Raw genomic sequence first — 144179 nt, forward strand, 5'->3', positions numbered from 1 at the left:
TGAGCAGATTGAGTTTCTGGAGCATCACATTTGTGGGGTCAATTAAACGTTCAAAATGGCCAGAAAAAGAGAACTTTCATCTGAAACTCGACAGTCTATTCTTGTTCTTAGAAATGAAGGCTATTCCACAAAATTGTTTGGGTGACCCCAAACTTTTGAACGGTAGTGTATATATATATATATATATATATATATATATATATATATATATATATATATATATATATATATATATATATATATATGTATATATATATATATATATATATAGTGTTTTTATAGATAGAAAATCATAGTGCTATTACGCCCCCTTGTGTCTGTGCCGTCTACTCCCCATCTGTATATAACAGTACCATTAGCTATATGTCAGTGTTTCCGCCATGTTGGATGTGGCAGATCTGTGATACGTCAGCGTGTCCACCATGTTGGATGCGGCAGATCTGCAATACGTCAGCGTGTCCGCCATGTTGGATGCGGTAGATCTGCAATACGTCAGCGTGTCCGCCATGTTGGATGTGGCAGACCTGCGATACTTCAGCGTGTCCGCCACGTTGGATACGGCAGACCTGCGATACTTTAGTGTATCCGCCATGTTGGGTGCGGCAGATCTGCGATACTTTGGGGTGTATGCTACGTTGGATTTAGCAGATCTTCCCCGTAAACTAACGTCTGTTCTGTAAAGCGGTCGGCACAGTTCCACCAACATATGAACGAGGCATCTTCTCCATTTGCTCTTGCCACATCCGATATGGCGGCAACACTGATGTATGATTTAGCGCTCAATACTGCGTCTAAGTAAACATGTCTATGATTAATAGGCTTATCAATGCAGGTTGTGTCTTGCACTCAAGTTTCCAACTGCATGGTTTCAAAGTTGAGTCAAAGTGTCAATACTCTTTGAGTTTAGCGCAGCCAGGTTCACGTCCCTCCTTTCTCCTTCTCCTCCGCGGCGTCTCGTGCATTAGCCTCGCTCTGACCTTGTCTCGATATCACACCCTTGGAAAAGAAGGAATGTAAATCGTATCCGTACAATCCCAACCCCGTTACCGCCAAACGACTCGTTCTCACCGCCCCTACTCGGCTCGGCGGGGCCACATGATCTTTTCCATGTTCCAGACATAATTTGCGGCTTAAGGTTTTGGAGGCTGACGGTGCGTCTGCGCCACTCTGCTGTTTCAGGCGTCGGCCGCGCTACGTGCAGCACTTCTCAAGAGTCGGGAAAAGTCCCATCGCAAGGACCCCCGAGAGGAAATCAGAGCACGAGCTCTGCAAAGGTTTGATTGCACCGCATGGACTAAACCGCATGTCAACATCATAAATTCCAATAGAACAAGCTGACAAATTGTATGCATTGATGAAGAATCAAGCATTCTTTTTAGTGCATAGAAAAATGCACACTCCAGTGGCGTTTGGAGGACATTAAAAACATTTTAGTGCAACTCAATCCACCTTCACTGAGGGCATTTAACCTAAAGGTGGTGTGCACATTTTCTAGTGAAGTGTTGTGACACGTGTGAGACGTATTGCATGTGAGCGTGCAGCAGCTTGTCTGCTCCTAAAGTAGAGTCATCGAAAGTAGCACTGCTGCTGCAAGAAACATGACATATACATTCCTACATACATTCATAATACACAATTGCTATGATATGGACACATTTGCTCTCTATGATGTTACAGAAACAAAGCTAATCTGGTTACTGCGCTAGATGGCATCGAGGTCACAACGTTTGTCTACTTTTAAACACACTTGCAGGGAAAAAAGAAAAGAAAATATGACTGTATCAATAAAAACTATGCATAAGAAATATAAGAAAAAAGAAAATATTGAGCAGTCGTGACATAAATAAAGAGTAAATATAGAAATGAAGTTAATTATATTTATATAGCGCTTTTCTCTAGTGACTCAAAGCACTTTTACATAGTGAAACCTAATATCTAAGTTACATTTAAACCAGTGTGGGTGGCACTGGGAGCAGGTGGGTAAAGTGTCTTGCCCAAGGACACAACGACAGTGACTAGGATGGCGGAAACGGGGATCGAACCTGGAACCCTCAAGTTGCTGGTATGGCCACTCTACCAACTGAGCTATACTGCCCCTAATAGATTCATAAGTAAATACACTTGTCATGAAGAAAATGAATTGGTCAGGAAATAGGTATGGACATCTCCAATGAAATAGATAAATGACTTAGATGTTAATTTAAAAAAAAAAATTATATAAAACAATATAGGTGTATAAATACATACAGTACAGTAAGACATTCCTTGATTATGAAGTAAATGAATCAGTCATGAATAAATGCATAAATACTGTGTGTGTATATACCAGCGTTTCTCAAAGTGTGGGGCGCGCCCCACTGGTGGGGAATAGAGACATGACAGGTGGGGCGCGAGGAACGGGAGGAAATTTCACTTTGATTTTTTTTTTATTATTATTATTATATTCTTTGATTTTTTTTTTTACTATGCTTTCATTTTCTATACACACTGGAAATCACTTTGTGATTCTGTCTGTGAAATCCACTATATAGATAAATGTAAATTACTTATTTTTCCTGTATGCTTTACATTTCTAGGTAGGAGCGAAAGTTTGACAGACAGCAACAGTAACTAATGGGGGCGGGGCTAAGCGGAAGCTTTGTGAATGGTGAGTCACTGTGCGAGGATTTGCTGTTTTGCAAATACATAAAAAATAGAGCCACTGCTGATGAGCTGTTCAAGATAATGGACAGTTTCCTCAAAGAACACGACCTTAAATGGGAAAACTGTGTGGGCTTTTGCTCTGATGGCGCGCATGGCAAAGTCAAGAAACAGGCTGCAGGCTCTAATAAAGAGGGTTGCGCCAAATGCGCATTGGACACAATGTGTCATTCACCGGGAAACACTCGCGTCAAGGCAGCTCAGCCCCGAATTCAATGAGGTTTTAACAGTGGCAGTGTCAAGCCTGCAGCCCCGATTTGAAAAGCTGTGCAGTGCAAAACAGGCTCATTGCAGCCACTAATGCTGGAGTACTGTAAAACTCATGTTCACTTGCCCTGTCCTCCTTTTTTTGGCAAAGATTGCAAAGTGGCACTTTTATTTTCATTTATTATTGAACTTGATGCAAGTTATTTGATTTATTATTGAACTTGATGCAAGTTATAACACTTTTATTTGTTTTATTATTGAACTTGATGCAAGTTATAACACTTTTTTTTATTTATTATTGAACTTGATGCAAGTTATAACACTTTTGTTTTATTTATTATTGAACTTGATGCAAGTTATAACACTTTTGTTTTATTTATTATTGAACTTGATGCAAGTTATTTGATTTATTATTGAACTTGATGCAAGTTGTAACACTTTTATTTGATTTATTATTGAACTTGATGCAAGTTATAACACTTTTTTTTATTTATTATTGAACTTGATGCAAGTTATAACACTTTTTTTGATTTATTATTGAACTTGATGCAAGTTATAACACTTTTGTTTTATTTATTATTGAATTGATGCAAGTTATTTTATTTGATATTGAACTTGATGCAAGTTATACCACAGCTGCACAGTTATTTTATTTATTATTGAACTTGATTTTATTTTATGTTATTGAGTTTGAATGTGTAAAACTTGATGTTACTTGATGTTCGATAAATTTGAAAATGTTAAGCTTGGCATTAGCGTTCTGTTGGGGCAATGGGGGCAGGTGGGGCTTGAAAACTCCCCCTTGTCCAAAGTGGGGGGTGACAAAAAAAGTTTGAGAACCACTGGTATATACTTTATATATATATATATATATATATATATATATATATATATATATATATATATATATATATATATATATATATATATATATATATATATATATATATATATAACCCAAAACCAGTGAAGTTGGCATGTTGTGTAAATCGTAAATAAAAACAGAATTCAATGATTTGCAAATCCTTTTCAACCTATATTTAATTGAATAGACTGCAAAGACAAGATACTTAAAGTTCGAACTGGTAAACTTTTTTTATTTTTAGCAAATACTAGCTCATTTTGAATATGATGCCTGCAAAATGTTTCAAAAAAGCTGGCACAAGTGGCAAAAAAGACTGAGAAAGTTGTGGAATGCTCATCAAACACTTATTTGGAACATCCCACAGGTGAACAGGTAAATTGGGAACAGGTGGGTGCCATGATTGGGTATAAAAGTAGACTCCATGAAATGCTCAGTCATTCACAAACAAGGATGGGGCGAGGGTCACCACTTTTTCAACAAATACGTGAGCAAATTGTTGAACAGTTTAAGAAAAACCTTTCTAAACCAGCTATTGCAAGGTATTTAGGGATTTCACGATCTACGGTCCGTAATATCATCAAAGGGTTCAGAGAATCTGGAGAAATCACTGCACGTAAGCGATGATATTACAGACCTTCGATCCCTCAGGCGGTACTACATCAAAAACTGACATCAATGTGTAAAGGATATCACCACATGGGCTCCGGAAGACTTCAGAAAACCATTGTGAGTAACTACAGTTAGTCGCTACATCTGTAAGTGCAAGTTAAAACTACTATACAAAGCGAAAGCCATTTATCAACAACACCCAGAAACGCCGCCGGCTTTGCTGGGCCCGAGCTCATTTAAAGATGGACTGAGGCAAAGTGGAAAAGTATTCTGTGGTCTGACGAGTCCACATTTCAAATTGTTTTTGGAAACTGTGGACGTTGTGTCCTTCAGACCAAAGAGGAAAAGTACCATCCAGACTGTTATAGGCGCAAAGTTCAAAAGCCAGCATCTGTGATGGTATGGGGGTGTATTAGTGCCCAAGGCATGGGTAACTTACACATCTGTGAAGGCACCATTATTGCTGAAAGGTACATACAGGTTTTGGAGCAACATATGTTGCCATCCAAGCAACGTTATCATGGACGCCCCTGCTTATTTCAGCAAGACAATACCAAGCCACATGTTGCAACAGAGTGGCTTCATAGTAAAAGAGTGCGGGTACTAGACTGGCCTGCCTGTAGTCCAGACCTGTCTCCCATTAAAAATGTGTGCTGCATTATGAAGCCTAAAATACCACAACAGAGACGCAGGACTGTTGAACAACTTAAGCTGTACATCAAGCAAGAATGGGAAATAATTCCACCTGAAAAGCCTCAAAAATTGGTCTCCTCAGTTCCCAAACGTTTACTGAGTGTTGTTAAAAGGAAAGGCCATGTAACACAGTGGTAAAAATGCCCTTGTGGCAACTTTTTTGCAATGTATTGCTGCCATTAAATTCTAAGTTAATGATTATTTGCAAAAAAATTAAAAATTGTTTGTCAGTTCGAACATTAAATATCTTGTCTTTGCAGTCTATTCAATTGAATTTAAGTTGAAGAGGATTTGCAAATGATTCTATTCTAGGGGTCAGAGACACCGGAAACTTCAGTAAGTTCCTTAGACAGGGCTTGGAGGCCTTCTAAGGCCTTCTGAACCAAGCCATTTATGTCAGTCAACTTAAAGGGGGCGGGATAAGTGTGGGGAAAGGGGACGTCCAGCGGAACAAGCAACACAGTCACCCAGGTTTTGGCATCCACCTGAGCCACAGGTTTACCTGTACCCGCTCCTAAGGTCAAAGTTACCAGGCCTTCGGTGGTGATGTCATTAGCACGCACAGATGTGAGAGCCTTTGAAACACCACCGAGGTGGGGTGGTACTTTAGGTGCTACAGAGGGTGTAGAGGTAGTTAACGCCCTCTCAAGGACATTAATTTTAATAATTCCTTTAGAGTCTGTATCAGTCAGGTCAACCCCCAAAACAACATAAAAGGGACGATGGGCACCACTTACCATAGTATGTTGTCTGCATCCGACACCAATTGTTCAGGGTTGGGTCGTAACAAATATAGAGGTTATTACCACGGTAATAGCTATTGTGTCCCCCGTACTTAATCACACTGCACAGGTCAAAAAATAAGTCTTGCTATCCCCTTTGACCCAGTCTATTTAAAGTCCGCTGTATGTTCTTAGACACTTGTCAGTCACTGTCGTCAGGAAGGATGAACTGAGACACAAAGACAGTAGAACACGCCCAAGCACCAGTCCGTCAGGGAATACTAGTCGGGTCTAACATCTTGCCTTCCGTCTATCAATATCAGAGTAATTTAGGTAACAAAACGGGGATAAACATCAAACTTTTCACTTAATGTAACGACACATATAGTTATGCTGAAAACAAGCAAGAAAAACTAAGAAACATTTAGCATACTGGATTGGTCTCACACAAGTATATACAATATAGAAGTTGAAAAGAGTAATGTAGGTAGAAAATCTCTCTCATCTCCTGGGCTGAGGGGCAGATGATGTGGCGATGTCAGCAATGACATCCGCTGGTGATCTGTCAGGTTCTTCAGCAGTAGTGCAGAGGGAGAGGTGGTACCAGGTGTCCCCTCCACCAGCCAGTCGAAGGGCGTGGGACGTCCGTTCCACGACCTTGAAGGGACCAGTCCACCTGGGCTCCGTCCACTTGCGTTTGATGACCTTGATCTTGACCCTCTCAGCGGGCGGAAGGGAATCTGTACAGAAGAACTGGCACACAAATTCTGCAATTTTTTGTGTAAAATACCATTTTGGTTTTACGCTGAGTCCTCCTTCCATGGGGAGCTGCTGGTCCTGTGAATGGCTGACCTGTATGCAGCTCATAGGGTGAAAAACTCAAAGGGCGGTAAAATAGTTTTATTCACGGACCTTCGAAGGATCATTAACACTAATTGAAACATGTCAATTCAATTAAATTTTGTCTGTGCACAGATTTTAGCCAATTAGTTTTTGATGTTCTGGTCCATCTTTTCAACCTTGCCTTGGGACTGAGGATGGTACCCCAAACCTGTGTTCTAGTCCGAAAGCCTTTTCGACCAGGGCTAAGTGAGTATTTTTTTTTAAATGGTTGCCGTTGTCTGACCTAATCTTTTTGGGGAAACCATGTCGGGGTACTAGGTCATTCACAAGTCATTTAATTACTGATATTGCATCCTCTTTTGAGGTTGTTGTTGCTTCCGGCCAACCACTGTGATTGTCAACACAAGTCAGTACGTACCTTTCCCTTGTACCGTATTGATCATATCAGTGAAATCAAAGACTATACATGGTTCACCCTCGCCTCCTTCATATTCTAAATTTGATCTACTAAACTACTATCGATGTGTAAAATCGTTATTTTCAAATTAAAATTAGTTATAACTTCTTACCCACGGGAAAAATGTTAAAACTATGGAATGTGTCTGAGTCGGATGATTGTCGATTTTGTTCCAAGGAGTCTGTATCCACCCTCACTCACCCCCTTCTGTTTCTGAAAAAAGGACTGTGTTAGTCATACTATCACTTTCAGAAACATCTAAGAAAAAGGTCAGCTAATAGTCAAGTAGCGGAGGACAGGTCATGTTTGAGGTCAATTATTGTCTCTTTAGCCTCTATGGTCCACTGGGGGGTGGTGTTAGGGTAGGGGACCCCTTAGCGATATCACAAATAACTCAAACTCAACTAAACCCTAACTTTTATGTAACTTATTCAATATGGGGAAAGTAACAAAATATGCTTATATTTATATTGTCACCAATACTAGAAAAATACTACCCTTATGGCGGATGCTTTAGCAATAGTATTTTGAATTTTTACCACACCTGGTGGCCCCAATAATTCATTAAGTCAAGCTCATGTTGTAGAAAGTTGAATGATGCGGACACGTTTGTTACTGAATACTTTCTATCAGACTTCTGCCATGGCAACTATGTGTATGTAATGAGCAACTATAATTATGTGATATGCTTATATGTGTAATGTGTCGTTTCAGCTCAGCTGTTGTGTAGCTGCTAGCTCCTCGTAGCCTACAGGTGTCTAAAGTGCAGCCCATAGTTATGTGTTTAACATAACCCTGGGCTAAACCTAAACAATTGAAAATGTGGTATTTGGGTGTCGGTGTAATGTTTGCCAGCTACGCCGTGTCTTATCATTGGACCTAAGTTCTTTGGTTTTGTAGGCGAGACAGAGAGCAAGGGAACAGTGTGGGACATCAATTGTGTCCATCTTATACCATGCTAGCTGTCGCAAAGATAGGTCAACATGAGCAGCCACACCTTGAGTTCCAACATATATAACATATGGCGACTCGGGTGGCAGAACACACGGAAGCATCTCAGCCAACCAGGGTTTTCACCGCTAGAGCAGTTGGATGTCAGCCATTCCTGTTGTTTCAGGCTGTGGTAGTGGTGTCGCAGCTGGGTGGTTGAGCCGTCAGGTAACACCAGGAATGTTCCTTCTGTGCGATTTGAATGTCAGGGTACAGTCTGTAAAGGAGGTCCAGCAATCTGAACCGGAAGTGGTTTGGTGACAGGTAACCTTCTTGTGACCCCTTCGACCTTTAAAGAGGAAGCACACAGTTTTTTTGGTACCTCTGCATTCAGAATCGAAATGGGTGGCTGATAACATTGTTCGTTGACACTCATGTCCAGAAGGGGTCCTGTCGGTACTTCCTGCTGCGGCTCCTGATCTGGGCGTCCTCTTTCCGGCCTTCGTGTTCGTTTGTTGGCACGACGGAACCTTTCCTGTTCGGAAATGTTCAGACAGTCACGACTCCAGTGACCAGGCTGGTCACAGCCGAAACAGTGTCTACCCCAGACTGGCTTTGAAGCATCGTGTTGTCCACCACCCGAGTCCAACCGCACGTCTGTTGAGGATTCTTTCCTCCACCTGTTGGAACTCAAAAGCAAGGTCACCCACTGCTGAATATACCCTAGCTGATCTTTGACCTTTTGGTTCTTTTAACCTTTTATCTTCAGCGATCTGTAATTTAAGTAGTCGTTTCCTTGTTGCTCTGTCATTAGCCCTATTTTGCATGGGATTAATAAAATGTCCATGCCATATGTTGGTTTTGGCACCGTGTATATCAGGGTTAACTTTGTCCAAAGTGTTTGGCCAAAGGTTCCCTCCCTGAGGTACAGGTGGGAAAGCAAGGTCAACAATGGCTTGCATGTATGCATCAGCAAGAGACTTATATTGAAATAGGCCCCTATAATTGTCCTGTGTCAAAAATGTCTGCCGGAGAAAATGGTCAGACGTGTACAAGGGGTTAATTTTCGGAGGCAGGATTAATCTTAGAGGGGGGCGTGTTAATACCTCCTTCTCTTGTCACTGGAGTAGGGGGCGGTGGCCTAGTCAGAGTCTGGGCGGGTCGTTTGAATTGTCTTGCGCATGCGCGGCAGGCAAAACACCAATCAGTCTATTCTGTCCTATTTGTCTCATTAATCATCGGTTCTTTTGTTGCATTTCGTTTTTCCACGTAATCCCCGTTTACTTTTATCATACGCCAAACTCTTAAATTCTCGAGCACCAACCCTGTTCCATTTTCACCAGAGCACACACACACACGAGCACGCGCATCCAGCAGCACACACACACACACTAGCACTCCCGCACACGCACCCACACACACACACACACTAGCACTCCCGCACACGCACACATATGAGCAAGCAAGCGCTTACGCACACACACGAGCACGCGCAACCTGCAGCACACACATACATGCACACACACACAAGAAAAAGCTGCACCTACCCTTATCTCTGCGTTTCACTTTACCATAAAACTTTCAGTTACTTTTCTTAATTTACCAAATGTTTGAGTTCTTGACTTTACGAGTGTTGCAAACTCCTTCTTAACCCTTTCAAGGAACGTTCTCTTTTTTTTATTTTTTATTTTTAAACTCTACCTCCTAGTTCCATTGTCGACAACCGTCCATTCAATTGATCATTACACAGTAATGATTCATCACATTTTCCCCAGCCGTCATCACATTCTTGTCTGTCACACTCCGTGGCCATTGTGTCTATTTTTTTTTTTCAGGGGCCTCGAACCCCTGAAGGCCTTTAAACCCCAAACCATACGGCGGCCTTTAACCCCGTGCAATTTATCGTACAATATGCAGGCCTCTAACCTCCATATCATACGAGGGCCTTTAACCCGTTACTCTTTTAGGCGGCGACCAACTACCCAGGGTGAGCCACACCCAACTATTATTTCACTCGTCAATGAAACTGCCCGTCACGGTAATCGAGACACAATGGCGTGAGTTGACCACTTATTTACAATTTTAATGCAATGGCAGGCTCTGCAAAAATGCAATCAGTCTATCAAAATCTCCAATCTGTGCCTGGGATTAAAAAACAGTGTTTGACTTACAGACTTCAGGACAGACTCCTAAAGCAGATTTTATATAAAAAGGCTCTGCTCACCTTGTATTGGCCATTTGAGTCTGTCCAGAAGATTGCAAGAAGTCATCAATCAACAGCATGCCATCCCGGACGAGCCCCCAAATTGTTGCGTCGACCAGCATTCCTCCAATGGGGAATTCAAATTGCTTGTCTCTCCCAGATTCTTTTTATGGCAATAAGCTGATGTTTATATTCAATCAACAGGCAGTAGTTGGTATTTTGTGGTTTATTCTCCAAGCTTAGAGGACAAACGTGAGACCAATCCAGTACACATGCGTTCCCCAGCCCGGTCCAGATCGGTCTGAAACACATCACGAAAACATTCTGTTCTTCAATCTCTCCCCCCGCCCTCATGCCCATTGTGTCCGTTATCTCAAGTCGGCCCGAGAAGGTAAGCAGGGAGGACTCCTCTTCTCTGCCTCCTACTTCAAGGCCGTCCACAGTGCAAGCACTTTATCATGAGACGATCGAAATAAGGAAAAGAGTACAAGATGGAACATTAGCTATTTAAAATATGACTATAGTCATATAAAAGAAGTAACTCTTAATTATGGATATATGTAGATATCTGCATCCGTAAATTTATATACATATATATATATATATATATATATATATATATATATATATATATATATATATATATATATATATATATATATATATATATATATATATATATATATATATATATATATATATATACACACATATATGCATATATTTATAAACATATATACATCAATGAATTAGTTGGTAAAAATATATATCAATAAAAATATATACAGTACGTATAGATATATGGACTACAGCTAACTTGGTCATGAAGTAATTGAATGGTCAAGTAAAGTAAGTCAGGAAGTACTGTAATAAATATATCTGGCATGAATAAATCAATAACTCAGCCATCAAATAAATGCATTGGTCATTAAATGAATGACACAATCTGCAATTAAATCAATTAATAAATTAGTTAGTTGGTAATAAAAAGAAATACATAAACTTGGTCATTAAAATATATAAGTAATAAATACATCTGCAATTAAACAAATAAATAGATTACTGGTAGTTAGTTATATGATAAAATAAATATTTAGAGTTAATTAATAATAACTGAGTAAATTAATTGGTCATAAAAGTAATTATTATGTCTGTCATTAAATGAATGAACAACTAAGTCATCAAATAAATAAATACAATAATTATAAAAAAATTTAATAAATAAATTGGTCATGAAATGAGTAAATACATATCTGCAATGAAATAAATGAATTAATTAGTCAATTGGTTGGTGACAAAGTAAATAATTAGACTTGGTCATTGAATAAATTAATTGGTCGTAAAAGTACTAATACATCTGCCATGGAAAAAATAAATAAATGGGAATAAAATAAATAAATACATTAACAATACATCAACAACATTTTGTTATGAAATAAATAAATTGTCTGTGGAATATATAGATACATATACAATTAAATAAATAAATATGCAAGTGAATAAATAAATATGCGACTAAATATGTAAATAAACGTACTGGTTAGCTGGTAAGAAAATAAATCAATCAATATGGAATCATGTAGCAGTAGATAACTTGTAATGGAGTAAATTGTTTGTCCTGATAGGTCATGGTTGGCGCCTCATGACAGTTTCCGCCTCCGCCATCAGTGTGTGAATGTGAGTGAATGGGTGAATGTGATGTATCATGTAAAGCGCTCTGAGTATCATTGTAGATATAGTAAAGTGCTATTCAAATACAGACCATTTACTATTTACCATAAATTGGCCATGGCCAAATTAAATTTATAGTAACAAATTGTCGAATAAATAAATTAGTCATGAAATAAATAAATGAGTTAACGACATATGTTCATTCATCATCAATGAACGGGCAACCAAATAAATACATTTGAAATGTAATTAATAAATTAGGCATGAAATAATATATCGGTCATGAAATAAATAAATATATTCACTACAATTTTATGTCATTATCTAATGCATTAGTGGATAGTTGAATACATGTTGCACAATTTGATTAATTTGCTCATATTTAATTACTTAATTTATTTTATGTAATTTGGACTCAGAAAATACCCTCTATAGTAGTACGAGTCCAAGTAGGAACAGTCTTTGTTTTTGTTGCCTCATCTTCATAGTCCTTATCCTTCCCTATCTGTCAAGGGCAGGGTTCGGCAACCCAAAACGTTCAAAGGGCCAAATCTGGAGCCGCAAAAAATGAAAAGCAGTATATAAGTGTTATAATGAAGGCAACACATGACTTAAGTGTCTTAGTAGCTATAATATTCTACTATCAAAATTACTATGTGTTGCAGGCTGAAGCAAATCTTCGTTGACAGAAATGTTGAAATGTAATATTTATTCTACACATTTTTACAACTTTAGAAAACATTAGTAAATCAGAGGGTGAGATAACTCCTGGAAATTACTGGCTTTTAATGGCCAAAGGTATAGATGTATGTGTCCAAGTTAAAGGAAATTGCAAGCTGTTTTCTTTAAATAGATTTATTACAATCTTTGGCAAGCTAGGTAATGTTTGCTGTGGTCTGGAACAACATGACACACAAACAACTATCTGAAATGCAGCCAATATTACATACATATATTGTGTCATGAGACATGCAAAACTAAATTATATACAAAGAGGATAAAAGTAAAGGATATTAATTGAGCTCAAATATACCTACAAATGTAGCATAATAATGTAATATGTACATACAGCTAGCCTACTAACTAGCTAGCCTATTAACCTACTCAGTGACCTTGTAATTAGAGTGTCCGCCCTGAGATCGGTAGGTCGTGAGTTCAAACCCAGGCCGAGTCATACCAAAGACTAAAAATGGGACCCATTACCTCCCTGCTTGGCACTCAGCATCAAGAGTTGGAATTGGGGGTTAAATCACCAAAAATGATTCCCGGGCGCGGCCAACGCTGCCGCCCACTGCTCCCCTCATCTCCCAGGGGGTGAACAAGGGGATGGGTCAAATGCAGAGGACACATTTCACCACACTTAGTGTGTGTGTGACAATCATCGCTACTTTAACTTTAACTTTTAACCTAAATAGCATGTTAGCATTGATTAGCTTGCAGTCATGCAGTGACCAAATATGCCTGATTTTCCAACAAGTCATCAAGACATCAACAAAGCGCACCTTTGTGCATTCACGCACAGTATAAAACTTTTGGTGGACAACATAAGACAAAGGAGGAGTGGAAGATTTTACATGTAAACAAACTGTTGTGGCACAGTCCACCCTATGGTGAGGTCAAGAACCGCTGAAATTAGCAGGACAAAACGATATTCACTAAATACTCTCATCAGTGAAGCATACACACAAACATATTAAACAGTGGGCGTTCTAACAATTGGGAAGGTTTGTCCTCAAACAAAAAACATACTAAAACAAAACAATTATTTTCCCCCCATCTTTTTCCATTTTCAATCCTTTTTTAAAAATGCTCCAGGGAGCCACCAGGGCGGCACTAAAGAGCCGCATGCGGCTTAAGAGCCGCGGGTTGCTGACCCCCGGTCTAGGGTAACGTTTACATGATTTAAGTGTAGATGTAAATAGACAGACAACCACAAACAAAAATAATATTTCTTATTCAACACCCTGACTCTTACTTTAGTTATGTAAAACAATATTGTGGTCCTAAACTGTCAAAATAAAAGCAGACCACTGGACATTAGATCAAAGTAACCTCATCTGACTCATCTGCGTGTTTTATGAATGGTACCGACAAATACTGTAAGTACATTTTTAGGTATAAAACAACAAAATATATAGTTAAAGTGAGTACAATTTTTGTTTTTACACCCCGACTACTGCTGGCCAAAGACGCCAACAAACAGTTGACATTAAGATTGGACCTTGTCTGCCACTATTTGTCTTATCACAAGCCTTTTTACACCCTGCTTAGCCAGGAGGGCTGAGGTAGATAAACGGTGTCAACACTTTTTGGTAATGCCCATCCTGAAGATAATGTCAAAGCTAAGGCGTACCCTTTGGTTCTCATGCATGGACCGCCAGCATGAGGAACAGTGATGAGATATTTCCAGGTGTGAGCTCCTTTCCTTCTTTTCCCATGCAGGAAATAGAGCATGTCACCCTCAAGGCATGCTGGACTTCTCTCAGAGACGTTTACTTATCTAAATTTAAAAAAATCTTCTATAGTTATAGTAATATTTCTATAGTGCTCAAGCTTTTGCAGGAACACCAGAGTTATCAGGAACTAAAAACAAACAACTTTTTTTTCAACTATATTATTTTTCAATGTCATATCATTAAAAAAATGTATTCGGACAAATACAAATGTACTAACCACAAGCTACTTACACAATCTTCATCAGTGCTAAACAAATCAAAATCTAGGATAGTCACAATAAATATTGCAATATAAAATGAATTAATAAAATACATTTAATTAAAATCTCATCTCACCATATGAAATATAACTTACTTCACTAATTATGATTTATTTCTTTTTTTTAATTATTGTTATTACTTATGGAGTATATAGTGAATAAATTGAGAACAGGAGGTGAACAAAAGTTTTAGCAACTGTTATGTAAAGGTTCCAAATAAACTCAAACTTAACTGGCCTCAACTCAAAATCATTTGAAAATACTATTATTATAAATTAGTATTTACATTGTGGTTGTTTTATTGTATTTTACTACTTCTGTATGTGTTTTATATGTTGTTTTTATTTTATATTTTGAATCACATTTTTGTCAATATTTTTTGGTTCTTGGTGTTAAAAGCTTTAATCAAAAGTTGATTGAAAATATGTTAATGTTGATAAATGCATAAAAGATACAATAAAGCACTTATTGGTAGCAGTAGTGGTTAGCAATTTTTAGCCCAGTACCGCCAAATTTATAGATTAATGTGGATATTCTGTTTCAGCAGGTTAACTCTGTTGTAAGATCTAGTTTTTAATCATCTAAGACTTTTAGCAAAAATGTAATCAGTTTTATCTTTTAATGACTTTGAGCGGGTAATCCATGCTTTTATTTCTTCAGGGTTGGACTACTGCAACTCCCTCTACGTTGGAATGAAGCAAGCCTCAATGGCTCAATTGCAGTTAGTCCAAATTGCTGCTGCTCGCCTTTTAACTGGCACTAAAAAACATGAACACATTACCCCCATTTTAGCATCCCTTCACTGGCTCCCAGTTCATTTTAGAATTCATTTTATAATATTGTTGTTTGTTTTTAAATCTCTTAACGGATTAGCGCCACAATATATGTCAGACCTTTAAAAATGTACACCCCTACAAGGTCTCTGAGGTCAGCTGATCAGTTTCATCTTGGCGTCCCAAAAACCTGTTTAAAATCCAGAGGTGATTGTGCATTTTCTGCTGTGGCCCCAAAACTTTGGAACAACATCCCCCTTGCTATTTGGACGGCTCCCTCTTTAATGAGTTTTAATCACGTCTTAAAACGTATTTTTACTCCTTGGCTTTTAAACCAGCATGAGAGTTGTGTGATTTTAGTCTATTTTATTTTCTCAGATGTATTTTATGTATTTATTCTTTTTATAGTTAAATGTTTTATATTACTGACTCTTCTCGTATGTATATCTTAACTTCTGTGCAGCACTTTGTGAAACTTCTATAGTTTTTTTTTTTAAATGTGCTATATAAATAAGGTGGATTGGATTGGATTGGATGTTAAATTTTGTCAGGATTTAAAATAATCGTACTTGTTTATTCTGGTTTACTGTTTGTTTTGTAAACAGATGACGCTGTTTTTCTTTAATTATATTGAAGTGAATTGCATATTTTGACCAGCTTAGCATTGGTTTAGCATGTACATGTTGTTAATGTACGGATGTAGAATTGTCTCACATCAACTTATATATATCAATATGATATTAATACATATGCATGTATTAATAAATATACAAATACAAATGTGATATACAAATAAATAAATAATTTGTATAAATAAATGCATATTTGTAAATATATTTTTGAGATTTGAAAATATATGCAAATAAACTGTATAAATATAAAAATTTGACATACAAATAAATCAAGAATTTGTATAAATAAACGTGTATTTGTAAATATATTTTTGAGATTTGAATATGAATATGCTTGATTTTGTATTTGTATTCGTATTAAATTTACATATGTGGATCGCTTTTTTGCTTTTGTGTCGATGATACATTCCTACCACAAACCAGATGCACAAATAAATGTGGAGTTACACACTCCCCTGAACAACCAGCACATTGATTGATTGAAACTTGTATTAGTAGATTGCACAGTTCAGTACATATTCCGTACAATTGACCACTAAATGGTAACACCCGAATAAGTTTTTCAACTTGTTTAAGTCGGGGTCCACGTAATCAATTCATGGTTCAGGGCGCTGCAGCCTGATAAGAGATCAGTTTCTACAACAAATCTCAAAAACACATTTGCAAATACACGTTTATTTATACAAATTCTTGATTTTTTTGTATGTCACATTTTTATATTTATAAATTGTAATTGTATATATTTTCAAATCTCAAAAATATATTTACAAATACGCGTTTATTTATACAAATGTTTTCTTTATTTGTATATCACATTGTATTTGTATTTGTTTTTTGATTAATGTATGGATATGTATTAATGTCATATTGATATATATAAGTTGATGTGAGACAATTCTACTAGGAGCGGTATAGCTCAGTTGGTAGAGTGGCCGTGCCAGCAACTTGAGGGTTCCAGGTTCGATCCCCGCTTCCGCCATCCTAGTCACTGCCGTTGTGTCCTTGGGCAAGACACTTTACCCACCTGCTCCCAGTGCCACCCACAGTGGCTTAAATGTAACTTAGATATTGGGTTTCACTATGTAAAGCGCTTTGAGTCACTTGAGAAAAGCGCTAAATAAATATAATTCACTTCACTACTACCATAATTATACCTCGTTGTAACATACTGTATCAATCAATGTCAATCAATGTTTATTTATATAGCCCTAAATCACAAGTGTGTCAAAGGGCTGCACAAGCCACAACGACATCCTCGGTTCAGATCCCACATCAGGGCAAGGAAAAACTCAACCTAATGGTACCCCCCAACGGTACATGGACGTCGAGTGGATCTAGCATAATACTGTGAGAGTCTAGTCCATAGTGGATCTAACATAATAGTGAGAGTCCAGTCCATAGTGGATCTAACATAATAGTGAGAGTCCAGTCCATAGTGGATCTAACAAAATAGTGAGAGTCCAGTCCATAGTGGATCTAATAGTGAGAGTCCATAGTGGATCTAACATAATAGTGAGAGTCCAGTCCATAGTGGATCTAACATAATAGTGAGAGTCCAGTCCATAGTGGATCTAACATAATAGTGAGAGTCCAGTCCATAGTGGATCTAATAGTGAGAGTCCAGTCCATAGTGGATCTAACATAATAGTGAGAGCCCAGTCCATAGTGGATCTAACATAATAGTGAGGGTCCAGTCCATAGTGGATCCAACATAATAGTGAGAGTCCAGTCAATAGTGGACCTAACATAATAGTGAGAGTCCAGTCCATAGTGGACCTAACATAATAGTGAGAGTCCAAACCATAGTGGATCTAACATAATAGTGAGAGTCCAGTCCATAGTGGATCTAACATAACAGTGAGAGTCCAGTCCAAAGTGGATCTAGCATAATAGTGAGAGTCCAGTCCATAGTGGATCTAACATAATAGTGAGAGTCCAGTCCATAGTGGATCTAACATAATAGTGAGAGTCCAGTCCATAGTGGATCCAACATAATAGTGAGAGTCCAGTCCATAGTGGATCTAACATAATAGTGAGAGTCCAGTCCATAGTGGATCTAACATAATAGTGAGAGTCCAGTCCATAGTGGATCCAACATAATAGTGAGAGTCCAGTCCATAGTGGATCTAACATAATAGTGAGAGTCCAGTCCATAGTGGATCTAACATAATATTGTGAGAATCCAGTCCATAGTGGATCTAACATAATAGTGAGAGTCCAGTCCATCGTGGATCTAACATAATATTGTGAGAATCCAGTCCATAGTGGATCTAACATAATATTGTGAGAATCCAGTCCATAGTGGATCTAACATAATAGTGAGAGTCCAGTCTATAGTGGATTTAACATAATAGTGAGAGTCCAGTCCATAGTGGATCTAACATAATAGTGAGAGTCCAGTCTATAGTGGATCTAACATAATAGTGAGAGTCCAGTCCATAGTGGATCTAACATAATAGTGAGAGTCCAGTCCATAGTGGATCTAACATAATAGTGAGAGTCCAGTCTATAGTGGATCTAACATAATAGTGAGAGTCCAGTCCATAGTGGATCTAACATAATAGTGAGAGTCCAGTCCATAGTGGATCTAACATAATAGTGAGAGTCCAGTCTATAGTGGATCTAACATAATAGTGAGAGTCCAGTCCATAGTGGATCTAACATAATAGTGAGAGTCCAGTCCATAGTGGATCTAACATAATAGTGAGAGTCCAGTCCATAGTGGATCTAACATAATAGTGAGAGTCCAGTCCATAGTGGATCTAACATAATAGTGAGAGTCCAGTCTATAGTGGGGCCAGCAGGAGACCATCTTGAGCAGAGACAGGTCAGCTGTAAAACTACAATGCTGCTATAGTGGTACTGTTTGACATTTAATGGAACACATTTATGTTCCCCTTATTGAATAGTTTAACTTGGTCAGTCACATAATGTTTAGCAATATAAATGACACAGATTAAATATCAACATCTTAACATATTGCGAAAAATACCCAAAAGATGACAATACGTCCACGTGGCAGCGTTATAGTGTGTTGTTATGTTGATCTCCTGCCAGAGGAGGCGCTGTTGGCACCGTCGTGGCGCCGCCGCCACACCGTAGAAGAAGATATTTTGTAACTCAAAGATGGCGCAACCCGGCGTTTTACTCGTGCGTTTGAGAGCGCTGTGTCGTCTCAGCAAATGTCTTCAAACGGGACGACCAACGGCGTCAAACTGGGGCAGGCACATGCGGTGGTGTCGGACACCAACCGCGAGCTGCAGGGGTTATAGCACGTCACATATCCAATATAAACAAGGTGAGTGAGAGGGGCATGCTAGCTACCATCTGATAGCTTCACATGTCAAGGGCATCATCGCAACTTCATTTGCGTGACGTAATGTTTTCTGACGTCATCTGTATGACTTTCTGTTTACTCATTAGGGAACATTAACTCCAACTTGCTGGATGAGTTTCCGGACCCCAAATGTCTCCTACATAACACGGTTTCTCGCTCATTGGGACTCAACGACCTGTCTCAGCTCATCCAGTACACCTGCACCGAGGACCCGGGCGTCAAGGCAAGAACGCTAACCACAACTTGACCTGTTGAATTGTCGCGTTACATGTGGTGTTGCTTTGTTGTGCAGAAAGCCACTGTTACCGTACACTGGCCCAGCAAGTTTGAGAAAGAAGGTTTTGCCTCCAAGAAAGCAGATGCAGAGAGATTTGCTGCGGCTGCTGCTTGCCAACAGCTCAAAGTAAGATTTGATCAAGTGTTCACCTTATAGCATACTTGCCAACCTTGAGACCTCTGAATTCGTGAGATGGCGGCGGGTTTGAGGTGCAGGCATCATACCCCTTCCCCTTCGAGCTGTCCTGGATGAAATAAAATTATTTTTTCCAATCATTTTGGAACTTGGAAGTAGGGCTGGGCAATATGGCCTTTTATTAATATCTCGATATTTTTGGGCCATGACACGATATATATCGCAATATTTTGCCTTAGCCTTGAATGAACACTTGATGCATATAATCACACCAGTAGGATGATTCAATGCGTCTACATTAAAACATTCTTGTTCATACTGCATTAATATATGCTCATTTTAAACTTTCATGCAGAGAATTTAGCAAAACTGTATTTATTAAACAGTTATTAAGCAGTGGCACAAACATTCATGTCATTTCCAAAACAGAAAGTGCAAGATTGTCAGAGACATTTTAAAACTAGCTATTAGTGCACTTTTGTGCATGATGTCACTAAGATGACATATCAAAACAACACTAAATTAAAGTGCACTTTTTGTACAGAACGCCACTACAATAGTTTAAAACAAATAAAGTGCACTTTTGTGCATGATGTCACACAAGATATTTCAAAAACTGTCAAATAAAAATGAGCTGCATAATAGGAACTCAAATAGTGTATGTCCTTCGTTCTGTGGTAGGTTCCTGCGGACGTTATCGCCTTTGTCTTCTTTTTTTTTCATACAGTGTTGATCTGGAAATAGTTGCTTCTGCATTTGGTGGGTGTGGCACCGAACGGAGACGTTGACCTGGAGAGTTTCAAGCACTCTTTATTCTCTAGCGGGTGACTTTTCAAATGATGCTACAAATTAGAAGTGCTGCTACTTTTTGTAGCAACGCTTTTGCCGCATAATTGTTCAACATATTCCTGCTTGAAGCCAAACCACCGCCAGACGATGGACCCCGTGCTGTTTTTCTTGGGAATTAATTCTTCCTCCATTTGTTACCAGATTCGCACCTTCTCTCTCTTGTATTACCACTCACAGCTAATGTTACCCGTGTAGCTACCTCTCTGCTTGGGGAGGGTGTGTGACGTTGCACGCGTGATGTATGTAAGAAGGTGCGCTTGTTTTTTAAGTCTCTGTGAGAAGGAGAGACAAGAAAGAGTGGGAAACGCATGTAGTGTAATACCCGCAGCTAAAAGCAACTGTGTGAGAACATATACTCGAATACCACGATATAGTAATTTTCTATATCGCACAGAGACAAACCCGCGATATATTGATATATCGCCCAGCCCTACTTGAAAGCGTATTTCTTCTTCTTACTCGTCGTTGCCATGTCTCTTCTTCGTTCTTCTGCTTCGTCTCCTTCTTGTTGTGTGTGCAGTTGTGCACTGAGCTCCAAAAGCTGTAGATGTTATTGTAGCGTCCCGGAAGAGTTAGTGCTGCAAGGGGTTCTGGGTATTTGTTCTGTTGTGTTTATGTTGTGTGACGGTGCGGATGTTTTCCCGAAATGTGTTTGTCATTCTTGTTTGGTGTGGGTTGACAGCGTGGCGCATATTAGTAACAGTGTTAAAGTTGTTTATACGGTCACCGTCAGTGTGACCTGTATGGCTGTTGAGTAGTGATGGGTTGATGAGGCGTCATGAAGCGTTTCAACACATTGCAAAACTGTATTGATACTGTGTCACTAAATACTGACATCTGCTGGACATTAAAAATCCCTACAGGCAACCTATGTACCGACTCAACTGACATTGATTTTATGACCTAGTATATACAATAATATAAACCAAGTCATTGTATTTCATTTAGGATTTATTTCATATCTTCATTTAAATAAAAATATATTTTTTGTCTTTTTTAGATACAGTCAATAAATAATGTGAACATGTATCATAACATGGAAATCTAAGAGAAAGTGTTGTGAATGAGGATGCTTGTGGACTGGGAATTATTTATTTTTATTTTTTTACACATTTTTATTTAAAAAAAACAGTTTTTCTAACGTATTAAATTTTAGACGATTTGTCTTCTTAGTTATTATTTCTCCGGCTGTAGAAAAGACCCGCTCACAGGGCACAGAGGAGGCGTCAGTGCGACACAGTTTGCGTATCGGTCACGTGACCGAAACAGCTCATGATCGGTCACGTGACTTTCTAAAAGTGGTACGGGCACCGACACAGGGTTTTGCTCTATGAGCTCGACACATGCGCCGATGCATCTGTGTTGCCGGACCCATCACTACTGTTGAGCAAGTATGCTTGGCATTCACTTGTGTGTGTGTGGGGGTGTGTGTGTGTGTGTGTGCTTGAAATTAACGTCATTAAAACAGTTAAAAGATCATACGTGTCAGCATTTCTTGACATCTTCGCGTAAAGACCATTGTTAAACCCGTCCAACGCTACATTATTATGTGACTGGGACGGCACGCTGTTTATATGGAGGAAAAGCGGACACCTGGACAGCATAAGGCTGTTAAGGGGTGAAGGTTTCAGGTGAGAGAGGACGCCAGAGGCACTGCCTTTAAGGCACGCCCCCAATATTGTTGTCCGTGTGGAAATCGGGAGAATGGGTGCCCCGGGAGATTTTCGGGAGGGGCACTGAAATTCGGGAGTCTCCCGGGAAAATCGGGAGGTTTGGCAAGTATGCCTAATAGCGCCGTCACCATTAACTTTCACGTTCCTGCACAGGAAATTGGTGTGATCGGCCCAAATAATCAGCTCCCCAGAAGGAGCTTCGGCAGATGGAGAGGAGTGAAATCAGCTCTCTGTGATGTCAATGAAGACCCCCGGACTGGATGGGTCCAAGATTCTACAACAGAATTGGCGCCACCTCTCCCCGAAAGCACGTCTGATTTTGCCGAAGCTCTTTCTCTCTTCCCTTCTCCCGTAGGGCTGTTAAACAAGGTGGTGCAGGTGGCCACTGGCCGTAACAGCAGCAAAGTATGTAGCATCCTAGCCAGCCATCCGGCTTATGAATGCTGTGTTACTCGTTATATTTTGTTGAAAGGAGCAGATAGAGTACAACACAGGAGGAGGGAAGCTCAAAAGTTGTGAGCTGACCCTGCGCTGGCCGCAGGAAATGACTTTCACAGCGAGGGCGAGCAACAAGGCTGAAGCAAAGAAACGGGCAGCGGCTCTTGCCTGCGTGCGACTGAAGGTGAGGAGCCCCGGTGTTCTCTCACGTTTGATGGAACTGTAGATTGCATCACATGTCATCCTGTGTAGGAGCTCAAGCTTCTAGATGGGAACAACAAACCACTCACTCATGCCGGGTACCACAGGGGGAAGGTGAGGGAAGCGGCAGAGAGTGGGCGGCGTCCTCTTCAGGTGCAAGTCCCGGACTACCTGAAGGAACGTATGAGAGAATATCTCGCACAGGTATGTTGAAGATAGTTGTTTATTTCCACTGCAACGATAGCAGCCCCAATATTTTGTCAGGACCAGCAGAGTGGAAAATTAAGTAGACTTTATATGCTTAATTGTGATTCATTGTATCCATTAAACCAGTGGTCCCCGGGCCACGGCCCGGTACCGGTCCGTGAGATCGATTGGTACAAGGCCGCACAATAAATAGTTATTTCTCTATTTAGAAAATTATTTCATTTTGAAAAATGACCAGATTCTCTGGCCCTAGTGTGTGAATGTGAGTGTGAATGTTGTCTGTCTATCAGTGTTGGCCCTGTTGGCCCTGTGATGAGGTGGCGACTTGTCCAGGGTGTACCCCGCCTTCCGCCCGATTGTAGCTGAGATAGGCTCCAGCGACCCCGAAGGGAATATCCATCCATCTTCTTCCGCTTATCCGAGGTCGGGTCGCGGGGGCAGCAGCCTAAGCAGGGAAGCCCAGACTTCCCTCTCCCCAGCCACTTCGTCCAGCTCCTCCCGGGGGATCCCGAGGCGTTCCCAGGCCAGCCGGGAGACATAGTCTTCCCAACGTGTCCTGGGTCTTCCCCGTGGCCTCCTACCGGTCGGACGTGCCCTAAACACCTCCCTAGGGAGGCGTTCGGGTGGCATCCTGACCAGATGCCCGAACCACCTCATCTGGCTCCTCTCGATGTGGAGGAGCAGCGGCTTTACTTTGAGCTCCCCCCGGACGGCAGAGCTTCTCACCCTATCTCTAAGGGAGAGCCCCGCCACCCGGCTGAGGAAACTCATTTCGGCCGCTTGTACCCGTGATCTTGTTCTTTCAGTCATAACCCAAAGCTCATGACCATAGGTGAGGATGGGAACGTAGATCGACCGGTAAATTGAGAGCTTTGCCTTCCGGCTCAGCTCCTTCTTCACCACAAGGGATCGATACGGCGTCTGCATTACTGAAGACGCCGCACCGATCCGCCTGTCGATCTCAGGATCCACTCTTCCCTCACTCGTGAACAAGACTCCGAGGTACTTGAACTCCTCCACTTGGGGCAGGGTCTCCTCCGCAACCCGGAGATGGCACTCCACCCTTTTCCGGGTGAGAACCATGGACTCGGACTTGGAGGTGCTGATTCTCATCCCAGTCGCTTCACACTCAGCTGCGAACCGATCCTGGCCAGATGAAGCCATCAGGACCACATCATCTGCAAAAAGCAGAGACCTAATCCTGCAGCCACCAAACCAGATCCCCTCGACGCCTTGACTGCGCCTAGAAATTCCGTCCATAAAAGTTATGAACAGAATCGGTGACAAAGGGCAGCCTTGGCGGAGTCCAACCCTCACTGGAAACGTGTCCGACTTACTGCCGGCAATGCGGACCAAGCTCTGGCACTGATCATACAGGGAGCGGACCGCCACAATCAGACAGTCCGATACCCCATACTCTCTGAGCACTCCCCACAGGACTTCCCGAGGGACACGGTCGAATGCCTTCTCCAAGTCCACAAAACACATGTAGACTGGTTGGGCAAACTCCCATGCACCCTCAAGGACCCTGCCGAGAGTATAGAGCTGGTCCACAGTTCCACGACCAGGACGAAAACCACACTGTTCCTCCTGAAGGGAATAAGCGGTAGAAAATGGATGGATGGACCAGATTTTCTCGATTATATCTTGGTAACTCGAGCGCAAAAATTTAACCCAGCTAGCAAAATGAGTAAAAAACAGATGTCTTTGGAAAGTTTCTTTGTGAAGGGGAAAAGGCACAGTAAAGAGAGAGAAGAACAGCCTACGACTTCCAACAAAAAGAGAGCTTTTAACAGACAATACCAGGAGTCCTACTTGAAATAATGTTACCCGTGTAGCTACCTCTCTGCTTGGGGAGGGTGTGTGACGTTGCACGCGTGATGTATGTAAGAAGGTGCGCTTGTTTTTTAAGTCTCTGTGAGAAGGAGAGACAAGAAAGAGTGGGAAACGCATGTAGTGTAATACCCGCAGCTAAAAGCAACTGTGTGAGAACATATACTCGAATACCACGATATAGTCATTTTCTATATCGCACAGAGACAAACCCGCGATATATTGATATATCGCCCAGCCCTACTTGAAAGCGTATTTCTTCTTCTTACTCGTCGTTGCCATGTCTCTTCTTCGTTCTTCTGCTTCGTCTCCTTCTTGTTGTGTGTGCAGTTGTGCACTGAGCTCCAAAAGCTGCAGATGTTATTGTAGCGTCCCGGAAGAGTTAGTGCTGCAAGGGGTTCTGGGTATTTGTTCTGTTGTGTTTATGTTGTGTTACGGTGCGGATGTTTTCCCGAAATGTGTTTGTCATTCTTGTTTGGTGTGGGTTGACAGCGTGGCGCATATTAGTAACAGTGTTAAAGTTGTTTATACGGTCACCGTCAGTGTGACCTGTATGGCTGTTGAGTAGTGATGGGTTGATGAGGCGTCATGAAGCGTTTCAACACATTGCAAAACTGTATTGATACTGTGTCACTAAATACTGACATCTGCTGGACATTAAAAATCCCTACAGGCAACCTATGTACCGACTCAACTGACATTGATTTTATGACCTAGTATATACAATAATATAAACCAAGTCATTGTATTTCATTTAGGATTTATTTCATATCTTCATTTAAATAAAAATATATTTTTTATCTTTTTTAGATACAGTCAATAAATAATGTGAACATGTATCATAACATGGAAATCTAAGAGAAAGTGTTGTGAATGAGGATGCTTGTGGACTGGGAATTATTTATTTTTATTTTTTTACACATTTTTATTTAAAAAAAACAGTTTTTCTAACGTATTAAATTTTAGACGATTTCTCTTTTTAGTTATTATTTCTCCGGCTGTAGAAAAGACCCGCTCACAGGGCACAGAGGAGGCGTCAGTGCGACACAGTTTGCGTATCGGTCACGTGACCGAAACAGCTCATGATCGGTCACGTGACTTTCTAAAAGTGGTACGGGCACCGACACAGGGTTTTGCTCTATGAGCTCGACACATGCGCCGATGCATCTGTGTTGCCGGACCCATCACTACTGTTGAGCAAGTATGCATGGCATTCACTTGTGTGTGTGTGTGTGTGTGTGCTTGAAATTAACGTCATTAAAACAGTTAAAAGATCATACGTGTCAGCATTTCTTGACATCTTCGCGTAAAGACCATTGTTAAACCCGTCCAACGCTACATTATTATGTGACTGGGACGGCACGCTGTTTATATGGAGGAAAAGCGGACACCTGGACAGCATAAGGCTGTTAAGGGGTAAAGGTTTCAGGTGAGAGAGGACGCCAAAGGCACTGCCTTTAAAGGGAAACTTCGGTTTTTTTCAACCTGGGCCCTGTTTTCATAATTTTTTCTGTATATGTGAGTGCTGGATAAAACATTTTTTGAGGTCGCGCCAGTATTGAGCAGGGCAGGCAGCCTCCAGCCCAGCTAACGCTCGTACACAGGGCAACTGGCTCTCGTCAAAATTCGGCCTATAAACATGCATTTTTTTCACACTGACAGGCTCAGATAGTTACAATGAGTGTCCGACAACATACTAGAAAGGAGAAATTAACGTATGTCTCTACCTTTAGCTGGAGATCGCTGTGTGTTGTGAGCTGTGTCCAAATCTCACCACGCTACAAATCTCGTTCCGAAATCTCGCGATAACTCGCGACAAAACACCGGTGGAAAAACAGTTACCTGACTGAGGTGAAGAGAGATGACTGAAGTGATTTTCTGCCTCCACTATAAAACTAAAATAACAGTCTTCGGTAATCCAACAGAAAATCACTTCAGTCATCTCTCTTCACCTCAGTCAGGTAACTGTTTTTCCACCGGTGTTTTGTCGCGAGTTATCGCGAGATTTCGGAACGAGATTTGTAGCGTGGTGAGATTTGGACACAGCTCACAACACACAGCGATCTCCAGCTAAAGGTAGAGACATACGTTAATTTCTCCTTTCTAGTATGTTGTCGGACACTCATTGTAACTATCTGAGCCTGTCAGTGTGAAAAAAATGCATGTTTATAGGCCGAATTTTGACGAGAGCCAGTTGCCCTGTGTACGAGCGTTAGCTGGGCTGGAGGCTGCCTGCCCTGCTCAATACTGGCGCGACCTCAAAAAATATTTTATCCAGCACTCACATATACAGAAAAAATTATGAAAACAGGGCCCAGGTTGAAAAAAACCGAAGTTTCCCTTTAAGGCACGCCCCCAATATTGTTGTCCGTGTGGAAATCGGGAGAATGGGTGCCCCGGGAGATTTTCGGGAGGGGCACTGAAATTCGGGAGTCTCCCGGGAAAATCGGGAGGTTTGGCAAGTATGCCTAATAGCGCCGTCACCATTAACTATCACGTTCCTGCACAGGAAATTGGTGTGATCGGCCCAAATAATCATCTCCCCAGAAGGAGCTCCGGCAGATGGAGAGGAGTGAAATCAGCTCTCTGTGATGTCAATGAAGACCCCCGGACTGGATGGGAAGCTCTTTCTCTCTTCCCTTCTCCCGTAGGGCTGTTAAACAAGGTGGTGCAGGTGGCCACTGGCCATAACACCAGCAAAGTATGTAGCATTCCTAGCCAGCCATCCGGCTTATGAATGCTGTGTTACTCGTTATATTTTGTTGAAAGGAGCAGATAGAGTACAACACAGGAGGAGGGAAGCTCAAAAGTTGTGAGCTGACCCTGCGCTGGCCGCAGGAAATGACTTTCACAGCGAGGGCGAGCAACAAGGCTGAAGCAAAGAAACGGGCAGCGGCTCTTGCCTGCGTACGACTGAAGGTGAGGAGCCCCGGTGTTCTCTCACGTTTGATGGAACTGTAGATTGCATCACATGTCATCCTGTGTAGGAGCTCAAGCTTCTAGATGGGAACAACAAACCACTCACTCATGCCGGGTACCACAGGGGGAAGGTGAGGGAAGCGGCAGAGAGTGGGCGGCGTCCTCTTCAGGTGCAAGTCCCGGACTACCTGAAGGAACGTATGAGAGAATATCTCGCACAGGTATGTTGAAGATAGTTTTTTATTTCCACTGCAACGATAGCAGCTCCAATATTTTGTCAGTACCAGCAGAGTGGAAAATTAAGTAGACTTTATATGCTTAATTGTGATTCATTGTATCCATTAAATCAGTGGTCCCCGGGCCACGGCCCGGTACCGGTCCGTGGATCGATTGGTACAAGGCCGCACAATAAATAATTAGTTATTTCTCTATTTAGAAAATTATTTCATTTTGAAAAATGACCAGATTCTCTGGCCCTAGTGTGTGAATGTGAGTGTGAATGTTGTCTGTCTATCAGTGTTGGCCCTGTTGGCCCTGTGATGAGGTGGCGACTTGTCCAGGGTGTACCCCGCCTTCCGCCCGATTGTAGCTGAGATAGGCTCCAGCGACCCCGAAGGGAATATCCATCCATCTTCTTCCGCTTATCCGAGGTCGGGTCGCGGGGGCAGCAGGGAAGCCCAGACTTCCCTCTCCCCAGCCACTTCGTCCAGCTCCTCCCGGGGGATCCCGAGGCGTTCCCAGGCCAGCCGGGAGACATAGTCTTCCCAACGTGTCCTGGGTCTTCCCCGTGGCCTCCTACCGGTCGGACGTGCCCTAAACACCTCCCTAGGGAGGCGTTCGGGTGGCATCCTGACCAGATGCCCGAACCACCTCATCTGTCTCCTCTCGATGTGGAGGAGCAGCGGCTTTACTTTGAGCTCCCCCCGGACGGCAGAGCTTCTCACCCTATCTCTAAGGGAGAGCCCCGCCACCCGGCTGAGGAAACTCATTTCGGCCGCTTGTACCCGTGATCTTGTTCTTTCAGTCATAACCCAAAGCTCATGACCATAGGTGAGGATGGGAACGTAGATCGACCGGTAAATTGAGAGCTTTGCCTTCCGGCTCAGCTCCTTCTTCACCACAAGGGATCGATACGGCGTCTGCATTACTGAAGACGCCGCACCGATCCGCCTGTCGATCTCACGATCCACTCTTCCCTCACTCGTGAACAAGACTCCGAGGTACTTGAACTCCTCCACTTGGGGCAGGGTCTCCTCCGCAACCCGGAGATGGCACTCCACCCTTTTCCGGGTGAGAACCATGGACTCGGACTTGGAGGTGCTGATTCTCATCCCAGTCGCTTCACACTCAGCTGCGAACCGATCCAGTGAGAGCTGAAGATCCTGGCCAGATGAAGCCATCAGGACCACATCATCTGCAAAAAGCAGAGACCTAATCCTGCAGCCACCAAACCAGATCCCCTCGACGCCTTGACTGCGCCTAGAAATTCCGTCCATAAAAGTTATGAACAGAATCGGTGACAAAGGGCAGCCTTGGCGGAGTCCAACCCTCACTGGAAACGTGTCCGACTTACTGCCGGCAATGCGGACCAAGCTCTGGCACTGATCATACAGGGAGCGGACCGCCACAATCAGACAGTCCGATACCCCATACTCTCTGAGCACTCCCCACAGGACTTCCCGAGGGACACGGTCGAATGCCTTCTCCAAGTCCACAAAACACATGTAGACTGGTTGGGCAAACTCCCATGCACCCTCAAGGACCCTGCCGAGAGTATAGAGCTGGTCCACAGTTCCACGACCAGGACGAAAACCACACTGTTCCTCCTGAAGGGAATAAGCGGTAGAAAATGGATGGATGGACCAGATTTTCTCGATTATATCTTGGTAACTCGAGCGCAAAAATTTAACCCAGCTAGCAAAATGAGTAAAAAACAGATGTCTTTGGAAAGTTTCTTTGTGAAGGGGAAAAGGCACAGTAAAGAGAGAGAAGAACAGCCTACGACTTCCAACAAAAAGAGAGCTTTTAACAGACAATACCAGGAGTCCTACTTGAAATATGGATTTATCGCAACAGGTGATTCCCACGCACCAAGCCCGCTCTGCATAATATGCGGCGACCGTCTCTCAAACATTAGCGGGGATTTTGTGTGAGACTGAGCCTGCGCCTTCATTCACCAAGCTGGTGCACGATCACCTAAAAGAGTTTGAGCGCTACTTCCCAACTTCAAAGGCCCCCGAACTGCCAAGGAATGGATCAGCGACCCATTTGTCAACAAACCAGGTGAATCCAGCGTGTCTGTGCAAGAAGAAGATCAACTGCTGGAGATCGCAAATGACGGCAGCCTTAAAAGTGTGTTTGAGACAACAATGTTCTGAATTAAAGCCATGGCACAATACCCTGAGATCGCCACCACAGCACTGAAAACCCTGTCGCCATTTCCAACATCCTATCTGTGTGAAGCGGAATTTTCTGCAGTGACAGCCACCAAAACAAAACAACGGAGCAGACTAGACATAAGCAACACACTTCGGGTGTATTTGTCTCCCATTACCACCAGTTAGGACTGTCTCGTTGCAGAGAAACAAGCTCAGGGTTCCCATTGATTTAGCGTTAATGTGAGTTAAAATTCTCATGCACTTTATATTCGTTTTTAATGTTGTATCTGCATCTTATTTTGAAGGCACATAAACGTTACCATAACAACCAAAATCAGCGAGGTTAGGGCAGCGGTCGCCAACCGAGGGAAGTGAGGGAGAGGAGGAGAGCTTGTGAGTCTCGGGCACACAAACATGCAGGAGGCTTATCTGACGGTTCAAACTGGTAACTTTATTTCAGGTGTTGAAAAATAACATTCGTAAAGAAAGAAGTGTGGAATTGCTGGTTCTTGTCATTTATATATTTTTCCACGTGATTTATTTATTTATGTAATGGGCTGAGTACACAGTGGATTCACGTTTATTATTATTATTAACCAATTCAGTCAGCCATTAAGAATATTATGCTATACTTTCAGCTATTTTTGGAGATTGACATCACTAGAGTAACACTTCTGCACTCTGACCATGTTATCAGATCAGTCATACTAGAAACATGCAAAAAATGGAAAGAGATGTTGTGTTTATCATTCACAATCCTTAGGTAAGTCAAGAACAGATGTGCTTCGCTTTATTTAAGCATTCGAAATCGAAGATTAATAGATTACAATTGAGTCAACAGATTGAAAGTCCTCTGCTGTGCTCTCTAAAAAACATCTAGAAAGCGCGAATGATACTCCATTTACATATAACGACCTAATTATTAACCAAATATGAGTGATATTGTTATTATGAGGACCAACGCAGACGGACTATTTTAGCCGCGCGTTGATAGCGGTGAGCTAATGTTAGTTTACGCTGCTGTTGTTGACACACTATAAACCGACCGCTTCTTCTACTTGTACTGCTCAAATATCTAAAAGTAAATTCTAAATTATAATTCATGCATCTCTCACCTGGTAGTAGACAAATATGGCCATGGTTTGACAGGTTGGTCAACTTTCACATCCCCGCAAGATGGCGAAAAAGACCTCAAAAGACGATTCCTGCGGGAACTTCTTTTTAACCCTCCGTGAGGATTGTGATTAATTCTTCATCTAAACGGGATTATGTGAGCGCCCCGTCGGTCGGCATCCCAGCAAGAAATATTAGTGTTTGTTTTATTATGGTTTAAAATTGTTAGTTTGTATGTTTAGCACTGAGCAATGCTGCGGATGCTAGTGTCACAATAAAGTTGCATCCGCCGGGTCGCATTCGGCTTCTAAAACTTATTGCTCATCCTTTTTGTGTTCAAAAATATAAGGTCCTGGATTATAACTTTTCCCAAAGTAATCGTTGTTGGCTCTCACAAAGTCTGCTTGATTAGCATTGTTCTTGATTGGGAAGGGATCTTTGGTTCCTAATGCGACGTCACGCAATCACTAACTAGCTTCTTCTATCTCTGAAAATAGCTTGGGAACCTTTATGAGATCTACATTACTTTGATCAAATGTATTTATTTGCGAACTTTGAAGTGTGTGTGTGTGTGTGTGTGTGTGTGTGTGTGTGTGTGTGTGTGTGTGTGTGTGTGTGTGTGTGTGTGTGTGTGTGTGTGTGTGTGTGTGTGTGTGTGTGTGTGTGTGTGTGTGTGTGTGTGTGTGTGTGTGTGTGTGTGTGTGTGTGTGTGTGTGTGTGAGATAATAGCTTCAATATGTTTTTGTGATGTCTTCTTGGCAGTACCCAGTAGATGCAGAGGTGCAGAAACTCTGTGAGGAAGAGAGAGAAGAGCATGTAGCAGAAGAGGAAGACAACTTGGCGATAGACGCCATCACAGGAAAGCCATACAGGGAGCTGTCTCCACAGGAGGTCCAGTACCTCAACAACCGCCTGCAGGACAAGTGGAAGAGCGCCTCCCCCGGGCTGAGCGTGGCGCTGCCAGTCGACAGCCATCGGCAGCGTGTCATCTCGGCCGTGCAGTCTTCCAGGGTGGTAGTGATTGCCGGAGAGACCGGATGCGGCAAAACCACACGGATCCCACGATTCCTCCTGGAGGAGCGTGTGATGGCAGGGCAGGGGGCCCAGTGCAACATCTTGGTGACACAACCTCGCCGGATCAGTGCTGTGTCGGTCGCCCATCGCGTTGTCCAGGAGATGGGCCCTGATCTCCAACGCTCTGTGGGATACCAGGTAGGTAGTAATTTACATCCTTCCCTATGATTTTAATATGGGTTTTTACATGTTTCTGGAGTGAATACTTAAAATAATTTTATTTCTATCTGATTATTAAATTATTTCAATTACTCTCTCCATCATGCTTTTGCTGATGGAATAAATTAATAACTACACAGAGAAGAAGCCGCCATTGATGACTGTTGCCTATTGTGAATTTATAAAGGCATGGAACGTCAATGTTTTCACATTCACAAGCTTTTTCACTCTTTTAGCCTAATGTAAGTTAGCGTGGCTGGCAAACGTTACAAACTAACATGTAATATATTATATAACATATGCAGAATTTGGGGAATTTTCTCTGGCCCTACCTGGGTGAGTCAGCATCTGGAACCACATCAGCCTGAAGGGCTAGATTCATACCCCCTAGTCCTCGTTATGCCAACTACTCCTATATGCAAAGAGTAATCGGGACACCACTACCCTCATGCGCAAAATGTAGGGATACTCGGGCTAAAAAGTAGCACGATGGGTGTATTGGGACTGGCCCTAAATTAACCAGATCACTCCATCTTGCCTCAATTGTCCCAATTAATCTGTAATCAATACACATTATCCCATTTCATAGGTGAGACTGGAAAGCAGACCACCAGAACAGAGCGCTGGAGCCTTGCTCTTCCTTACAGTCGGCGTCCTGCTGAGGAAACTGCGGTCCAACCCCACTCTGAAGGGAATAAGCCACGTGGTGGTGGACGAGGTGCACGAGCGTGATGTCAACACAGACCTGCTGCTGGCACTGTTGCGCTCTAGTATGGAAAAAAACCCTGACCTGCGCGTGGTGCTCATGAGCGCCACTGGAGACAACCAGCGGCTGGCTCACTATTTCGGGGACTGTGTTATTGTGAAGGTTCCTGGATTCATGCATCCTGTTCAAGAGAAATATTTGGAGGACCTCCTAAGAGAAATGGGGCGCCGCTTGCCTGTTAAAAAGAGCAATGAGGCCTCTCCAGATCTGGATCTTGTTGCTGATGTCATTGAACACATTGACAGACATGGACAACCAGGTACCAAAGTCACTCTCTGGCTTTCCGCTTGAATTAAAATTTTAGATAACAACTGTGCGCCCTTCTATAGGTGCAGTGTTGTGTTTCCTGCCCGGGTGGCAGGACATTAGGACCGTTCAGCAGCTGCTTGAGATGAAACCGCACTTTTCCTTTGGCTCTCAGATGATCCTGCCGCGTAAGACCACAAATATCTGTCTTTGAAAACACACATTTTAATGACCTCCCGTTAATATTTTTTTGTTTCAGTGCACTCTAGTTTGTCAGTGGCAGATCAGCAGGCGGTGTTCCATCACCCCCAAGAGGGCCGAAGGAAAATTGTTCTGGCCACCAATATAGCCGAGACCTCCATCACCATAGATGATATTGTGCATGTTGTGGATGCAGGAACCCACAAAGAGCATAGTTACGACCCACGCACTAAAGTAAAGCCTACAAAAATGCATGGCTGTTTTGGACCTTGCTGGGTTCATTTCGTAAAATAACTCTTCTTGATTACCCTCTAGGTGTCTTGTCTGGACACGGTGTGGATATCTCAATCCAATGTCACCCAAAGAAAAGGAAGAGCGGGGCGCTGTCAACCGGGGCAATCGTATCATCTGTTCCCACGAAAACATCTGGACTCTATGACCCTTTTCCCCATTCCGGAGATCCTGCGCATCCCCCTGGAGAGCTTGGTGGTTCAGGCCAAGATTCACAGTCCAAAATGCAAGGTACCTGAAGAGACTTGTTAATTTATTTTTTTTAAATACCGTTAGCCCATCATGGACACTGATTGATGCATCTTATTGTGTCTTTGGAGGCTGTAGACTTCTTGTCGCAAGTGTTAGACAGCCCAGAGAAGGGAGCGGTGGCAGACGCTGTCCAAACTCTGCAAGACATCGGTAAGTGCTAACGATTGTTTTGTGTCATTAATATCCATCTGAATTATACTTGAGTTAAAAGTTTTTAAGTTGAAATTATTTTTTTCTGTTTCAGTGTAAAAAAAAATATATGAATAAATTTAGAATTAAAAAATCCAAGTAGATTAACTAAAAATAATGCATATTTGAAAATAAAACAAGAAACATATTTCTAATGAGAAGCAATTCATTATTACATTAAAAAGACCTTTATGACAAAATAAATCTGTAAAAAAGATGTAATTTAAGAAAAAAACATTAATACCGAGTCATACCAAAGACTATAAAAAAAAATGGGACCCATTACCTCCCTGCTTGGCACTCAGCATCAAGGGTTATAATTGGGGGTTAAATCACCAAAAATGATTCCCGGGCGTGGCACCGCTGCTGCCCACTGCTTCCCTCACCTCCCAGGGGGTGAACAAGGGGATGGGTCAAATGCAGAGGACAAATTTCACCACACCTAGTGTGTGTGACAATCATTGGTACTTTAACTTTAACTTTAATAGTCAGATCTTATTGATGGAAAAAAATCTTTGAGCTTTACCGTATTTCCCAAGCTATAGAGCGCACTGTTTTTTTAAAGGGGAAGTACTTTTTATTTTATTTTGCCTCACGTTCACAATCATGAGAGACAAGAAGTATTTTTTAATTTTTATTTTTTTACAATTTTAAAGATAAAAAACGCTTGAAAGACAAGGCTAACTGGAGTCACCGTTGTAGCCTCCATAGCCCTCTAAAACAATTTCAAAACCCTTCAGCATTGTTTTACACAGTGCAAGTCTATAACACACGTTTCTAACAATATGTAACATGTTTGATATGTACTGTATTTGGATTATTTTGATCATTTCCGGGAATTATTTTTATACGTGCATTGATTTCTGTTTCCATAGCAGCGTAGTGTGACTTCTGACAACGTGTGTGTTCCTACTTCTGGAATCAAAACACTAAGTGTTTTTTCTAATAATGGCAGAATTTGTAACAGACAACAAAGACAACTATTTTTGGACAAATGAGGATTTATAACCTTGTACTTTTAAAGCTAAATGTACTGCTGCTTATAGAAGCAAGCACGAAGGACGAACAACTGTCCATCGAGTGAGTCGCTTTAAAACCGGTCATGATACACGCAGCACACCATGTGTGTTAGTACCACTAAAGTATGCTGTCTGGCTACCTTAGCTGTGTACAAACCATGAAATGTGGGCTAATACTTTACAGATACTGTAATATGATTGTTCATGTTTTTCAGTCAGTACAAATTAGTGTTGCATCACAGTGGTGTGGTAAAAGCTAACTTAACTCTTGCTGTAATTAGCTTTTACATCTAATACCGTAGCACGTCGATGTGTTACTACGATGGAAAAAGAGTTCCTCAGTGTTCACTCTTACAATAACAATGTCGCTACAGCTTGGTTACGGAACGTAAGTTAAATTTTTGTGACGGTTTTTGAATGCATTTTAAAAGTGATTTAGAGGTAGAATTGATTTTTCTCATTAGCTGCATTGCTAATGCTTATGTATATGTTAAAAAGCCTAAAAAACCCATTTGTCTTCTTGTCTCTCATGATGATTGTGAACCATGGGCAAAATTCTAAATAAAGTGCAGTTCCCCTTTTAAGCCGCACCTACCGAATTTGAAAAGAAAAAATATTTTTACATATTATCTGCAGGGCAGCATGGTGCACTAATAGCTAGTTTTAAAATGTCTCTGACAATCTTGCACTTTCTGTTTTGGAAAAGACATGAATGTTCGTGCCACTGCTTAATAACTGTTTAATAAATACAGTTTTGGTAAATTGATTTAGTTGTGATTTCCCTATCTGCATGAAAGTTTAAAATAAGCATATATTAATCAAGTATGAACAAGAATGTTTTAATGTAGACACATAGAATCATCATACTGCTGCGATTATATGCATCAAGTGTTCATTCAAGGCTAAGGCAAAATATCGAGATATATATCGTGTATCGTGACATGGCCTGAAAATATCTAGATATTAATAAAAGGCCATATCGCCCAGCCCTACCTGCTTATAGTCCGGAAAATATGGTAAGTACTTTAGATTAAAAAGTGCAACATTTTAGATTGTAAAATATCATGAACACAATAATTTTTTCAATTTGTATAATTATTTAAAGGTGTGATAAATGATCCTTGAGTCCCTTAAAAGCGAACCAAAACACGGTTTATAAATGGACGAAAAAGCCCAAATACGTAGAAACTTATTTAAAACTGTTCTTTCATGTTTTCTCTTCAGGAGTTCTTGACGGGTCCGAAACGCTGACACCTTTAGGAGAGCGTGTGGCCTCCATGTCATGTGACCCACGTCTGGGCAAAGTTCTGGTCCTGAGCACAATGTTCAGATGCGTCCTACCCATGTTGTCTATAGCCGCCTGTCTGACCCGGGATCCTTTCTACAACAGCCTGCAAAACCGATCGTTGGTCACCGAGGTGAGGTTCACAGGGAGACATCCAACCTCATAAACATTGTTGTCTTTGTCTACTACTCAATTGGTTTGGTTCTTATCAGGCCAAAGCCAAACTGAGCGGCTCCAGCTGTAGCGACTACTTGGTGTTCAGCCGAGCCGTGTTGGGATGGAGAAGGCTTCAGCAAGAGGGCGACCGCAAGGAAAGCGACAATTATCTAGAAATGAACATCTTATCAAGGCCCAGCCTCCGATTCATCAATGGTCAGTAAAAAACATGCGGCATACAGACACGCACATACACAAAAGGTTGCATTAAATGTTCTGTTATCTGTGCTGCAGGCTTGATTTCTCAGTTCAGCGACAACCTCCGCGAGGCTCAGCTGGTGTCCCATAGTAACGAGTGTCAGCGTTACTCTTCGCGCCTCAACGAGCACAGCAAGCAGGAGCAGCTTCTGAAAGCGCTGCTGCTGGCTGGACTCTACCCCAACCTCATCCAGGTACCCACAACCTTGTAGAATCAAATCATATCCTACTTAATTGCCTTAAATGCAAATAACGAACAAATATGAATAGAAGTGTTTGGGCTATGTGTGAACATGCATTTTTTAAATAGAGGCTGTCACGTGCATTTCTTAACTGTAAAGGGACCTATTACTGCCCAATTTCCAGAGCTTCCTGATCTGTCAGCGCATGCGCCACAAGTCAGCCACTTCTGTTCCCTACTTCACGGCAATTTTTGTGGGGGCCCAAACTTTTTGCCTCCAAGGGCCAAAGTGAAAATGTGCCAAACACGGCGATCTTAAGTGTACAGCGGCACAATAAGTAGTTCAATCCCATACCGCCATTATTTAAGGTGGTGGAGATCATCACATTTGATAGATGGCAACTTGTTAGCCTTGCAGACATCTAATCAATGGTTGCGTGAGCTTAAGCGTATGAATATGTCGTAAACTTTGGCGGACCAAACGAAACGACTTGGCGGGCCAGTGTTGACCCGCAGGCCCAACTTTGGGCACGTAATTTAAAAACACATTAAAAATAAATTTTATCCATCTACATTGTTCATTATTGAAATTTGAAGCTGCCCTTTTCATTTTAGCTTTGCAACTTGGGTGACATATTTAAGGGTTACATAGCCATAACCAAATAAGCCTCTTTTTCCGAGTTGAGGTACCCTTATATTATTTTTCCCAAATAATTTTCAAAGTCCAAACACTTTAATTGCACATATGTTGGTATTGTTGTAATATTCTCTACAACTCAAAGTCATAATACCGCAGTAGCGCGGCAGAAAGTCCATGCTATGTTTGCAGCTGATGGATCAGGCAGTGCCAATTAGTTACATAACGAAAGCTATTCCTGGAAAAGGCACAATGACATAGCTAATCAAGCATAAAGGCAATAGAACTTCTTGTGAAGTTAGCTTACTGTACTACTTTATGTCACAATTGTTTGTACCGTTAAATAATAGACCAAAAAACAGACCAATTTAAAAATAAAACTTGAAAGACGATAGCTGCTTACACTGTGATGTCAGGCGAAAGTTGCAAGCCAAAAATAAACAACTTAGTGCGGTTTAGTGGTATTTAAAAACGGTTATTGACAAAATGCAGAATTAAGTGTAAAATGTGTACTTTGAAGGTGAAGAAGGGCGTTGTGGTCAAAGGGGGGCGCTTCCGTCCCAACCGCCTGTCTTTCCACACGCTTAGTGGCCCAGTCCTGCTTCACCGTTCCTCCGTGAACAGGTGAGACATGCTCTTAAAGAAATTTGGAACTAAATGTTCCATTCCCTAACATGTTTTTTGTGGGTTTTTAGAGGAAACGAGGAGCTGCCTTGTCGATGGCTCACCTTCTTTGGCGCCATCAAGTCCAGCGACTGCGTTTTCATTCGCGACTCGTCCGCGGTGCATCCACTCGCCCTGTTAATGCTCACAGATTGTGACATCAATGAGACAGGTAAGCGCAGCTTGAATGCCATCCTCTTATCAATTTTCTCGTAAATATGTTTTGTTTTTTTCTACGTGGCAGTAAGTGGAAACACAGTGGAGGTGTCCTTCCATGGGCGCTCGCTCGTGCGCTGTCAGCTGGCGGCCGACACGTGGGAGCTTCTGTGGGAGCTGCGCACGTCTATTCAGGCCATGCTCCTGCGCAACCTCAGCAACCCCAGGAACGCAGCCACCCACCAGGACCAGGACGGCAAGCTTGTCTCACTGCTGGTAGATCTGCTCAACGACACCGACCAGACCGCGTGGGCTCATAATGACAGCAGCGACACCGAGGTGGACTGAGGACGGACAGGCAACAGAAGGTGACGTCGTCGTATTTATGGAGCTCTTGAGATAATGCAAGTACCCTTTTGGATGAATACTTAAAATATTGAACTATTCAGGGCTCCACATTGTCCAGTCTGGGGAAAAAAATCATGAACTTGTTATGCAACCCCATATGTATTGCTTTATTAGAAGCAGAAGTGTGTTGATGTTCATTTGTAAATAAAATTACATCTGACTGACCTAATATTGTTTATATTTGATGATTTAGATATAATCGCTTCATTATGTACACTGAAACAGTTAGAGCTAATGCCAGTGTACCACGATAATAATCTTATTAATACCTCTCTTACAGTGGGAATCATTAAAAAATCTGTTTTATTAGCTAACATTTTAATCATATTAAGTCTTCTCCACAGGACTGCACTCGTCTTGCAGGCTGTGTGACAGGGGTCCCTGAAAACTATGATAACTGGACATAACTGACTCAAAATAATTTTAGTATCTGAAATACAGAACTACAAGATATTGTTAAAATAACATAATTTGTGTCAAACTGTAGTCTTAAATCTGCCTGTGCAAATCATCCATAATAGCTAATTATTTAGCAGACCGATGCTAGCTACTAAATAAACACAGCGGTCATCTGACTGTAATGATATGAAAACCTCAAAAAAATTCACATACACTTTTTATAATTCAAATACATTTCTTAAACTCAGTCGAAATTACTTTTGCACCAACTGCAAATCGTAACATGGGCAGAAGCGGTTGTGACACTTAAAGTAAAAGGTTTCAAAATAAGAGTCCACGTAAACATCTATTATTGGCGGTCCAGATTTATTCATAGCAGGCCACCACAAACAAACACTGATATTCTTGTTTTGGGTCTATAGACGATAGCAGCTTTTTGCTTAATTTGACTGATTCTTACAATCTCTGATGAGATCAGTAAATACTGAAGGGACATCTTTTTAAGTGGGGTTGGAGATATTCTTAGTGGGATTGGCACTGACCCCGAGGGGGGTTGCCAAACCACACATCATAAGTTGTGTGCCTTTGACTCATTGGGTGTTTCGGCCTTTTATCACAATACATCCTCGTCCAAGGCTGACCCTCCACAGGTTGATCAGGCCTGGGTATGTGTTTACTAGTGTCTCCCTGTGGTCTTTTCGCAGCCCATACAGTCTCTTTCCGACAATGGCAATATCTTTGATGCCTTCCATTTGGCCTGGCCTTTGATACCCACTTCCTGTAGGAGCCTTGTGGTGGAGCTGGCTACAAAGCCTCTGCAGCCAACCTCTACTGGGCGCACCTCGCTTCTCTGTTTCGGCCGCTAAGTTGGCAAAGCCTTTTCCTTTGGTATGCCTCGTCAATGGCATCTTCCCAAGGGACCGCCAACTCAACGATGAGGACACTTGATAAGCATTGGACCAGAGGACCAAGTCTGGCCGCATGTTGGTCACTACGACTTCGGTTGGGAATGTAAGACTCTGGCTTGTCCACTTGCATTTCCCAATCTCTCGCAGCGTTGTGTGCATGAGTTGTTACCGTGTTTATCTCCTTCCGAATGAAGGAGGATGTTAACTGTGTCCTGAGTACTTATGGGCAAGGCATTGGTGGTTACCCTCTTCTGCTCGAGTTCTGCGACCAAGTACCTCAACACTTGGTTGTGGCGCCAAACCACAGTTTAAATATGATATTTAAACTGTGGTAGTATGCAGGCTCCATCTCGTGGTACGCCAAAGAATCACTTGAATAAAATATTTGTATTTTCTTATATTCAAACAGTGGTATTGTTCAAACTGTAATGTCACAGTGGCCAAAAATAAGAAAATGTTAATTTAAACCTCTGCCTTGTTTTATTGAACACTTAAGTTTACTACGCTAATGTATTTAATGTTGGTTATTATGGTAGTACTAGGGGCGCCAAGTTTTTTTCTAAAGTGGTACTTGCTGGGGTGTCATTACATTTTTGGTTGATTTACTTTTAATTTGCCTGTATTTTTTTATAAACCCCTGCAATTTTTCACACATTTAGGCGTTTTTATATACACATGAACATATTAATCGAGGCAGAAGACTTCTTTCAGTCAGTACACAGAAGCTCTTTTAAGTAGGCCACACCGGAAGCTCTTTTAAGTAGGCCACACCGGTTTAGTCACCTGTCCCTCTAATAAGTACCCACCTCCATTGTTGCTGTGCCAATCATATGGCTCTGTCAGGTGGTTCCCCTGTGATTGGATAAGAGCTCATTCTCAGTTAGCAGCTAGTTAATGGTTAAGAGTTTGGATCAGAAATTTGTTTTCCAACACAAGGGACGGCGTGGCAAAGTTGGTAGAGTGGCCGTGCCAGCAATCGGAGTGTTGCTGGTTACAGGGGTTCAATCCCCACCTTCTACCATCCTAGTCACGTCCGTTGTGTCCTTGGGCAAGACACTTCACCCTTGCTCCTGATGGCTGCTGGTTAGCGCCTTGCATGGCAGCTCCCGCCATCAGTGTGTGAATGTGTGTGTGAATGGATGAATGTGGAAATACTGTCAAAGCGCTTTGAGTACCTTGAAGGTAGAAAAGCGCTATACAAGTATAACCCATTTATCATTTATAACAAAAAAGCACAAGCATCTTTTAGTGCCAGTTCAATTTAAAAAAAATGTTTACAAGATTTATTAGTAGGGGGTCCCCGCTCCATCCCTGCCTTAGTTTGGGGGTCCTTAGCCTGGAAAACAATGAATACCCCTGCTCTAGACTGTGCAAGTGCACCTAATGTTGTGTACAGACATCGATTTTTTTTTTAAAGGTTAAATTCAGGAAAAGTCCTTCATGAACTGTAAGTGAAAGCCACTCATGCGTCTCAGAAGTTCCTCCATTGTGTCTTCAGGGGTCAGGATGCAAAATCTGTCCAAACAGACCAAAGCATTGATAATGGAATTTAACATTCGTTTCTACTGAGTGTGTGCTCAATGTGACAATAAGTTTACATTAAAATACTTTATAATGACCTAATATGATAGATGCCTTCTTTTTGTCCGTACATACATCCTGGACTAACTAACACGCCCGCGTCCTCTAACAGTTTCACACAGTAGAACGTGTCAGGCTCCATCCCTACTTCCTGGGGGAGAAAAACGTGTGTAAATAATAAAGTGTAGGTGATTTAAAAAAAAAAAAAAAAGTGTGTTTGTGAGACCTTGGCTTTCTGGATGGCTTTTGATGATAGATGCACTCTGGGGAAGGCAAATGCACCTCCTTTTATGGGCTGGCAGTTGAAACCTTCCAGCTGGTTTAGAACCTTCTCCACTTTCTTCATGTTACCAAGCCAGGTGCTGCTTAGGTGTCTGATCTCCTGGAGGAGAATGTGTATTAGAAGAACCAAGGCCCCAGGCTTTGTGTGGCCCTAAAAGAGACTTTTGTTGTTGCCCCATTTTGGTCTTGTATATTACTTACTTATTAGCATTGTTAGATTCTAAAGGGTCCCCACCTCATCACAAACGTCATCACCCCACGTACATGCTCTAAAAATGAATTGCTGACTCAATTTGGTTGAAACATTGTAACATCTCCAATATTCGTCAGTTTTAATAATTGTACAAACTGTCAATATACACTTAAATATCCATCCATCCATCCATTTTCTACCGCTTATTCCCTTCGGGGTTGCGGGGGGCGCTGGAGCCTAACTCGGCTACAATCGGGCAGAAGGCGGGGTACACCCTGGACAAGTCGCCACCTCATCGCAGGGCCAACACAGATAGACAGACAACATTCACACTCACATTCACACACTAGGGCCAATTTAGTGTTGCCAATCAACCTATCCCCAGGTGCATGTCTTTGGAGGTGGGAGGAAGCCGGAGTACCCGGAGGGAACCCACACAATCACGGGGAGAACATGCAAACTCCACACAGAAAGATCCCGAGGCCGGGATTGATCTCACGACTACTCAGGACCTTCGTATTGTGAGGCAGACGCACTAACCCCTCTTCCACCGTGCTGCCCACACAGTTAAATATCCATCCATCTATTTTCTACCGCTTGTCCCTCTCTGGGTTGCGGGGGTGGCTGGAGCCTATCCCATCCAGCGCCGTTTATATGATTATACTTCTTTCAAGTTTTACCTCACTTCATTGTTGGTGCATCTAAACAGGGTCAAACCTCCTCTGTCTAGTCCTAGTGACGCTACTGTTTCGAACTTTAATCAAGGTTCCATGAATGCAGCACAAATATCTTCAATAAGATCCAAAAGTAAAACGTAAACATAACTTTGCCCGATGCTGCCACAAATAGTTTGAATATATTTCTACCTTTCTTCTATCCCCTCATCCTGATGACCTGTTCGAAATAAACTCAAACTCAAACTCAACCTTACATCGTCTGTATTGAGTAATTTTGCTACTACTCGAAGAGACTAACCTTTTTGCAGTTTTGCAAATTGCAAGTGAGTGTAGGTAGTGTTATACATTCCTAATTTGATTCAAACAACCTTATTGTTGAACTTTGACTGCAAATTTGAATTTGTCAGCACTTAAAAGATGTCGTAATTTATAACTGACAGATTTAAATGAAAGAAAAAAAAATCTTAAACTTTTCAAAGGCCAATGCCATGATCATGTGCCCCTCCTAGTGGTTGTGGTTCTAAACAACCGCATAGCACAGGGATATCCAACTAAGTTGTTTTGGGGACCACATTTCCAGATAGCCTAAGACCAGAGGGCCAGATTTCTTCACTATTATTCTTATTTTGTAAATTCCAGAGAATCCACGTCAGTAGACATTACATTTTATTTTGTCAGAGTTACAGGAGTGAATTTAAGGACCTTCTTCAAAAAAAGCTAGTCAAAGATCATATTTATGACATCAAAAATGGGAGTCTCTCACAAGTTTTTTGAACCAGTTGAATAGCCCAAATGATTAAAAAAACGAGATGACCTAAAATGGAACCTTGAGGAACACCACTAGTATAACTTAAGAAGTTGAATAAATGACTACTGAAGTAAACAAGCTACAGCAACACCTTAGTTACATACATCACATTACACAAAAAATGGAAAAGAGAGGACTTCAAGGGGTGTCTTGAGTAAAGCCTCTGTTATGTAAATCACAGGTTTAGACCCCAGTGTTGTGTTTGCTAGCAAGCTTAAAATGTCAATGCAGTCCAAGTTCCTCCATAAAACAGGAGCGCTCTAGTGTTTTGGAATTTTGCTGCAAAAATGTTTGTCTCCAAAGGTGTAAACTGAACTCGGTGGTCCAGTATGGTGTCATTTCCTGGCCGCATTTGGCCGCCAGTTGAACAGCCCTAGAATAGTGTTTATGCAGTGATGTTTTCAAGTGACCGTAAGTCTTGAACTATACAAAGTATTTCAATGGTTGGAATCTGCGCTTTTTCATGATATACTAGTTACTATGGTAATCTACGTCACAGCAGCTCAGACGAGGCACCAAGCACTGTGGGTGGTGAGCGTTTCCACAGAGTGTTTCCAGAGCAGCCACCCTGAAATGCAGGTGTCAGGGACAGATGCAGAAGGAGATTTTTACAACAAAGTTCTAAAGCTTAGTGATATATCAGATTGTAGGGGTTTTTGGGGGGTTTTTTTACCCTTCGCGTTCATATTTTGCCGTGTTTGTTGCATTTTTGTTGCGTTTAGCTTGATTGTAAAATATATCGATGGAGAGGGGGTGTGACGTACGTTCAGTAAACAAATGTTTAATTCCATTCCGTTTTTAAAGCTGTCATAACATTTTAGCTTTCAATCAGACATTATTGTGAGGTTTTGTATTAGTGTTCCTAAAATTAAGATATACCAGCCCCCAAAACACATTTGTTTCTAAAAATGTGGCCCCCCGAGTCAAAATACTTGCTCAGGCCTGCTTTACACAGCAAAAACACCCCCTGCTTCTTGTGCAGGCTCTGCTTTTGTGAAACGGCTAAAGGTCAGAGGTCATACATGGACTCACATTAGTGTAAAGAGGGTAGGAGGGCTCTCCAGGCTTGGGCGGGTCTGCCATCAGCTGCAGAGCAATCTGACCTGCCACTGGAGGACAGCCGCTAGTATTGAAGAGCACCTGGATGAATTTCATGGCAGGAGGGTCAATGTTTACAAGCTCCACATATCCTCCACGAAGACCACACCTAGGGGGGGGACCCAACATTATTATTACTACGAGGGCCAATCAGGAACCTTTTTGTGTGTATTGTCACATAATTCGCAGCTTACTCGCCCAGGAAGCCTTTAGAAGCCGAGTGGAAGGAGGCCAGTTCAAGTGTGTCGGAAAAAGGAGGACCCATGTCTGACAGAACTCTCTTATAGGAGACAAACTCTGTGTTTTCTGCAAAGATGCAGTTCTGGTAGACCTGTGGGGGAGCACAAAATGTTCTAGCCAAGTCCACTGAGGAGAGTTAACTGCTAATGCTAGCTGATATGTCGTTGCATTTTAACAAAATAGATAGTTGCATTTTTTTTAATGCTCAATCTGTTGGCATTTTAGCTATTTTACTCATGTCAAAATGTATAAATGGCATGATGCAAGAAAACATAGTGCCTTGGCACTTTTGATACTTGGTTCTATCTTGTTCAGTACCGGCATGCAGGGGCCACGTTGCAATTATGCCTGCCATCTGAGGGCTGCGCATATTAATATAAACGTATAACAGCCTCGTTACACAACTTGCAGAGGCAGGCAACTGTTTTTGCTTATTATATTCTTCTACTTACAGAATAATGGATAACTTGCTTTGAAATTATAAGTCAGGTTTTTAGATATTTTAGTATTAATTTTTGATAACAAAGCTTGGAACATCTTGTTGCACGATGAGATATTATTCAAGTGTAGAACATATGCAGTACATTTGTATGCAAAATCATAATAGAACTGCACTTTTGGCATGTATCGCTATTTTGTTAAGTTTTAGCTTTAGCATATCCGATTAAAATTTGGCACTTTAGCAACCGCCCATTGAAGCAAAGAGCTTTTCCCATGATATAACAATGTATCCACACAGGTTGTTACCTTGTTAGCTGTTAGCATTCTAGCTATTTGTACTGATTGCACTAATATTTTGGGGATTCACTCCAAATAAAAGAGGTGCCAGGACTATGTACTACATATATAACACTTATCTTGCTAAGCGTTAACTTTACAATTGTAGGAATTGCATATAACCTTGAGATTTAGCAGTTTAGAAACAAACGAAATATGTCTACATGTTATCACAATGTGTCTATAGTAGTTATTGGCATCCTAGCTATTTGTATTTGTACTGATTGCACTGAGATTTTTAGTGCATTCTCCCAAAATTAAAATAGATGTCAGGAGGACTTATGTCTGTTGCCCTTATCTTGCGAGGTGCTAGCTCTAACATTTTAGCAATTTAGATATCGCATTGAGATTTAGCACTTTACATACAAGCAATCTAAGCAACAGATGTTCCCATTTTATCACAATATGTCCACAGTGGTTGCTAGTATGTTAGCTCTTAGCATGCTAGGTATTTGTACTGATAGCACTGAGATTTTTTGGAAATCCTACCAAAATTAAAACATGTTTCAGAAGGGCATATGCACTACAGTAGGGCCCCGTTCCTGGGTGGATCTCGCATGAGAGGAAATAGGGGGATTATTAATTTTATAATGCAATCTACTGAAAATGATTGAAAACAACACCCTACGTAGCAACTGACACTGTGGTCAAAGTTTGAATTGCCACAAAACACATTTTAAGATATTTAACACTCAACTTCCATTTGGCGGCTACAATGGATAGCGTGCACCCCCCAATTTGTCACGTTTCATGGCTCAGGTAAACCGCAACGATGGGGCCATGTGAATCCCCTACTGCAGGGGTGTCCAAAGTGTGGCCCGGGGGCCATTTGCGGCCCGCAGGTCATTTTTTAACGGCCCATCTTAAATTACGATTTAAAAAATTAAAAAAATAAAATGTGGTATGAAAGACCAAACAGGTGAAATGTAACAAGAAAATGTTGCAATGTTTACTCTAATAACACACAGGCTGTTTCTTTCTTTAAAAAATAATAATGAATCAACATTAATGTTATTATGAATTATTGACCTATCCAAGGCTCCAATTACGTCACATTAAATATTGCACTTTGAGATATTTTTTTGGGAAAATGTTGCATATTTTGTGTTTGCCATATAAAAAAATTTAGCTGTTTTTTTTTTTAGAGAAGGGCCTAAAATGAACAAACAAAAAACATAAACAACAATACAACTTATAATTGACGGATAGATCTGAAGTTGATCTTGAGATTATTGTGTTAAAAGTAAACAGTAAAAAAAAATTATAATTTTAGTGTGATTTGTTTTTAAGTGTCATCGTTCAAAAAATAATAATGAATTAAAATCAATGGTGCTATGAGTTATTGACCTTTTTAAGGCTCCAATTATTATATAATCTCAAATATTCCACTTAACAATTTTATTGGGTGAAAATATTGCATATTTTTTGTTTTTTCCATAAAAAAACAGGATTTTCTTTGACAAAAAGAGCATACGACTTAAATCTTTAAAAACATATTGACAGATAGACTTAATGTTGATCTAGGGATTTAAAACTTGAATAATAATAAAAATAATAATACTGAATAATGACACATTTATAATATTTTTTTTACCAAAACCCTTTGGGGTCCCTGGGATCAAGCCTGAGTGGAGGCCTAAATGTATATTTTTTATACATATATTGTATTGGTTTTTAAAATATCAAAATGGCCCCCGCTTGCTTTGATTTTTCAGTGTGTGGCCCTCAGTGGAAAAAGTTTGGACACCCCTGCCCTACTGTATGTACATAACATGACAACAGTATGTTAGCAATTTTCATATCACATTGAGATTTAGCACTTAAAAAACAATATGTTGAAGTAAAAGATGTTTCAATGTAATCACAATGTATCCACAGTGGCTGTTATTGTTTAGGATTGTTAAAATTTCCCCTTGCCAGTAAGGCAAAGCCCAAAAATCATCAAGTTGGTAGCAAGCTCATTCAAAATTTAATTTGTCAAAGAATGTTTGATACAGTGATCAACTCATTTTTACACTTCATCATTACGATGCTTATTAGTGCAACATCGCCCTCTGCTGGATCAGACAAGTTTGGCATGCTCCTACATGCTAATCGCTGGCCTTGACGGAGGCTCACCTCATCTGCGAGAAGGAAAAGCTTCTTCTCCAAAACAAACCTGATGACCTCTCGCATGGATCCCCTGCTTTGGATGTGACCTGCCAGAAAGTGAACTGTCAACACGGATGACTTTTAAAGGCCGAGCTTAATTAGGACCGAGACGTTCCCACCTGTAGGATTCCCCGGGTTGATGACATACAAAGCCACAGGTTTGCAGACTTGTTGGGCAGACTCCAGCGCTCGATGCAGCTCCTCTATCTGCAGCTCCCAGCCGTGCTCCTCATCCAGGAAGTAAGGGACCACCACGGCCCCGAGAAACTCCGCGGACAAGGGGGTGGTGCCGTGGCACGGCACTGGCACCAGCACACCACTCCTGGGTGACCCTTCGCTGTTCACCAACATCCTGAGCATGTTCTACAAAAGTGCACACAATTTGCGCATTTATTAAGGAAGGCGAGAATAACACAATAATGGCTGCAATACCGCGAGTGACCACTGAGAGCCGGAATGGATCCATATGTTGTCTGGGTCCGATGGAACGCCGCCGTCTCTTTGGGTGATGAAGTGAGCGACACAGTGGATGATTTCGGTGATACCAGGTGTGTTTGTATACGAGCCTGTGGGGAATAAAACATAATACATTTTATTTAAGGTCCCGCCATCAGTGTGTGAATGTGTGTGTGAATGGGTAAATGTGGAAATACTGTCAAAGCGCTTTGATATACAAGTATAACCCATTTATCATTTATTTATCATATTTCACTGTGGAGTCCCACTTATTTAAGTTTGAAACTAAATTTACATGTTTTATTCACTGCAGATTCGCTGGAATCCAATTTTTCTTTGCTGCAATATCACCTCAACAATGATATTGCGAAAGTAGCTAAAAAGTCGACACCTCTCCTATGCAATTTTTATTATATATGCCATACCTCTAACATATGCCTGTCACTCTGCAGTTGTTTCAACAGCTACCATGCTAACTGTTATCCTTTTAGCGATGTTTTACTTATGTCAAAATGCCAATGTATAAATAGCATTTTGAAAGAACACTAAAGAATGGCCTTGGTACTCTAAGCATACTTGCCAACCCTCCCGATTTTCCCGGGAGACTCCCGAATTTCAGTGCCCCTCACGAAAATCTCCTGGGGCACCCATTCTCCCGAATTTCTCCCGATTTCCACCCGGACAACAATATTGGGGGCGTGCCTTAAAGCCACTGCCTTTAACATCCTCTACAACCTGCCGTCACGCCCGCTTTTTCTCCAAACAAACAGCATGCCGGCCCTGTCACATAATATATGTGGCTTTTGCGCACACACACACAAGCAAATGCAAGGCATACTTGATCAACAGCCATACAGGTCACACTGAGGGTGACCGTATAAACAACTTCAACACTGTTACAAATATGCGCCACACTGTGAACCCACACCAAACAAGAATGACAAACACATTTCGGGAGAACATCCGCACCGTAACACAACCGAACAAATACCCAGAATCCCTTGCAGCACTAACTCTTTCGGGACGCTACAATATACACCCCCTCCCCGACCCCCATCTACCGAATTCGGAGGTCGCAAGGTTGGCAAGTATGACTCTAATCATTATATGATATCTGTTGTTGTGTTCCCTAATTTGAGTGACCTGGACATAATCTGGACTGTACATAAATGCTTATTTTGACAATGTAATTTTGTTTATAAATTATATGCAATCTGTTGTGTTCCCTAATTTGTTTCTGTGTACATGAAGGAAGGTGTGTGTTGCTGAGTCCGACTTGGACATTATCTGGACTGGGCCTGGTTTAAAAAACCCTTTAAACAAATCTAATTTCATTGACAACCTGGTCTGTTGAAGATAAGGCCCTTTTTTAAAAAATAAAATAAAATAAGATAAATAAATAAAAAACATTTTCTTGGATAAAAAAGAAAGTAAAACAATATAAAAATAATTACATCAAAAATAGTAATTAATGAAAATGTTAGTGGACCAGCAGCCTATACAATCATGTGTGCTTCAGGGACTGTGTCCCTTGCAGATGTGTTGTCTATGTTGTGGGAACCAGAATATTGGTAGCAGAAAGAAATAACCCCTTTTGTGTGAGTGGGTGTGGATGAGTGTGCATGGGGGAGGTTGTTTGGGTTGATGCACTGATTGAAAGTGTATGTTGTGTTTTTTCTATGTAGATTTAATTTTTAAAAAAAAAAATTATTTTTTTTTAAATTTTTTATTTTTTATTTTTTTTAGAACAGGCCCGCGGGCGACTCATCTGGTCCTTACGGGCGACCTGGTGCCCGCGGGCACCGCGTTGGTGACCCCTGCTCTAAGTATTGACTGCCACCTTGCTAAGTGTTAGCATGCTGTCTGTTAGCATTTGAGCTTTTGTTAAGGCAAATACATAAAAAGCATGATGTAAAATTCAGTCTAAGCCTGGGCCCCAGGAGAGGGGGTCCAGACTGAGACCAAGGAAGAAGAAAAAACCTCATAGCCATAGCACCCATACACATGTGTGTAAGAGGGAAACATCAAAGGACATTAACAAAACACAGAGCTGATGCAACCAGCTGCCACCCCAGCAGTGCCAATTCTACACACATCCACAAAAGTAAAACAAACAGAAATAATCACCCACACACACTGTCGTGGCCTGTGCGGTGTTCCACGCCCAGAGACGGGAGCAGACCCAACAAAGCAACCAAGAGAGCCGACTCCACCCTCTGCCTCCCACCAACTCTCGGCCCGTGTCCAGTCTGCCTGGATGAGCGAGGATGCGTCCAAGGACACCGAGGCGTCCGATACCTGCTCATTCAGCCAAGACTCCATGAAGCCCGTCCGTCCCGGCGCCCAGCGCCAGCTCCACAGCCCTGTCTTTTCATCCGCATCTCCTCTCCTCCAGTCTCTCCAAACAGACTCTGGTGTGGCAGAACACCCAGCAGCTGGTCCTCACGGCCAAAAGGCTCCCGGGAGGCAAATCCAGAAGCCCACAAAAAAGCACTGCAGAAGTCACGAAAATGCCACTCCTTGTCGCAACCAAGAGGCAAAAAAACCACATGAAAACAAGAGGGAAACACCAGGAACACAAAAAGATGACACAAGAGCTCCTGCCACCAGCAGCCACTACAGCAGCGCCATCTTGAAAAAACAAAACAAAAAAATACATGCTTTTTGACTACGTTTAATCAACTTTAGGTTGATTTGACCAATTAAACGTCGTCAAACAGAATGTTCTTTCAACGTTGCATTTGTGTTGCAAAATGTTGGTTGGAAAATGACCCAAAAAAAAGCATGTTGTTTCAACGCCAGGACCTAATTTGACCTTGTTTTAATGTCTTGTGCCTGCTGGGAATGCTCCACAACACCTCCTCACCATACAGACCACATCCAGATCCCTCCGGTCCACAAACACTTAGCGCAGGGGTGTCCAAAGTGCGGCCCGCAGCTAATTGTTTATTGGCCCGCCACACATTCTGCAAAAATTGCAAAATTGATAATATTGCAAAAATTGCAAAAAACATTTAAAAAAAAGTGGAATGAGGTGAAATCTAACAAGAAAAAGTTGCAATGTTGACACAAAGCTGCCATGCAGGCTGTTTTTTTTCTTTTGTCTTTCTTTATTTTTATTTTTTTTTGCCATTGCTAAAAAAAAAAAAAAGACTAAAAATCTATGTTATAATGAATTATTACTTTAAAAATATCACTTTAAAATGTCTTATGTGGAAAAAATATTGCATATATTGTGTGGTTGCCATAAAAAAACATCAAAGTTTTATTTGACAAAAGAGCATAATACAAACAAAATAATAGTTCAAACGTAAATTCGACAGATATATCTGAAGTTGATCTTGTAATTTAAGTGTTAAAAGTAACAAAAAAATAATAAAAATGTATCACTTTATGAGTGAGGGACCTTTTGGATCCCAAATATATTTAGTAGGATTTTATTTAACATTTCACTGTGATTACTAAAAAATATTAAAGAATTAAAATCAATGGTATCCTGCATTATAATTCTAATTACTAAATACTGCATATTTTAGTTTTACTATAAAAAACTGTAGTAGAATTTCTGACCTTTGACCTATATTGCATGTCTAATGGGAATGTACGCTCATTTGATTTATTTCCCATTCTGTGCCAGTGGGACAAAAGTGAATGTTAAGTCGTGCCAACCTGTCTACAGAATGTGTTGACTGTCTAAAGGATTCGAGTTGTTATGGAACAGATAGGAAAAACAACAAGACATTGACGCATTTAGATAACAAACAATGACGCACAAAAGACATATAAAAAATGGCAGAAGACCGGAACTCGAGAGTGATTTTGGCTTGTGTGTGTCTTGTTTGCTCCGGAGTGACATGTGGTCTGTCTGCACGGCCAACTCAATTCAACCTGCACTTCTGATAATGGGTAAATAAATTTGTTGTACTAAACTACTTTTGTTGCCTGTTTAAGCTTCGGACAATCCACTACACAAATTGGCGTCACAAACAGGATGGTTTAGAAGCTACAGGTCGACAGCCGCTCCCGCTCTCAGTCAGGCAGACAGTGTGCTGCACGCGCGCATAACAAGGTAAGCAGTTTGCTTAAAGTGTAAACATTTTCTGCCTGGAGAGAGCCGGATCGATAAGACTAATTGCTGAATCTATTTTTGATAAAAGATAGGTTTAGTCAGGTTCTCCAAAAACAACCTGGACTGGGGTAAATTATGGTTGGATTGAGTTGTTTTATATGTGATCATTTGTCTGTGTGTTTGTTGAAAACTTGTGATTTCCTGTTTTTAACATAAGGGGATTGTTGATAGAATTTTGGTGGTTTGGAGTGTAGAAGCATAGACTATGTGAGACGAAAAATTTCTCTTAACCTCTTCATCCTCTGTCGTTGCTGGCAGAGGATGCTTCTTTCTGCAAGTGCATCAGAATTAGCCAGAGTTGGATACAGTTAAATTTAAGGCAGGGTTTTGCTAACTGATGTGACATTTGGCCCATACAAATTTATGAAGTCTATGAATGTGCGACATATCTCTCTATGTGGAAACTGCAGCGTTGGAAAAGCCTCATTTTGGGTGACCGTTTGGTGACTCCGGTAAAGGAGATCAACTGAGCTGTATTTGTCACGACGTTCTGTTTAATTGGCTGCAGTATGGATGGATATTGATCGGGCTGCATATGGTAGAGCTTTGGTGGAGCTTTGGTGAAGCTTTGGTGAAACTGTATGGAACTGACCAAAACATGATGACTGTAGAGCATTGGGTGATTATCAGTGACTCTATGGTGCTTTTATGCTGTTGCCGTGTATTGGTCAGGGAGTAAAACCAGGGGCTGCTCCGCTGAATGGGTTAATCGCCGTTGTATGAGTAATGATGGGACCTGTGTTTGTTAATGAGACGGCCAATTCCACAAAAGCACGTGTGCATTAGTTGTTTATATTGGTCCGGACCAGGGGGGCGTGGTTTGTGGGATAAAAATGTGTGTTTTTTAAATTTATATATATATATCTGCGTATGTTAATAACTTTTGTGTAGCACCTGGTTTCTTATCTGGTTTAATTCCCCCCTTTCTTCCCCCCCCTCTCACAACCTCCCTTCACGCTTTTTCTCACAGCCCCGCTATCTGTAAAAGTCTGGAAATTGTCTAAAATGTGTGTGCGTGTGAGAAAGTAGACAAAGTTTATGTACAGAAAACATATGAGTGAATGATTTATCCATTTAATTATCTTATTCCGCTCTCGGAGGTTGGATCGCGGGGGCAGCAGCCTAAGCAGGGAAGCCCCGAATACCCTCCTTAAACTTGATTATTTGTCCATCTAAGAGTGAATGATAAATGTTGTTCTTATTATTAAGGTTCTGATATGATACAGCTGTGCTTCTGGATGAGAAAAATAGTTGTCTATTGCATTTACTTTTAACTGTGCTGGTAAATTCTCTGTGTGAGTGACTGTGTGACGCATATAAAGAAAAAAAAAAGGAGTCTCAGCTGGGAGGCATTTTGAGATAAGAGTGTGTGCGTGTGACGAGGCAGTGTGAATGTCAGCTGTACGAGGCATTGGTTCGAAGAGGAGTGACACTGTTAGCATAGCATTGAGCTAGGTTAGCATTGTGTTAGCATAGCATTGAGCTAGGTTAGCATTGGGTTGGCATAGCATTGGGCTAGGTTAGCAAAAATTTGCTTACTGAGGCATAGTAAGGCTAAGTCAGCATCTAGCTTGGCATTACTAAGTGTGGTTGAACAGTTATTCTCGGTCTGTAGAGTGTGCTAGTAGTAGGTGCTTGCTAAGTCCAGTAAAATAATAGATATATGGAAAATTACACGTTTAAATATCAATAAATAAATACGGATTCTGGGACTTTAAAACATTGTTTAATTCATCATTCATTTATATGTCTAGTATACTTTTTTGGTACAGCCTTGTTGCTTATCTGATCCATCCAGTTTCTGTGTGGAAGTTGAGACAAACACACACGCACGAACATCATAGATTAGGACACACTGTAACTTTGAATTAATAGTTATACAACAAATAAATTAATAATATTGAATTTAAATTTGATAAAGATAAATTGATTATACATTGACATTTTAATTTTTTTTAGGAATAAACACACAATAAAATAAAAGTTAAATTTATATTCTAAAACATCTAGGGGTATCTGTGCAGGCTGTGAAACATAGAGTCTGAAGAAGTACAGATAAGAGCCACTCAGCGCCATTGTCAAAACAAAACGTAGAGAAGCGTTAAACAAATTCTGATCAGAAGGAAGACAGGCCAAAATATGAGAACTTAAGTAAACAGACAGCAAGTAAACCAGAAATAATAATGTAAATAAATAACAAAGAAAGCAAATTTCTATGTGACATTGGTGCATGTAGAATTACAAATAGAGAATAAAACTAAATGGAAATAACTGTCTGCAAGATGAGCATGACGTCATGAATTGTGCTCAGGTTAGTAATAGATAGATAGATAGACAGATAAAATGTTATTGATTCCTTCAGGAGAGTTCCCTCAGGAAGAAGAAGTAAAAAGTAAACAGCAACTAATAAGGGTATAAATGGAAACAGAATAGAAAAATATTACAAGGAGAATAAAAATAGAACAGTAAAATAAGAGAAACTAGGCATTAACGACCATGATATAAAAAAGTATTGCACTGTTATTGTTTTGCATTCCCTGTCATCCTAGCCCCCCCAAAGAGGAGTTGTACAGTGTAATGATGTATGAGACAAAGGATTTTTTATAGGCTAAACCAGTAGTTCTCAAAGGAGGGTATGGTGTTTCCGCCCGGACAAAAAAGGGAGGTACTTGAAGGTATGCCAAGGGGTACCTGAGATTTTAAATATTTTAAAATAGCGACAATTCAAAATCCTTTATAAATATAATTATAGAAGAATAATTCTTCAACAAAATAAATATTTAGAATTAAGTTCACGAGCCCAGATGGATCTCTATTACAATATCCAAAGAAGGTTGATGATTGATTATATGTATAGAAATTTTGATTATAATTTAATCACTTGTTTAATTTTTAAAACGTTTTAGTTATTCTTATTTTTTTTTGTTTGTCCAAATAAGTCAAGTAAGACCACAACAAATGAGCAATATGGTGCACTGTTATACAATTTAATAAATCAGAAAATAATGACATTATGCTGTATTTTATTTATTTATTTTACTGGGAAAAAAGGTTGAAAACCACTGCCCTAAATCATATCTAAAGCTAAAATTATTTTATAAGACTGATTATTTTGGATTATTGTGTTTGTATTGTGAGAGAAGGAGAGAAAGTGAGAGAGAGAGGAAGAGAGAGCAGGTGAAAAAACAGATTGAGGGTGAAGAGGATGGTTTGAGAAAATATGGGAAAAGGATGTTTATAACCATACGTTATGTGAATGGTTTCTAGGAGAACAGAAAATAGAAACATTGTGTGAAGTGTAAGGAAGAGATGGATACAGGATGTTGTTTGTAAAGGAAAACGAAAGTGAAGAAAAGATGAGAAAGTGACAAATGAAGGTATTCGTAAATGGTATGCTGTTGATTGTGGTTAGCTGCAAGTTTGTTTGTTTGTTTAGTTGTTTAGTTGTTTAAGTGAAATGGGAAGAAATCAATAGGAATAATTACATGCAAAATGGAATAAAACTATGAGTGCGATAGATAATGAATGAATAAATGAAATAAATTTATTTTGGTCATATAATCAACCATCAACCAATTTGTGTGAGCAGTTTAACAGTAAATTAGACATATTAACAATCATACACATTTACACACAGCAAAGAAAAGAAAAAAGAATGACCGAAAAAAAAGAATAGGCGGAAGCCAAAGCTTATATTGGCCTATGATATACAATTACTGAACATTAAATTACCTGGAACATCAACGTTAAAAGATGAAAGTAATTGTTACTATATTTTATAATGTTCAAAAAACTTTACCTTTCAAGGGTCTCCAAAACCATAACAAAAAACTACATGTGTTCAGCTCATCACTGAGGATGGTACATTATTTAACTCCTAAAACTGAAATACATTTGTGTTTTTATTTTATTTTACTTGACCTATTTCAAAAATCAATATCCCCCGTAAATGATAGTGTCTCCTCATAATGTAAACAAGTTAAGAATACAAACTGGAAGGCTGTTGTTCTTTACTTGGAAACATAATTGCCATTGTTTTAAAACTAAATTATCTGAACATTTAACACATTATGACTTATAACAAATGGATTGATATGATCATAATAATAATGCTTTGTGTATTATTGAAATGAGCCTTTTTATTTTAAGTATTGGGTCTATATTTCTTTTATAAACATTTCCCCAAACTTCAAAACAATATTACATATGGAAAAATAAATGAATAATATAACATGTGCAGACATTTCTTATTCAGCATGTGTTTAACTTTATACCGAATAGCAATGGATTTGGATATTTTTTTAATATGTTCAATATGCGGCTTCCAACATATTAATGATCAATTACTATTCTCAAGAATGTAGTTCATATACTCTGGCAATTTCCACTTGATTCAACTTTAATTTTTGTTTCACAATTTGACTTTGCACCCTGGACAGGTCGCCACCTCATCACAGGGCCAACACAGATAGATAGACAGACAACATTCACACACTAGGGCAAATTTAGTCTTATTAGTTTCTACATATTGAGATATATTACTTCAAATAACTACTTAACCACTGTTGTGAAACACCTTTCTAATTTATGGGAGTATTGGGATAGGTTTGAGGAAGATGTCTGCTGTGGTGGTGGTTAGTTTGGAAATCAATTTAATAAAAGTAAGTTTAAGTCAGGTAACTTTAAAGTGCAGTCTGACATTTTAGTTTGGAGTAATTTATAGTTTTATTTGGACATTGCAGTATACCATACCATACGCCCGGGAATCGTTTTTGGTGATTTGGCTCCCGGAACTTTTTATGGTCTTTGGTATGACTCGACCGGGGTTTTGAACTTGCGACCTGCCGATCTCAGGGCGGACACTCTAACCACTAGGCCACTGAGATGAAGGAGGCAAACCAAATCTCAACCGCTTTCAGTTAGCTACAGATTTTGAGAGTATAATGCGAATAACTATAACTTTACAACTGTTTGCTGTGAATAGTGTTGACTAATAATTACAAATAACAGCCTACATTAATAATTAGAATAAGGGCCGATATGTAGGGTGTTAAAAAAGAAGAGAAGTGTGATTAGGGCTGGCGCCTAGAGCATGGCCTTGTGTGTTTGTTATGACTAAGTTGGATAACCAGTCGGAGACAGGCAAGGCAAGGCGGGGCAGCTTTGTTTGTGTGGCGTTTTTCATGCAACAAAGTGAAATGAAAGAAAATAAAAGCAAAATTAAAATGCAGACAATACAAATAAAAACAGTGCGGACGTTAAAAGTTAAAAGATTAAAAGATTTAGCTGAAAGATAAGGAGAAACGTGAATAAAAACATTCTTTTGTTTTGGAGAGTATCACGCACAGCGGGAGGTCAGAGTGCAAGCATGACAGCTTGCTCGCGGCTCTGATAGACAAATGATAGTTTAAATTAACTTATACATAATCTTTAAGTGAATTAAAAGGGTACTTAAATACACATGAAGTAGTACGTATAATCTTTGAATTAAGGTTATTGATTAGCAATTAATGGGATAGTTAAGACTGTAATTTTAAAACGTGATATGCAAAATTGAACTAACCGAGAGGATATGAAAACGATGGGTGTACATGTTTTGAGTTCCAAATTCTGGAGGAAAAAACCTCAACAAAACGTAAAACCATACAGACGGACTTGGGTGGTAGCCACGGTTGTGCTAGGTCAAGCGAGGGTGGAAAGGATGTGCAGCCGGGGGACTGCCAGCTTCTCTGAACAAGACAAGCTCCAAAGTTGTAGCCAGAACATGCTCACAAAAAATACAGGTGTGACAGCAGGACGAACAGCAGGATACAAACAGACCCCTGCTGGACATAAGTGTCAACGGACAATGTTCAACACAATCTTTGAAGCATTCCTTTGTGGTCAACCTGCACACACCTTGTAATGACCTGCTTACGAACTGTGCCCTGACAATTCAATACCGCACAGAAGGAACTTCCTGATGTTGCCTGACAGCACGACATCAGCTGACAACTGCTGGGGACGCCTCCCAGGAACGAGTGGAAGACGGGGACTGCTCCAACTGTCCTAGCACTTGCTGACTGAGGTGCGTCCGTGTGTCCTGCCACCCAAACCGCCAAAGTGTATGATCACCAATTAGACGACTCATAATAGGAGCCTTTTGACTCTTATATATGGTGGGACTCAAGGTATGGCCGCTCATGTGAACTATCCTTACAACAATTAGAATGGTATAAGATCGACAACTAATGAACCACATTGTTCCTTTGCTCTCTGTCCTGCCTACGAAACCAAAAATGTAGGTCAAATGATAAAACAGAGCGTAGCTGCCGCTGATTGAACCGATACGCAAATACCACATTTTCAATTATTTCGGTTGTCTGTTAAAAACAAAGCTATTGGTTGCAATTTGGACATTTCTGCTGTAGGCTACAAAGAGCTAGCAGCTACACAACAGCTGAGCTAAAACAAAATTTAAGCATATCAAATATTTATAGTTGCTTATTACATACACAAAGTCGCAGAGAGACAGAAGTCTGTAGAAAGTATTCAGTAACAAACGTGTCCGCATTATTAAACTTTCTACCACAGGAAACATACTGAACAAATACAGCAGTTACTGTCAGACTCTAATCCGGACTACCTTGTCTATCAGAGACATGGTTAAAACCCACAACAACTTTCGTTCTAATTAATGTCCTGGGGGACAAGATTACAGAAAAGACAGATCGAGTGACAAAGGGGGGAGGAATTATGATTTATGAAAGGGAAAACATTAAAAGTAGATCAATTTGAGTATGTTGAAATTAAAATCACATTTTCCTCAGAAATGTATTTCAAGGTAATTGTAGTATACCGACCGACCACAGCTAAAGACATTTTTCTTGATTCATTTTCAGACATCCTCAAACAGCATAGTATGAAAGAAGTAACGTCATGGGGGACGTTAATCTGGACTGGTTAAATAAAACACGTAGAAAGAAATTTAAGGATATTATAAACGGCTTCCACATGATACAAATGATAAGCAGCCCTACTAGAATTACAATTGGATGACAAAAATCAAAGAGAACATCCGTAAATACACGAATACAAAACCAGAAAGAAGAGTGCTAAAATAAAAATACCATTGGATTCTAATAAAGACATGAGGACTCAGCTCTCATAAGAGCAATTATAACAGGTCTAAATACAGATCGTATGATTTTAAAAGTTTGGAGGAACAAAAGTTACAATGTTTATGCGGAAGTCTAAGACTGACTTTCACTTAAAATTAATCAAAGCTGCAAAAGGGAACATTAGAAAGTTATGGAAAACCAGATACAAACTTACGGAAAGAGAGCAAACAAGAAACAACACTATAACATTAAATATCAGTCGCGCTACTATCGCAGACAGTCTGGACATAAGTAATAATTTTAATGAACATTTCATCCAGTCTGTACAAACCCTGAATAAAAAATCCCTCAAAATCAGTGCAAATAATTGTCATTTATTCAGGATGGACTAATTTTAGAATTAACAAATGAAACAAAGTTAAACAAAATCTTCACTGCATTATCAGACTCACGATCTAGAGATATATATATATGGGTTGGACACTATCTTCCTAAAAACATATAAGGATTGTATTATTGCTCGTATAACAACGATTGATAAATAAATCAATAACGGAAAACACTTTCCCTACCACGTCGAGAAACTGCTACTATGATTAAATCCATAAAGCAGGAAATAAAGAAGACCAGAACATGTACAGACCAATTAGCCTTCTCCACGTTATAACAAAAGGAATAGAAAATTTGAAATTAAAAAGTGGCTTTGGAGCAATCAAGGCTGCTCAGACGGTCACTAAGAGGGGCATTATGTTGACACATCAATTTAATGAGTATTATATTTATCTATGAGAGCATTTTTGTTGTAAATTTTGAGGTATGGCTGTTAAAATCTTGGTTGTTTTTACGAATGATGACAGATGTGAACAAGAGCATGTATTGTCTTTGTGTGATGATGTAAATAAGGTGTGGTTGTATTGTATATTAAGAATGTGTCCATGAAGGGGCATTTTAGGACTTTTCTTATCATTGATTACATGCTACAGTATGATTATTTTTTGATTAATTATTGATTATTATGAATGTATATATTTATTATGATTAATTAGTGTCATAATTGTATTGCTTGATTTTTGGATCCCTTTAATTTAGGTAGCCAGGGACTACAGATGGAAAGTAGCTATTTAGATATAATCTGGTACAGAACATATCTGTTTCTGAACTTAATGTTTCTGTGCATTGTCCCATCATAGATAAACTAAATTAAATACAACTATTTAGTGAATTATTGAGGCCACAATAATTCACTAGGTGTTGTAAAATATCAAAGTACTATTGCAAAAGCGAACAGTGACCTCAAACATGACCTGTCCTCCGCCTCTGTTCTTGCTGCGCTTGACTATCAGCTGTCTTTTCTTTTTCTTGGATGTTTCTGAAACTACTAATACTACTACTACTACTACTACTACTACTACTACTATTACTATTACTACGACTAACACTGTCCCTGTGAGAGGGACAGAGGGGGGAGGTGAGTTTGGATTGGGTCAAGTTTGAGCGTGTTGAGGTTTTATTTAATCAATATGATCAATCCGGTACAAGGATAAAGGAACGTAATGATTTAGATTGACAATTGCAGTGGTTGGCGCAAGCAACCCCAACCTCAAAGGAGGGTGCCAATTCAGTAATTAAATGTTTTGTGAATGATCTAATATCCCGACATGGTTTCCCCAAAAAGATTAGGTCAAACAACGGCACCTATGTTAAGAAAACAGGTTAATCTTCTTCAGTCAAAAGATCAGCACTTCCTAGGAAGGTGGAAAGACCATGAGACCAAAATGGTAAGTTTGCAAAATGTAGAATTTGTGTGCCAGTTCCTCTGTGCAGATTTGAGGATGAAAGCAGCCACTCCAGACTCCCTTGCACTCGCTAAGAGGGGCACGGTCAAAGCCGATCCAGGACTAACACCCGATACCTGACTGGAAGGAACCGAGAGGAGAGACAACACCTTGCCAGCGATGACGAGAACGACTAAGGTTGCCAGCCAATGTGTCCACCGGGACTCCAGCAGCTGTGGAAAGAAGTGTCGGGAGTGCCGAAGCAGCGAGGAGGCCTGAAGCAAGCCGAGGGCCTGGACCAAAGCCCAACGCCCCATACTCTGCCCCAGCCTTCCCCAAAGCCCCCACAGCTCCAACTCTACCTGAGTTTTCCCCAAAGCGGCCAGTGCGCACATGCCATTGCACAGTCTGCCCAATGGACTGAACCACACCCCAAGAAGAGACAGAGACAGACTGTTTGAGTGGATCTCTTTCTTCACCAAGGCAGCCAAAAGCCCAACGAGGTGTCGGCAGGCCACCAGCCTGAGGCACCACCGAGCCATCTATACGAGCACTAATCGAACATGGACTCATACGAAATTCAGTTGTGTGTTCAAAATTAATTGGTAATTAACAATATTAGTAACTACATCCATTGCAAATGCCGGGAAAAATATTTTTGCGAATGTCTTACAGTCATAAGTCTATATACATTCATCTATTTATGTTCAATGATGTTCATGATCAAAGTATTTGTTATTCCTTTACTAAATCAAAGGGTAGGCCACTAATTGTGTTCTGTGAGATGGTTTTACTGCAGGCTGGTAATAGCGATCGCTCTGAAGGAGGGTCATAGACGGAATTTTTGCCTCGTATAAAAACATTGAGGTTTTTGCCTCTATCTGCGGTAGAGATTTATTTTAGTGGTCTATATCAGAAATTGTTTTGGTCCAGGGTCTTAAGACCCTGGAAGGCGGGTATGTAGTAGAATTTCTGACCTTTGACCTATATTGCATGTCTAATGGGAATGTACGCTCATTTGATTTCTTTCCCATTCTGTGCCAGTGGGACAAAAGTGAATGTTATGTCGTGCCAACCTGTCTACAGAATGTGTTGACTGTCTAAAGGATTCGAGTTGTTATGGAACAGATAGGAAAAACAACAAGACATTGACGCATTTAGATAACAAACAATGACGCACAAAAGACATATAAAAAATGGCAGAAGACCGGAACTCGAGAGTGATTTTGGCTTGTGTGTGTCTTGTTTGCTCCGGAGTGACATGTGGTCTGTCTGCACGGCCAACTCAATTCAACCTGCACTTCTGATAATGGGTAAATAAATTTGTTGTACTAAACTACTTTTGTTGCCTGTTTAAGCTTCGGACAATCTACTACAAAACAAAGTTGTCTTTGACAGAAAAGGCATAAAACCTTTTTTTTTTTTTACTTTATATCAACCTGAAGTTGATATAAAGATTTACTGTAAGCGTTAAATAAAAAATGATAATAATTTGACTTATTTTTTACATTTTAATGACTGAGACCCTTTATGGTCCCCGGGAGCCCTAAAGGTTAAAAAATAATAATAATCTGTATATTTTGTTAAAGTTTGAAAATGAAAACTATCAAAATGGCCCCCGCATGCTTAAATTTTTCCGTTTACGGCCCTCAGTGGAAAAAGTTTGGACACCCCTGACTTAGCGTCTCTGTCAGCCACAGACCTCCATGAGGGACTGAGCCTTCTCAGTGGCTGCTCCGCACCTCTGGACCACTTTGCCAGAGGATTTGTGGGCACCACTAACTGTGGAGTGATGAGAACTTACCATATATGGCATTAAAATGTTACTGTCGAAAATTGGTTTGACACAAACCTTATCGACTCATATCTCATTTTAAAGCCCTTGATGAGGATTTACCAAATATTGGGGTTAAAATGTTCCTGTCGAAAATCGGTTTTACACAAACCCTATTGACTTATATCTCATTTTAAAGCCCTCGATGAGAACTTACAATATATGGCATTAAAATGCTACTGTCGAAAATTGGTTTGACACAAAACTTATCGACTCATATCTCCTTTTAACAATATTAACTATATGTGTTAAACATGCTTGTATTATCTTTAAACACCTTTAACTTGTTAACAATATTAACTATATGTGTTAAACATGCTTGTATTATCTTTAAACACCTTTAACTTGTTAACAATATTAACTATATGTATTAAACATTTTTGTATTATCATTAAACACCTTTAATTTATTAACAATATTAACTATATGTGTTAAACATGCTTGCATTATCATTAAACACCTTTAACTTGTTAACAAAAACATATATTTCATAAATAAGTAAATATAGATTATATATATGAATGAGGTAGATCCCCGCGACTTGATCAATTGAAAAGTAGCTCACCTGCAGAAAAAGTGTGAGCACCCCTGCTCTACAGTATATAACAGTGATCCTCAACAGGCGGACTGCGGTCCATGCCCGGACCCAGCGACGTGTCCGTCCGGACCCAGCACGAATTATATTATTTAAAAAAAAAAAAAAAAATTTTTTTTTTTTTTAATAATTATAATTATTAGAAAAAAATATGATAATTGTATTTATCTTTGAGTTATCGCTAGCGCAAGTCAACGTTCTTTGTTGTTTTTAGTCAAATATCTCCACGTTTAGTTTACACTTCTCCTCCGTGTCTCACTCACTCCGTCTCTCTCTCTCTCGCTCTCTCAGAGAGAGTGAGACAGAGAGAGACGGAGTGAGCCAAGTGCCGCTGGCTGCAGCCCGCAGATCGAGGAGGGGCTTATTTTCCCTCAATGTGGGCGGGTCTCAACGTTGAGCCCGCGGGCTCCATCTGGTGGCGGAGATCCGGCAGCACACATTCTCAAACGTCAATAAAGCTACTTTTAACTTGTCAAATGTATTTTTTTTACCATGAAAAAACAATTTTAAAAATATATATATATATATAAACCATAGTATGAAAAAAGGTTCATGTATTTGATAGACTTAGACATTCCTACTTTTAACTTGTCAAATGTATCTGCCATCTTTTTTGTAGTTGTATTCCTTTTTTATTATCTTCATTATTTTCTGTATTGATCCTACACTATTATTGTGGTTTTTTTGTTACTTCTGATATGGCCTTGCCACGGTTTACTTGCTTATTTATTTATTTATTTTTTGTGTCTTTTTATTTTGTATTGTTTTACATCTGATCAACTTCTGTGACTTTCCTTTTCTTTTTTAAGTGTGAACGGTGGAGAGGTCCTCGAGAGGTGATCTTGGGATCACTTCCTGAGGATCCTTGATGCCGAGGAATGTTCATCCACTATGGTCTGGATAGCCTGTAGCTGATCCTGAGCCAGAGCGGGATGGATGGATATACAGGTATATATAAATATATACAATATCTGGGTATCTTTTCTAATACTGTTTATACTGTAAACCTTGAATTGTTAAAGTTTAAGTGCACCTCTCTCCTCAAGTGTGCATGTGAGTGGGTATGAGTGGATGTGCGATTGTATGAAGGTTTTGCGTGACCAAAGTATGACTGTTAAATGTGATTTTAACTGTAAAATTCAATACAAATATTTGCAAAAAAAGAAAAAAAAAAACTTGTCAAATGTATTTTTTTTACCATGAAAAAACAATTAAAAAAAATATATATATAAACCATAGTATGGAAAAAGGTTCATGTATTTGATGGACTTAGACATTCCTACTTTTAACTTGTCAAATGTATTTTTTTTACCATGAAAAAACAATTTAAAAAAATATATATATATACCATAGCATTTCCATAAGAGTATAGACACATATTATTTTGCACACTCAATTATATTAGCAAAGTCAAATAAACCAAAGACAGAAGACTTTGCATCATTGATTTTATTTTTCACCCCAGGTTAAAAATGTTTGATCTGTAAAGAAAAAAAAATGTTGTAGCCTAGCCAAATACATTCCTTAAGCTCCCATAAATGTTTAACAATGGCAAGTATCAAGGTATTTTTCTGGCCCATAACAAGCAACCCTGTTCCTTGTTTCCAGTTCTGTTGATTTTCCACGTTCTAGAAAGGAAACAGATTGCGGTTCTTGTAGGCACAATAACAATGCAAGATGTAAAACTAAGGTAATTGAAATAAGTGGAGGAATTACGCTTTAGTCTAGCAATAGTTGACTACAAGACTAATTAATCACATGACCTCTCACCTGTAGCCCTCCTTGCACTCGTCGCCGTTTTCTGTCCTGCAATCGGTCTTCTTCAGACCTTAGTGATTTAATGACAACATACATTCACTATGAAAACATTCATGTTGGTCTGTTGACCGTGAGTAAAACATTTTTTTTGTGATTTGTGATATTCAAAGCACTTACGGCATGGGGAAGTTCTGCAGGAGAGCGAGACACCACCATCTCCTAATTTGCAGCATGTTTTCCTTTGAAGAAGGAAATGCAGGAAGATGTTAATATCCATCCATCCATCCATTTTCTACCGCTTATTCCCTTCGGGGTCGCGAGGGGCGCTGGAGCCTATCTCAGCTATCGCAGGGATGTTAATATGTTGTAAAAAAAAATAACACCTTGTACACTAAGCATAATGTGTCACGATTTACACATACCTCTCTGAAATCACAATTGGCCCCCATTACAATGTACAGAGTGTACTGTAAGCCAAGAGGTACTGCTTAATATAATGTCAGGCGTATTCCCAAGGATACATTTTTTCCAATATAAATTAATGTGGTTTTAATGTAGCAAGCAAACATTTTGACAGACAACAGCAATGCTATAACATGCTGATTTGGTCTTACCATCAAAACAAACACGCCACAGTTGTTGGAGCACCCTTGCTTTGTTAGGCCCTGAGGTGTGAACAATGTATTTTAATAAAAGTATGGCAAGAAAATAGTAACAAGTTAGCAAATGCTATTATGTAATGTCTCACCTGGACATCATTCACACCAAGCTCTCTCCAGGGGCCAGAAGAGAGGCTGTGAGCAACGTGTCTGTACAAATAATAAGCGAAATAAAAGTCACTCAACTTCAATCAACTTTTGATTGAAAAGCACGCATAAACGCTTGGAACAAAGCCTGAACTGAATAAGGAAAAGGTTGGAACTTCAAATGAAAAAGTTTTCATAACACGCTTAAACAGAACTGCCCGTCTCAAAAAAGATAAATAGTTCTGTTTCCATCTGTTTAAGGAATCAAAATAGTTGGAATATGGAATGGAATATTTTAGATCAAATAAAAACAGAACCATTAATTAAAACAAACAAAGGACAAGTGGTTTAAAACAGAACTACCACTGTCCAGGAGGTGCCCTAAAAACCTGAATAGACTGGTTCTACTCTCATCTCTCCAAGACATGAGACAGCTAGTGGAAGAAAACAAAGTCTTAATACGTGTATGATTATATGAGTGACATTCATAGATAACCACAGTGGCACAATAGTTAACTTTACCAGTTGTTCCTGGCTGTCTTGGAGTTTCTGTCCCCAGTATGCAGTGTGTGCTGAAAACTTGTGGAGACTAGGGAAGTCTCCATGAGGTCTCTGCTCACTGTCATCATTTACTAGTGTAGAAAGCAACAACCGAAAAATAAAATCAAGTGTGAAATGTCACATTTCTCATTTGAATGATGTGCAAAATAGAGCCAAAACTTTTTGATTTGAAGTTCCAACCTTTTCCTTATTCAGTTCAGGCTTTGTTCCAAGCGTTTATGCGTGCTTTTCAATCAAAAGTTGATTGAAGTTGAGTGACTTTTATTTCGCTTATTATTTGTACAGACACGTTGCTCACAGCCTCTCTTCTGGCCCCTGGAGAGAGCTTGGTGTGAATGATGTCCAGGTGAGACATTACATAATAGCATTTGCTAACTTGTTACTATTTTCTTGCCATACTTTTATTAAAATACATTGTTCACACCTCAGGGCCTAACAAAGCAAGGGTGCTCCAACAACTGTGGCGTGTTTGTTTTGATGGTAAGACCAAATCAGCATGTTATAGCATTGCTGTTGTCTGTCAAAATGTTTGCTTGCTACATTAAAACCACATTAATTTGTATTGAAAAAAATGTATCCTTGGGAATACGCCTGACATTATATTAAGCAGTACCTCTTGGCTTACAGTACACTCTGTACATTGTAATGGGGGCCAATTGTGATTTCAGAGAGGTATGTGTAAATCGTGACACATTATGCTTAGTGTACAAGGTGTTATTTTTTTTACAACATATTAACATCTCTGCGATGAGGTGGCGACTTGTCCAGGGTGTACCCCGCCTTCCGCCCAATTGTAGCTGAGATAGGCTCCAGCGCCCCTCGCGACCCCGAAGGGAATAAGCGGTAGAAAATGGATGGATGGATGGATATTAACATCTTCCTGCATTTCCTTCTTCAAAGGAAAACATGCTGCAAATTAGGAGATGGTGGTGTCTCGCTCTCCTGCAGAACTTCCCCATGCCGTAAGTGCTTTGAATATCACAAATCACAAAAAAAATGTTTTACTCACGGTCAACAGACCAACATGAATGTTTTCATAGTGAATGTATGTTGTCATTAAATCACTAAGGTCTGAAGAAGACCGATTGCAGGACAGAAAACGGCGACGAGTGCAAGGAGGGCTACAGGTGAGAGGTCATGTGATTAATTAGTCTTGTAGTCAACTATTGCTAGACTAAAGCGTAATTCCTCCACTTATTTCAATTACCTTAGTTTTACATCTTGCATTGTTATTGTGCCTATAAGAACCGCAATCTGTTTCCTTTCTAGACAGTGGAAAATTAACAGAACTGGAAACAAGGAACAGGGTTGCTTGTTATGGGCCAGAAAAATACCTTGATACTTGCCATTGTTAAACATTTATGGAAGCTTAAGGAATGTATTTGGCTAGGCTACAACATTTTTTTTTTCTTTACAGATCAAACATTTTTAACCTGGGGTGAAAAATAAAATCAATGATGCAAAGTCTTCTGTCTTTGGTTTATTTGACTTGGCTAATATAATTGAGTGTGCAAAATAATATGTGTCTATACTCTTATGGAAATGCTATGGTTTATATATAATTATTATTCTTTTTTTTTCATGGTAAATGCTATGGTTTATATATATATATATATATATATATATTATTATTATTTTATTTTATTTTTTTATTTTTTTTCATGGTAAAAAAACACATTTGACAAGTTAAAAGTAGGAATGTCTAAGTCTATCAAATACATGAACCTTTTTCCATATTAAGTCATTGTGCTGTGCCGGATCTCCGCCACCAGATGGAGCCCGCGGGCTCAACGTTGAGACCCGCCCACATTGAGGGAAAATAAGCCCCTCCTCGATCTGCGGGCTGCAGCCAAGTGCCCCTGCGGGCTGCAGCCAGGGGTTACTCGCTGCAGCCAGGGGTTACTCGCTGCAGCCAGGGGTTACTCGAGTGAGAGCGAGAGAACGCCACTCTGATTGGCTGCGGAATCAGCCAATCAGAGTATGGGTTGTCATCTCTATCACAACGACGCGCTGATAGGCTGTTACCACCTGGGTCACACATCGCTCATGCCCCATGCATGGAACCTTTCGCTGCATGCACACAGTTGTCTCGCATTGCTACTTTGCTAACTGTTCACTCGTCAGTCACTGAATGTGAATCAAATCACAATGGCATGCTCCAAGTTGGCTCAGGCTGGTAGAAGAAAGGTGGACAGGGAAAACCGACGTTTCAAGGAAGAATGGACAGAGCAATATGTTTTCATCCTACCTACTGCAAGTACCAGACCAATGTGTCTAATATGCAACAGTACTGTTGCTCTGGTGAAAAGTGAAAATCTAAAACGTCACTATCTGAAAGAGCACCGCGAATTTGAAGAGACATTTCCTCATGATTCAGAGCTAAGAAAAAAAGAAATCATGAGGCTGAAAAAGTCATATGAAACATCAAGCAAGATTTTTGTTAAATCTATGACACAACAACAAATAGCAACAGAGTGCTCACTCAGAGTGGCATGGGTTTTGGGTAAACACAAGAAGCCATTCTCTGATGCAGAAATAATTAAAGAATGCTTGACTGAAGTGATGGGTGCCATGTTTGAAGGCAAAGAAAAGGAGGAAATGACAGCTAAAATAAATCAAATCCCACTCTCTGATGCCACAGCTACCAGACGTACTGAAATACTGGCTGGTGATTTGTCCAAGCAGCTTTGTGATGGAATAAAAAACGCAGAGTGCATATCCCTAGCAGTGGATGAGTCCACTGACACCACTGACAATGCTCAGTTGTTGGTGTTTGTGAGGTATTATGATGAGGAAAAGGGGGAGTTTATTGAAGATGTTTTGGGCCTGGCAATCCTCAGTGGACAAACAAGGGGAGAAGACATCTATAAAGCAATATCAGAAATGCTGAATGAAAAAGGGATAGATCTGAAGAAAGTTGTGTCCATTGCTACTGATGGAGCTCCAGCCCTGTTGGGGAGAGAGAAGGGACTGTTTCCGCGTCTGAGAGAACACCACCCTGGCCCGATATCTTATCACTGCATAATCCACCAGTCTGTCCTTTGTGTAAGTCTTGGAGAAGTGTACTCTGAAATCATGACAACAATGATGAAACTCATAAACTTCTTGAGAGCATCATCTGCACTGCAGCACCACTTTCTGCGCACATTCCTAACAGAGGTAGATGCTGCTTTTGATGATTTGCTCGTGCACAACAACGTCAGATGGCTGAGCAAAGGCAGGGTCCTGGAGCGTTTTTGGGCCATTAGAGAAGAGCTGCAAGTGTTTCTGTCCCAGCAAAATAGCAGTTCCTGGAATTTCTGCAAAATGCTGGGAAAATGGAAGCTCTGGCATTTTTGGCTGATATAACCTCCCATCTCAATGACCTAAATCTCAAGCTACAGGGGAAGAAGAACACAGTGTGTGAGCTGATGTCAGAAGTCCGTGCCTTCCGGAGGAAGCTGGAGCTTTTCAAAAGTGACATACAGGTAACTAATTTGTTATTATTATTTTCTACCACACACTATTTTCTTCCACTTGATAATTCATACCTATTTTTAAGCATTGTTCCTAATATATATTTAAACTGTGTATCTACAGGAGGAACTGTTCCACTTCCCCAAACTTCTGGAACTGACCAAAGGAGAGGGAGATCATCAGTGCCATTTGGAATTCTTGGAAAAAGTCATTGCAAATTTCAAGACTCGCTTTGATGGCTTCATTTTGGGAAAACAAGTCCTGCTGTTCATTGAAAACCCATTCCTGATCAGAAATGTGAGTGCGTTCTCTGCAGAAGCAAAACAAGTCTTCCCATGGGCCAGAGCTGCTTCACTGCAGACTGAGCTCATTGACCTCCAAGAAAGTGTCGCACTGAAAGAGGCTCAGAGTGACGCCATCACCTTCTGGTCAAAGCTGGTCATTCCTTCCAAGTTCCCTCTGCTGCATAAGATGGCCTGTCACATCCTCACAATGTTTGGCTCAACATACAGCTGTGAGTCTGCCTTCTCTACAATGAACATTGTGAAGAACAAGTACCGCAGCAGACTGACCAATGAACACCTGGATCAGTGTCTCCGCCTGGCCATCACACCTTTTGTGCCAAAGTTCAAAGTCTTGGCTTCAACCCCAAGAGCCCAATTCTCCCATTGAGCAGCTGTGTTTTACACAATGGGGATGTACTGTACCATAGTTATATTTGCACATAAATCTGTTGAGGTCATTTGTTTACCAGGGATAGGAGGGTTGTGTTTAAAATTATTTATTTTTTGTTAAAACTGAAAGTTTTATTTAAGTTCTTTTTTTCTTTTTTTTCAAAGAAAATCTTTCATGTGTTTTATTGGATATTTATTTTATTTTTGTTCATTTTAAGAATATGTTAAACTACTACCTACCTCCTGCTACTATATAAGCTTGACCGATAATAAACGGATTGAGGACCCCTGGTATATAACATGCACCACTCTGCTGTTTTTACCTACAATAAAAAAAAAACTAGTCAAAGATCATCTATACGTAAAGAGAACTTATGGATTCACTGCAGATATGCTTATCAAAGATCCTCTAGATGAGTGGTTCTCAAATTGGGGTACCTTAGACTCATATCTCATTTTAAAGCCCTTTATGAGGATTTACCAAATATTGGGGTTAAAATGTTCCTGTCGAAAATCGGTTTTACAACAAACCCTATTGACTTATATCTCGTTTTAAAGCCCTTGATGAGAACTTACAATATATGGCATTAAAATGCTACTGTCGAAAATTGGTTTGAGACAAACCTTATCGACTCATATTTTGTTTTAAGGCTCTTGATGAGAACTTACCATATATGACATTAAAATGTTACTGTCGAAAATTGGTTTGACACAAACCTTATCGACTCATATCTCATTTTAAAGCCCTTGATGAGGATTTACCAAATATTGGGGTTAAAATGTTCCTGTCGAAAATCGGTTTTACACAAACCCTATTGACTTATATCTCGTTTTAAAGCCCTTGATGAGAACTTACCGTATATGGCGTTTAAATGTCAATATACTCTCATGTGATGATGCACTAGATACACATGTTTTGTTTGATCACCCATATTTATCTTACCTACAGAGTTGCCCTCACACCAGCTTAGCAGCTTCTGTGCACGCTGTTTGACATCCACGGGAAGTTTGTCTCCGTCCATTAGTTGAGGATAAAAACAAGCGGCAAGAACCTGACATACATAAACTGAACTTAATCTACTTGAAGTTAACGCACCTTTTTAAGTAAAGCATATTTTGAAGCTTACCTGTCTGACAAAAGTGAGAGGCTTCACTCCCAAGATGTGTGGGTCACCCCAGGAGACGTCGATGACATATTTGTAGGGCTTCTCCACTCCCTGTTTCAGAAATGACACCACAGCTGTAATGCTATTCATATTTTGCAGTATGACGTCGCTTTTCTTTGACCTGTCTGAGCATCTCCTTGATGCGACACGCGTGTTCTGTCAGAGTCGTCATCTCAGTTTGCTTGAAATTCTCCTGCAGGACTGACATGTTTCTACTCTTCAGACATCAAGTGAGTCCAGCAGATCACTTTTTACTTGGAAGAGGATTTTTGGTTGAATGATCCACACACGCGTGCTTCATTAACAGACTTGGTGTGTGTAGTTTATATTCCAGAATGTTGTTCAAGTGTGACCAGCAGTGTTACTTGTTACTGCCATCAAATATTACACTTGTTAGACTCTTGAACATTATTTCACTTTGACTTTGCACCTTACTAACGTGCTTCTTTTCTTCGCAGTTCTTTGTGTTCATGTCCTTAGAAGATCTTTGATTAGCGTTTTTGGCAGCAGCTTTATACACAACAAATGGCTCCCGTTTTGTAGAAGATCTTTGATGAGCATTTTTCCTAAAAACAGTGCCGGTGGCAAAAGAGTGCCTTTGTCGCATAGATGATCTTTGACTATGTTTTTTTTTCTTTTTCTTTTACAGTAGGTCCATAAAAACAGCAGAGTGATCATGTCATGTTGAGGATCTTTGACAAACGTTTTTGGCACTAGCTTTGCAGCACTGCACTTCTGTTATCTAGAGGATCTTTGATAAGCCTATCTGCAGTCAATCTATAAGTTCTCTTTACGTATAGATGATCTTTGACTAGGTTTTTTTATTGTAGGTAAAAATAGCAGAGTGGTGCATGTTATATACTGTAGAGGATCTTTGACTAGTGTTTTTTGGAGTATGTTCCTAAAAACAGCAGCGCACTTCTGTCATTTAGAGGATCTTTGATTAGTGTTACTGTCATCAAATATTACATTTGTTAGACTTTTGTCAATTCTTTCACTTTGTCTTTGCACTTTACAAATGTGCTTCTTTTCTTCTCGGTTCTTAAAAACAGCAGAATGTTCATGTCCTTAGAAGATCTTTGATTAGCGTTTTTGGCAGCAGCTTTATACACAACAAATGGGTCCCATTATGTAGAAGACTGACTCAAGTTTTTTTTGCAGGACGAGTGTAAAAACAGCAGAGTGTCATGTCATGTTGAGGATCTTTGACTAGTGTTTTTAGCAGTAGTTTTAAAACCAACAGAGTGCTTCAGTCATTTAGATTATCTTTGACTTTACAGTTAAGTGTGCTTGTTTAGTAGTTGATCTTTGACTAAGGTTTTTCTTTGCAGTAGGTCTGTAAAAACAGCATTGCGGTCATACATGTATATTGAGAATCTTTGATAAGCATTTTTGGCAGTTGCTTTAAAAACCGCAGCGTGGTCATGTATTTAGAGAATCTTTGATAAGGATATTTGCAACCAATCTGTAAAAACAGCTGAAACAATATTAAAAAAAAGAAGGAAATAACATAATTTCGATTTGCATTCCACAATTGGGACTTTATATCTCGTAATTCTGACTTTATCTCATAATCTCGATTTTTGTATCATCATTTCGTATCTCATATTTATGATTTTTAATCTCTTAATTCGACGTTTTATCTCATAATTATGATTCATCGTATTTTTTTCCCAGTGGTGGTAACGTGTTTCCATAGAATCGACATTTTACAAGATAGAAGAAAGAAGAATAAAATAAAAAAAGAAGCATTTAGTTAACCGCTCTGCGATACAATAATAATCCTGCTGTAATGTACATTCCTATTCAACAGGGGGCAGTAATTCACATGAAATAAACAGACGAAGAAGAAGCCTGCGTTGTTTCCTGACGGAAAGAAATGTTCGACGTACTGATGCACTTCCTGTTTTGTTTTGCTACTCCTTCGTACCTGTCGGCCCGGTTCTCCTTAAAAATGGAGCCATTCGCCCGGCAACGACACAACGACGACCACCCCGCGGAGAAACGCGCTTTTCCGCGACACCGGTGGACCTTATAAACACTCCGAACCGGTGAAGCGCACTTCAATAAGGGGGCTTTCAAGCCCACACAAGCCGCGGCGACATGGCTCTCAGCTCGGGCGGCTGGGCTCCGCAGGTCCCTATTCTCGGTTCCTCCCAACCCGGTGCCTGCGAGGGGCTGGCGGCCTCGGCTTGCTGCAGCACCGTCTTAATGTCTGTTCGAGTGTCGGTGTCCCACTCCGGAATCCGTCCCTTGTGTCTCCCGGGAGCAGACAGCGAAGCTCTGCGCCTCCAGCTCAGCATGGACCCGAGCCGGGCCGGAGAGTTCCGGCTGGCCCTGAGGGACACCAGCGGGACCCGTAACGTGGTAGGTAGGCCTCTTACCGGAGAACATTTTATTGCCCTTTTAATGGACGTTACACTTGCCTCATCAATACAACCACAAAGTCATAAACGTCTTTATTCCCAACATTGTAGGAAATATTACTGTCATCATTTATATATTTCTTAAAGGCCTACTGAAATGAATTTTTTTTATTTAAACGGGGATAGCAGATCTATTCTATGTGTCATACTTGATCATTTCGCGATATTGCCATATTTTTGCTGAAAGGATTTAGTATAGAACAACGACGATAAAGATTGCAACTTTTGGTATCTGATAAAAAAAAAGGCTTGCCCCTACCGGAAGTAGCGTGACGTAGTCAGTTGAACATATACGCAAAGTTCCCTATTGTTTACAATGATGGCCGCATGAAGTGAGAGAGATTCGGACCGAGAAAGCGACAATTTCCCCATTAATTTGAGCGAGGATGAAAGATTTGTGGATGAGTAAAGTGCAAGTGAAGGACTAGTGGGGAGTTGAAGCTATTCAGATAGGGAAGATGCTGTGAGAGCCGGGGGTGACCTGATATTCAGCTGGGAATGACTACAACAGTAAATAAACACAAGACATATATATACTCTATTAGCCACAACACAACCAGGCTTATATTTAATATGCCACAAATTAATCCTGCATAAAAACACCTGCGTGTTTGTTACGCTAGCTCCTAGCTCCTCTGCTAGCTCCTAGCTCCATAGAACACGCCAATACAATTCAAACACCTGATCAACACACGCAATCACTCAGCCCAAAAGACCGTTCACCTAACCCAAGGTTCATAAAGCTTATATATTTTTAAAAAGTTACGTACGTGACGCGCACATACGGTCAAGCTATCAAATGTTTAGCAGCCAAGGCTGCATACTCACGGTACCTGATATTCAGCTGGGAATGACTACAACAGTAAATAAACACAAGACATATATATACTCTATTAGCCACAACACAACCAGGCTTATATTTAATATGCCACAAATTAATCCTGCATAAAAACACCTGCGTGTTTGTTATGCTAGCTCCTAGCTCCTATGCTAGCTCCTAGCTCCATAGAACACGCCAATACAATTCAAACACCTGATCAACACACACAATCACTCAGCCCAAAAGACCGTTCACCTAACCCAAGGTTCATAAAGCTTATATATTTTAAAAAAGTTACGTACATACGCAAAAAAAAGTTGCGCACATACGGTCAAGCGATCAAATGTTTAGAAGCCAAAGCTGCATACTCACAGTAGCACGTCTGCGTCTTTGTCATCCAAATCAAAGTAATCCTGGTAAGAGTCTGTGTTATCCCAGTTCTCTACAGGCGTCTGTGTATCGAAGTCAAAAGTCCTCCTGGTTAGAGTCTCTGTTATCCGAGTTCTTCCATCTTGACTGCATCTTTCGGGAATGTAAACAAAGAAGCGCCGGCTGTGTACTGTTGTTGCTGACTACGTTCGAAAAATACGTCCATTTCGCACCGACAACTTTCTTCTTTGCTTGCTCAGCTTCCTTCTCCATAATGCAATGAACATGGTTGCAACAGATTCACGAACACAGATGTCCAGAATACTGTGGAATTATGAAATGAAAACAGAGCTTTTTCGTATTGGCTTCAATGTGGAAGGCATACCCGTGTTCGCCGGGCTACGTCACGCGCATACGTCCTCCTCAGAGGCGTTTCGAACCGGAAGTTTAGCGGCAAATTTAAAATGTCACTTTATAAGTTAACCCGGCCGTATTGGCATGTGTTATAATGTTAAGATTTCATCATTGATATATAAACTATCAGACTGCGTGGTCGGTAGTAGTGGGTTTCAGTAGGCCTTTAACAAACGATTAACATTTTGTCTCAATCACTTTATTTTCAAGTCTGTTTGCCTTTACTAAGAGAAAAGGCATTTAATGTTATACTCATTATTTATTTCATGCAAAAATACATTGTTTGATAAGTTTATCGTAACGTAAACTAATGTTATCCTGTTAAATTGTTGCCTTTGATGTTTGGAATTTAATTATGTGTGTAACAGTATATAGTGTACTGTGTGTGCATCCATCATTTTCTACTGCTTGTCCCGTTCGGGGTTGCTGGAGCCTATCCCAGCTGTACTCGGGCTACACCCTGGACTAGTAGACATATTAAAGTTAAAGTCCCAACGATAGTCACACTAGGTGTGGTGAAATTACCCTCTGCATTTGACCCATCTCCTTGATGATCCCCTGGGAGGTGAGGGGAGCAGTGAGCAGCAGCGGTGGCCGCGCTCAGGAATAATTTTTGGTGATCTAACCCCCAATTCCAACCCTTGATGCTGAGTGCCAAACAGGGAGGCAATGGGTCCCATTTTTATAGTCTTTGGTTTGAACTCACGACCTACCGATCTCAGGGCGTGGACACTCTAACCACAAGTCCACTGAGCAGGCTTTATAATAATAATAATGAATTAGATTTAATGCAGCAATGTACAGAGACATCCGGGATGAAAACCAAGGCTTCTCGTCCAACCTAATGGAGTTTGAGAGGTGCTGCAAAGAGGAATGGGTGAAACTGCCCAAAGATGGGTGTGCCAAGCTTGTGGCATCGTATTCAAAAAGACTTGAGGCTGCCAAAGTTGCATCAACAAAGTAAAGTTAAAGTACCATTGATAGTCACACACACACTAGGTGTGGTGAAATTACTCTCTGCATTTGACCCATCCACCCCCTGGGAGGTGAGGGGAGCAGTGAGCAGCAACAGTGGCTGCGCTCGGGAATCTTTTGGTGATTTAACCCCCATTTCCAACCCTTGATGCTGAGTGCCAAGCAGGGAGGCAATGGTATTTGAGCAAATGCTGTGAATACTTGTGTAAATGTGATTTATTTTTTTTTAGAAAAAACCTTTCACACTGTCGCTCGGGGGTATTGTCTGTTGAATTTTAAGGGGAAATCATGGATTTATTCCATTTTGAAATAAGGCTGTAACATAACAAAATGTGGGAAAAGTAAAGCACTGTGAATACTTTCCAGGTGCACTGTATATAGCGCATTTCTAGACACTTTACAGTGAGAACTTAGAACCCATCATTCATTCACTCCACATTCACACATTGATGATGGTTGTGTATACATGTCTGTAGACACAACACAACAATGGCACAGTTATGTAAACATTAAGGCCTATGTTTCAAAGTTAAGGCCAGCGGGCCGGATGTTATTTGATTAGTATTAGATCCGGCCCGCAGGCCACAGCCACCTGCTGCTGTTTTGCACGCACCAACACTCCATCAGTGTTGGCACTAGGAATTTTCAAAATTGGGTCCCACGGACCCCATCAAGTCATAAAAATGGGGTCCCACAGTACGTTTTGGGGGTCCCACTTTTTTGTAACCGTTTTGAAAACAAATGATAAATGTATGCATTATCCTGTTACATCTCACATTCTATATTCTGTTCTGGAAAAAGGTTGTCATAAATTTTACTCGATTCATTAAAAAAAATAATACAAAAGAAAACATGTTTATGTAAATGTATTCAGTTATAAACATTAATTCACTTTCTTCTTTCCTTCATGGATCTAAACTTTACCGCTGCCGGTATTTTTTTCTATATTTTTGTTGTAATATTTTCAGAATGTGTTTGTTCTATTTTTTGGCCAAAGTAAGACAAAGAAAACCATTTGAAGTTGTCTTTATTTTTTAGTTTTAATGCCATGATTTTAATAGTCCGGCCCGCGTGTGCACAGATTTTCCTCCATGCGGCCTCTGAGCTAAAATGAGTTTGACACACCTGCATTAAGGGTTTCATCCCCCCCCCCCCCAAAAAAAAATATTTTTATATCTGAAGTTAAAATCGTTTTAAAAGATTGACTCATTTAAAGTGGAGAAATAATGTCTGATACTTGTACAGCGTTTATTTTTATTTTTTTTAAATCTCCCGAAAAAACCTCTAGTAGACACCGTATCTTTAATGTATTCCTGCTACTCTCTGCAGTTGAGTCACAAAAGTTATCCCATTTTTTTTCCCGGTCCACAGTTGGTAGAGTTTGACCTTCGCTCGGTTCAATACGAGGTCAAATCTCCTCGTTGCCACGAGATGCGTCTGGTGGCGCCACCTCACGACTTCATCCGCTTCACCTTCCGCTGCGACCGCGAGGCGGAGGAGTGGGCTACCGTGGTGATGTCGTCTCTGCGAGAGGCCCAGCGAGGTCAGTCAGACATTGTTGATGATGTCGTCACATGTCAGATTCTGACCACGTCATTTTGGGTTCTCAGTTGCAAACATGGCCGCCTATGACGCAGGCAGCAGGCAAACACAGATGGACGCTTCTACAGAAACGTCCTCCTTACCGCTGGCTGGTGAGTGTCTTCGAGCTGATTATCTTGTCGCCCAAACTCTGCTGATATTCTCCTCTTTGCCGCAGAGGAGCTCTGCAAGGAGCTAACAAAGGCAGTGGAAGCAGGTGATGCTCAAGCCGCCTCCCAGCATGCTTCAGCGCTCGCTCACCAGAGAGCGTCGCTCACCATCCAACTGGCGGAGACCAACTACACCGCTAGTGGAGAGATCAGGTGACACATGTCTGCAGCCTGAAATATTTGATTCTGATTTAAAATACTATCAGGTTTAAACTAAAATATCACATTTGAGCTTTATGACAAAAAGATGTCAGCTTCCTAAAAACTACTGTATGATGACACAGCTATATTATTATTAGAATTCTGCCCATCATCCACAATCTTTGTGTGAGACAAGAACATGTCCGTCCATTTTCTCTGTGTTCTAGGTAGCCGCCTCATGCTAGCATCTATTCTGCCTAAACACCCTCTAAAAAACCCCAAAATCCCTCTACAGTTTTATATACATGCTGTAAGTACAGTGTAGCCTCCATCTATCTCCGTACTTTAACATGGTTCGCCAACCAAAAAGTTTGTATAGTTAAGCAGAGAATCAATGTACACAATAATAATTGACTATAGCCTCGACAAAAGTCACTATTTTAGTAAAAAAAAGTACTTTAAAGTAGGGTTGTACGGTAGACCGGTATTAGTATAGTACCGGGATACTAATGAATCATATTCGGTACTATACTGCCTCTAAAACATTGTGTCATGCAGGCGAGCATGTTCGGCAGCGCACAATCACGGAGTACTTACAAGCGGACACAGTGTGTAGACAGAAAAGGGAGAACGGACGAATTTCGGCTTAAAAACTAACGATAAAGGTGAAGTTATAACACTGAAACGCCCTCAGGAAGAGGTGCTTTAAAACATGGCTAGCTGGTTAGCGGCTAATGTCTATCTGCAGTCAGCGGTGTTGAAACTACTCTAAAATCACTAATCCTCACCTCCATGGAGACATACCAACTACATTTATTTAAAATATAACTACTTGGTATCAGATCGATACCCAAATATGTGGTATCATCCAAAACTAATGTAAAGTATCAAACAACAAAAGAATAAGTGATTATTACATTTTAACAGAAGTGTAGATAGAACATGTTAAAAGAGAAAGTAAGCAGATATTAACAGTAAATGAACAAGTAGATTAATAATTCATTTTCTACCACTTGTCCTTAATAATGTTGACAAAGTAATAGAATGATAAATGACACAATATGTTACTGCATACGTCAGCAGACTAAATTAGGAGCCTTTGTTTGCTTACTTACTAATAAAAGACAAGTTTTCTTGTATGTTCACTATTTTATTTAAGGACTAAAATGCAATAAGAAACATATGTTTAATGTACCCTAAGATTTTTTGTTAAAATAAAGACAATAATGAAATTTTTTGTGGTCCCCTTTATTTAGAAAAGTACCGAAATACATTTTGGTTTTGGGACAACACAACTTTGAAGACACTACCGCATTTTTCGGACTATAAGTCGTTTTTTTTTCATAGTTTGGCCGGGGGTGCGACTTATACTCAGGAGCGACTTATGTGTGAAATTATTAACACATTACCGTAAAATATCAAATAATATTATTTAGCTCATTCACGTAAGAGACTAGACGTATAAGATTTCATGGGATTTAGCGATTAGGAGTGACAGATTGTTTGGTAAACGTATAGCATGTTCTATATGTTATAGTTATTTGAATGACTCTTACCATAATATGTTACGTTAACATACCAGGCATGTTCTCAGTTGGTTATTTATGCGTCATATAACGTACACTTATACAGCCTGTTGTTCACTATTTTTTATTTATTTTAAATTGCCTTTCAAATGTCTATTCTTGGTGTTGGGTTTTATCAAATGAATTTCCCCAAAAAATGTGACTTATACTCCAGTGCGACTTATATATGTTTTTTCCCCTCTTTATTATGCATTTTAGGCCGGTGCGACTTATACTCCGGAGCGACTTATACTCCGAAACATACGGTATATATGTATATATATATATATAATATATATAAATATATATATATATATTATATATATATCTCAAACCAAAATAAGGGTGGAAAAGTACAACTATCTGTTTTCATCCCAACAACATTACAGCAAGCCTAAATGTAAAAAATGCCAGAAATGTTGCTGCATGCTTTGAATAGTAAAACATCTAGTACTCCAAATTGACATCTTAAAAAAACAAAACAAATTGTTTTTTTAACGGGGCATTTTTGTCACCAGAGGCACGTGTGTGTGGCTTTGTGCTTGTCTGATGACATAGTTTGTCTTCCAGTCTGACTGTGGTGGTGGAGGACGTTTCTTCTTCCTGTTGTTTCACAGTCAAAGTCTTCCCCTACATGACAGTGGCTGCACTCAAACAACAGGTCAGGACTTTTTGATCACATCAACAAAACGCCATAAAACATTATTGTGATTATTATTACCTCCCCCAAGGTGTTTGTGGAGTACAGCTTCCATCCGCGGGTGCAGCGGTGGGTGATGGGTCAGTGCCTGTGCACGGACCACAGGTCACTGGCCTCCTATGGCGTGCAGAAGGACGGCGACACTGCCTACCTCTACCTGATCTCGGCTCGCCAGGCCCGCATCACTAGACAACTGTTCCAGCAGGACCTTGAGGGTGCTCTGGTGGCCCCGCCCTTTCCTCCCGCAAACGGGAGGGGCTACAGCACGCTGCCACCACGGCTAACCCACGGCAACCCGGGTGAGTGACACACCACAATCAGGAACATGTCCGCTTTCTACACACCAGGGATTAAACGCTTTATGGAAACTCACTCTACATTTAGTGTGAGCTAGGATGACGGGGGTAAGAAAGTAGTGGGTGAAACTGCACAACACATTTTGTTTCTGCTAGCAGCATCACATCACCCACAGACACATCACTCCAGCATGTCAATTGACAGCGCAAGAGAGTCATGTGGGAAGCCACAACTTTCACTCCCCTCACAATTTAAACATACTCTCAGTGGTGACTCTAACTAAAGCACTGTGTTTTATTGCTAAGGTCATCCAGCGTGGATGGGTACGTGATTTCAGCACATAGTAAAAGCACTCGAGCCACGGTATCAAATCCCCACCAACAAACACAACAAGTCTCACACTTTATTTAGAAGAAAGTTTCTATTCACAGATATTTAACCGCTATTAGGAGCTGATTCATTTGCTAGAAAAGTTAGCTAAACAAGTCTAGTACAGTGGAACCTTGATTTACGAACCTACTTTGTTCTTGGACATGGTTCGTAAATCGAAAAGTTTGTATAGTGAAGCATGATTCCCCATAAGAAACAATGTAAACGTGAATACAGATAAGGAGCATTATTACAATAATATTTGTATTATTATACAATACTAGGCAGCTTACAAACACACACACACTGTAGCAGCATACATAATGTTTCAGGCATCTCGCACAATCGCTTTTCTGTTCTGCAGCATGGCGTGTTGCACTCTTCTCCTCTCTGCCATTTTCATGTTCCTGCAATAAAACTAGACCAGGGGTCGGCAACCCGCGGCTCTTTGACCACTCTGATGCGGCTCAGCTGCATAACTGCCGACCGTCCCAATTTTCCCGGGAGACTTCCGGATTTCAGTGCCTCTCCCAGAAATCTCCCGGGTCAAATATGCTACGCATTTCACCCCGACAACAGTAATAAGAGCGTGCCGTGATGGCACAGCATTTAACGCACTCTGCATCCTGTACAAATGGCATTCCAACCCAGTCATATGATGTATGCAGCTTCTGCTTGCACACGTAAGTGACAGCAAGGCATACTTGGTCAACAGCCATACAGTTCACACTGACAGTGACCGTATAAAACAACGTTAACACTCTTACTAATATGTGCCACACTGTGAACCCACACCAAACAAGAATGACAAACACATTTCGGGAGAACATCTGCACCATAACACAACAGAACAAATACCCAGAATCCCATGCAGCCCTAACTCTTCCGGGCTACATTATACACCCCCGCTACCACCCAACCCTGCCCCGCCCCACCGTGCGTCGGTCGAGGTGGGCGGGGTTTGGTGGTAGCGGGTGTTATTTAATTTTAAATTTCAAAAGAGTTTTGTGGCTCCCATTGTTTTCTTTAATTTGTGAAACTGGTCAAAATGGCTCTTTGAGTGGTAAAGGTTGCCGACCCCTGAACTAGACTGACTTTAGTTCGACTTCTTTAATCTCGCTCTCAATCACACAATTATATTTTGATTCACGGACACGTGGACATTCTACCAGCGAGCACAGCAGCCGCTTATGTTCATGAAGTTCATATAAGGTTTTTTTGTATTTTTTTTAGAAAACATCTGACAAGTAGCAACATGTTTTATGTGGGGCTAATGTTGTTGTTCATTTAACACCAAAAACAAGGGATTTCACAAACGTGAGTCTAATGCTGCGCGTCAGAAGAGCATCAACATTTGCATTTGAAAACAAGGTAAATCTCCTGGAAAAATTGGTAAAAACATGGGATCAAAAACAAAAAAAATGAGCAAAACATTGGTTAGCGCTCGTGCCTCACATAGAGAAGGTCCCGGGTTCGGGGTCTTTTTTTCCCTGCGATTGCGTGGGGTTTTCCAGAGTTGTCCAGGGTGTAACCCGCCTTACGCCCCAATGCAGCTGGGATAGGCTCCAGCACCTCTGCACCCCTGAGAAGGAGAATTGGTAGAAAATATAGGGGACAAAAACAATTATTTCACGGCCTGGATTTGAGCAACATTTCTTTACATAAGTTCTCTACATCACAGTAACTTAATTGATTAATATATATATATATATATATATATATATATATATATATATATATATATATATATATATATATATATATATATATATATACGTATATATATATATATATTCAGTTTAGAGAAGATCCACCTAGCTGAGGGGACGGGCGGGATATGATATGCATTTCAAAGCATATCATATCTGTTGGAACTAAGAGTAAGCTTATCAAACATGGGCTATTTTAATCATAATTTATTCATTTTTAACAATATATCAAAACATCAAAGAAACATACAAATTGTATTAAAGGGTTAATTAACACTTAGACTTCCTTTTATTGTTATTCCAATTTAAACTTTGCAGTACAGATAAGAACAACATTTTGTTGCATTTGCTCATGGTATAGTGCACTCTTTTTTAGTGGCAGCAGTGTTGTTGATCACACTTTGTTGCCAGTGCCTCAAAGTCTAGTATCAGTTTTATTGTGGAAATTATCAAAACAGATCTTTGCTCAATTCCGTTTTAATATTTGGTGGGTCGGATTAAAGGGACCAAGTTTGCCCATCTCTGCTCTAGACAGACTTTGAGGGCAAAAATAATTTCAGTGAGTAGTAGATAGTACACAATAACAACTAATGCCTTTATTTTACTCAATTGTATGTCACGAAAGAGAATAAATGACGGGTTTAAATATTGCTATACTGCCAATAGCCCTCACTGTGAATTGAAAAATGTAGTTCATACATGTCATCGCATCGGCCGAGCTCAGCCATAGATGATGGGTATCGTTAACAATATGATTGAACAAAAACGTGGCAAAAAATGCTTTTCTGGGTGTTAAAACAGTAACATGTATACTGAACCGAAAACCGTGGTAAGATCCAAACAATGGAGTTTGTGAACCACACAGTAGATACAGTAGTATATAAAGACTCATGCAGCAATATAACTATGTTGTATCATTTATACTAATGAATACTTTTTGACATGAACTACATCATGTAACTGATCCAAAATGAGAAAGTGCCACATGAATAATTATGAATATGATTTCTGTATAAAACACATGATTGACTTGTAAACTCTTAGGTAAGGCAGCAGTGATGTCACAGGGTCTATGGATGTTTGTGTTCACTGCAATATTTATTTATCTGTCTTGCAGAAAGCGGGGCAGGCGATAAACCAGCTGACCTGCAGGTTGTTCATGACATGGGCAATCTACAGCTAGTTAACCAGCCTACTAGAACACAGGTAACCAAAAATACTAATCACCACTAAAATGAACACATTTGTAGCTGATGCTAAGCTAACCTCCATCATTGTGTGTTCCTGTAGAAGGAGTGGGCGTGTCCCTCATGCACTTTCATCAACAAGCCTTCTCGTCCCGGCTGTGAAATCTGCGCTACAGCCAAACCTGACACCATCCAGCAGGTACAAAGTCAGCAACTTCTCTCATCTAAGTTTCTGTCACTTTTAACTTTTTCTTACAGGAGAAAGTAAGGATGAAAGACCGAGGCGAGCCGGCCTTAAGCAGCAGCAGCAGCAGCAGCAACAACAACAGCAGCAGTTGACCGCCCATCAGCACCATCATCTGGTCACATACACACACTGCTGTGCTAATTCTACCATCCATGTTGTCCACTCTTACAATGATTGTCAAGTGCACTGAGAGTCCTGGCAGCTGATTGGCTGTACAAAACACTTGAAGCACTGTAGCATGATGCACACACACACACACACACACACACACACACACACACACACACACACACACACACACACACACACACACACACACACACGTGTTTGGACATTTTCATGGACGTGACAATTTATTTTCAATTCAGCCAATGTGTTCATATGAAAGAGGGCCTAATATTTATTGGAGGGGAAGTGCTGATTACGTAATAAGATATGTGCAGATATTAAATTTCCGTTGTGGGCAAAACTGTGAAGTTGGCGGTGGTCGAGAGAGAGAGAGAGAGGACGTTTACAGGGTCAAGTGCTTTTTAAAATGTATTTTTTATTGGGGTTAATTTTTTTAAATAAGACATAATTGATGTACATTTTAGTCGCTGATTTGATTTTAGTCCCTCTGAGTTGTGACAGCAATGGAATGATGTTTTCAGTACATGTAAAAAAATATGACATTAGCTGAATAAACACAATGTAACATAAACAACCTCAATGTTCAGCTTTTTAACTGACAAATACTTGCAAACATTTCAATTCACAAATTAGACAAAATGTAGAATAACTTATCAAAACTAGTATAAAACATACAGTTCTGTCAAACTGTACTTCCTACCCTCAAAATAAAAATAGTGCAGTATTTTACAAAAAAACTTCCCAACATTACCTTTGGTGTATTCATGCAAGCTAATCTTTTTATTACCAAAGTTTTGTTAGTACAACAAAAAAAAAAGGAACATTTGAAAATGTATTGATATTCATTCAATCAATCAATCAATGTTTATTTATATAGCCCTAAATCACAAGTGTCTCAAAGGGCTGTACAAGCCACAACGACATCCTCGGTACAGAGCCCACATACGGGCAAGGAAAACTCACCCCAGTGGGACGTCAATGTGAATGACTATGAGAAACCTTGGAGAGGACCGCATATGTGGGTAACCCCCATATTAAATCTGAAATAATTATAAGAACTCCATTTTTATTTATTAAAACAAATCAATTCTTTTTAAAATATAATTTATCATGAGGCAGAAACTACATATTCACTAATCTATTCGGTTATTATATTTGAACCAAATTTTAACGACTTAAATTGCAGAAAGTAAGCTTGATTTAAATTATTTTGTAATTATTGATGTAATATTTTTTTAAGCAGAAAAGTTTATTTTTTAAGACCAAATCAATGTAATTTATTTATAGCCTCATATTACTATAACCAGTCAGCAGAAAAGTAAATAAAAAAGAATTACATTTAAATAAATGTTAGAAAGCAGAAAATACTAAGTGTTTTCTACATGTTTTTTCCACTTTATTTAACTAGTGGAGACTGACTACACAGCGCCTCTGCTGGTTACAGCCAAGTAGTGCATTATTTTTCCTCCATTGCTTCAAGACTGGCTCAGTAACAGACTAAATATTTATACCCGTCCCAAATAAAAATGAATGAAAATAATTAAATACAGGCCTTATTTTCCATGCCTCCAGTGTATTGTTGATGTTGGGAGAAGAACCTGAGATCACCTCAGAGGTTGTCCTCAAGTCTACTTCCAGAAAAGAATGTTCCAGAAGAGTAGCCAGCAGGGATAGATCATCAGGGAGACCAGTGGGAAGACCAGCGAGCCGTAGAGTGAGTGGTCCAGGATGCCCTGCGAGATGACTGACAGGAAGAGCATCCAGCCGTCCTGGAAGCTAAGCGGCATCTCTTGGAGCTCCTGGAAGATGAAGACTGAAAAAAGCAGCGTGCAGGCGGGGCTTAAAAGCACCATGATGAAGGCTGTCAGCAGTCTGAGCACACAGAAGAGACAGAATGAGCTTTAAAGAAACACTTTGGATTTTTAAGTTAGTGACGCTCAAGTGTTGTACTTGGGGACGTTTGGCGTGACCACGGCGGCCACGGGCACCATCGTGAGGGCCAGAATGAAGCCGAGAGAGAAGTTGATGAGTGCAGTGCAGCCCAGCAGGACAGCCAGGTACAACAGAGCCACCAGCTTGAGGACTCTCCAACCCTGCTCTGTACCCTCACCCGACACCAACCTGATCAACACAGGAAGTGGACACCATTAGCAGGACTGAACTCTTTCAACAATGAAACAGCACTAAGAGGAGCACTGTATTGCTTTATGTTGGACTGCGGCCATCTTCCTCTCAATCAGGGCTCGAACATTTGTGGGCCATTTGCGGCCCACAGGTCTAGATTTTGTGGCCCTTGCCTGGACTCCATAGTTAAGTGTAACTGCGGCCTGCACACCATGGCCCACTAATAGTTAAATATTTCATGGCAATCTTGAATACCCTCTGACCAAAGATATTTCAGTGTTATAACTTCACCTTTATCATTAGTGCGTCCGTTCTCCCTTTTCTGTCTACACACTGTGTGTGTGTTTGTAACTACTCTGTGATTGTGTGCTACCGAACATGCACGTCTCGGGTGCGGGACCGGTACGTTTCAGAGACGGTATAGTACCGAAAATGATTCATTTGTATCGCGGTACTACCGGTATATTAATACCGGTATATTGTACAACCCTAATTTTATATATATATATATATATATATATATATATATATATATATATATATATATATATATATATATATATATATATATATATATATATATATATATATATATATATATATATATATATATATATATATTCTAATACAGTGGTTCTCAAATGGGGGTACGCGTACCCCTGGGGGTACTTAAAGGTATGCCAAGGGGTACGTGAGATTTTTTTTTAATATTCTAAAAAATAGCAACAATTCAAAAATCCTTTATAAATATAAATAAAAACCTATTTTTTTCCAAATAGTTCAAGAAAGACCACTACAAATAAGCAATATTTTGCACTGTTATACAATTAATAAATCGGAAACTGATGACATAGTGCTGTATTTTACTTCTTTATCTCTTTTTTTCAACCAAAAAGGCTTTGCTCTGATTAGGGGGTACTTGAATTTAAAAAAAATTCACAGGGGGTACATCACTGAAAAAAGGTTGAGAACCACTGTTCTAATATATATATATATATATATATATATATATATATATATATATATATATATATATATATATATATATATATATATATATATATATATATATATATATATATATTCTAATATATATATATATATTCTAATATATATGTATATACTAATATATATATATATGTGTATATTTTAATATATATATATATGTATATTCTAATATATATATATATATATTCTAATATATATGTATATTTTCTAATATATATATTCTAATATATATATATTTATATATTACAATATATATGTATGTATATTCTAATATATATATATTTATATATTCTAATATATATATATATATCATATACTATATATATTCTAATATATATACATAAATAATATATATTAGAATATATATATATATTGGCCCTGCGATGAGGTGGCAACTTGTCCAGGGTGTACCCCGCCTTCCGCCTGATTGTAGCTGAGATAGGCTCCAGCGCCCCCCGCGACCCCGAAGGGAATAAGCGGTAGAAAATGGATGGATGGATGTATATATACACACACACACACACACACACACACACATACATATATAACATCTATTTACATAACCCCGATAATCCCAAAAAAGTTAAATTTTGTCCCTTTTTGGTCTTAATTTTGTCAAAATGTTTACATTCAGTGTATTGTAAGAAGTATGAGAGCTGTGTCGTCTCATATTGTGTAGTTACCTGTGTGTGTTATGAGGCAAAGCCAGGCCTGCAGTGTAAACAGCGATGGCCGTCAGCACCACGGCTTCAGTCTCTGACACGGGGAAGTGCTCTACTGCCATCTCCTGGAAGCGGATTGGCAGTGCATAGAGTGCCACTCCTGTCAGGTGGCTGATCACCAGAGGGGTCATCACAGACAGCACACCAGGACTGGCCTGTTTATGGCGGATACATGTAAATCAAAGTAGTGCCTTTGGATGGTAAAGTACAGACTAGTGAGGGGAAAGTAACCTGCTCCACATCAGCCACGCCGTCTTCTGATGCTGGAGGCACAGCGGACAGTTGCACCCACAGATCCAAGGCCTTTGTGGTAATGGGTCAAGGACTGAAGAACACGCATGTTGTTTGTGTTGAAAGCTTGCAGAAAGGATACACGCAGCAGCAGGATGACAGCCAGCAGACCAAATGCTGGCATGTAGTAACCAATGGAGACAAAATGAGAGAGCGAAGGCAGCAAGTAGAAGAAGTATGACTGGTGCAGTCGCTCCAGCAGGTTGTTGAGCTTGCGGTACATTCCCTCCAAGAGCCTAGCACCAAGAAGAAAACACAGTGAGTCAGTCTTCAGAGATGAAGGGGAGTAAGGGATGGAATACCAAACACCTGCCGACGGTAGTGGCGTCTGTCTTGTACTGACGGAAGCTGTTGATGCCTTTGATGGTGGCGGCCTCGATGTGGTAGCGCAGGAAGAGACCGTGGTCGCCCCAGGGCCGCCCGCTGGCCTGCTTAAGCACCATCAGCATCAAAGTCTGCACGGCGTGGCTGTAGCCTGAAGCACTGTCCCAGTCGTTCCTCTGCAGCTAATACACAACATTTGACACACACAAAACATGCATTATTATAAATAATACTTCACAACCTCATTTAATTAGATCTGATAGAGACGCATATTAAACTTTTAAAAGGACAGTGTGTGCAAATCGTTTTGAGGGTGACTCAGTGGAATCAATTAGACAAAGCAAAATTATTATAATTTTTTTTTTAAATACAAAAAATATATTTTTGATTGGAAGAAACATAAAATATCCTAAAGGGGAACTACACTTTATTTTGGAATTTTGCCTATCGTTCACAATCATTATGAGAGACAAGAACACATGTCTTTTTTGGGGGGGATTTTAAAGATGATAAAAAATGCTTGGAAGATGCGGACAATTATTAACGGTTGTAGCCTTCAAAGCCCTCTAAAACAACTACAAAACTCTCCAACATTTTGTATACACACTGCAAGTCTATATATAATGTAGTAACAGCACTTTCATAACAATATGTCATATGTACAATCAATGTTCCCTCTAAGGTGCGCACCTGTGCAATTGCGCACTGCTCAAGCGTCCTTTGTGCACGGCAAATATATGCCACGCACAAAATCAAATAAAAAAATAAGCGCATAACAATTTTCGACACGACACGGACACGACAGAGAAAACAGTTTTCGTCATCATTGTTCAAATATTGTAACGTCTGTCGAGACGCTTTGAGGACATGAATTCCATCGATCACTTTACTGAGCAAAACTCTTTATTGTCGGCCATAAACACATCACCAAAACATTAGTAAAAAAAAATTATATCTAGCAAAACTGGTCATTTTCTGCAGTACAAACCAGACCATAAGCAACTTTGTTATATCAACAGCAGCCGCTCGCTCTTTCTCACTTGCGCCAACACATGCACATATGGCACTTAGCCAGTGATGCGTTTACAGCCACACAAAAAGTCGGACAACTCCAACACCACACATAAAGTGTAATTACAGGTCGTTACACTATGATTTACCAATCAAGTGTGTGCTTATTCTAGTGTCAATTATTAGAAATATTAATTTATAAATATTAATCATGAAATGCTGTTAGTATATTAAATAAATACTAATAAAAATATATTTTTTACAAACAGGAAGTTGCAGGAATGTACACATGATCCCCTGCTTACATCTCATTGTGCAACATGTGAATGTTTTAATGGGAACTAAATGCAATGTCTGAAAGGGGTACAAACTATTTCCAAAGCAGGACCTCCACCCAGACAAACAATACAAGTACACAGTTCATGAAAAACAATATTTTTTGTTATTGTCATTGTAAGTGGGCCTAAACACTTATATTAGAAAATCATCTCATGGAAATGACTGCTGTCATTTGATTATAATAATAAGAGAATGTTGTCTGTCTATCTGTGTTGGCCCTGCGATGAGGTGGGGACTTGTCCAGGGTGTACCCCGCCTTTCGCCCAAATGCAGCTGAGATAGGCTCCAGCACCCCCCGCGACCCCGAAAGGGACAAGCGGTAGAAAATGGATGGATGGATGGATGGAGATTGAACTTATTTAGTCAGGTTTGGGACAGGTGTGCTGCTGGTGTAGCCACAGTGTGCACGTCTGATGTTGCTCACATGGGCTCCACTGAATGCTCAGGGAGTTTTTGCGTTTGCTCACACACATGAAAAATTAGAGGGAACATTGTGTACAATATTTACTGTATATTGGTCATTTCAATCCTTGCCATAACCGATTCCTCTGTGCATTTATTTCCGTTTCCATAGTAGCGCACGTCTGACTTCTGGCAACAAATGTGTGTTCATACTTCCGGAAACAGGTGTGTGTGTGTCCTCTAATCATGGCAGTTTCGGTAACAAACATTGAAGACGACTATTTTTCGACAAATTAAAATTCACAACCTTATCTTTTTGAAGCTAACCATACGGAGGATGAGCTACTGCTTATAGAAGCAAGCAAGGAAGAAGAGTGAGAAGTTGGAGCAGACGGAAGCTGAGAGAGTGAGGTGAAAGTGAATCAAGGCTGCAAAATGCCAAATTTGAAGCCAAGCTATTTCGAAATAAATGGAGTATTTAGTAAAATAGACAAGAAAAAAGCATGCCTGGCCAGCTGGACCAGAGAGACAACTGTCCATCGAGTGAGTCACACTTTATATTGATCATGATACACACAGTACAGGTGGGTACAGTACATACGCTGTCTGGCTAGTGGTGTACAAACAAATCAAATCAACTTTATTTATAAAGCACATTTAAAATTTACCACAGGGGTAGCCAAAGTGCTGTACAATGGGCAGGTTAAAAGATAATACGAGAACCGAGAACAAAACATGAAATGTGGGCTAATACTTTACAGATACTGTAATATGATTGTTCATGTTTTTCAGTCAGTACAGATTGGTGTCTTATCGCAATGTGTTGTGCATTAAAAACTCAAACGCCTTTCGTGTTGTCGTAGAAGCTAGCTTATCTCTTGCCGTAGTTAGCTTTTACGGCTAATATCGAAGCATGCCGATGTGCTACTACGCTAGAAAGAGATTTTTTTTTTTTGTTAGTTTTTTTTAACATGAAAACACATTTAAGTGATATATTGCATAAATGGATATACTGTATATAGTATATTATTTATTTACTGTTGGCTATAATAAGTTTGAAAAACAGCTCAAATATACAAATTTTCCTCATTGCTTTATTTTGGTCGCGCACGTAAACAAGTTGACACCCGCCAAAGTAAGGAGAGAAGGTTGAAGATAAAAATTTATTTTAAGCAAATTAATGCATTTCTTGTTCAAGCCAGTGCAAACTACCCTCCTCAATCATTTAACATTACTACTGACAATAATGTCTGACTTTACGCCGTGTGCGTCTTCGAACCGCTGTTTGGGTGGGTTTTGTCCGGGCACTCCAGTTTCCTCCCACATTCCAAAAATATGCATGTTAGCTTCATTTGAGACTGAAAATTGCCCATATATATGAATTAGTGTGACTGATAGTCAATCAGTGCCCTGCGATTGGCCAAGCTAATTTGCGTTAGCTTGTCTACTAGCTAGTCCATTGTAAGTTAGCAATAAGCTAATGTCATTAGAGCTCAGCCTTCATCCTGCACAATTGTATTGCTTTTTTTCAGTTTATTCCAAATTATATTATTCATATAACATTATTCCTACATGCATGTGCACTTGATATGTATATGTAATGTAATTTCTTTAGTGTGGCTAGTTTTAAAGTGACTTCATTGTGAAGAATATCAACAAAACTCCTACATTAATTTTTTTCAAATCTAATTCAAAAGGACCGTTTACATATTTGGCAAACTAAATTGCAACATTCAGGGAGGGCAGAATAAAGTGTAGCCTGTTTTATCTTTTACAATAAACAATTCAAACTGCATTTAACAAAGAGATCACAATCTACCAAGTCAAATTCCTTGTGTTAAAGCTAATTGTGATTCTGATATAGGAAAAAAAAATGCAATATTATTATGTGTTTTTAAATATACAGAAAACATTTGTTTAGCCTTTTTAAAGAAAATATATGCATCATCCATCCATCCATTTTCTTGCAAATCAAAATGAGCATGTCATATAGGATGATGTCATAATAACCACGCCCCTAGCCACGCTGCCACTATATGCGTGGCGGTGCGAATCTAGGGGAAACCCTAAAACATTTATAAATCAATCAATCAATCAATGTTTATTTATATAGCCCTAAATCACAAGTGTCTCAAAGGGCTGTACAAGCCACAACGACATCCTCGGTACAGAGCCCACATAAAAGACATTTAATGTAAATTACACATATTTAAATGAATACTATATAACATACACACAGATATTGAGTTATTTTATATATATATATATATATATATATATATATATATATATATATATATATATATATATATATATATATATATATATATATATATATATATATATATATATATATATATATATATACTGTATATAGAGAGAGAGTTTAATAGAAGAAAAATATTAAAACCAAAACCTACCGGTACTGTAGAAACTAAAAGTTCACAATTGGAAATACTGGCACCTTGGGCAAATACGCTTTACAGAGTATTCTATTTTATGATATCACAAAAATATAAAATGAAAATCATAAATAGTAATGCGGTGTCATGCGCTTACCTTTCCTTGAATGGTGCAAAGGACCCCAATTTTCTGACAGAAAGCGTAGAAGAGGTTGGTAAGGTCCAGATTGGGGAGCTGCCCGTTGAGTCCCTCCAGCACAATGTCCAAACTGGTCACCACGTCAGAGCTGAGCTCCAGAGACAGGGCTGCCTGGATGGAACCGGCCCGGCCTTGAAGTGGGGACCAGTCCATTCCTAGATGGAAGAGTAAAAAGTAAAAAAAAACACACCTCTACTACATGACGAGTGCATGAGAGGGTCACCTGTAGTGTTAGTGTGGTGGTAGCCTTCCAGCCAGGCCTGCATGCCGATCAAATCGTGTTCATTGACCAGAAAGATGATGTCCTTGGCCCAGTACACCTGGTCTATTGGAGGGAGTAGAATGAGTTGCACTGTAATGTACATTAAGCACAGTACAAAAGTCTTAGGCCACCACTGATTAGTTATAATATGCCAGGGCTGTCCAAACCTTTTACATACAAAAATTCTAATATGTGGTGGTGGCCTTGTACATTAATAATATAACCAATACAATGTAGGTCTAAACTAGGTACACATTCTGTTTGATTTAGGCACATTAGAAAGACTTTTTAAATTGGCTGCCGCTAACTGATAAATGTTTTTTTTACTGAAATGGGAGAGGCACATTAATTGTTGATTGATGCCTTCTTTTGGATGCATAAATCTTGTTTATTTATTTTTTTATTAAAATTGTTTTGGACATTATGTTTTTCCTATCCTTCAATTTTCTTTTGGTGAAAAGTTTGATTTGAAAATATGATTTTTAGGGATGTCCGATAATGGCTTTTTTGCCAATATCCAATATTCCGATATTGTCCAACTCTTAATTACAGATACAGATATCAACCGATACCGATATATACAGTCGTGGAATTAACACATTATTATGTCTAATTTGGACAACCAGGTAAAATAAAATAAGATAAATGCATTAAAATCATTTTCTTGAATAAAAAAGAAAGTAAAACAATATAAAAACAGTTACATAGAAACTAGTATTTAATGAAAATAAGTAAAATTAACTGTTAAAGGTTAGTACTATTAGTGGACCAGCACAATCATGTGTGCTTACGGACTGTATCCCTTGCAGACTGTATTGATATATATTGATATATAATGTAGGAACCAGAATATTAATAACAGAAAGAAACATTCCTTTTGTGTGAATGAGGGGAGGGAGGTTTTTTCGGTTGGTGCACTAATTGTAAGTGTATCTTGTGTTTTTTATGTTGATTTAATTTTTTTTAATTTATTTTTTTAAATATATATATATATATATATATATATATATATATATATATATATATATATTGGGTTTTTTTTGTTGTTGTTGTTGTTGTTTTTTAAAGATACCGATAATAAAAAAAACGATACCGATAATTTCCGATATTACATTTTAAAGCATTTATTGGCCGATAATATCGCAGGCCGATATTATCGGACATCTCTAATGATTTTAACAAACAGCTACTACAGAGACTTACACTTTAATACAATGTTTCAAATGATATTTATACACCTCCAAAAACTTACTTCTGAAGTACTGTGCCAAAACGAGCAGCAGCCCTACAGCCTGGTTGTTGGCGTAGCCTGGGCTGCAGGGAGCTGTCAGCACCAGGGCTTCGGTCCGTGGTGCTCGAGGTGCCCGAAGGATGCCGTACACGTTTGTGCCTTTCACCATCTTGACGGGAAGGATGGACAAAGGCCGACTCAGGACAAACAGCAGTTATGCAAAAGATGAGCAGGAAAAGTTGAATTACAAATCGCTCTTTGTTTTCATCCGGGAATGGGAGAGTGCGAGAAAATGTCTGTGTGAAGACTTCCAGGCCTCGATCCTGCATGGTCTTCACCAGCCAGTTCACAGGCATCCCACTGCACACAAATACATTCCAGTAGTTAGTCACCATAGCACCAAAAATCGGTGCGTTGGTGCATCTTACTCTTGTTTTTTCTTATGTGCCGCAAACTCCCTTGCCGTGACCAGAGCCCTCTCTCCGGCTGGGAAGTGCTCCTCCACCATGGTGGAACCCATGGCATTCTCTGACATGTAGGTGCGCAGGGTGAAGGGCTCGAATGCTAAACCCATGAACCAAGCGACACCGGCCAAGTAGCACACAAGACTGGAAGATGAGAGAGGGGTAAAAAATGAGCAAATGTAATTGTGGACATTCGATGTTTTATAGAGACCATAAACACACCAGATTGGAGCATTGAGGCGTGTGAGCAGGCGAATCACTGCCTGTCTTCTGTTGGGATCAGATAAAAGCCCCATCTTGTTAATTTTCGATGAATTCTTGCTCTCCAAGTCCTGCAGAGAGACAAATGCATAGCTTAAATATTGGATATCCACATTTTATCTACAGCATGTTTGATTGGTTTGGGTATGTACTAGCAATTAATGCCGCTGTTGACAGCTGAGTTAGCCATTAGCCATATAACTAGCTTCAATACATCTTTAAAGCGCTAACACAAAACGACTGTAAATAGTTACAGAATATGTGTTGTTTAAAAATAACGTATACAGACGTACCTTTTCCAAATCTAAATGGCGACCAGAGCGAAGGAAATATTGCCATTAATTCATTGAAGCCGCACCTTGATGTTGTTCCTTGTTTCCACCGGAAACATTAAATGGCGGACGTACTTCCGTTTTACATGTCGAGCATGAACTTCCGGAATTCTCGCCGACACAGAAACTTCCGGTTATGTTGAAAACAAATACTAAGTCTATAAAAATAAGATTACTATTGGTTTTCAAAAAGTAAAAACATATTTACATTTGCATTAAAGAAAATACGGATATGGAGTGTTGCAACCCATCAAAGAACCGAGGCTATACTATATTGGTTTTACATGAATAGCAAACATATGTATATATTTTTATAGTATACAAAACAAGATTTTATAGATTTATTTAAAAAATTTTTAAAGCTTAGTGTTGTTTATCAAACCAAAAATACTATTTCAATAAAAAAACTTATTGGCAGTGACGGGCAAGCTACTTGGAAAATGTAGTAAGCTAAAGTTAAAGTTAAAGTACCAGTGATTGTCTCACACACACACTAGGTGTGGTGACATTTGTCCTCTGCATTTGACCCATCCCCTTGTTCACCCCCTGAGAGGTGAGGGGAGCAGTGGGCAGCAGCAGTGCCGCGCCCGGGAATCATTTTTGGTGATTTAACTCCCAATTCCAACACTTGATGCTGAGTGCCAAGCAAGGAGGTAATGGGTCCCATTTTTATAGTCTTTGGTATGACTCGCTCGATAAGCTACAAGTTACTCTTGATCAAATGTAGCTAAGCTACAGGGGAAGCTATGCTATTTATATCTATGGGCCCACATGTCCAATATCAATTTTAACATAACTGAGTGTTCAAATGTGCCCAATAAGGGTCCATTTCTATTACCTAGGTCACCCTAAAACTACCTCAAGGGGTCCCCTCAATCCACTGTATGTATTTATTTAGTTTGTCTTTCCTTGGGCCCACCCCTATACTGTTATTCATTTTCTCTGCCTACAGTAAAGAAAACAGGATCTGATAAAAATATAAGCAATTTCATGATTCTGATGAGAGACCTTAACTTCTTGCAAAATAACCCGATATAGAAGGAATTTTAAACCTTTTGTTATGTCACAAGGAAAAGGAAAAATTTTGGAAAACATGTTTAATCATTGTAGCTCACATATACACAATATTGTACAAATTGTATTTTGACATAAATTGATCAACAAGTTGAACTATATTTGTGATATTTGCGATATCAATGAGACTTCTTGGAGGTGTTGACGCACCACCTGGTCCAGCACCTTGCTCATGCCTTTGCAAGCCGTCATGGCGGTATCGATCATGGTTTCCAAGTGGTCCTGATGCAGTCGGGCGTCCATTTGCAGTAGAGCAATCTGCCCGCTTCGGGGCAGCAGCGCCAAAGCCAGAGAGCTAACCCCACCGCTTTCCTCGGCGTAGCAAAGATCTGCAAGGGGCGTTTCGTCTACAAAGCCGACGGTGCAAGCACATACGTAGTCCAACATGGGGATGCCGGCGTCGATGATGGCAAGGGTGGCGGCGTTGACGCAGACGCTGTAGTTTCCTCCATCTGACTGTAGAATCTGAATCAAGACGAAAATATAATTTTACTATAAAAGCAATAAGACCACGGCAGTTCGAGGGTTCTTACCTTTACATAAATGTCTATTTGGGAGCGTGGGTAGAGCTGGGTCAGCACAGCGGCTTCGAAGGTCTGCTTGAGGTGAAGACTCATCTCGGTGGACTTGCGATCGCCATGTGGCCTCCTCTTCCTCTCCGACGTGCTGAAGGTGGCCATGCTGTACTGGCAATTGATGACAGCCCGATCGTGAAGGGTCCGACTGCGGGAGCCTCGCATCTAAAGGGCAACATGGTCAGTTTAACCCTTGTGTAAGTTTAAGATTGACTATACTATACATCAGGGGTGGGCAATTATTTTTTACCGGGGGCCGCATGAGCAACCCAAGCACTGCTGGAGGGCCACACCGACAATATTTCAATTAAATTTTGCTCAAATTATTTTTGATATACCGTAAGATAACTAATAATAATAATAATATTTTAATTTAACCTAACTTATCTTTATACAAAAGCAGATGGCTTATAATGGTTTTATTTTTAACACTTTCTTACACAACACTTCCTGATGTATAATACAATGCAAAAACTTCAATTTCTGTCACTTTATCCTGCATCCTCTTTGTTGTGAACGTAGCACGCCTGTAAGATGATTGGCGAAGAAGGAGGAAGCGTTGCTGTTGCGGAAATGAGCAGTGAGGATAGACGTGCGTGTGGAACGAACGAGATAAGTTGAGCTGTGTTAGTATAGGTTGCTCAATAAAAGTTTAAAAAGAGCGTCAGACTTGGTGTGCACTTCTTCTGGACGCTACAATTGATGTCAGAAGTGGGATGAAATGCCTCCCAGTTCGCCTTGCCATCAAACCTGGGAGTCTTCATTGAGGGTGGAATTCCCCCATGCCAAGCAGCGTGCGCTGCACCTGTAGACGCTGCCTCTCTCCTTCCTCCCTTTCTTTCTCTCTTTGCGACGAGCTTCTCACGTCCGGGATACACACAGACATCTGCAGTGCTGCCGGCACCTTAAGTCCCCACTCAATGTCCTTTCCCTCCTGTTCCATCTTGAGAAAGTCGCCAGGAAACATTGTGGCACGTACCTCCCGATGACGTAGCAGGCTGAGCACACAACCAGTGCAGTATGCGCACACAATTAAGCAGCGCAATATGCACAAAGTTTTACTTCTGATACCAAATGTAGCGTCCAGAAGAAGTGCACACCAAGTCTGACGCTCTTTTTAAACTTTTATTGAGCAACCTATACTAACACAGCTCAACTTATATCTCGTTCCTTCCACACGCACGTCCATCCTCACTCCTCATTTCCGCAACTCAAAATCACAACATCAACTTCAGCAGGTCGTTACACTATATTCTTTAAACACAGCAACCTGTGCAGTCCATGTCTTGTTGAAAACACGCCATTCGTCATCAACTTTTCTTTTTTTAGCGTCTCGGGGATAACCGGGCATCACTTGTCGCTGTGCACCTTCACTCACAGGACATACGCCCATAAATAACACTTTTCAAAATAAAGGCAGCACAGTTGTATTGCACGCACGACATAGATGTTTTTTTAAATGTATTTTGTAATTTGTGATTGCCGCTGCGCCACGAGCATACGTCCACACGGAAGTACTACAAATAACGCTTTTCAAAACAAAAGCAGCACCGTTGTATTGCACACTCGAAATAGATACTTTTTAAAATGTATTTTGTCATTTATGATTGGCCTCACGCGGGCCGGACAGGGATGTACAAAGGGCCGGATGCGGCCCACGGGCCACAGAATGCCCAGGTCTGCTATACATAGTGATATGACTATACATAATTACTCTTAGGATCCGAAAAGGACACACTCAAAAAAGTGTTACAAGTCAGCAACAGTTGGGGATTTTTTAACTTTAAAACACACTTAAAACCTTCATCTCCATCTATTGATTTAAAATGTTTGTCAATAATAACTTTTTTATAACGGTAAAATGCAAACTACGCAATATTTCAAAAAAAAAAAAAAAAATTGCATAGTACAATATTTGAGGTTGGGTAATTACAGCCTTGAATAGGTGTGGTTAGAGTGTCCGCCCTGAGACTGGAAGGTCGTGAGTTCAAACCCTGGCCGAGTCACACCAAATATTAAAAATGGGACCCATTGCCTCCCTGCTTGGCACCCAGCATCAAGGGTTGGAATTGGGGGTTAAATCACCAAATAATTCCCCGAGCGTGAGTTCAATCTCGGGCTCGGGATCTTTCTGTGTGGAGTTTGCACGTTCTCCCCGTGACTGCGTGGGTTCCCTCCGGGTATTCCGGCTTCCTCCCACCTCCAAAAACATGCACCAGGTGATGGGTTGATTGGCAACACTAAATTGGCCCTAGTGTGAATGTGAGTGTGAATGTTGTCTGTCTATCTGTGTTGGCCCTGTGATGAGGTGGCGACTTGTCCAGGGTGTACCCCGCCTTCTGCCCGAATGCAGCTGAGATAGGCTCCAGCACCCCCCGCGACCCCGAAAGGGACAAGCGGTAGAAAACGGATGGATGGTCGGATATATATATATATATATATATATATATATATATATATATATATATATATATATATATATACACACACATACATACATATATACAGTATATGTATATACACAATATATATATATATATACACACAATATATATTTATATATACACACACACAAATATATGTATATATATATATATATATACACACACAATATATATTTATATACACACACACAAATATATATATATATATATATATATATATACACACACACACAATATATATTTATATACACACACATACATACATACATACATACATACATATATATATATATATACACACACACATACACACACACATTTATATACATATTTACACACATACAGTATATACGCAAGACAAACATTCACACACTAGGGCCAATTTAGTGCATGACTTTGGAGGAGAGTGTAATGATACTTCAAATGTGTTCACAATTTGATAACACTTTAAATTACATACATTAAACACCAGATCTATTTAGCCACAACTTAAAGGTACGTGACAATCGGCCGCTAACCTACTTATCTCCATTGCAGCGGCGGCTTGTGAGCGCCCACTTTGAGGTGGTTTGCGATATGCGTCGTCGTTTTCTCTGTGTGGGGTTAATTATGTGCCAATCGGCAGGCACATAGGTTGATGACGTAGTTCACATATCCCAGAAGTGCCTTGGGTCGAAATGAAGGTGATGAAAAAATCACTATGCTAAAATTTTACGTCACAAGACCGCAAAGAAATATACACGAAGATAAGTCAATATCTCTTTAGACTTAGACTTCCTTTTAGTATTTACTTATTAATACTAGTGTTTTACACACATATAAATATCTATACACACACACATACATATATATATATATACATATACAGACATATATATATATCTGTCTTTAAAATCCTGAAATATGAAGTCAACCTGTAAATTCCATCATGGTTTTTGAATGTCCTATCGAGGCGTGATGCTTGCTGCTGTCATTTAATTATGAAAAACACTCCACTATGGTCAGATAGTAACAGAGTGTAATGCACAATAATTTGCTCTAAATAGCAGTTGGTCATGTTTTTAAAAATAATACATTCCAGGAAATACTGACGTTAAGAGCTTTTTTTCTGGTAAATGACACGGTGCTACTTAATTCAATTAAAGTAAAAAAATATCACATCTTTTTTCATGAAGTGATTTCCTTCGGGTTACTCAACTAATCCATTTACTTTTCATTGCATGCATTTATGACAAATAAGGGAGCTATGATGTTTTGAAGTTCACTTTCCACTTTTGTTGGCATCAAGTACATTACAAATTTGGTGCGAGGTTAGCATTTAGCTAACTTCCAGTGCTACTTACTTCATGTGGACCGTACACAACAGCCAAAGCTTTGGTGTTTCCCTGCTCTATGTACGCGGAACCATCGGCCTGGGCGAAAACACCCATGCGGGCCTGAACCTTACGGAGTTCAGGGGCTTTTCTTCCATCCAGGCGGTAACCTTGGTCAGACAGAAGCTCCAAACCCGCCATGTTTGTACTGAATCAGGTAGCTAAAAGAACACACGTGCATGTGTATAGTACTACATTACCCACAATCCCTTTCCTGAGAGAGCTACGGAAAGTAAAAATGGTCAAAATAGTACTGCAGCGATACTACAATTTGCAACCAGACAAAAACAGGAGCTAGCGGTAGAAAATGGATGTGTAGATGGGTTATCAAAACATAAAGGGTTATCCCTCAAAATATTGTAAATACAGCATATCATATTATTCATAACGATGACTACCGATCTCCACAACATCCTGGGCTTTTGATGGATGGAAGTAAGCTGTGGAGTCCCCCAAGGCAGTATATTAGGGCCTTTAATGTTCCTAATATACATAAACGGAATGTCATCAGCATGCGACTGTGAATTGTTCTTGTTTGCGGATGACTCAGCCCTGCTGGTATCCAGCAAGGACAAGTCACAAGTGGAGAAAATCCTCAGTGCTGAGCTCTGCAGAATTTGCACCTGCAAGCTATCCATACACTTGGATAAAACGGAATCCATCCTAATTGGGTCCCACATCAACCTTAAGAAAGTCAGTGACTTCACTATAAAAGTGGGTGACATTGTTACATTCTAGAGGCAATCTTTCCTGTGATAAAATGGCAACCAAGGTAATCAAAAAGGTTAACCAACGAACGAGATTTCTCTACAGAATCTCCTCTCTGGTCAACAAAAGCACCATGAAGATTCTAGCGGGAACTCTCATTCAACCCTTTTTCGATTACGCATGCACCTCCTGGTACCCTAGCTAGCACCTCCAAAACCCTCAAATCTAGACTCCAAACATCCCAGGACAAGCTAGTCAGATTACTTCTAGACCTCCACCCCAGATCACACCTCACTCCTACCCACTTCTCCAAAGTGGGCTGGCTCAGGGTGGAGGACAGAGTAAAACAACTTGCACTGAGCTTAGTCTATAAAATCCGCTACACCTCCCTGGTACCGAAGTACATGTCAAACTAAAAGTAAACTTAACTAAACTAAACTTAACTAAACTAAACTTAACGTAAATGACCGCCATAACCACAACACCAGGGGAGCTCCACTAACCACGTTAAACCCAGATTTCGATCTAACAAAGGTCTTAACTCATTCTCTTTCTATGCCACATCATTATGGAATGCACTCCCTACAGGTGTAAAAGAAAGGGCATCTCTATCCTCCTTCAAAACCGCACTAAAAGTACACCTCCAGGCAACTTCAACCCTAAACTAACACCCTCCCTTCCACATCCTACCTCCCCGGATTGTAAATAATCAAATGTAGATACTTATTCTTATGCTTTCTGATCTCTCTCTCTCTCTATGTCCACTACTTGCTGTACATATCCTACCAAGTCAGTCCTACACTGTTCCAATGTCCATTTCTCTGAGATGCAATTGTTGATGACTGAAGTGTTGATATTAATCAAACCTACCCCCCCTCCACATCCCACACCCCGGATTGTAAATAATGTAAATAATTCAATGTATATACTCTGATGATTATCTTGTGTGATGACTGTATTATGATGATAGTATATATCTGTATCATGAATCAATTTAAGTGGACCCCGACTTAAACAAGTTGAAAAACTTATTCGGGTGTTACCATTTAGTGGTCAATTGTACGGAATATGTACTGCACTGTGCAATCTACTAATAAAAGTTTCAATCAATCAATCAATGGACACGATATTAGAGATATCAAACTTTCAAAGTCTAAAATTAGGCAAATCTTTACTAATGTTTGTTTTCCTTACAGGTCAGATCATAAGTCCATTTCCCAGTTATTTTCTCTGAAACAAAAACAAAACATCGTAAAATTACCTGAAACGTCCCAATCATCCAGGGGCAAAATAAAAATAATTCTAAGGTTTTTTTCAGTTTATTCCTCAAATTAATTTTAAAGATGTCGTTTTGCGATTGTGGACAACCGTTGTGTGATGGGGACGTAGAATCAACAGTACATTTATTTCATTAATGTATGTACAGTAAAACTGTGGAATTGCGTACGTTATTGGCTTTTCTCTAATATTCCAAACGTGCAAATGTTCTCTGAAATTTATATTGTTATTGGGATTCAATGAAAAGAAAGTATATGAAAATGTTTTAAACACAATAATTGTCATGGGTATTTTTTTATTCACAAATGTAGGCTCCGGCCATGGATGGGTAATGGACTGTAGAACTTTACCATGCAGTTGGCCAGCTAACCTTTTAGACAACCCCTCATTTGTATCTATATATGTATATACATACATACATATATACATACATAAACATATATACATGTGTGTATATATATATATTAGCTTTATTATTGTGTATTATACCTGTTCAGTAATATTTTTTTCCTTGAAATTGATGCCATAGTTGTTGTAAATGTTCTATATAACAAAATATGATACATCTTCGAAGTAATACAGCAATACAGTAACACGATTCTGCGTCCATCATATAATTGCCAGTAATTAACATATTTACTGTTACATAGTTATGTTGCTTTCTTTTGTCAATTTACTATCAATATAGTTAAAATCAATTGCAAAAATGATCACAAAACACTTTTAAAAATAAAATTTATTAGCATCTCTATAACGTGTATAAATAAAACATATATGAAACAATGCATATACGTATTATGTAATGAGCTGAACAATAACAGGGTTACATGGTGATACAAGGGAGCAGTTCTTTACTTTAGCCAGTGTATTTGTGAGAAAAATTGTACCTTGATAATCAAGTCATCAAATATGCACACATATAAGTTGCAATCTACATTCCTCAAAAGAAACAAGTAAAACAAACACAATCATTCCCTGGCGGCAAGAAAAAAAACCCTGGAGTTTTATGTTCTGTTTAATGAATTCTCAAAATCAATAATTGATAGATTCTTTAGTGACTTTTTTTTTTGTGGTTTCACGAACCGTGCTGAGAGTCAAAGTACTGACTTTTCTCACTTTTACTCTCAGGACGATTTTCTTTTCACTTCATTTTAAATTTACAGAAGTCACATTGTATTGTAACAACAGGTCTTTATGAACAGACCTGAAATCTAGGGGGAAAATATGACTAATATCGCAGACACAGTGACAAAAAAAAAAAGAGTGACACATGTAACTAACAGACCCCAAAAGGATCAAAAAAGTAATTTTACATTTTACTAATAATGTAACAAGATTGGTTATTCTCAGCGATGGCTTGCTGTACGCCTGGGTCGAAATAACGAGGAGGATCAACACTTTCGCTGGGCTCTAAGGCAAAAGCAAAGAAAGGAAGAAGGAACCTCTCCTTCGTCTTCTTATGTCACCCAGTTTTGCTATTCAGTCATGCTCTAAAAACACTCAAGAGTGTTCAAACGTCTTACAAAACGGACAGATATGCACACACGAGACGAGAAGCTACCGGCCATGAACGCAAGAGGAGCCCATGTAACATGGAAGTCGAACCATTGCAAACAAGCTGCCTTGTTGCACTTGTCTTACTTTGTCCTTCATGATTTAAAAAGAGCAGGACAACATCCAAGACCTTCAAAAGTACAAATTAAAAAGTGGGTAGGTAAAAAAACAAAAACAAAGTGGTGGTCTGCATTAATATGCAGGTGTAGGTGACAGTGCGAGGTTATCGGCACCCAAGGATCATGGCAACCTCATTGAGCTGTGTGAGGGATTGTGTCATAGACCTGGGAAAAGTAAAGGAGTAGAAGGTAGGAGGGGGAAAACATGGTCTCTGCTCCATTCCAAGTCTATAGAAGAGTGCAAAGATCCCCTTATATTATCCCATGACATAACTGTCTGTCTTAAAATTCCGCAAACTCCTTTACGCATTTTTCCGTTACGGAAACGCGGATGTCCTCCTCGTCGTAGTCGTCGAAGTTGCTGGTGTCGCCAGGGCCTCTGCACTTTGGTATGAACGGGGCCTCTACCTGCCGGGGCAAACAAAGTTCAAGTAAGCCTCTCCAAATTAAGAATCTGATTAAATGTTGAAGACAGTGACTGTAAACATCACGAGTAACTGTCGGTAATAATTAATAAACATGCATCAACATAGCTTGGCATTTAACCAGCGAGTGTGATTTAGCATCTCGCACCCGTGTGGAAAGCTTTTGGTGTGATATTTTTCCTGTCAGTCCAGGTCGCTGAGCTTGGTATTTGGCAAATAAAGTACACCCAGGGAAAAGAATGTGGAGGCACAAACACACATGACATTAATGCAGTTTGTAAAGCAAAGCTCTTGATGTTTCTCAAACCCTTTACAGTAATAAAGCAGATTAATACCTCAAATGCTCCAATTAACGACTATTTAACCACAGAGGCTTTACAAAGCTCATAACCACAAGGGTCTCCCAATGACTGCCGGGTCAAAAAACTGTCATTAATGGCTAGAGGTGGGGAAAAAGAATAAATTCTCCGATGCATCACGATTAGTATGTGAGCTATGTTGAATTGATGGAAAAATATCCAAATTATTATTATTTACCTACCGTATTTACCGGACTATAAGCAGTAACTTTTTTTCCCAGGCTTTGAACCCTGTGGCTATGCTATGCTAACACGTGTGAAAGTGTCTGTGTTAGTATCATTAACTTGTTTCAGTTTCGTAAATTCCACAAAACGTCACCGTCACGTCATAACCGTGATAATTTTGGTCACAATAACCATGATAAGCAATTTTCATACTGTGACATTCCTAATATATATATATATATATATATATATATATATATATATATATATATATATATATATATATATATACACACACACACATACATATAATTTATTTATATACATACATATACATACTTTATAGACATATATTTAATTTATATATATATATATATATATATATATATATATATATATATATATATATATATATATATATATATATATATATATATATATAGTCATATTCATATATACACATACATCAGGCATGTGATTTGACCACAATGAAAAAGACTGAAAAAATTTCCGGGGGTCTGGGGTACGAAGGCCCCCAGCCAGGTCCAGGGCGGTGCCCTGGTGGGGGGACAAGGGGGGCAACGGCCCCCGAAGCTCCTGGTTTTTCACCAATTTAACATGCTAAAATTAACAAAGACAGCACCATTTGAAGAAAATATTTTAGTGTTTAAAGACATGAAAACATCATTAATAGAACATACATAACCCAATTATAATAATGAATCACTGTATATGGTTCAGTCCCAACAGTATTTAGTCACAAATATTTACATCTTGTGTTCATTTCACATCCACAGGTGTCACATTGATCAGTGATATTATCTACAGTTTATTTACAGTATTACCACATTACTTCAGTTCACTTAACACATTAGCTTTCTCTGAGAGCCCAGCCCTAACATGAGCTTTCCTTGCAAATTTCTGAGCAGCCTGCATTTTCCTTTTGGTCTCTGCTTTTGTAGCTTCTTTTTTGGATTTTTGGATAAATATAACAAAATACCAAATGTAAACATTTCATTCTTTTTGCCAAAATAGGATATACATTTATGAAAATAATTAAACATGTTTAGTATTGTTTACTCATATTTGAAAATAGGAAATAATAATAATGTGAGGACACTGACATATTGCGTGAAACAAGTGTGAAAATATTACCTTCAAGATTGTTACACCACTGACAATAGTTTCAAGAGACTACATAAGAACTTAATATTACAAAATAGTATTATATGCAAGTTTATTTCAAATAAATTGTTAACTGGATTCAATAATGCGACTCTTTGAATTTCTGTAATTTCATAATATATTTTCACGTGGCTTTTTATTTTTAGAAAAACCCATTTATATTTCGTAAAGCAATAATTGGTTAATATTTAAAACAAACATGCGTATTTCGCAAGCAAATATTTTATAGCTTACCTCATTATTAACAACCCTGTCTGCAACTGAAGTGGGTTGTGGGTGGATCTTTCCTCTCGATGTCACTTTCGGTTGACATCCAAAAGTACCAGCTAGTGAAAAGTTTGTTTTCCTTGCTTCAAGTTGTTTCATATGTTTTTGGCGTTTCGCATGTACTTCCAAAGCCTTGAAACCTCGTGATCCATAGTCAATATTATCATGACACCACATGCACCAAACCTTTCCGGAACGATCGATTTTCCGAATAAAATCACCGAACAAAGTCGTAACTTCCTTCTTCCCAACAGTATCAGTGATTTCCCTTTCCATCCAGTCCCATCGAAACTTATTTTTGACATGTTTATCAATTTATTTTACTCGTAAAGCGTCCTTTCTCTCGAGAACCGACATTGTTTACATATGGAAAATGGCGGTTATGAATGATGACGTTAATTAACGTCATCATTCATAACAGATGTCCTGATTGGTCACAAGGAACATATCGACCAATCAACTACGGCGTAATATAAACTACGTCTCGAATCTTGATTTAGGGTCGGAAAAAAAACCGGAAAAACGGAAGATTTTTTTTTTTCCCCCCGAGATTAAAAAAGACGGAATTACGACTTTAGACGGAAAAATCACATGCCTGATACATATATGTACACATGTACAAAACCTAAAACCAGTGAAGTTGGCACGTTGTGTAATTTGTAAATAAAGACAGAATACATCCAGCCATCCATTTTCTACCGCTTATTCCCTAATGATTTGCAAATACGTTTCAACCTATATTCAATTGAATGACTGCAAAAGACAAAATATTTAATGTTTGACTACAGAAACTTATTTTTTTTTGCAAATAATCATTATCTTAGAATTTAATGGCAGCAACACATTGCAAAAAAGTTGGCACAGGGGCATTTTTACCACTGTGTTACATGGCCTTGCCTTTTAACAACACTCACTAAACATTTGGGAACTGAAGAGATACATTTTTGAAGCTTTTCAGGTGGAATTATTTCCCATTCTTGCTTGATGTACAGCTTTAGTTGTTCAACAGTCCGGGGTCTCCGTTGTGGTATTGTAGGCTTCATATTGTGCCACATATTTTTAAATGGGAGACAGGTCTGGACTACAGGCAGGCCAGTCTAGTACCCACATTCTTTTACTATGAAGACATGCTGTTGTAACACGTGGCTTGGCATTGTCTTGCTGAAATAAGCAGGGGCGTCAATGATAACGTTGCTTGGATGGCAACATATGTTGCTTCAAAACCTGTATGTACCTTTCAGCATTAATGGCGCCTTCACAGATGTGTAAATTACCCATGCCTTGGGCACTAATACACCCCCATACCATCACAGATTATGGCTTTTGACCTTTTGCGCCTATAACGGATGGTTCTACCAAAGACTATAAAAATGGGACCCATTACCTCCCTGCTTGGCACTCAGCATTAAGGGTTGGAATTGGGGGTTGAATCACCAAAAATGATTCCCGGGCGCGGACACCCGCTCCCCTCACCTCCCAGGGGGTGAGGGGGATGGTTCAAATGCAGATGATAATCTCATCACACCTAGTGTGTGTGTGACAATCATTGGTACTTTTTATTTTCCCCTTTGTTCTGGAGGACACAACATTCTCAGTTTTCAAAAACAATTTGAAATGTAGACTCATGAGACCACAGAACACTTTTCCACTTTGCATCAGTCCATCTTAGATGAGCTCGAGCTCAGCAAAGCCGGTGGCGTTTCTGGGTGTTGTTGATAAATGGCTTTCGCTTTGCATAGTAGAGTTTTAACTTGCACTTACAGATGTAGCGACGAACTGTAGTTAATGACAGTGGTTTTCTGAAATGTTCCTGAGCCAATGTGGTGATATCCTTTACACACTGATGTCGCTTTTTGATGCAGTACCGCCTGACGGATAGTAGAGTTTTAACTTGCACTTATAGATTGTATAAGTTGTCTATTCTGTAGCAACGAACTGTAGTTACTGACAGTGGTTTTCTGAAGTGTTCCTGAGCCCATGTGGTGATACCACACACACGCACACATAATATATAATATTATACATTATATATACAATTAAATAATGTGCAATATATTAAATAATTTATTTATAATCAAATTGTCACCCCTGAAATTGTGAAGTGCACAAAGATTCCCACATCTATTAATGGCTGTGGCTGTAAGCAATCTCATGATGGAAGTTTTGTTATGGGGATAGTTATCCATCCATCCATTTTCTACCGCTTGTCCCTTACGGGGTAGCGGGGGGTGCTGGAGCTTATCCCAGCTGCACACGGGCGGAAGGCGGCGTACACCCTGGACAAGTCGCCACCTCATCGCAGGGCCAAAACAGATAGACAATATTCACAGTCACATTCACACACTACGGCAAATTTAGTGTTGTCAATCAGCCAGGTGCATGTCTTTGGAGGTGTGGTTAGGCTTAAGCCCAGGATCGAACCCAGAACCTTTGTATTAGATTCAAATAATTCATGCACATTAAGATATATCTGCACTTAATTGAGTGGGGGCCACTATTTAAGGAAATAAAGTGGCGTTAAAGGCACCAACTGTCTTGCCTTCCTCTCGTAGATTGCGATCCAGTCCGTTGTGGCGAACCATTTGTGTCCTTTGATGTCATTGACGCCGTTCTTCAGGTTGCCAAAGCGTTTGGTCAGGTCTACCTGCAGCAGATTCCTCAGAAGGTCCTTTAGGTCCGAGCTGAAGTGGGAGGGGAAGCGAACCTGGGAAGATAGAAAGGTGTCATAGGCTGTAGTGTGTGCAATAAAAAAATGCCGCAGGCTCGTACCTTGCCGGATACGATCTTCTCGTAGATTTGAATCGGTTGGTCAGCAAAGAACGGAGGGTAACCAGCTGCCATTTCATAGATGAGGACCCCGAGAGCCCACCAGTCTACAGCTTTGTTGTAGCCCTTAAGAAGTCATCACAACATTAAACGTGGGGAAAATTCCTCATTTTTATGTACAAACTTAGTCAGGGCATTATGCTTATTTAGCTTTTTATGGCACTTTAGAATTCCAAATAAGGTGCTACCTCAAGAATGGGTGTTAAATAGAGAACATACACTCATTTGCAAATGACAACGCTGATTGCTTCGTTTTTACAGTGGTTAACTTCCTTTTCCACTTGTGTGAGAGTTAGCAATGTTATATTATCAAGTTGCATGAGGCATATCTGTGATGTCACAGATCCTCCATCATTATTTAGGTGTTAGGTTGTATTTACACTTTTCTAATAGTTATGAATTGGGGTGCACCAAAAAAAAAAATCCATCCACATTCGAATTGCAATTCTTATTTATCCCAATTCTAAATCAATTTATACTTTTGAAAAATAGTTTCAGCAAAAACGTTTTTTTTTTTAATGAGAATCAATTTTTAAGAATACACTTAAGGCAATTTCCATGCAAGCCGAAGGAGCTTTTCTAACATTCAACCTGTTTTGAAAAAGTTTCATTATAATTATTATACCAAATAATATATTGCAAGAATCAATTTGAATTGAGAATCGGTTTGAATCGAGAACCAATTCTGAATTGAATTGTCACCTCAGGAATTGGAACTGGATTGAATTGTTAGGTGCCCATAGATTCACTCCTGGTTATGAATGCTAACATGTTACTTAAAACATTGTCTGCATATTAAAAACTATTTTATGACGGCAACAGTTTGACCCCGAAAATGAGTATTTCTATTTATTTTTGTTCTCATTGCAGTAATGTGTTTAACCTCAGTTTTCACTGTACATAAATATGAGACGTAGTCTGTAAAGTGCATTTCTGGGCATCAATATGCATAATGGATAGAAATACTATCTAAGTGATTGTCATAGACAACAGCAAATACAATCTGTAGGCACATGACAAGAGCACTCATTTGGCATTAATTCAAATTGTGCTAAAATACTGTACTTTGCTGAGAATAATTTCTGGGGCCAGGTACTCCGGTGTGCCACACAACGTCCAAGTTCTGCCTTTTACACGCTTGGCAAACCCAAAGTCCGTCACCTTGAAAAGTGTGAATGAAGCGTGTGAGAACAACACATGTTGCTGCCATATGCATCTGCCAACCAGGTGGGGCCTGGCGTCACCTGAATGTAGCCATGGTGGTCGATGAGAAGGTTCTCAGGTTTCAGATCCCTGTAGATGAGATCTAGTGAATGGAGGTACTCGAATGTCAGCACTATCTGGGCAGCGTAAAAGCGTGCGTGCGGTTCGCTGGAGGGGAAGTGAAGAGAAAAATCAATGTCTGCCCAAACCACGGGTCAAAACAAAACAAAAAAAATGGATTGGTTTCTTACTCCTACTCTTCAAGGCCTCACCTGAACCTTCCAATGCGTCTTAAATGTGAGAACATCTCTCCTCCTGGAACATACTCCATCACCATGTATAAATTGGAGTTGTCCTAAAAATAATATGGAAAACAATTACTCATATCTTCTATATTTAGGTAGAAACTGGCTGTCAATTAATGATGTGTGACTTACCTTAAATGAGTACTCAAGTTTGACAAGGAAGGGAAAGCTGACAGCTTGTAATATCCTCTTCTCGTTTAACGTGTGTTCTATTTGTTTAAGTTTCACCACCTGACAGACAAAGAGCAATTAGTCCGGTCACAACATTAGGTAAACCTGTATAGTTTAATGAGATTCAAGAGCTCATGCCTTCCCAAAGATCGGTTTTGTTGGATACTGTCAAAGATGTTAAAGGGGAACTGCACTTTTTAATTTTGTTTGGCAACATTAAATTGGCCTTAGTGTGTGAATGCTGTCTGTTTATCTGTGTTGGCCCTGCGATGACGTGGTGACTTGTCCAGGGTGTACACCGCCTTCCGCCCGAATGCAGCTGAGATAGGCTCCAGCACACCCGCGAACCCAAAAAGGGACAAGCGGTAGAAAATGGATGGATGGATTTTGTTTCGTCATTCACAATCTTTTTTGGGAGACAATCAAGCACATGCTTTTCTTTTTTTTAAGCATTCTAATTTGTAACTATACGCTAGCAAAAGTCAGCTAACAATTGAGGTCATGGGAATAATTTTGCTCTATTCCGTCTACTAAAAGCAGTCTCTAAATTTCCAAAAACCCATCAATGTTTTATATATATATATATATATATATATATATATATATATATATATATATATATATATATATATATATATATATATATATATATATATATATATATATATATATATATATATATATATATATATATATATATGTGTAATGTAGTACAAGTACATTTATATTAACATGTAATATTTATGTATTTTGAGCATAAGGTGCCACAATCTGTATATGAATGACCTATCTGTACAGCTCAATACATGTAGAACCGGATGTGTACTTGGTAATACTGTGGTCAATCATTTTATGTATGCGGATGATTTAGCCATCCTGTCTCCTAGCAGTGCTGGCTTCCAACAGCTGCTGAATATATGTACAGATTATGGTTTAAAATATGATGTGAAATATAATGCCAAAAAGAGTGTCATCATGATATGTAGAACAAGAGAGGACAAGGACCTCTCTTTTCCTTCATTCTATCTGTCAGGACAGGTGCTGAGTGTGTGTGATAAAACTAAGTATCTGGGGCACATCATTACTGATCTATTGGGTGATGATGATGATGACCTATACAGACAGCGGTGTATGCTGTATGCCCAAGCCAACATGCTGAGAAATCAATTTTATTATTGCACATATGATGTAAAGATAAACTTATTCAGAGCCTATTGCACTCCTCTGTATACTGCCCCCCTGTGGGTAAAGTATAAGCAGAAAAGCATACAGAAACTGCAGGTTGCTTATAATGACTGTATGAGGCTTCTCCTGGGAATTCCAAGAAGCTCCAGTGCAAGCCAGATGTTTGTTAGTGTTGGGGTGCCCACTTTTTCAGCGTTGCTACGCAACATTATGTATAAGTTTATGTGTAGGGTATCTGAGTCTGAAAATGACATAATCTCTGTGATAATGAACTCTGGCCGCAGTTCTGTTAAGTACTCATCTGGACTGTGGAATCATTGGCACACATGTTTGTATGTCAGAAACTGACATTTGGGTTTTATGTTTTGTTTTTAATGTATGTTTTCATTGTTTTGTTTTTAATGTATTATATTCTGTTTTTATATGTTTAAATGGATCTTAAGGTCTGCAATAAAGATTGATGATGATGAATAATTTTACAAGGGCATCACAACGGTCGCTATTTCCTACAACAACTACCACTAATCATGGCATACTTCATGAGAACCACCAAATGATGAACCACAACCTCATATTTTTGAGACTGAATAGACAGAGGATGATCAACAAGTTTTAGAAGCCAAGTAATAAGTAGATCCAGCAATTAGCGGTATTGCTAAATAAGAAATGCAAATGACAAACATAATAAAACAATCACTTACTGTACAATGTCTGCTCTCACTAGGATGCTGACTGACAGGATGTTTATATCTTCAAGTTTAAAGTTAAAAAAAAAAAAAAAAGTGGGCATAAACAAGTGTCTTTTTCGAAATCTGCAGGTATAAGTTAAATGTCATAGTTGACCAACTTTTCGGTTTATGACCACAGCCTTCTACTATACAAGTGAGAGACATGATTTATAATCTAGAATTCACTTTTACCAACTCAGAGGCGATGCTGCAGCTCGCTGGCTCAGTATGTCAATATAGCTGCATAAGTTAGTTACATCTGTGATCACAGCCCCGCTAAAAGTAGTTCCTCGACAGTCGCGCTTATAATAACAATATTGCTAATACTTGGTTAATATTCAGGTCACAACATGTAAATGGAGTATTGTTGGCGGCTTTTGGATGTTTTTAAAGGGCTTTATATGTGCAATATACAGTATGACTCCCATTAACTGCATTGCAAGCCATCCCATACTTGCCGTTTTTTCCAAATTAGAAAGCATTAAAAAAAAGGACGTATGTGTTCCTGCCTTAAATAGGGATTGTGAACGAAAGGCACAATTCCCCCAAAATTGCACTGCACTGGGAATTTTGCTTATCGTTTACAATCATTATGAAGGACATGACGGATGGATTTTTTAAATGCATTCTAAATATTAAATAAACGTAAATAAAAGTCTGCTGACAGGGCCACTATTTCACCCATAAAAAACAGTAAATAACCATTAAAAAAAACATCAACAATACACCATTTACATTTTGTGACTTGAATATTGACCAAGTATTAGCGATATGGTTATTATAAGAGTTAACGCAAACAAACTATTTATAGTGGCGCTGTGATCAATACCGTATGTCCCTATGTTTACATCATCAAGTGGTCTGCGGTTTCCTCGCTTCCTGTAAGTTTATTCTCATCATAAATCATGCATCTCACCTGGAAAAAAGAAGTCTGAATAGGTATTCCGACATGTTTGTACACTTTGACAGCCATTTAGGACCCGAAAATGGCCAGAAAGACACAAAAAGACGCTTAGTGCCCTGTTTCTTCCTGAGGATTATGAGACATTCTTCACCGAAATGGTAATATATGAACATCCCAGCAGTCGAAATCCTAATGACAGCAGCAATTGATGTTTTATTATGTTTGTTGGCTCTCATAATGTCTACAGTGAGTAATAATCAGTGATGAAAGAAAAGCAACCGTTGAAAATAATGTGCTGCGTATGCTTAAAATGAGCAAAATATGTACCGTATTTTCCATACTAAAAGGCGCACCTAAAAACCTCAAATTTTGTCAAAAGCTGACAGTGCGCCTTATAATCCGGTGCGCCTTATATATGGACCGATATTGAGCCTCCAACAGGTAAAAGTTTCAATCAATCAATCAATTGCAACTACGGTAAGCAGCCGCCGACTTCATTTTCCCCCGTAGAAGAAGCGTGCGGTGCATGCTGGGATATATGACTGCGCGAGGCGTGCCGTTTTGATTTCCATTTGTTTGTTTATGTAAAGACCCCAAAATGGCTCCTATTAAGAGACACGCTTACGACGCAGAGTTTGAACTTAAGACGATCAGTCACACAGTAGAACACGGGAATAGAGCAGCAGCGAGAGAATTTAACATTGTCACTGAACTGCTAGACAACAGCAGCGACACTGACTCGATTAATGCCGACTTCGACGATGTTGGATGCAGTATCCGCCCAACTGTTTAATTCGGACACTGAAGAAGAAGAATTCAAGGGATTCGTGGATGAGGGATAACTTCATAAAGTGAGCTTTACATGTTTATTTTGTGTGTTGTGTTGTGTGACATTAACGTTTGAGCAACGTTGAGTAATTGATTTATTGTTATTGCTCTGCACTATTTGGAGTGTTACTATATTGTGATTGCACTAACGTTTGATTTACCGTAACAGTATCACTGTTTTTTACGTGTTTATTGAATCAGGGAAAAGTTCCCCTCCACTATGTGATATAAATGTTGCACTACATTTTATACCTTGCTGTTGTTAAAAGATAAACAAAACACCACGTCACTGACTTTACCTCTGGGAAAATAATAAAACAGCTGTTTATTCATTTTGGGAGTGAACAGAGTTGTCAGAACGCTGGTTTGTAATCTATTAATAAAGTTTGACTGACCTATCTGACTGTTTTGTTGACATTCCCTTTAGCGCAGCTCCATCTAATGGATGCATAGGTGCGCCTTATAATCCGGTGCGCCTTATATATGAACAAAGTTTTGAAATATGCCATTCATTGAAGGTGCGCCTTATAATCCGGTGCTCCTTATAGTGCGGAAAATATAGTATATATTAAATGTCATGAATTTGCTTGTTAATGTACATATCATACTTGCCAACCTTGAGACCTCCGATATCGGGAGGTGGGGGGCGGCGTGGGCGTGGTTGGGGCGGGGGGCGTGGTTAAGGGCGTGGTTAAGAGGAGAGTATATTTACAGCTAGAATTCACCAACTCAAGTATTTCATATATATATATATATGAAATACTTGACTATCAGTGAATTCTAGCTATATATATATATATTTTATTATACATATAAATAAAATAAATACTTGAATTTCCGTGTTCCGGAGGCTATCCAGTAGATGGCAGCATTGTCCTGTTTAACTTCTCCATTCATGAATGAGTATATCGTTTCGGCCACCGTGTTATAATAATGATAAATGGGTTATACTTGTATAGCGCTTTTCTACCTTCAAGGTACTCAAAGCGCTTTGACAGTATTTCCACATTCACCCATTCATACACACATTCACACACTGATGGCAGGAGCTGCCATGCAAGGCGCTAACCAGCAGCCATCAGGAGCAAGGGTGAAGTGTCTTGCCTAAGGATACAACGGATGTGACTAGGATGGTAGAAGGTGGGGATTGAACCACAGTAACCAGCAACCCTCCGATTGCTGGCACGGCCACTCTACCAACTTCGCCACGCCGCCCCTGTTCAATGGAGAAGTCTGCTCTACAAAATGTACAGGCAACATACATACCCCTTCCCCTTCGAACTGTCCTGGATGAACTGAAATTCTTGTTTCCATTCGTTTTGGAACTTGCAAGCATATTTCTTCATCTTGCTCGTCGACATGTCTGTAACTTCCTCGTTCTTCTGCTTCGTCTCCTTGTTGTGTGCGCAGTTGTGCGCTCTACTCTCTAAAAGCCGTAGATGTAATGACGTCATTGGGCAGGCAGGCTGTTTATATTGTGGGAAAGCGGACGTGAGAACAGGCTGTCCCCACTCAGGTCCGCATTGAGCTGGAGGGGGCGTGGCCTCCAGCTCCGGCTGAATACCGGGAGTTTGTCGGGAGAAAACTTCTGCCGGGTGGTTATCGGGAGAGATGCTGAATACCGGGAGTCTCCCGGTAAAAACGGGAGGGTTGGCAAGTATGGTACATATGCACTTACATCATGTGTATAAAACCCTAATAAAGGTGCTTGGATGGTTTTTTAAGGGCTTAGTAAGCGGAATCGCACAGCTCCCATAGGCTCCATTGTACGTTGACTTTTGATCGCATTCATTGCCATGTCTTTCATAATGATTGTGAACGATTAGCAAAATTTCAGAAAAAGGGCAGTTCCCCTTTAAAAGGTGACAAAAAAATGAAAATACATTTGGCACAATTAGAAGTTACATTTTGGCTAACTAAAACGACTGGCATTCATAGCTGTCAATCACAGACGCTATACTGGACGGATGCTATGGTTACAATATATTTGTTAAACCATTGAGTGAAATCATACACTTTCCCAAACACTGCTTTTGTATCATAAACATTATTCTGTTGTTGCATGCGTTTGTATTACTGGGGGCGTGGCTTACATTCTCAGGTTATAATGAAAACTTTTTAATGATTCTGTGTATGCATGTGGCTAGGGCTGGGCGATAAAACAATAACAATATATATCACGATAGACATGTGATCAATATCAATAGAAAATGGGGTCGATAGAACGTTCGGTAATTTCACTGAGTTCTTTAGAAAAAAATAGGAAGAAAGGCAGAGCCGGAACCGCACGGCATTCTGGGGTGTGTAGGCAGAGGAAGGGCTTTGGCCTCTCGACCTATCACGGCCGAGCCTGAACCGCAAGGCATTCTGGGAAATGCTAATAGGAAGAAAAAAGAAAAAAAAAGCAACAACGGCTAGCTGACGACGAGGAGTGAAACCAAACGGGAATATGAGCGCGGCAGCACGAGAGGAAATTGTAAATAAAAAAGGAAACGTCACGTCACCAGTTTGGCAGTATTTTGGATTTTTAAAAATCCGATACGAATCGGAGTAATACTGTCTGCAAACTTTGCAAGGTCGTCGTCCCGACCAAGTCTGGGAACACGACAAACTTATTTTACCACCCGAGCCGCTCTCACCCGCTGGAGTACAGCAGTATCAAACAGCCACAACCATCTACATCAGCCGGTGCAAGTGGAACAGCACCGAAGCGGCAACAACAGACCACCATCGTCTCGATGGTGGTCTGTTGTTGCCGCAGACAGTATTACTCGGCAGCAGTGCCATACGACACAAATTCAAAACGTTATAAAGAAATAACGGATGCAGTGGTGTATCAATTAGCGAAGGACATGCTACCGCTCAGCATAGTTGAGAAGTCTGGGTACAAGAATCTCATACACGTGCTCGACCCCCGTTATGTTCTACCTGGCCGAAAGCACTTTTCCAAGACAGCTATTCCTAAGCTTTACACAATGTGCAGGGAATCCGTGGAAAAGGAGATACTGAAGTTGGTTTGATTTTTCCATAAATGGCTGAAGAGAATAACAGGTTTGTTTTGTCACAGATGTTCAGACGCAAGTTTATTCCGATGTTTACAATATTCTGTAAGACATGTTTTTTTCTGCTTGCTTAATGTGACTGTTATTTATTTGCATATATTGTTACCAATATGGCTTTAAAGCCTGAGTTGTACACTACTCATTTCTTAATTACAATACTTTGCACATTTTGTTGGATTAAGCATTTATTTAATGTCAATATTTGCACATTGACCAGTATTTTCTTTTATCTGACTGTTTTTCATAATGCTGACCTCGTTCTAAAGGTTAAAGGTTATATTTAAAACAAAAGTATTTAAATTCAGCCTTTTTTCTCCTGGTCTTTATTTAGAATAGTTTTTTTTTTTTTTAATCAATAATTATCGATATCGACTGATATGAAACACTTATATCGTGATACATTTTTTAGTCATATCGCCCAGCCCTACATGTGGCAATTAAGTTGCTCAATAAAACAATCAGGTTGCAAGAATAAAAAAAAGTTTGTTTAACTGAAATTGTTAATTCACCTTGGAATTACTTTTGTAACCAATGGGGATAAAAAGTTAACACTTCATCAACCATGAAAAAAAATGTTTTTGCACATGTTGAGATCGCAGGCATTGTTGGATTTTTTTGGACACTTGAATGTGATGCACAATAAAAAAAGGTTTAGTTCAGAGGTGTCCAAACTACGGCCCGCAAGAGAATTGCGGCCCGCCGCAATCTGTAATTTGGACCACAAGACGGCACGAGTTCAGCAAGCTATCTGGCTGGGCGGGGTGTTTACATGTTAAATTTAAATACCTGGCAATTTCGATAGGTGCTTATATGTCGCTAAATTTGGGACAACGTGAATGACACAGGCCAGTGACCATGGAGTGTACTTTCTAGAGTTTACATGCACAGCAATACTTGTAAATTCAACCAGCACAAAAATTAAACATGTCACACATAACTTGCTCATTGAACTTTGTGGATATTATAAAAAACAGCAACGCCAACGTAGAGATGGCCACCCGAAACAGCAGCTAAGCTACAAAGCTAAAGCTAGCAAGAACAATTTACACACCCACAACACATCTCATCTTCTTGTGTTGTTGCAAACGCCATCATCAATGTAAGATCAAGGTACCTACAGACAGCAGTCACAACTCAAGAAGCTCTTTCTCTCTCTCTCTCCCTTTTTTTTAAACAGCCTCAAGTTGTCTCCACACATCAAGCTTAGAACAGCAGCAAACATTGCCCCTTCACAATAACAGTCTTGTGTGCATAGTTAGGTCTGACTGTGCTAACACAATAAAGGTTTCAAAAAAGTACCTTACACAAGCATAATGTATTTAAAGCACTTACTGACATATTCACACAAAATTATTTAGCTTTGATCTAAAATACTGGTGAAAATTGTCCAAAGATGTATTGTACCAATAAATATGATAATTTTTGCATTACATTAACAAACATTTTTATTAAATTGTATTTATGACACAAAAAGCACACACATGCTAATGTTTTCAATTGAAGATATAATTGTGTTATTAATCATGATTTCAATATCAATCAAAGATAATCGCGATAAATTTTTTTGCCATAATCGTCCAGCCCTACATATTGCTCTTTTCAATGAGCAGCAGCTGCTGGTGCTGTGACTCTCCCCAGCCGGCCTCCCTTATCGAGAAGCACTGACAGTCCTGTCTTGCTTGGGACAATAAAAATGATGCTAACATTAAATATTTGTTTTGATTTTAATGTTTTTGCTCTCTATTTTGTTTCTCCCACAGCGCCCCAAAAATGATATGAACATGTGTCATGGCCAACTATGCAACCCATCCCACCGACCCAACAAAATGTGTATCTGGAAAGCAGCAAAGTGTATTCAAAGGTCAACATATGTACAGAGTAAAATAAATGCTTTCATTTTGGAAAGCCTTTAAGTTTTTGATTCAACTATTGTTTTAGATCTCATCATTTTTTTTTAGCATTATTATTATAATTATGAACTCCTCTTAAATAAAGAGACTATTGTTTTGGATCTCATCATTTTTTTAGCATTATTATTATCATTATGAACTCCTCTTAAGTAAAGAGAAACAGACCTTCTGTTTGTCCAGTATTTTCATTGCAAAGTACTGCTCTGTTCCTTTGTGTTTCACCAGCATAACTCTCCCAAACGAGCCGGTCCCCAGAGTCTTTAATCTGTCAAAGTCATCGAGGCACGTCGTGCTCTGTGGGGAAGAACAGCATGTTAACGAGCCCGGAAATATTTGTTTTGTTCATTAACTTAATACAACATTCTAACCTGTGGCGGGCATTCCCATTTCCGCAAGAAATCTTCTTTGGCTTTGGCTAAGAACTCTTTCACTGAGGAGAGAAGAAAACAACATACTAGTTAACATTCATTCCCTCCCATGAAAACATATCCAGGTTTTAATTTGTAAATGTTGGGCATCAGAGGAGGAAAGGGAAGGGAAGGTCGATTGAGAAGACTCTCATCTGGATATTAATTACATGATACATAGTATATAAAGAAAACACAAACACAAGGGAACATCCAGGCCAGGCAAGACTAGTGATGCATGCCAAGAGACTATATATTCTTAATTTCTGTTATTTAGTAGCCTTAGTCAATGAGGAGAGGACCAACACAACACTCGGACATTACGAAGGAGTACTTTCTCTGAGCATTTTGTGCATCACTTTAAAGGGGAAGGCTAATAAACACAGAAGTGTATTGTAAGTAAAGACAAACCGATGTATGGCAAACACAGCAGATATCCAGATTGAGAGAACATAGATAACAAAAAACAAAAGAAGCACACACTTGTTATCAAAGCACACATAACAGCAAGCACATCAAGCAGCTTTCGCACAACGAGACCAGGCGCCAAATGTTGCCGGCTCATCTTTTTCTTTTTGCTGTTGAGAGGAATGTGCGTACCAAAAGTCTCTATTGATCACCACGTTTTTTTGCAGGAACAACCACCCACATGGATTGGATGATACGGATGGAAAAAGAGAGAAGACGAAGAGAGAAAAGGAGGAAAAAAAGACAAGAGTTCATGTAGACAAAACAACAATAAAGCATAATATGTGGTGACTGCAGGAAAGTATTTGGGGGAAGCTTTTAAAAGATCACTGATGTATATTAGGTTAGATTGAAAGGAAATTATAAGGAAAACACATTTAAAAGCTGCTATACCTTTTTACATTAGCGCCTGTATTAAAATAGCATTGATGATAGTTGACCTTGTTTAACTTTTAATGTGCAAAATTGTACAGATATACACTCACCCTCAAAACCATTAGGTACACCTACAAGATTTAATGCAAAATTGTGGGCTTTATGAAGATAAAAATGCTCAGTTTTGATTGACACAGTTAGAGGCTTTCCTAAACAATATTAGTTATCATCTACAATAATAATTTTATCATCTACAATAATAAACAAACTACATGAACATATTTAATATCTCTCTGATGGTATCGTTCAATATTTACTATTTTTCTGAAATTGTCAAAGGAGAACTGCACTTTTTTGGGGGGAATTTTGCCTATGGTTCACAATCATTACGAGAGACAAGAACACACGACTTTTTTTGGGGGAGGATTTTAAAGTTGACAAAAATACGCTCGCAAAATGTGGCTAATGGGAGTCACCGTTGTAGCCTTCAAAGCCCTCTAAAACAACTTCAAAAACCCTCCATCAAACATTTTATATACACGCTGCAAGTATATAAATATTGTAGTAACAGACATATTCATGATAACAATATGCAACATGTACAAATTTACCGTATTTTGGTCATTTTAAGCAATACCGGAATTTATTTCCTCAGCGCATTTATTTCCATTTCCATAGCAGCGCACTTCTGACTTCAGGCAACAAATGTGTGTTCCTACTTCCGGAAACAAACACAAGTGTGTCCTTATCACGGCAGACTTGGTAACAGACAATGAAGACGACTATATTTTGACAAATAAGGACTAACTACCTTATCTTTTTTAACCTGAATATACGGAGGATACGAGTCATACCAAAGACTATAAAAATGGGACCCATTACCTCCCTGCTCGGCACTCAGCATCAAAGGTTGGAATTGGGGGTTAAATCACCAAAAAATATTCCCGGGCGTGGCCACAGCTGCTGCCCACTGCTCCCCTTACCTCCCAGGGGGTGATCAAGGGTGATGGTCAAATGCAGAGAATAATTTTGCCACACTAGTGTGTGTGTGAGACAATCATTGGTACTTTAACTTTATAAACTACTGGTTATAAAAGCGAGTGAGTCACTTTTATATTGATCATGATTATGCTTGTTATTACAACTGCAGTCCATACGCTGTCGAGCGAGCTGTGTACAAACAAAACATGAAATGTGAGCTAATGCTTTACAGATCATGTAATATGATTGTTCATGTTTTTCAGTCAGTGAAGATTAGTGAGTGTCCTTGTGCATTACAAACTGAAAAGCCATTCAGCTGTTGACACGGAAGCTAGCTTACGGCTAATACCGTAGCATGTCGTCCCAAGGCAATGTGTTACTATATGTTACAAAAACAGTTCCTCAGTACAATAACAATGTCGCTACAGCTTGGTTATTATACAGGTTACAAAACGTAAATGAACTATTGTTGGCAGTTTTAGGATGCATGTTCAAAGTGATTCAGAGGCAGAATGGATTGCTCCATTAGCTGCATTGCTAGCTACCTAGAACAAGCCGATTACAACAAATTAGAATGCAATTTTTTACAAAGTGCAATTTCCCTTTACAGATCTCTGTAGACGGATAAAGGCTCACATTGATCCTTTGTTGTTGCACCATGTACATTATCTAAACAGGAATTACACAATTAGTGCAACAACAAAAAAAATCACTGCAGTTTAATTTGTATTAAACTTAAATCACTGTAGGTATATTATTGTATGTAAATAATAGTGAGATTATTTTGCGGCCTATACTATTCTGGTAGTGGCGTGGCGAAGTTGGTAGAGTGGCTGTGCCAGCAATCGGAGTGTTGCTGGTTACTGGGGTTCAATTCCCACCTTCTACCTTCCTAGTCACGTCGTTGTGTCCTTGGGCAAGACACTTCACCCTTTGCCTCTGATGGGCTGCTGGTTAGCGCCTTGCATGGCAGCTCCCGCCATCAGTGTGTGAATGTGTGTGTGAATGGGTAAATGTGGAAATACTGTCAAAGCGCTTTGAGTACCTTGAAGGTAGAAAAGCGCTATACAAGTATAACCCATTTATCATTTATTTATTTATTTATTTTACTTTACTTTACTTTTTAAAGCTATACCCATAGAGTTGAACGTGTCAAAAATGAACTGTACTTAACTAAGCGTAAGTTCAAACCCTTCGCAGACATTCAAAGGGAGAAGACGTGCAAGAAGACATTCTTTAAACTGATGGGAATCAATTATTTCATTGATTGTTGACGGCATCCACAATGTGACAGAACGTGTCGTCCTTTTTTAAAAACAGGGTGCTAATCTGCTGTGACTGTCAGTGTTTCAGCCACGTAGACAGACGCCTTAACAGTGTAAATACAGGTAATCTTGTGTGTATTCAGCAATGTAGGTAACCAGGTTTCCTCAACAGAGCGGCTCCACTCAGTCCCAAATCTGCTCCTGGGCCACCGTGTCAGCTTAAACAGGTTTAACAGTCGGCACATGAGGCAAGACGTCACATCAAGAAGGCTTTTTAAGAAGTTGAAATATACTGTGTTTTGTTTTTTTTTACCTGCGAATGTAAATCGAAATCAAAATGTTTTATGTTAAACATTCTTAAGTTGAATTGATTAGATGAATAATACAAGTTTACTTTTGGTTACTTTTTCCGTGTTAAATTATACTGACTGCATAGTGAATTTTTTCCCGGGTTTTCTCTCGAAATTATTATTTTTTCTTGTAAAATTAGGCATTGCTATTTTATAAAATAGCAACTTTATTTATTTTTTATAAAGCGCAGTCTTGTAAAAGTACGCCTTTAATTTTACTTTCCACCAACATTATTTTGTCAATGAAATTATGATTTCTCTCCCCCTCAAAAGTGTTTATTCTCCTAAAAATATATATATTAATATATATATTTTGTCAGGCTTTCCCCCCTCAATGTTACTTTCCTCCTGTGTGTATTAACTTTTTTCATCACAATATTTTGATTGTATTCTAGTAATACTATTACTTAACTCTAGTAAAATCTTTACATTTTTAGTATTACACACAACATTAGTCCCATATTTGTGTTGCATCTTGATCCCCCTAAGCTAACTAATATTGGAGTTTTTTGGAAATTTTACAGCTCCTAAAAGTAACGTTATTCTTTTAACATTCCAAAATGATTAAAAAAAAAACTTATTTTTTTTGTTGCATAAGTAATTTTGAAATATTTCAACTTTTTTTCTGTAATGCTTTGACTTTGCTTAACAGTATCTTTTTTTTCTCTTTCATGCATAGAGATTTGAGAATGTGGAATATGTTATTAATCTTGTGTAACTAGGCAATTTTACATCACAAATACAGATACATAACCCTTTGTTTTACAAGCACATGTCATGAAACATTGAATTGCTAGAGAAGATGATGTTTGGTGATGACAACATGGGAGCATACGAGCACGTTGACACTGGCCTGGACCAAGTTACGTCAAAGCGTTCAAATCTTGTAATACCCCCTTATCCTCTGACGAAGGGTCCGACGACAAGCCGCTCCAGTCAATGACAAGCTCAGTGAACCAAGATGGACCCTTAACCCCTACGCTTAAAAGAAGTCGCAGGTGACACACTTACAGATGGCACCAAAATACAGTAGTCCGGTTCCACTTTTTCGGAACCTGTGCATTTGTCATTTCTTCACCATATTTGGTCACCACTGTGCAGTGCAGCTGGAAGGCTTTGTTTATGCAGCCAAGAATAAAATGTGGCAGTGCAGCCCTAGGGGGTGGGGTTGGATTAGGGGGGCAGACGCAAATCACTGCAAGTTGGGTTTTAATGGCTATTTAAGACAATTACTCATGGGTTTGAGGCTTCAAGTTGCAGATTTGATCAGACACGTCCAGATTGACGGATGATGATGGTGAAGTGTCTGGAGTCTTGTAGCATGCCGATAGGAAGTGACAACACACACAAGACATACTGTACATAAACAGGCCTGAAGAGCTCCCACCATCAAGGGGCGTTGTAATGACAGGGGCCTTCTGATGGCTAATCCCCCCACCACAACTCCCTTTAACGGATACAATTAGCATACAAGCCTCTATGTAAGCACCATATACACATTTAGCATGTTACTTTATTGTCATTATGCGATCATAATACAAACCTGGTTGTTCACACCCCCTAATATAAAAATCCAACGGGGTCCTCCAGCGGCTAGCGATACATTAGCTCAATAAAAAACGTCAACATACTCGCAACGAATCAACCATTTTTAAAATGTAATATAATAAAACGGCACCAACAAGTTTGCGCTAGTGTATTAAAAAAAGTGATGAGTGTCAAGATAGCCCTCTGTTGCTTGGACAGTTATGGTGTCGCCACAGGCTAGCTCTTGAGCTAACATATGCGAGGTTGGCTACGTGACAAACGAAGAAAAGCAAACATTGAAGCCGTTCGAGGACCAACGCGAGTCAGACTCACCGCTCTCCAGCTCGTTGCCCTTCTTGGCGGTGGCAGCGTTCCCCATGTTGGAAGACACACGGCTGTGGCTCCGACGTAAGCAAAGGAGAGCGAGGTGGCGGTGGCGGTGGCGGGCTAGCTAGCTAGCTAACCTCCCTGCAAGCGGTTGCTCCGTTCCACAAAAACACGATAATGTTTTAAAAATGTTGCTGGTCCGAACGAAAAGGAAGGAAATTTCCTAACCAACAACGATCCTCACTCTTCATTTGCCGTCCACTTTCGCTCTTTTCCCCCCGTGAAATGTTTCAACTATTATTGTATGGCTGACATCAAGCTAGCGGTCACTGCTGCTGCTGCTGCTGCTCCGCCTGCCTGGGAAAGTCTCCCCCCCGCCCGGCAGTCTCTCAGCCAGCGCCGCTATGCCCCCAGGGCACAACATTCTCCTTTGTGATTACATTTGAAAGTCGTTAAAAGACATTAAAGTTTTACATAAGTATTACGACGGTTTTGTACCTTTTAAAAATGCCACACTCAACGGGCATTTTTACATTAAGGGCAAGTAGGTGAGTAACCCACCACATCCGACAGATGGCGCTGTGAAGGGATTGATTGATTGATTGATTGATTGAGACTTTTATTAGTAGGTTGCACAGTACAGTACATATTCCGTACAATTGACCACTAAATGGTAACACCCGAATACGTTTTTCAACTTGTTTAAGTCGGGGTCCCACTTAAATTGATTCATGATACAGATATATACTACCAGATATATACTATCATCATAATACAGTCATCACACAAGATAATCATCAGAGTAAATACATTGAATTATTTACATTATTTAAAATCCGGGGTGAGGGGATGTGGAGGGTGTGTATGTGTGTGTGTGTGTGTGTGTGTGTGTGTGTGTGTGTGTGTGTGTGGGGGGGGGGGGGGGGGGGGGGGGGGGGGTGGGGTTAGGTTTGGTTGTTATCATCAATATGGAATGCACTCCCAACAGGTGTAAAAGAAAGGGCATCTCTATCCTCCTTCAAAACCGCACTGAAAGAACACCTCCAGGCAACTACAACCCTAAACTAACACCCTCCCTTCCAACATAATACCTCTTCGGATTATAAATAATCAAATGTAAACAATCAAACAATCAAATGTAGACACTTTTTCTTATATTTTCTGATCTCTCTCTCTATGTCCACTACTTGCTGTACATATCCTACCAAGTCAGTCTTACACTGTTTCAATATCCATTTCTCTGATGATGCAATTGTTGATGCTGATTGTTGATGACTGAAGTGTTGATACCAACCAAACCTGCCCCCCCCCCACCCCCACCCTCTCCATATCCCACACCCCAGATTGTAAATAAAGTAAATAATGTAATAATTCAATGTATATACTCTGATGATTATCTTGTGTGATGACTGTATTATGATGTTAGTATATATTTGATAGCATTTGATAGCATATATCTGTATCATGAATCAATTTAAGTGGACCCCGACTTAAACAAGCTGAAAAACTTATTCGGGGTGTTACCATTTAGTGGTCAGCTTGTACGGAATATGTACTTCACTGTGCAATCTACTAATAAAAGTTTCAATCAATCAATCACTTCATTAATCAACAATTGAGAACAGAGAAATGGACATTGAAACAGTGTAGGTCTGAAGTGGTAGGATATGTACAGCAAGTAGTGGACATAGAGAGAGAGAGAGAGAAATCAGAAAGCATAGAAAAAGTATCTACATTTGATTATTTACATTTGATTATTAACAATCCGGGGAGGTGTTAGTTTAGGGTTGAAGTTGCCTGGAGGTGTACTTTTTATTGCGGGTTTTGAAGGAGGATAGAGATGCCCTTTCTTTTACACCTGTTGGGAGTGCATTCCACATTGATGTGGCATAGAAAGAGAATGAGTTAAGACCTTTGTTAGATCGGAATCCGGGTTCAACCGTGGTTAGTGGAGCTCCCCCTGGTGTTGTGGTTATGGCGGTCATTTACGTTAAGGAACTAGTTTGACATGTACTTCGGTATCAGGGAGGTGTAGCGGATTTTATAGACTAGGCTCAGTGCAAGTTGTTTTACTCTGTCCTCCACCCTGAGCCAGCACACTTTAAAAAGTGGGTAGGAGTGAGGTGTGATCTGGGGTGGAGGTCTAGAAGTAATCTGACTAGCTTGTTCTGGGATGTTTGGAGTTTAGATTTGAGGGTTTTGGAGGTGCTACGGTACCAGGAGGTAACTAATGTAGGTAATGTAATAAAATAACTAATGTCGCTTTATGTTTGTTATTATTTTTATGACCCAAAACATAAAAAAAACATCAAATGATTCACTGGGTGTGCATTTTTATAAACTTTACACAGTAGTGTTCATTGCTGTCTGCTGAGTTTATTGGCATAAAGTTTATGCCAATAAACTCGCTTTATGATAAAGCCCACACATGTCTTTCCTCATTTCCTACAGTTCTATTAATTCTAGTAATTATCGCTTGCTTTCTTTGCTTTCCAACTCTTTTTTTTTTAATGTTCATTCCTGTCAGAAACTTCTCCATCTCTCCTCTATCAGCTCTGTGCACCAGTGTTTCTGTGATGTTCCTCTACTGCAGGGGTGTCAAACTAATTTTAGATTGAGGGCCACATGGAGAAAAATCTACTCCCAAGTGGGCCGGACTGGTAAAATCACGGCACGATAACTTAAAGATAAAGACAACTTCAGATGATTTTCTTTGTTTAAAAATAGAACAAACACATTCTGAAAATGTACAAATCATAATGTTGTTGTTTTTTTTCCAAACTTACATGTTGCGGTTAATAATATTCTATCTTTATTTGTCGTTATTTATACTTTCTGAACATTTTTTTTTTATAATGTTCATCAGTCAACTCATTGGTGTTAATTTTCAATCTATCAAGATAAAAAGATAATACCAAAATCAAATTACAGAATTTTATTTATGTAGTTTGCTCATTATCCTCGACTGGTGCACTAACATGTGGTTTATTTTTTTTATACATATGTAGCATAATCTACAAAGATACAAATAATTGCTATTGTGACATCTAGTGGACACATTCAGAACAGCAGTTTCTTTCATTCAAAAATTTCAGCTAATTTTCATACTTAGCAAACTCATCCCGCGGGCTGGATAAAACCTGTTCGCGGGCCTGATCCGGCCCATGGGCCGTACGTTTGACACCCCTGGTCTACCAAGTTTGAACAGGCAGCCTAATGATTAATTGGAGCGCTGCTGCCACCGAGCTGAAGTCTTTTGTGTCACTCAAGCATGAATAAAGACACTAATAACACACACCCCCCTGACTTAGTGAATGGCTTAGTTCAGTGTTTCTTAACCATTGGGCCGTCGCCCATTGTTGGGCCGCGAGCGCACCCTAGAGGGCCACCAAAAAATATGTGTTTATTAGCTGTGGTCCGTATGGACCGCAGCAGTACTCTGTTGTAATACACTCTTCCAAAACTTGTGGCAGTAAGTTTGGCGCTAAAGTTATAGAGGAGTTTCTTCAGCGCAAAAATTATGACTGAAGTGGTGAAACTGTATTTTCATTTACACTTAAACTTTATCGACAGTTTAGTTGGAAAAATATTCACTATTAATTTAGTTTATTTATTTTAGCACAACATAATTGTATCCAAACAAAATTTTCATCACTCCCTTCTTATGCAGTATATTTCCAATCCAATCCACTTTATTTATATAGCACATTTAAAAAATCAATAGAAGTTTGACAAAGTGATGCACAGAAATTGGGGCGTACATACTAGGAGAGTCAGTAATATAACACATTTAACTATAACATTATAAATACATAAAATACATCAGAGAAAATAAAATAGACTAAAATCACAAAACTCTCATCATGCTGGTTTAAAAGTTAAGAGTAAAAATATGTTTTAAGATTTAAAACTCATTAAAGAGGGAGCAGTCCAAATAGCAAGATATATGTTGTTCCAAAGTTTTGGGGCCACAGCAGAAAATACACAATCATCTCTGGATTTTAAACTGTTTTTTGGGACGACAAGAAGAAACTTATCAGCTGACCGCAGAGACCTTGTGAATTCTAAAATGAACTGGGAGCCAGTGAAGGGATGCTAAAATGGGGGTAATGTGTTCATGTTTTTTTGTGCCAGTTAAAAGGCGAGCAGCAGCATTTTGGACGAACTGCAATTGAGTGATTGAGGCCTGGTTCATTCCAACGTAGAGGGAGTTGCAGTAATCCAAACGTGAAGAAAAAAAAGCATGGATTACCCGCTCAAAGTCGTCAAAAGATAAAACTGATTACATTTTTTGCTAAAAGTTTTAGATGATAAAAACTAGATGTGCAATCTAAAGTTCTGATATTTGGTTAGTACATTTGTTTAATCAGCTTGACCTAAGCCTAAGGTTTATGTTTTAACTAAATAATACTCTTTGTGATTAACACATGGTTTCATATAATTTAAAAACAATAGTAAGAATACTATGTAGTGGAAAAGTTGGGCCTCGAGGTCAAAAAGATTAAGAACCCCTGGCTTATTTGACCCATATTTGTGGGTTTGATGCACATAGTCGCCCATAAAATAGTATTCATTTTTGGTTAACACAGGAAATCATGTCAGAAATGGTGTAAAGCTGAATTCCCAAGTACAGTATTTCAATAAGTGCCCTATGGAGGGTTAAGTGTTGCTTGCCAGCTCTCTGTATTTTTTTCTCTGCTGTGTGGGGGCAGTCCATCGCTCTGCCCCAAGTTATACAAATCAATTCTACCTAGTAACAAGTAGTGATTGGTCAAACGATACAGAAGCATCGATGCATGAAACACCAGGAGGGATACTGTGTTCCTTGATAACTCGATGTGTGTGTCATGTTAATAAAAACCCATGTTACTGAGACAGCTGCTGTGGCATTTGACTGTGAAGCGCCAAACTGTGTTTATGAGGAAGCGCTTCTTTCGGCTCACGAGTGACAGCTCGTACTGTAAAAAGTCGGAGGGGTAGTGTTTCATGTTTGACATTGGTATATGTCGCCATCATCAATCTAAATCCAACTGAAAAGTTCCTAAGTGTGGTATCATTTTGGTGTTATAGTGCAAAATCCAGTATTTCCCCCCTGCACGATTAGGCTTATTTTGTGTTTCATATTCCTTTATGCACAACTTTTTGTTACAAAAAGGTCAAATGTAGTGACTTTCCTATCCACCAGATGGTGCCATTATGAAATACCAGCATATCACTTCCGTGTCTCAGTGAGTGTGGCACACACTCACTGAGACATCAGTTACTCATCCCTAGTAAAAAGAGTGAATTACCACAGTATCAATGGTACGACACAAAAAAATTCTAATAATATTTGCGACAAACCTTAAATATAAGTAATCATTTATTTTATTTTTGCTAAGTTTAACCCTTTAATGGGGTTAGAAGTGAATTTGGTAAGTTTAATTTGTATCTTTAGTTGAATAAAGACATCAGGTCATAAGTGGTGTGTAGCTGTAGTTTCAGGGGTCCTTGAAAGTTATGTTGTGTGTAATTACTAATTATCATGAAGATGTGGAATGGAAGGTTCCCCCTCCCTCGCCGACACCCTGAGCACACTGTCATAATTTAATAAAGCAATGACTGAGACAGTTCTGATCAAGGTAACAAATGATGTCCCCCTGAACAAAGATGCAAGAAAAGTCTTAGTCTTAGTTCTGTCTTTGACAGAAATAAGACAGAAATCTTCTTACAGAGGTTATAAAACTGGGTGGAAATCTGTGGTTCAAGTGCTATCTCAATCACATACTTTGTTGGAATTGGTTCTGTTTCAGTGGCTGTGACCTGTGGGGTTCCTCTGGGATCAATTCTGGGACCCCTATTGCTCAACTTAGGCTAGCTAAAACGTAGCTACCATGTTTCTTACCATAATTATGCAGATGGCACACAGAACAATGTGTCGGTGACGACAGGTGAACGTTAGCATGTTGATTCACTTTGTCACTGCATTGAACAGACCAATGTGTGGATGCAAAACAATTTTCTTCAGCTAAACTCAGACAAAACTGAAACCATTGTCTGTGGCACACAGAAGTCACCTGGAGACCTCTCTCTAAAACCTAATAATTAAGTTAGAAATCCAGGACTCAGACTTGAACTTTAATAGCCATATTAAGTCAATAACATCAGCAGATTTTTTACCAGCTAAAATATTGGCAAAATCAAATTAATAGTATCCTAAGCAGACTTTCAGAGACTAGTCTATGCTTTTGTTTCTAGCACGTTAGACTACTGTAATGGCTTTTTCACTGGGCTCTCTAAACGAGCTGTACAGCAGCTGCAGTACATCCAGAATGCTGCTGCTCAAGTCCTGACAAGAACCAGGAAATACGATCATATTAGTCCAATGCTTACATCACTGTACTGGCCTTCTGTTGCTCAGAGAATAGACTTTAAAACAACAACAACATGTTATAGCCATATGAACCATCTCGGGCTCTGAGAATCTCAGGGAGTGGTCTCCTGCTGGTGCCTAAAGTCAGGACTAAACATGGTGAGACTGCGTTTTGGTTTCAAGCTTCTATAATCCGGAATAGTCTTCCGAAAGATCTGAGACAGGCCTCAATTTTAGCAATGTTCAAATCCATACTGAAAACCCTTTTGTTTAACTGTGCATATGAAAACTAAGTATTTTATCTACACTCTTTGATTTTAATTCTGTTAATTCAGGATTATGATGATTTTAGTTCTGTTTATGATTTTATTTGCCCTCTTGTAATTTTGTGCACCTGTAAAGCACTTTGATTTGACTTATGTACGAATTGTGCTCTATAAATAAACTTGCCTTACCATGAATTGATTATCGTGGACCCTGACTTAAACAAGTTGAAAAACTTATTCGGGTGTTACCATTTAGTGGTCAATTGTACGGAATATGTACTGTACTGTGCAATCTACTAATAAAAGTCTCAATCAATCAATCAATCAATCAATCAATCAATCAATCAATCAATCAATCAATCAATCAATCAATCAATCAATCAATCAATCAATCAATCAATCAATCAATCAATCCTTGCGTTGCATGTCTTCTCTGCACTGCTTTAACTCCACCATGAATTTAATGAGTGTCATGCCAAAGTATAAAATATGACTTACTTTTATTTATTCTGCATAGTAATTATTAGTAATGATGACGGTGCAAACGAGAAATGAAAAAGAACTGTTGAGCAACACAAGATTTAAAGCGTCCGATTAGAACATTGTGTTATGTAATCTTACTCTTGCACACAAGAGGGCAGCAAAACCCTTTTGCATGATAGCGTAAACTTTCCTGTGTTTTTGTCTCCGTAGTCATTACCTGCATGCAATTAAATTAATGTTGTGCTCCTGTTGTGCAGTTTTTATGACTTAGCACATGTCTGCTGCCTGTTGTGCGGATATTAGATTGTGGTTTTCATTCTTTTAACAGCTTGAATGATAAACTACTGATGTGTGTGTAATAATTTTGCTCTCCAAATAGAAAGTCCATGCAAGCTTGAGAAATGTTTGTAATATGAAATGTGACCAGCATCTGTTTCCACTCTTTCATCTCCTCATGTCTCCTTTCTTCCTGTTTATTTCTCAGCAAACAACATGTCATGTTCATCCCAGCTGACCAGCTGCTATCCGTACTGTATTTATAATGGCTTTTTAAAAACATAATTTAATGTTCCTCACAGGGTTGTGCTACAAAGGGAATGATTTACGCCTTTACACGAATGAATGAATGAATGAATGAATTCATGAAGGAAGGAAACAAATCTCACTTACCTGCCCCTACTTTGAACAACGTCAGTGATCATGATGACATGGCTAGCATCGAATCGTCTCAGCTACAAAGTCCTTACAAAAGAAAGAGTTTTCAAACACAACACACAATCTGATGTGGATGCTGATTCCCTATAGCAGGGCTGTCCAAAACATTTTCCACTAAGGGCCACAGATTTAAAAAAGTAAAGGTTACAAACTACGAGGGCCCTTTTGATATTTTTCACTTTTAAAACCAATACAATATATATATATATATATATATATATATATATATATATATATATATATATATATATATATATATATATATATATAGAATAGACTGTCGAGTTTCAGATGAAAGTTCTCTTTTTCTGGCCATTTTGAGCGTTTAAATGACCCCACAAATGTGATGCTCCAAAAACTCAATCTGCTCAAAGGAAGGTCAGTTTTGTAGCTTCTGTAACGAGCTAAACTGTTTTCAGATGTGTGAACATGATTGCACAAGGGTTTTATAATCATCAATTAGCCTTCTGAGCCAATGAGCAAACACATTGTACCATTAGAACACTGGAGTGATAGTTGCTGGAAATGGGCCTCTATACAGCTATGTCGATATTGCACCAAAAACCAGACATTTGCAGCTAGAATAGTCATTTACCACATTAGCAATGTATAGAGTGTATTTCTTTAAAGTTAAGACTAGTTTAAAGTTATCTTCATTGAAAAGTACAGTGCTTTTCCTTCAAAAATAAGGACATTTCAATGTGACCCCAAACTTTTGAACGGTAGTGTATATATATATATATATATATATATATATATATATATATATATATATATATATATATATATATATATATATATATATATATATACATATATATAGTATGATAAGTATAGTATAATATATATATATATATATATATATATATATATATATATATATATATATATATATATATATGTATATATATATATATATATATATATATATATATATATATATATATATATATATATATATATATATATATATATATATATATATATATATTTTGTGTATATATTCAGTAAATACATACACACTATATATACATTTATAATGTATGTATACAGTACATACATACACACTATACATATATACATCCATACATACTTGTATACGCACGTTCTGGAAAATAGTGGCAAAAGCAAAACAAAAATGTTTAGGTTTGAAACGTATTTGAATTTTCGTCCAGAGGTGTCCAGAGTTCGGCCCGGGCGCCTTTTGCAGCCCCCAGTATATTTTTCAATGGCCCAGAGCAGGCAGAATATCTTTAAGGGCAAACCTGAAGCGAATAATCATAAAAGGCTATTAGAAAAAAAGTATGTTACAAGATACAAGATACTGACTGGCTCAGCACGTCTTGACCGACATTGGATTAGTTGTAGTGTATATAACTGAGAAAAATATAAAAAATATATTTCAATTGTTCTATATGTTTGGAAAGTATTTGGACTGAAAGGTATTCCAACAGGTCACTATTGCACAAATAATTTTTGCTCAACACAAATAAATCCACAGATTCCGACACTCACTTGGACATCTGCTCATGCACATGATTTATATCCATCTTGTGCGTGACATTAAACAAGCAGCCTTTGCTACAAGACCTACTGCACACCGCAGTGGAGAACAATAGAGCGCTGCATACGGCAAATTAATTACATAAACAAACGCATGATTAAAAGGGGTACCGGGGCTCTAAAGCCAGCTGTGTGACACAGCTTGTACACATGTGTTTCTGCTCGCTATAAATCAAACGTCCCATTGTGTTCATCTGGAGCGAATTAGGAGAGAATGGAAGGAGGGGAAAGTGGTAAGAAGGGGGATGGGCTTTGATATACAGAGAAGGAAATGGGTAATGTCCTGAAACCACATGCTAAATCCTAATAGTAGCTGGTAACTGATAGGGAGGAGACATGCAGATAGATGTTGTGTGTCTGCAATTTATAACCTGCTCTTCTTTTTGCCTTTGAACTAGCTTTAAAATACGCTGATGTTAATAATCGGCCTAACCTTGGATAATTGTGTTTATCCCTACATATATTTAGAGCTGCCAGCATAGTCAGAGTGTTTGTGAGCAGAATGGGCTTAGCATGACAAATATTGGTATAAATCCCAGCACTGCAAATATCACATGGTTTGATTACTTGAAGTGAAATGAAGTGAATTATATTTATGTAGCGCTTTTTCTCGAGTGACTCAAATCAATTTCTTTTACATTAAGAAACCGATTATCTACATTTAAGCTATTTACACCCAGTATGGGTGGCACTATAAAGCGAGGTGAGTGAAGTGTCTTGCCCAAGGACACGACAGCAGTGACTAGGATGGCGGAAGCTGGATTCGGACCGGCCGTCCTACCATTTGAGCCACGCCGCCCCACAAAAAAAAGATGTTTTCTCTAGAAAAAAGTGAGAAAAGAACAAGAAAGTTTGATCATATTACACCTATACTGGCTACCTGTGCACTTAAGATGCGACTACTTACGTATAAAATACTAAAGGGTCTAGCTCCATCCTATCTTGCTGATTGTATTGTACCATATGTCCTAGCAAGAAATCAGCGTTCTAAGAACTCCGGCTTATTAGTGATTCCCAGAGCCCAAAAACAGTCTGTGGGCTATAGAGCGTTTTCTATCCGGGCTCCAAAACTCTGGAATGCCCTCCCGGTAACAGTTAGAGATGCTACCTCAGTAGAAGACTTTAAGTCCCATCTTAAAACTCATTTGTATACGCTAGCCTTTAAATAGACCCCCCCTCTCCTGCGTGGAGAGGTTATTAGGTGACCACAGATGACGCGCTAGCTGTTCAAAGTCGGGACCCGGGGTGGACCACTCTTCTGTGCATCACTCAAGATGATCCCCTGCTGGCCCCACTATGGACTGGACTCTCACACTATTAACTAGATCCACTGGACGTCCATTGCACCGGTCACCCAGGTGGGGGGTGGGGGGGGGGTCCCCACATCTGAGGTTCCCTCCAAGGTTTCTCATTGTATCCCATTGGGTTGAGTTTTTTCTTGCCCTGATGTGGGATCTGAGCCGAGGATGTCGTTGTGGCTTGTGCAGCCCTTTGAGACACTTGTGATTAAGGGCTACCGGTATATGAATAATTTTTGATTGATTGATTGATTGAAACTGAATGGTTTTCTCGTATCCAGTTCTACAGACTTACACAGGTGGAGCAAAACGACTTCCCGCCCTTTCAAGTGAAACAGAGCTTTTCTTCTTGTCACTCACTCATATTTAAAAAAAACAAAAAAAAACAGTTCTTGAAAAAGTCATATCTCAACTCATATTCAGGTTTGTTTCAATTCCGTGCCCATACTGTAAATAATCTAACGAGGGCGTTTATTTAACGGAGCGTTAATTAGAAGCAAGCAATAATTAGAGACAGGCTGTATTTTCCCAAGTGTGAAAACATATTATGTATCATATAAGTTATTTTTTTAACTTTAATAATGATTGCACGAGAAATTTTAAAGGAAAACATCGCTCTCTTTGACCACTTTGGTCACCTTAAAAACTAACAAAAATGTATGTCAAATATAGTGACTTTTTAAATCCAGCAGAGGGCGCCATTATGAAACACCAACACAGTATCAGTGCAGTATCGCGATACACTGAATGAGGCGTCATTTACCCATCACTAGCTACTAGCCCAGTGTTTTTCAACCTTTTTTGAGCCAAGGCACATTTTTATCATTGAAAAAATCCAGAGGCACACCACCAGCAGAAAACATAAAAAAATGGAACTCAGTAGCCGATATTGACATTAAAAAGTCATTCTCGCAATTGTTGGATATGAATTCAACCCATAACCAACCATGCATCACTATAGCTCGTCTCAAAGTAGGTGTACTGTCACGACCTGTCACATCACGCCGTGACTTATTTGGAGTTTTTTGGTGTTTTCCTCTGTGTAGTGTTTTAGTTCTTGTCTTGCGCTCCTATTTTTGTGTTGATTGTCATGTCATGTACGGATGTGCTTTGTGGACGCCGTCTGCTGCTCCACACGCTGCAAGTCTTTGCTGTCGTCCAGCATTCTGTTTTTGTTTACTTTGCAGCCAGTTCAGTTTTAGTTTCGTTTCGCATTAAGCTTCAATGGCTTTTCTTAGCGGCACTCGCCTTTTGTTTATTTTTGGTTTAAGCGTTAGATACCTTTTTACCTGCACGCTGCACTGCAAAAACTGAAATCTAAGTAAGATTAAATATCTCAAATAAGGGTGATATTTGCTTATTTTCTGTGTAATAAGATAATTCTTCTTACTAAGCAGATTTTATGTTAGAGTCTTTTACTTGTTTTAAGGGTTTTGGCCCTAAATTATCTCAGTAAGATATTACAGCTTGTTAGTGAGATTTTATGACCTATATTGAGTAAAACATGCTTGAAACTAGAATATCAACTTTTGCAAAGCTGTGTCATCAACACTCACAAGTATAAAACTACTTTTTTAAAGTAATAATTTCTTACTTCAAGCGTGAAAAAAAAAATCATGATTTTGACACTAATGTGTCTCATAATTAAAACAGATGACAGCCAAATGGACTTTGCTGTTTTATTTTCAATGAAACAATAGAAAATACGTACTCATATAGTAGTACAGTTGGCACAGTACAGTAAACTGAGAGTTAATATTTAAACATTTAACATGTGACATTTCAAACAATTTTGAACAGAAATAGTTCATGCACATTCAAATAAATTCCTCAAAATTACAACATGCGCACTAATTGACTGAAAGAGCACGCACTTGGCGCGATGATGTCATGTTATCGATGGAAAAATGCATGTTTAAACTATATGATTTGCCTGAGCGGCTAGGAAACCCAGAGAGTAACAAGCGGTTGCTTTGTTGCCTTTCCATTAAGAACAATAAATTAGTTTTTAGTATAAGTTTGCTGGTTTCAAGAAATTTAATGCCGAGCGCATATCATTATGTTAAGATAATGGCACTAGCATGGCACAAGAATATTTTTCAACATATTGAGCAAAAAGGTCTCTTTTTTTTCTACCAAGAAAAATGCACTTGTTAATTAGTGACAATATACTTATTTTAAGGTATTTTTGGGTTCATTGAGGTTAGCTAATTTTAATTGTTGTGGAAAGACTTGACAAGCCAAATGTTCTAGTTCTGTTGGCAGATCATTTTGCTTAGTTCAAATAAAATACCCCTAATTTTTGTTTTGTTTTTTCTTGTTTTTGAACACAGACTTTTTACAGTGTGCCTCCCGCTGTCTGCATATTGTGATCACGACAAACATCCACAAAGCAATTAGCTACCTGCTGCCACCTACTGATATGGAAGAGTATTACACGGTTACTCTGCCGCGCTCTAGACAGGACAGACACTCAACAACGGCGCATTATTTGCGGATTATAATTACTGGTTTGCAAAAGAATAGTTTTAACCCAATTAGGTGAAATGACATCATTTCCCACGGCACACCAGACTGTATTTCACGGCACACTAATGTGCTGCGGCACAGTGGTTGAAAAACACTCTACTCGCCTATACATCCAGTTTTATATGCAAACTTCAATGCATTCCCAACATATTTTGGGGTTGCTGCCTTGCGTAAGAGCTCACATGAGAGTGTCCTCGTACGATGCTTCATTGTTTGACAAGAAGGTAATGTTACATTTCATGAAAGTGCTCGCCACGGCCGTGCGCGCATGACTGAAGCGAATCACATCAAGAAAACTATTCTGGGAATGGACAATATCACAAATGACGTGCTTCCAGGTTTTATTTACTGATAAGGAAACTCACATTCCTACGTGGAGGAAATATCGACACAGTCAGTGTCTTTTCCACTGCAGCGTTTCAGAGATGACAGAGATTATTTGAGGATAACGAAGCGCAACATGGCCGCCCAAACCAGATCAAAGCTGAGACAATCAAAGCCAGAGAAAGCTACAGCAGTGAGTTCTTTTTAAATGTCTGCTTTCACCCTCCCGCCCCCGAAAGAACCCAGGGGCTCAGGTTCGTCACTTCACCTCTTTTCCATCCCGCCTCCCTCTGTGGAGCCGACATAAAGCCCCCAACACGGCGATGGCGAGCAGCGAGGCATCGACATAAATCCTTCAAAGCAAACAGTCTGCAGTTCGGTGACCCGTGAAAATATTAAAACCTGAGACACCGCGCAAGGCCGCCGCCGATTAGACAGCGCACTGGTCGTAATGGTTGAGGGCAAGATCTGGCGAGATGGACGTGACAAACAACTGGTGGTGACTCGTGCCAGGTAGTCTGGAAATGAAAAGTCCAGCACGGCCTGGGTTCTCACGTAAGAAAACAATCAGCAAAGTATTTTGACTTTGCGACCTCTGACCCTTGACCCGCTTGACTGTGTGTTCTGGAGCTGATGAATGCATTTCCTCTGCCTTGCAGACGACTACTACTGCTTTCACTTCACACAAGTATGAAAATGAACATCAGACAGCTCATCCATCACTTCTAGTCCTTTTTTTCCCCTTCTGCCTTCCTGCAGTAATACATTTACGACCAGAACTATTTAGACAATGACAGATTTATTCATGTAATGATTTTGCCGCGATACGCCACCGCCGTGGATTTCAAATAAAACAATTTGTATGCCTTTAGCTTTGATTTAAGAGGTTTGTTGGCAGGATTACAGAAGAACGACTTATGATTTACACTAATTTTGCAGAGGATCCCATAAGATTACAGCACAAGCTTCCTAAACTGAGGGTCAGATCAATCCACCAAATTAGGATTTCAGACAAATAATTGCCGCGCCTAATTACCAAACACGGGCTGACAAAGAACTTTGAGTCGTGGCCATAACCGGATGAGTGACAGCAAGAAAGACCAATAGCCTTTTTGGTGAGAAAGGGCAGAGCCAATTGATGAACTTGTGGGCAGTCTAAACAGAAACAGGCTTCTGCTCCAGCGGCCGTTTTCCACTTGGTCCTAGTGCTTGTCTATGTTTAATGAAGCCAAACATTGTTTTTGGATGGTAAAAACCACAGGGGACTAAAATGGTCGTTTGAAAAAGTGAACTCAAACACTTGGCTAGGAAACAAGTTGTCAAGCACTCAGAGCTTACTCAGGCGGACTGCCACAAGGTCACAGGTGTCAAATTAAGGCCCAGGGGCCACATGTGGCCCGGAAAAACCTGCACATATGTATGTCAATACGGCATTTTGTCATTTTTGCTAAATATGTTTCAGTTCTGGCAGAATGCAATTATACCACATGCAAAAGCAGTTCTTCTTAAAGGCCTACTGAAATGCGATTTTCTTATTTAAACGGGAATAGCAGGTCCATTCTATGTGTCATACTTGATCATTTCGCGACATTGCCATATTTTTGCTGAAAGGATTTAGTAGAGAACATCGACGATAAAGTTCGCAACTTTTGGTCGCTGATAAAAATGCCTTGCCTGTACCGCAAGTAGCGTGACGTCACAGGTTGTGGAGCGCCTCACATCTGCACATTGTTTACAATCATGGCCACCAGCAGCGAGAGCGATTCGGACCGAGAAAGCGACGATTTCCCCATTAATTTGAGCGAGAATGAAAGATTTGTGGATGAGGAAAGTGAGAGTGAAGGACTAGAGGGCATTGGAAGCTATTCAGATAGGGAAGATGCTGTGAGAGGCAGGTGGGACCTGATATTCAGCTGGGAATGACTAAAACAGTAAATAAACACAAGACATATATTTACAACACAACCAGGCTTATATTTAATATGCCACAAATTAATCTGCATAACAAACACCTCCTCCCTCCCGTCCATATAACCCGCCAATACAAATCAAACACTCGCACAACACACTCAATCCCACAGCCCAAAGTACTTTTCACCTCCGCAAAGTTCGTACAGCACATATATTTCCCCAAAGTCCCCAAAGTTACGTACGTGACATGCACATAGCGGCACGCACGTATGGCAAGCGATCAAATGTTTGGAAGCCGCAGCTGCGTACTCACGGTACCCCGTATCCAACTCAAAGTGCTCCTGGTAAGAGTCTCTGTTGTCCCAGTTCTCCTCCTCCGTGACGTCACGCACAGATGTCATCATACCGAGACGTTTTCAGCAGGATATTTCACTGGAAATTTAAAATTGCACTTTACTAATCTAACCTGGCCGTATTGGCATGTGTTGCATTGTTAAGATTTCATCATTGATAAATAAACAATCAGACTGCGTGGTCGGTAGTAGTGGGTTTCAGTAGGCCTTTGACTCAAAATTATTTGATGCAAAAAGCATTAATAAGCATTATTTTTGTCACTGAAACACTTTTTTAAATTATTTCAACAGTAGCTGAACTTTGATATATTCATGTCACCTTGACTTAGTTCAGTTCAGTTCCAGTTTATTTTAAACATGCATACGATATAGAACAATTTCCCTTGTGGATCATTAAAGTTTGTCTAAGTCTAAGTCTATAGCAGTGGTTCTTAACCTGGGTTCGGTGAGTCGGCCTCAGGGGTTCGGCGGAGCCTCCGCCACAGAGGTAAAGACACATCCGACTTATTGTGTAAATAAAAACTTTTCCCTATCAGCGTATTATAGATACCCCCAAACAATGTTCCCCCTAATTTTCCATCTGATTTGCAGGTTGTTTGATTGATCGAGTTAAACTTTTACTAGCAGATTGCAAAGGAAGAGAATACATTATATGAAACAGTACAGTTTACACAGTACAGTACATATTCCGCACAATTGACCACTAAATGGTAACACCCAAATACGTTTTTCAACTTGTTTAAGTCGGGGTCCACGTTAATTAATTCATGGTAATGTGTGTAATTTGTTGTGAGTTCATGCACTGTGTTGGTTTTGTTCTTTGAACAATGTGATGTTCATGCACGGTTCATTTTGTGCAACAGTAAAAAAACATGACTTTT

At 39.6% G+C, this 144179-nt stretch overlaps 6 protein-coding genes across 9 annotated transcripts; 2 read left to right on the plus strand and 4 right to left on the minus strand.

The window, feature by feature from the left end:
- Positions 1 to 19091: 19091 nt before the first annotated feature.
- Positions 19092 to 39491, plus strand: dhx30 (DEAH (Asp-Glu-Ala-His) box helicase 30). The gene is made up of 21 exons (XM_062022480.1): positions 19092 to 19319; positions 19445 to 19581; positions 19651 to 19761; positions 22446 to 22697; positions 22765 to 22914; positions 22983 to 23135; positions 27481 to 27672; positions 27741 to 27890; positions 27959 to 28111; positions 32144 to 32593; positions 33204 to 33639; positions 33710 to 33814; positions 33886 to 34061; positions 34143 to 34349; positions 34439 to 34520; positions 36803 to 36996; positions 37076 to 37235; positions 37314 to 37471; positions 38616 to 38719; positions 38791 to 38930; positions 39003 to 39491. The coding sequence occupies exons 1-21, from the start codon at positions 19148 to 19150 to the stop codon at positions 39260 to 39262; spliced, it is 3942 nt and encodes a 1313-aa protein (XP_061878464.1). The 5' UTR covers positions 19092 to 19147; the 3' UTR covers positions 39263 to 39491.
- Positions 39492 to 41503: 2012 nt separating this feature from the next.
- On the minus strand, positions 41504 to 73488 carry LOC133630763 (alanine aminotransferase 2-like). The gene is made up of 11 exons (XM_062022481.1): positions 72808 to 73488; positions 72648 to 72737; positions 72464 to 72572; positions 48869 to 49002; positions 48556 to 48799; positions 48404 to 48483; positions 45463 to 45599; positions 45203 to 45377; positions 42437 to 42592; positions 42249 to 42361; positions 41504 to 42144 (listed from the first exon to the last, which is right to left on the minus strand). The coding sequence occupies exons 1-11, from the start codon at positions 72892 to 72894 to the stop codon at positions 42054 to 42056; spliced, it is 1416 nt and encodes a 471-aa protein (XP_061878465.1). The 5' UTR covers positions 72895 to 73488; the 3' UTR covers positions 41504 to 42053.
- Positions 73489 to 74536: 1048 nt separating this feature from the next.
- Positions 74537 to 86516, plus strand: LOC133630766 (ranBP-type and C3HC4-type zinc finger-containing protein 1-like). Its single transcript, XM_062022484.1, has 9 exons — positions 74537 to 75053; positions 79062 to 79233; positions 79301 to 79384; positions 79450 to 79594; positions 81718 to 81808; positions 81879 to 82146; positions 85340 to 85428; positions 85513 to 85608; positions 85668 to 86516. Exons 1-9 carry the CDS (start codon positions 74790 to 74792, stop codon positions 85746 to 85748), a joined length of 1290 nt encoding a protein of 429 aa, XP_061878468.1. The 5' UTR covers positions 74537 to 74789; the 3' UTR covers positions 85749 to 86516.
- Positions 82368 to 97238, minus strand: gpaa1 (glycosylphosphatidylinositol anchor attachment 1). Of its 3 annotated transcripts, none has more exons than XR_009821341.1 (14): positions 97119 to 97238; positions 96787 to 96896; positions 96529 to 96708; positions 96349 to 96460; positions 96122 to 96269; positions 94831 to 94932; positions 94566 to 94762; positions 90240 to 90436; positions 90013 to 90166; positions 89871 to 89942; positions 89601 to 89794; positions 87736 to 87906; positions 87338 to 87657; positions 82368 to 84095 (listed from the first exon to the last, which is right to left on the minus strand). XR_009821341.1 is itself a non-coding variant. In XM_062022483.1 (14 exons), the coding sequence occupies exons 2-13, from the start codon at positions 96858 to 96860 to the stop codon at positions 87414 to 87416; spliced, it is 1845 nt and encodes a 614-aa protein (XP_061878467.1). In that variant the 5' UTR covers positions 96861 to 96896; positions 97119 to 97238; the 3' UTR covers positions 82369 to 84095; positions 87394 to 87413. The 3 variants fall into 3 exon arrangements, 2 of the variants coding, with proteins under 2 accessions (XP_061878467.1, XP_061878466.1); XM_062022483.1 differs by having other exon boundaries at positions 82369 to 84095; positions 87394 to 87657; XM_062022482.1 differs by lacking the exon at positions 82368 to 84095 and having other exon boundaries at positions 85489 to 87657.
- A 1007-nt stretch (positions 97239 to 98245) lies between these two features.
- Positions 98246 to 102819, minus strand: exosc4 (exosome component 4). The gene is made up of 3 exons (XM_062023494.1): positions 102594 to 102819; positions 98765 to 98971; positions 98246 to 98696 (listed from the first exon to the last, which is right to left on the minus strand). Exons 1-3 carry the CDS (start codon positions 102762 to 102764, stop codon positions 98328 to 98330), a joined length of 747 nt encoding a protein of 248 aa, XP_061879478.1. The 5' UTR covers positions 102765 to 102819; the 3' UTR covers positions 98246 to 98327.
- Positions 102820 to 105327: 2508 nt separating this feature from the next.
- Positions 105328 to 128039, minus strand: prkacbb (protein kinase, cAMP-dependent, catalytic, beta b). Of its 2 annotated transcripts, none has more exons than XM_062022487.1 (10): positions 127512 to 128039; positions 122174 to 122229; positions 121971 to 122099; positions 113150 to 113248; positions 112985 to 113067; positions 112754 to 112880; positions 112575 to 112670; positions 111453 to 111575; positions 111223 to 111387; positions 105328 to 106690 (listed from the first exon to the last, which is right to left on the minus strand). In XM_062022487.1, exons 1-10 carry the CDS (start codon positions 127555 to 127557, stop codon positions 106565 to 106567), a joined length of 1050 nt encoding a protein of 349 aa, XP_061878471.1. In that variant the 5' UTR covers positions 127558 to 128039; the 3' UTR covers positions 105328 to 106564. The 2 variants fall into 2 exon arrangements, with proteins under 2 accessions (XP_061878471.1, XP_061878469.1); XM_062022485.1 differs by having other exon boundaries at positions 122174 to 122235; positions 127512 to 128036.
- Between the last annotated feature and the right edge of the window lie 16140 nt (positions 128040 to 144179).

This window comes from Entelurus aequoreus, linkage group LG16, assembly GCF_033978785.1.
Source record: "Entelurus aequoreus isolate RoL-2023_Sb linkage group LG16, RoL_Eaeq_v1.1, whole genome shotgun sequence".
NCBI lineage: Eukaryota > Metazoa > Chordata > Actinopteri > Syngnathiformes > Syngnathidae > Entelurus > Entelurus aequoreus.

Coding starts and splice junctions, on each gene's coding strand:
- LOC133630763 (XM_062022481.1), bottom strand. CDS start 72,894: ATGTCAGTCCTGCAGGAGAATTTCAAGCAAACTGAGATGACGACTCTG. Junction 72,738..72,807: donor TCAAGGAGATGCTCAGACAG/GTCAAAGAAAAG, acceptor TTTCTGAAACAG/GGAGTGGAGAAGCCCTACAA. Junction 48,800..48,868: donor GCTCTCAGTGGTCACTCGCG/GTATTGCAGCCA, acceptor GCACTTTTGTAG/AACATGCTCAGGATGTTGGT.
- gpaa1 (XM_062022483.1), bottom strand. CDS start 96,860: ATGGGGCTTTTATCTGATCCCAACAGAAGACAGGCAGTGATTCGCCTG. Junction 96,270..96,348: donor ATGAAAACAAAGAGCGATTT/GTAATTCAACTT, acceptor CTTCCCGTCAAG/ATGGTGAAAGGCACAAACGT. Junction 94,933..96,121: donor TTTGGCACAGTACTTCAGAA/GTAAGTTTTTGG, acceptor TCCCTCCAATAG/ACCAGGTGTACTGGGCCAAG.
- dhx30 (XM_062022480.1), top strand. CDS start 19,148: ATGGCGCAACCCGGCGTTTTACTCGTGCGTTTGAGAGCGCTGTGTCGT. Junction 19,762..22,445: donor CTGCTTGCCAACAGCTCAAA/GTAAGATTTGAT, acceptor GTTCCTGCACAG/GAAATTGGTGTGATCGGCCC. Junction 38,931..39,002: donor TTGTGACATCAATGAGACAG/GTAAGCGCAGCT, acceptor TCTACGTGGCAG/TAAGTGGAAACACAGTGGAG.
- prkacbb (XM_062022485.1), bottom strand. CDS start 127,557: ATGGGGAACGCTGCCACCGCCAAGAAGGGCAACGAGCTGGAGAGCG. Junction 112,881..112,984: donor AGACGCATTGGAAGGTTCAG/GTGAGGCCTTGA, acceptor CTTCCCCTCCAG/CGAACCGCACGCACGCTTTT. Junction 111,388..111,452: donor AGAAGATCGTATCCGGCAAG/GTACGAGCCTGC, acceptor CTATCTTCCCAG/GTTCGCTTCCCCTCCCACTT.
- LOC133630766 (XM_062022484.1), top strand. CDS start 74,790: ATGGCTCTCAGCTCGGGCGGCTGGGCTCCGCAGGTCCCTATTCTCGGT. Junction 79,234..79,300: donor TCTGCGAGAGGCCCAGCGAG/GTCAGTCAGACA, acceptor TTGGGTTCTCAG/TTGCAAACATGGCCGCCTAT. Junction 82,147..85,339: donor GCTAACCCACGGCAACCCGG/GTGAGTGACACA, acceptor TCTGTCTTGCAG/AAAGCGGGGCAGGCGATAAA.
- exosc4 (XM_062023494.1), bottom strand. CDS start 102,764: ATGGCGGGTTTGGAGCTTCTGTCTGACCAAGGTTACCGCCTGGATGGA. Junction 98,972..102,593: donor TTGTGTACGGTCCACATGAA/GTAAGTAGCACT, acceptor GTTGCCCTTTAG/ATGCGAGGCTCCCGCAGTCG. Junction 98,697..98,764: donor AAATAGACATTTATGTAAAG/GTAAGAACCCTC, acceptor GTCTTGATTCAG/ATTCTACAGTCAGATGGAGG.